Raw genomic sequence first — 136,610 nt, 5'->3', positions numbered from 1 at the left:
TTAGCTCAGGGCTGATCTTCCTCACACACACACACAACACAACAAACCCATGTCATATCGGTTGCAGATATTTTCCTGGTTTGTCATTTGCCTTTCCAACATATTTATGGTATTTTAAAAAAATAATAACTATAGACACATAGGAAGTTGCAAAAATAGTGCAGAGTCCCGTGTACCCTTCCCCCAGGTTACATCTTACCTAACAGAGTGCATTGTCCAAACCGGGAAACGGACATGAGGACAGTGCAATTAACTAGACTTGAGAGCTTTTTGGATTTAACAGCTTACACACGTGCTCATTTGCGTGTGCGTGGTTCTGTTCCACTCTCACCTGCATAGAGTCCTGTAACACCACCACAATCAAAATGCAGAACTGCTTATTCATCACAAAGGAGCTCCTCTATCCAATCCCTTTATATCCACACCCCCCGCCATTTGTGGTGTCCTGATGGTAGAGAGAGAAGTCGTGATACTTGTGTTATCAAATCTTTGTTTCCTTTAGGGCTGCTAAATTTCATGTCAAGATTAGAAAACAGGATCTTTGGAATGATGGTTTTTTTCTTTTAATCACTTTAGTGTGGGTTTTTGTTTCGTTTTGTTTTTTCAAGAAGCTTGGGGCTCAATCTTTCTAAAAAGAAAACACACACAAACACACACAAACCTACTGAAACAGCTCACAGTTGAAATATCTTGTTAGCAACAGCGCTCGGCCACTAATCGAATCCTTCATAGTGAGAGGCTGAAGGTCAAATACCGTGGTGGGATGTGGGAAAGACATCAACGGAGCCATCTGTGCAAAATGTTGAAGGAATAGGACGGCGGTCGTCCAGTTTATGCGGCTAGGTTCTAATGGATCCAGAGCAGGCAGTTGCAAAGAGGAAGATTTTTCTTTCTTTCTTTCTTTCTTTCTTTCTTTTTTTTTTTGGTGAGGAAGATTGGCCCTGAGCTAACATCTGTTGCCAAGCTTCCTCTTTTTTGCTTGAGGAAGACTGTCCCTGAGCTAACATCTGTGCCAATCTTCCTCTACCTTGTATATGGGACGCCGCCACAGCATGGCTTGATGAGAGGTATGTAGGTCTGAGCCCAGGATCTGAACCCACAAACCCGGGGCCGCTGAAGCGGAGCACAGAAATTTAACCACTATGCCACCGGGCAGCCTCGGAAGAAATTTCTTAACACAAGCAGGTGTCCCAGTGTAGGAGAGGCTGCCGCAGCAGGAAAGCATGAATCCCGTGGGTGGAGTTATCTGCAGGATAGCCAGTCCACCGCATGACCCTCCTGATCCCCCTGAAATTGCCCCTCCTCTGTGTTGGGGGTAATTAGATTCCTCACAGGGTGCGATGGAGTCCCGCTCAGTCACCTGTGACATTGTCTCTCTGCATTCTGTTCTTTCTAGCCAGGAAGGACTAGGAAAACCAGCCTAATTCTAATTCTGGACACTCCAGATCTGGCCACCAGTGTTTTCTTGAAATTTTCAGCAATACGTGACCAAAAAAAAGATTTCCTACTGTAGGTGAGAACTTGGGATTTCTTCGTCGGCATCTAATGCTAGTAACAGCCAGTATTTAGAGTTCTTACTTGTAGGAGCTTTATCTACAGTCCCTCAGTTAATCCTCCTGACAACTCCCTGAGGTAGGAATTATTTTCTTTTTAATTTTTTATTTTGAAGTAATTTCAGTCTCACAGAAAAGCTGAAGAAATGGTTGAGTTCTCAAATACCCTTCACCCAGCTTCCCCTAATGTTAACATCTTATGTAACCGTGGCACAAGCCAGGTTATTGAAGTCAGGAAATTAACATCAATACATCCTATTATCTAATCTATAATTAAATTACATGATTAATATAATTAATTGATATATTTAATTATATCAAATAATTGCTAATTTAAATTATATTGATTTAAGTTAATATATTAATATATTAATACATAATTATATTAATTATATTCATACATGTTTAAATTATATCTATTTTGATATAATACATATTTATATTTATATATATAAATATATAATTGTGTCAACTATATATTAATTATATTAACATGTAATATATTAATTATGCACTATATATTCTATTAATATACTAATAAATTAATATATTAATTTAAATTAAAATTTTTAATTAATATATTTCATATATAGACTTCATTTGGATTTCACCATTTCTCCCTCTAGGTCATTTTTCTGGTCCAGGATTGTTATGGACTGAATGTTTGTGTCCCCTCAAAATTCATATGTTGAATCCTAACCCCCAAGGGGATGATATCAGGAGGTGGGGCCTTTGGGAGGTGATTAGGTCATGAGGGTGGGGCCCTGGTGAATGAGATTAGAGTCCTTATAACAGAGACCCCAGAGAGCTCCCTGCCCCTGCCACCAGGTGAGGACACAGTGAGAAGGGCCATCTATGGCCGGAAGGCAGACCCTCCCCAAACAAGGGATCTGCCTGCACCTTGATCTGGGACTTCCAGCCTCCAGAGCCGTGAGAAACAAACGTCTGTTGTTTAAGTCCTTCCGTTTCTGGCATTTTTGTTACAGCAGCCGGAACCAAGAGAAGGATCCAGTCGAGGGCCCCACGTTGCCTCTCGTGGTCTTGGTCCCTTCATTCTGAGATAGATCCTCAGCCCTTGTCTTTCATGACGGTTTTGAGGGGTACTGCCCAGTTATCTTGTAGAGCACCCCTCATCTCGGGATTGTCTGATGTTTGCTTAGATTAATAAATTTTTTTTAATTTTATTTATTTTTCCCCCAAAGCCCCAGTAGACAGTTGTATGTCATAGCTGCACTTCCTTCTAGTTGCTGTATGTGGGACGTGGCCTCAGCACGGCTGGAGAAGCGGTGCGTTAGTGCCCGCCCGGGATCCGAACCCAGGACGCCAGCAGCAGAGCATGCGCACTTAACCGCTAAGCCACGGGGGGGGGGGGGGGGGGGGGGGGGGGGGGGGAAAGCTGATGTTTGCTTAGATTAGATTGAGGTCCTGCATTAGGGGCAGCAGTTCCAGAGGCACCGCTGGGAAGGTGTGTCCCCCTCAGTGCTTCCTGTCTGCGGCTCCGTGATGTCGCCATCTCATTTCTGGTGACGTTAACTTTGATCATTGGGCTAAAGATGGTGTCTCCGTTGTACATGACTATTTTTCTCTTTGTAACTCATAAGTGTCTTGGGGGGAAATACTTGGAGACTGTGCAAATAGCCTGTTTCACATCATCCTTTCCCGCACCAATCTTGAGCATCCATCCACGGATCTTGGCTGCAACGTTTTTGAGGCGTTAGTCTAATGGTGATCCTCCATTTCCCTCATTCCGTCTACATTTACTACTTGGAAGAGAAGCAGGGTCAGTCCACGGCTAGTAAGTGAGGGACGACTGGACCCTGAGCCCAGGACACGGGCTCCAAGGCCACCCACCCCAGGGATTCTCCCAGGACTCCCAAGGCCCCCAAGATGGCGGCGCCGGCGGCAGGGGGCGGGGCGCGCCGGGTCACGTGGCCGCGCCGACGAGGACGTGGCCTCCCGCGGACGCCCCACGTGTCCCTCGCCGCGCCCCGTCGCCGCCCCTGCCGTGCGGACCCAGTCCAAAATGGCGGCCCCCAGCGGCGGGAGGAGCGGCGGCGGCGCGAGCATGTGGGCCGCGCTGCTCCTGGCGGCCGTGGCGCTGGGGCCGGCTGAGGCGGCGTCCGAGCCCACGACGGTGGCCTTTGACGTGCAGCCCGGCGGCGTAGTGCACTCCTTCTCCCAGGACGTGGGCCCGGGGGTACGTGCCTCAGCCGCCGCCGCGGGGTCTCGCGCTAGGGCGGGGCCCGAGGAGGGGGCGCAGACCCACCAGGGGGCGTGGCTTGAGGAGGGGGCGCAGACCCACCCGGGGTCGGGGCTGCAGGCGGGGGCGCGGACCCCGGGGGCGGGGCTGGAGGAGGGGACGCAGACCTACCCGGGGTCGGGGCTGCAGGAGGGGGCGCGGACCCCTGGGGGCGGGGCTAGAGGAGGGGACGCGGAGCACCAGGGGCGGGGCTTGAGGAGGGGGCGCAGACCCACCCGGGGTCGGGGCTGCAGGAGGGGACGCGGACCCCTGGGGGCGGGGCTGGAGGAGGGGGCGCGGACCCCTGGGGGCGGGGCTGGGGGAGGGGGCGCGGACCAACGGGGGCGGGGCTGGAGGAGGGGGCGCGGACCCCTGGGGGCGGGGCTGGGGGAGGGGGCGCGGACCTTTGGGGGCGGGGCTGGAGGAGGGGGCGCGGACCTCCGGGGGCGGGGCTGGAGGAGGGGGCGCGGACCCCTGGGGGCGGGGCTAGAGGAGGGGGCGCAGACTCTCGGGGGCGGCGCTGGAGGAAGGGGCGCAGACTCCCGGGGGCGGGGCTGGAGGAGGAGGCACGGCCCACCAGGGGTCGCGGGGCTCCAGTGCAGGGTCATCACCGAGTCTGAATTTCTAGGGGCCCCCTGGGGGCTGGCGACTCTGAGCGGTCTGGGTCACGAGCCTCAGTCACTTGCCCAGAGCACCCAAGCAGCCCTGTCCCCCAGCCCCAGGCGAGTGGCCGGCCATCGGAGAGCAGGGAGGACCCAGAGGTGGGGAGAGGGAAGCTGGAGGCTGAGGGGTATATGCCCCGGGCCCTGCAGAAGGTCGCTGCTGCAGCTCTAACCAGGGAGGAAGTGGACAGACTGCTCTTTCCTTCCGCTGCACAAGGTGCCACATCCTTTACGTTGAGATGTGAGGCCAGGCCTCTACGTGGAGGCAGCAGGCCTGGGTCTAGCCCAGCGCTGTCCCCAGCTTGTTGGAGAAGTTGCTTCCTCCCCCCTCCTCCTTTTCCCTGTCTGTAACAACCATATCAACAGTCACTGTCTGTTGAGTGCTTCCTTAGAGCTGGGTCTTGTGCCGAATGCATCATGTGTTAACCCCATCTTACAGATGAGGAAACGGAGGCCCAGAAAAGTTTGCACTTATCCAAGGCTCACAGCAGAGCAAAGACGGGGCCCCCAGGTGTCCCTGCTTCCACAGCCCGTGTTCCTAGATGACTGGGTGCTGGAGGGGGGTGACCTCCCCCTTCCTGTTCCTCATCCCCACATCTCCTGACCCAGGAGGTCTGCAGACCTGGGAGGCCTGGCAGAGTTGGCCTCCAGGGACATGGGCCAAAGCGATCTGGCTCTGCCTCCTGTGCGCTGAGTACAAATGCCCAAAAGAGGGCTGAGGTTGATTCTGCGTCTCGGAAGGATGGCCTGAGGCTCCTGAGGCCCTGCACGTAAGCACTAAAGGTTACCTCCTACCAAGCCGTTTTTCCCCTTCCATTCTTAGGGCAAGTACACTTGTGTGTTCACCTACGCTTCTCAAGGAGGGACCAATGAGGTGAGTGGTTCAAAATTCCTCGTAGTTTAGTATGACGATGTCCATTGTCATCCAGAGATGCTCCCAGGGGACAGCAGGGCTGGGTCGTGTGTGTGTGTGTTAACTTCCACTCATTAAACTATTCTTGCTTTACCAATAAAAGCGAGAGTGCTCCCGTTAACTGGTGGTGGCAGAGTCCACTCATAATTCCACAAAGTGAGCTGATGTCTGGACAGAAAGAGGGAGGTGAGATGTGAATCTGCCATTCCCTTGAGCCTCTCTCAGGAGCGTTGCATTCGTTTTCTGTGCTCTTTATCAAGTATCACAGGCTCAGCAGCTGAAAACAACACCCGTTTACTACCTCACGGTTCTGGAGGTCAGAGGTCCCAGTGGCTGTGCTGGGTGCTTCATAAAACCGAAATCAGGGTGTCAGCCAGGGCACACAAGGGAGATTTGACAGAAGAGGAGAGGACACAGGAGAGGCCACGTGATGACGGAGGCAGAGACGAGTGATGCGGCCACGAGCCAAGGAACACGTGGAGCCACTGGGAACTGGGCGAGGCAGGAAGGACCCTCCCCTGGAGCCTCCGGAGGGACGGCCCTGCCACACCGTGACTTTGGACTTCTGGCCTCCAGGACTGTGAGGGAGTAAATTTCAGTTGCTGTAAGCCACGAGATTTGTGGTAGTTTGTTACAGCAGCCCCAGAAACTGATACATAAGCAACAGACGACTGGTACAGCCAGGAATGCACCGTGACACATAAAACCTCCGAGAAGAAAAGACTGTTTTCAGTTCTGGCTGGGTGCCGCTGCTTGGTTCTGTCTGGAGGGGGAGCAGCATGTGTTCGAGAAGAGGCGCAGAGCAGACTTTCTCCTGGCGACTGTTAGAAAGAGTGGAACAAAACTGAGAAGGAAGACTTAACCTTCCTGCTGCGAAAATCAGTTAAAAACATTTTTTGTATCCCTTATTGCGCTTTCCTCCCCAACACGCAGACTTCAGGAAACACTGCTCTCATTCTAGAACATTCTGTGGCCCCGCATCCCATAACAGTGTAGAGTCTGAGAGACGGCGGCCACCCGGGAACCCCTACAGCCTGTGCCTGGCCCTCCCAGCAGGCTGGTTCTGCGTCCATCTCCTGGTCTTGCCCTCAGGACAGTGAAATGGGCCAGAGGGGTCTCCCCCCTCGGCACTGCTGACATGGGGCCCGGTCATTCTCTGTGGGGGGCTGTCCTGGGTGCTGTGGAGGGTTGAGCAGCATCCCTGGCCTCCACCCACTCGATATCAGGAGTACCCCCAGTGTGACAACCGCAGACGTCCCCAGATGTCACCCAGTGTCCCCCGGGGGACAGAATTATCCCCAGTTGAAAACCACTGGGCAAAAGTGACATGAAATCCACTTTTATTATCTTAGATATATCCAGTTTGTAAATAAAAGTCAATGACTCCCAGCGGCAGTGTTTTAACAACGTGTAGCAAGCGACTGGTGACACCCCTCCTAGCGGTGCCAGCGGTGGCCACTCTCCCGCGGAGCATCGCCGCCGTCGTCCGCCCTTCTCTCTGCCACTCGGACAGTGGGCGTCCTGCCATTATCCGCCCGTTCCTCCCACACCTCCAGGCCTCGCTGCTTCTCCAGACCGTCCACTCTGCTGTGGGAGGGCGCCAAGTGGTGGAACATTCTTCCTAATAGCGAGCCAAGGCCTGCAGTCCAGCCCTGGCCCCCAGGAGCTCCGGAATGAGTCCCAGAGCGCCCTCTTCCACGTGTCAGTCCTGCCGATGCCTCTTTCGTCGTGTAGACAGTCAACTTACCGGACAATAAAATGGCCACAGCCCCGCTAGCGTGGCGTTTATCAGGCGCCCGCCCGGTGCTAAGCCACATCGCATCGCATTTCATCCTCGCCACGGCCCCAGGACGCGATACTGTTCTGGCATCATCCCCTTTTCACACTTGAGGACACGGAGGCCCAGAGGTGGAGGAATCTCCAGGCTCCCGCAGCTGGGAGGTGACCGCGGTCCCCAGACGCAGGCCCCTCCCCACTGCTCCGTGCCAGGACGTGCCCAGTGTCACCAGCAACTTGGAAAACAGCACATGTGCCTCCCTGATTGAACCTGGAGGTAGACAGTGCACTGCAGCACAGAGGGAGAGCCACGGTCACTCCCTCCGGGCGGTGTGACCACGGCTGAGGCCTTCTCTTGGAATAGCAGTTGAGTCACAAACTCTGAAACCAGCAGTAGGCGTGATTCTTCTGTCTTGGACGAGGGGATTCGTCCTGAAGGAAATCACCTCAGAGGGAAGCAAACGGATTTGGCACAGTTGGAGATGTTCCGCAGGATCTGCTAGGCAGCACCCAGGCAGGCCCCTCCAAGATGCTCCTTGGAGCAGCTGAAATGGAAGGTGCGAGAGGCCCAGGGGCGCTTCTCCAGACAGCCAGGCCTGTGTCCAAGGCTTCCTCATCAGAGAGAAGAAAGAGCGGTTTCCAGTCTGGGCGCCCAGGAGGCCTCAGGGCAGCAGCTCACAGGGGGCTGCTCACACCAGGCTCGGGGGCCAGGGCCTCTGAGGGAGGGCGGCAGATCTTGCTTCTTTGATGGTGGTTCGTTTCTCCGGGATCACCTGAGAGGCCAGTGGTGTCAGGTGACAGTGGGCACAGGGTTATTCGTGATCTCTCAGTGCCGGCACGCTTGGCAGGAACGCAAAGAGGTGTGGCCACTTGGGAAACCTGGCCATTTCTCGTAAACACACTTAACAGACAACCCGATCCACCCAACAGAAATGAAAACTTAGGGCCACACAAAAACTTGTACGTGACTGTTCGTAGCGGCGTGATTGCTAACAGCCAATGAGCAGAAACAACCCAGATGTCCGTCAGCAGATGAGTGGATAAATAAGATGCGGTCCATCCACACACTGGAATATGACGCAGCCGTGAAAAGGAGTGAGGCCCTGACACAGCCACACCGTGGATGGACCTTGAACACACGATGCTCAGTGAGAGAACCAGACACGGAAGGAAATCTGTTTATAGGAAATGTCCAGAACAGGCAGATCTCTAGAGACAAAATGGATGAGTTTGTTGTCAGGGGCTGGGGGAGGGGGATGGGGAGTGACCACTCATTGGGGTGGCGTTTCTTTTTGTGGTGATGGAATATTCTGGAATTAGAGGTGATGGTTGCATAATTCTGAATATATGAGAAACCACTGAATTGTGCACCTTAAAAGGGTGAATTGTAGGGGCCGGCCTGGTGGTGTAGTAGTTAAGCTTGCACGCTTCGCTTCAGCGGCCCCGGGTTCGCAGGTTCAAATCCTGGGTGCAGACCGATGCACCCGCTCATCAAGCCATGCTGTGGTGGCGTCTCACATACAGAATGGAGGAAAATGAGCACGGATGTTAGCTCAGGGCCAATCTTCCTCACCAAAAAAAAAAAAAAAAAACTGAGTTGTACAGTATGTAACAGGACAACTGTACAGTGTAACCGTATTGTAAACTGTTTCTCACTGTTAAAAGTGAATGAACTGTGGGTGCCTACAGCAACCTGGATGGACCTTGAATTTGTCACGTGAAGTGAAAACAGATACAAAAGACCACACACTGATGATTCCACTCAGGTGACATTTTGCAGAGCCACAGCAGTGGGGACCGAGATCAGATCCGTGGTCACCAGGAGTTTGCAGGAAGGGGTTGACCCGGGGGAACCAGGGGCCTATTTCGGGAGATAGAACGGATCTGTATCCTGATAGAGTGGTGGATACAACCATATGCATTTGTCAAACTCATAGAACTGGGCGCTAAAATGGGTGCATTTCACCATCTGTTATTTATATCCTAATAAAAAACAGTAGCGGCTATCATTTACATGTCATCTATTATACCCAGCCACTTATAACCCTAATCCCCCTGGCCTTACAGAGAAGGTCACAGAAGCCCAGGCTGAAGGGGGCACCTCGCTGCTCCCCGTCCTGCAGCCACGAGCCGTGGTCAAGTTCATGTATCACAGGACCACTCAGACGGATGTTGACCGTAGTGCTAAGAAACTCTTGGTTTTAAATTTGTTTGCATTCAATTTTTTTTTTTTTTTTTCCTGAGGAAGATTCACCCTGAGCTAACATCCATTGCCAGTTTTCCTCTATTTTGTATGTGGGTCGCCACCACAGCATGGCCGCTGACGAGTGGTGTGGGTCTGCGCCCGGGAACTGAACCCGGGCCGCCAAAGCCGAGCGCGCCGAACGTAACCACCAGGCCACAGTGCCAGCCCCCATAGTTTTCTTTTAATGTTTAAATATTTGCCTCATTTTCATGAATGAGCTTTTAAGAGCTATGGAAAACCTTCCCAGATATATTTCACAGCAGAAAACCATTTCCAGTTCTCGGAGGCCTTGACACCCAACAGGTGTTTATTTTTAAATAGAAAAAAATTACGCCAGGTCGCAGGTGTGGCCTGGAGGCGACCCTGTCCTGCCGGTGTAATTGGTTCCCACATTCTGCCACAGGCAAAAAGCTTCCAGGTGACCATTTACTCCCATTATAATAAACGTGAAAATGGCCTGGTTTCTCTTCAGCAAAAGGCTCTGACATTAAACCCGGAACACTGGTAATCTGAGTCCATTATTGCTCTGGGAGAGGGCTGTAAACTCATTTTCCTAGCAAAACGCAAAAACGCCTTAGGCCACCCAGAAGTAACGTAGGTTTTCTGTTCCCATTTGGCCGGGTTTTCAGAGGCCGTGAAAATCAAAATAAACTGGTAGCGATGTGTTTTGGAACCTTGAAATTTTTTAATTTAGTGTTTTTGAAAAGCTAACACATTCACATCGCTCAAAAAGAAAAACATGAAAAGCTTCCCAGCACCTTCCATGTGCCCAGTTCTCGCCCACATCCTACGTGTAACCACGGTTATTAAAATCCCATGTCTTTTCCGAGGACCTTTTATCCTTCTCCAAGCAAGCAAGAATATGCTGTCTTCCTTTCTTTTATTCTCGTGTCTGTTTTTCTTAACAGACTTTATCTTTTAGAGCGGTTTGAGGTTCACAGCAAAATTGAGCGGAAGGCACAGCGATTCTGGTATATTTCTGCACCCCAGGCCCCCGTTATCGACATCGCCACCAGAGGGCGCACCTGGTACAGTCGAGGAGCCTACAGGGACGGGTCACAGTCACCCCAAGCCCGTGGTTGACGTTAGGGTCACTCTCGGTGGTGTGCCCTCTGTGGGTTTGGATGAATGTACAGTGACACGTGTCCCCCATTATGGGTCCCACAGCAGTGTCACCGCCCCCGGGCAGAGCGTGGGGACCTGCGGGCCGGGCTCCGGCCGGGAGGCCCAGGGAAGGTTCGCTCGCTTTGCAGAACTGGACGTGAACTGGAAGCCCTCGGGGCGAGCCGCGCGCAGCCAAGCTGTGTGTGCGGACTGACCCGTGTCTGTCTTTGTCCCCAGAGGTGGCAGATGAGTCTGGGGACCAGCGAAGACAACCAGCACTTCACCTGCACCATCTGGAGGTGAGGGCGGGTCCCGGCCGTGGTCGGCATCCTGGCTCGGGGCTGCTCCGGGCAGCAGGGGAAGGGGGCGGACACACGACGGGGTCCTGCACCCCCGGAGGTGCGCAGGCCGGCGGGAGGGGGTGCCCGACCGTGCTGGGAGCTGGCGGGGGCCGGGGGGCCCCCAGGGAAGCACGTGGACCCGGAGGCCTAGAGCGGTTGGGGGGCTGGGAGTGCGGTCCAGGCGGTGGGGGCTGCACCGGGGGGGGGGGCTCCCCAGACGCTGCCACCATGTCACCGCAGTCACGGTCACAGTTCAGTGCCTTGTCCATGCTCCTCGTCCCCCTGCTGGGAGCCAGCTGGTGAGCCCGAGACGGGTGACGGACAGGGCGTGCTCAGCCCTCTGGCGGGGACGAGGGTGACAGAGCTGCCTCGGGTCCTGTCCCTGCTCCCCGGGCTCCGTGGCCTGGGGCCCATCACCCAAGAGGACGTTTCTCCTGCATTTATTGTGAGCCTGGAACAGCGCAGGCACTGTGGGGGTGCGCAGAAGAAGCCCACGCCAAGGTCCCACCCTCAGGGCACCGGGGTCAACACGGGGACAGATCACAAATGGGACACAATTACAGAGCAGTGACGGCGACATTTAACTAAAGGACACGGCGCGTGTTAATCATACTCGTGGGCGTCATCCCAGTCTCCTGCTTGACGCTGTACAAACAGCAGGCGTCTACTAGATAGTGGGGGGTCTCACGCACTCTGCGGGACTGGCCCCTGTTGGCACAGGCGGAGGCCCCGGGGCCAGGAGCCCAGTGTCCTCACCAGGCCGGAGCCCGTCTGCGCCGCCCCAGCGGTGGGCGCGCCCCTGTCACAGGGAAGGCCCCCGCCTGCGCCCATCCTCTGCAGATCGCTGCCTCGCTCTGCCACGTGACCCCCGCCCTCTCGGTGCCCAGGGACACACAGCCACGGGGCGGAGAGAATCGGGGGGCTCCCTGATCGCCCCCCACCCACCTGCACACGCCCCTGGCCGGGCTCTCCTGGCTGCCGCCCCCCACCCCCATCAGCGTGTGCCCTCCACACGCGCCCCATGGAGCCCTCACACGGCAGACACCATCGTCCCCTGGTGTCACCGGCACTCCCCTCAGCTCCTCGCTGCTCTGGCCACACTTACCTTGTGGGTCCTGAAATGCCCCCGTTTGCACCCTCCCTGGGACCTTTCAGATGCTCCCCCGCCCCTTCCTAGTTAACTCCTGTACCTCTCGCCCTCCGGGGTTGTCGCTGGCCCGGCCCTCACTGCCACACCTGGAATGTCGTGGACACTCAGTTACAAACCATTCAGTGAACGAACAGGAGGGAGGGTCCCGTCCCAGAACAGCTCGAACCCAGAAGGGGAAAGAGCCAGAAGAACGTTCTGGCAAAGAGGAAAGGGGGGTGATGTTGAGGGGACCCCATCCTCCCCAGAGCCAGCAGCGCCGTGAAACGGTTCCCGTCTTGAGGAGGGGGGCGCGCGCGGCCCCTGACCGCGCCCGGCTCTCTCTGCAGGCCCCAGGGCAAGTCCTACCTCTACTTCACACAGTTCCGGGCAGAGGTGCGGGGCGCCGAGGTCGAGTATGGCATGGCCTACGTGAGTACCGGCGGGCGTGGGGGCTGCGCGGGCCGCCCCGCCGTGGACGCGCCTTTCAGGGCACTGGGGGGGGGGGCAGGCCCACCCACGCCCCCGAGGATAATCCCCTTGACTTCAGGTCAGCTCAGGAGGGCCTTGAGAGCATCTCTGGATTACCATCACACTAGCGAGAGTTTGCGTCACTGGGGACCGTGGCCTTTCCAAGTCCACACATCAGGCGGCCCACCACGCCCTTGAGCCAGCTGCTCTCCGAGGTCCCCTCTTACCTTAAAACTCTGTTATTGTAGCTGATTTGAAAGAGACACCATTCCGATCTTTAAAAATTACACTCAAGAGACTGCCGTGCTTGTATCATTTCCATAAATTAACTCAAGAAAATACTTGAACTAAATACTGCCCCCCCCACCCCAGGATTTGCAGTGAAGGCGTGAAGTTTTCAGCCAGTTGACGGTCTCTTAAGTGGATTAACCAAACTCTTCTATGGGATTCTCCCTTCCGTGCTAAGAAAAGCATCGCGCGGCTTTAGTCTGCGCTTCTCTGGAAGCGATTCGAACCACGTTCTCCCCCGATTAGCAAAGTTTCCCGTTTCCTTGCAGTCGCAAGCCGCGTTTGAAAGGGAGAGCGATGTTCCCCTGAAAAGTGAGGAATTCGAAGTGACCAAAACGGCAGGTGCGTAAAGAGGGGTTGTGGGGCGGAACCCGGGTACCAGCTGTGGGACCGCGTGTGTGACGGGGGAGGCGGGTCACGCCCCGTGTCCTCTGAGCCTCGTGGGGCAGATGCTGAGCAGAAAGATGGGCGGGAAGCTCCAGAGTTGGGGCTCGATGTGCGAGCAGTGGGGGGCGAGCGAGTGTGATGATGGACATGGGGGTTTGCCGAGTCGGGGGGCCCTGAGGGTCCTGAGGGGCAGGGAAAGACGAGGTGAAGGACCCCACGTGGTTGTGGGTGTCACTAGGCGTGAAAGTGGAGGGGAGGGGACGGCAGGGGCAGGGGGCTTTTAGGGCAGGGGCTGGGTCCGGAAGGAGCCCCACCCAGCCCACAGGTCCTCGAGGGCCTGGGGAGCATTCAGGGTGGAGGTCGAGGATGGGAGATGGGGTTGCTGGCAGACCCTGAGCCCCAGGGCGCGCAGTGGGAGGAGAGGAGGGGCAGGGAGTCAGGGTCCGGCTCGGGGGGGGGGGACGGCAGGTGGAGGCCGGATTCCCTGGTCCTGCTGGAAAAGCGTCACATGGGCCTCTGACAAATCTGTCAGTGTGAGCAGAAGGTGACACAGTCCCACCCCTAACCCCCGTCCATTCTCCATGTGGCCAAAATGACCACAGCTCTGCCCACCTTGAACTCTCCTGTGGCCCCCACTGCCCTCAGGACAGGCCCACCAACCTCTCCACCTTTCTTCTTCCCTCACCTGTAAGACTCTCGGGGCTGGGAGCCTTTCCTGGGTGGAGTCCACTCGGGGGACCGCTCCCCTGCCCGGCCCCCGGCCCAGGACCCCGAGAACCCACAGGGTGGCGAGGGCCCAACCGACGTTTCTTGTTTTGCAGTGTCCCACAGGCCCGGGGCCTTCAAGGCCGAGCTGTCCAAGCTGGTGATTGTGGCCAGGGCGTCCCGCAGCGAGCTGTGACCAGCGGCCCCGGCGAGGGCGACGGTTCCTAGTCTCTGCTGACAGAGCCGGGCCGCGGGGGCTGGCGCCTCACTGGTTTTCTAGGGGGACTGTTGGTTTTCTGCCCGGGCCGATGCGGCCCTGTTCCGAGGGGCTCTCAGGGGTGGCCAAGGCCCCAGGACAGAGTCCGCCCACCCAGCACCCCCGCGCTGCTCCTCTGGACGCGGGGTGTGGGTCTGAGACCCGCTGCTCGTCTTTCCTGCCTGGGAGGCCTCGCGGCACCAGCTGGGGCTCCCGGGGGACGCCGGCTTTTCTGCAGCCAGCGTGCGTCCCCGTGGGATCAGGCGGGGCTCCGCAATGCTCAGGCATTTTCCCCCGGGGACCTCCCTCCAGACTAACTGGGAAGAAATGAAACGTTCTTTTGTATTTAAATAAAAAAGACCACTGAAAAGCAACCACACGGAGGGACGCGGCATCTGGCGCTGGTGCCCGCCTGGCCAGGGTCCCCACCCCGGGACAGCAGTGGGGGGCTCGCACCCCCACTTCCCTTCCCCGTTGGAAGCGGGTAAGCCGCGTCACCCCGGGGCACGGGGAACCTCCGGGCACGGCTTTTCGGGAGCTCCTAGGCCAGGGGCTGGCGGGGGGGGGGCCGCTCCAGGCAGACCTCCTCTGCACCCGGTGACTGGCTTTGCTACTTGTTCGAAGCTGGATTGTGGCACGGTGACTTGAAAAACAAACACCCACAGGCAAAGAAAAATAAATAAATGGAACCCCAAATCCCCCAGCCACTCAGAGGGGCCCTGAGAGTCTGACCCCCAGCCCGACCTCTGAGCATGTCTCCTCGCCAGCAAATGAAGGGGAAGAGAGCCGGTGGCTGTGTCGGCTGAGCCCCGGGACTGTGGGGCGGGGTCCTCAACAGGGGAGCGTGTTGGAGGGATGGAGGCCTCTCCGTCGTTTCCGCTCACTCGGCCCTCCCTCCAGCCGGCCGAGGAGCTGGGCGCTGCCGGGACTCCACCGCCAGAGGAGAAGCGGCCGAGGGCGCCTGGGTCCCCGCCCAGGGTCGCACCCCGTCCGCACCCGCAGTGGACACAGGTGTAAGAGCGACTTCAGGGTTAGGTGCCTGAGCAGGCAGAAGAGGGGGACCTCGGCCCGGGGATGCTCGTGGTAAATAGGCCGCCTGCACTGTCATGCGCATGAGTCCTGTGCCACCTCGTGGGGGAGGTTCTGAAGGGCGCCCACGTCCACGGGGAGGGTCACTCGACCAAGAACACCCGGGCTTCAAGGTCTGCGAGCCCGGGGACCTACGGGGGTCAGGGAGATGCCTCCAGGGGCCAAGAGCCTCTCCCGTTCCCGACTTTGAGGTTCAATGGACCAGGAGAGTCTCAACAGGACAGGAGATGATTATGGTCGCCCAGGGCCTCCTGCAAACCAGGCCGTTGGACACTGGCGAGGGTGACATGCACCCCAGGCCCCGAGGAAGGTCCACGGTCAGCCTGGAATCACCACTTCCCAACCCCGGGCGTCGTCGGGGTGCAGAGCTGGTGGGTGCAATGTGCTGGGATGGGAGGTATCTGTGGACACAGGAAGCTGCCCCCTGAGCCCCACGTGCCGTGTGCGTGTGTCTTTATTAGCTTTCAGATCCACACTGTGGCCCCAGGATCTTTGCTCATGACGAGGAGCTGAATGGAACCCTTGCTGGGGCACACAGAAGTAGGCACCGCCACTCCGCTCGCCTGTCATCCTGGCGGAGTGGAAACCGAGCCCGTCAATCTGTCACCGAGGCCACGGGCCTGTGACATTTACATGCAACCTCGATTTAAAAGGCAAAAACCCCCGGAGGGCACGAGAAAGACACGCCAAGCAGTTGAACCGCCACTTCCACATAAGGCAAATGGGAGATGTGCGCTTTTATTTAAAGAGTTCTGTAGTGTTCTTTGGTTTTTTAAAATGAAATCTCAAATTTATGAAGAGTCAAGATGGGCTGCACAGCCCAGCAGGGGACAGTACAAAGCGTCATGCACCTTGACAATACTCGGTCAGCAGGGCTGAGGGCAAAGGGTTTCGTCTGGGCTTCTGGGGTCCGTTCTTGACGCACGTCCGTTCTTGAGTTTGCAGAGCCGTCTCTTGACCGGAGATAAGAGGAGAAGTTTGCCTTAGAGGGTGAGGCCGAGGTGGGAACAGCTGGCTCTCACGCCAAAGCCTCTGGCTTTTTCAGAGAAACAGAAACCAGAGCACAGCAAGGCCGCCCTGGATCCGGGCTCATCGTCTCCCAGCAGCCAGCACAGCAGGCTGGGGAGAGGCAAAAGGGAGTGGTGGGGACTGTGGCAAAGCAGAGACGGGGCAGCCTCTGTGCAGCTTCACCTGCGGGCAGCACAGAAACTCCAGATCTAGATTGGGACCCGCGATTTCCTCGGTTTTAAATGTTGGCAGCTAACCCCAAATGTCTCACGCCAGGTGGGGCCAAGCAAAGCTATCTTCTCGCCTAATGCCTGAAGGCCTCCTGTCTGCAACCTTTGCCCTCAACAGACCCGGTTCTGCCAAACAGTCACGGGACACGGTTCCTCCCCATCCCCCTCCACGGAGGGCGCCCAGGAACACCCTCCCGACGCCGACATGGCCAGACCTGCAGCCGTGTTGTGCAACCTTTTATACCCATGCCCCCTTCTGACAACAAAAATCGCGAATCCACACGCTCTGTCCCCTCCCACGTGGGAGCCAGGGCTGCGGTCCCAACCAGATGGGGGCGTCCTCGCGACGGCCCCACCGCAGCCCTCAGCCAGCTCCCCATGATCGGTCCTGGGGCTGCGGGCAGGGTACCCCGGACAGGCGGCCGGAACAACAGACACTCGTGCGCTCCCAGTTCTGGAGCCGGAGTCTGAGATCGGGGTCAGCGGGGTGGCTCCCTCTGAGGGCCGATCTGCCCTCTCCCCAGGCTGCCGGGGGTCGCCGGCCATCCTTGGGGTCCCCTGGCTGGTAGACACCCCCCTCCTGTTTCTGCTTGTACCTCCATACGCCCTTCTCTGCGTCTGGGCACAAACATCCCCTTTATCTAAGGACAGCGGTCACACGGGATCAGGGCCACCCTGTGGTCTGACCCGACTTAACTAATGACATGCGTAACGACCCTATTTCCAAATGAGGTCATACTCGGAGGCGCTGGGGGTTAGGACTTCAGCAGAGGAATTTGGGGGACACAGCTCCCCCGTCCCACTCCCTCCCGGTTCACCGTGACCCCGTGTGAAGGACGAAAAGCCCAGACACAGGGAGTGGGGAGCCCGGCTTTCGGACACGTCAAGGGATTTGAGGGTGCGGGCGGGTCACCCACCGGCTACCGCGGCCACGACAGGTGGCCCCGGGCGGACGGCGCTCTGGGGGCGCGTGGTGGGGGTCCCCACGCTGAATCCCGCTCCCCGCGGAGGTCGGGCGGGAAGAGAGGCGACGTGGTCGTTAAATCTGCTGTTTCAGACGGGTCAGCGTCCCCCGAAGGGGACGGCCAGCTGTCCGGGGAGCGCGGCCACGGTGGGGGGGTGAGGAGGGTGAAGCGACCCCGGGGGCGCGGGGCTCAGATGCTGCCGTCGTCCAGCATCCTGGAGAGGCCGTCGCAGAGGCGGCCCAGGTGCGAGCGGTAGGGCTCGGCGGGCCCGTAGAGCGCGGCCAGGAAGTCGCCGTCGGCCAGGCGGCCGAAGACGTGGCCGATGCGGCCGCGGGACTTGGCGGTGAGGTGCGGCCCGGCGGCCTGGAGCAGCAGGTCGCGGCACTCGAGCAGGCCGGCGGCCAGCACGCGCCGGTCGAAGGAGAAGGCCACCTGCTGGAAGGTCAGGGCCGTCAGGGCCAGGCGGCGCGCGCGCTGGCGGAGGCGCCCCAGCGCGGCCAGCCCGTCGGCGCCCAGGACGCCGCCGCGGAGCAGCAGGGCCACCTTCAGCGCCACCTTCACCAGGCCGCGCGCCAGCCTCCGCGCCTCCGCGCGGCTGCGCGTGAACTCCTTGGTGGCCCGGTACAGCTCGTCCAGCACCGCGCTGCTCGCCTCGTCCAGGAAGGCGGCCGCCGCGGCCCTCGAGGCCACCTTGCCCAGGAGCTGCTTCTGCGCCTGCAGGGCCAGGCTCTTGCTGCTGAAGGCGTCCATCGGCCCTGCCGGGGACAGACAGACAGACAGACAGACAGACCCCCCGTCGGGTCAGGGCGCCGGGAAGGACACAGCGCGCCCGGGACACCAGCTAGGGAGCACCCACTGCGTGCCAGGGCTGGGCAGAGTGGACCCGCGAGCGGGGCAGGAACGCGTGGCAAGTGACCCGATCGGGGAAGTCACAAGCCCGTGGCGCGGGCGCCCCAGCCGGTCAAGAGAGCCCCGCAGGCCTCCTGGAGGAAGGGGCAGAGGAGAAGGTGGGGGAACACAGAGCGCAAAAACCTGCATAGGAAAAGCTTGTGGAAAAGCAGCATTCACACTGAAGAGATGATGCCCCAAGGGACCCTAAGGGACCTAAGGGGATTGGTTTCTTAAAAAAAAAGAGAGTGCTAAGTCAAAGGAATGAATGCCTAATGGTGAAATCTGGGTAGGCCTTCTGAGGCCCACTACTTGTGGGCCCTGACACCAGCCCCCCAAACCCCCTATACGCTTGCTGTGAGTTGAGAAGGGGCTCAAGGTGAGTTATCACAGGGGGCCCAGCTCATCATTCCCCACCCCCATCCCACGCTTTGGTGAGAGAGGGTCCACCTCCTTCCCACAGCACCAGAGTTCTTCCTAAACTGCACATCTGGGCATAGCCCTTCCCTTCTGAGAACCATCTGGCAGCTCCCAGGACCAAGCCCCATACCTCATTCAAGCCCCTCCCTCTTCCTTGGTGAACTCCTATACATCCCCCAAAGCCCTGGCCCCCAAGCCCCTGCCTCTTCCCCTCACAGATTCATCCCTCAGCTCAGCCTGGACACCACCTCCTCTAGGAAGCCACCCCAGAACAGCCAAACTGACAGCGAGGCCCCTCCTCTGGGCCGCACAGCGCCCCAGGCGTCCCCCATCACTGCTCTGCCCGGTCTCCCCCCCGCAGGCTTTGCTTCCTCAATGGTCTGCCTGACCCCAGGCCACGGGGGAGGTAATGGGTCTCATTCCTTATCCGCTGTCTCCTTGGAGACTCTGCCGAATGAACGCGGGGAGCCTGAGACCCACCCCCACCCCCACCCCGGCCCCAGGCCAGCCGGCCGGGAATGCCACGTGGGCACCCACTCACCCCGGGGCCCCACAAGGCCGTCTTTGTGCAAGCTCGGATCCCGGGAGGAGCCCAACCCTCGGCCGCCCTCTCCCCTGCCCTCAGGGGTCAGGGCGGGCGCGGGGATCACCAGACCAGCCTTCCTGCGCCCACCCGGTCACCGACCCCGGGGCTCCGCAGCGGGGCCAGCGCAGGGGTGCTGTTGACTCAGGCCCGCGTGGCCGGTCCCAGTGCGTCACTTCCCGCCAGTATTGGGCGGCTTGCCCGTTTTGCAGAAATTACACAGGCTCAGAGAGGCTGAGCCACTTCCCCACAGCCACACAGCAGCTCGGTGACTGCCCGCCCCTGCCGCCTCTGCCTGCCCGCCTCCCTCCGCCTTCCCTGCCTGACGCCTGCCAGTCACCCCGAGTCCTGGAGGGCCGAGAGCTGACCCCCGTGACACCCCAATATTCAGGGCCTGCTCCCAGCTCTGACCGCCTGGTGGAGGAACATAGCTGCCCCGTGCCTCAGTTTCCCCATCTGTCAAATGGGGAAAATCAGAACTAACTCGGTCCCAGGGCAGAAGCGTGTGGCCGACCCAGTGCCCCCCAGGCTGTGGGCTTCCCCTGGGCAAGAGGCTGGACCCCACGGCCTGGGGCCTGGCCATTCAGACTCCACCCACTCAGCACCCCCAGTGTGTCGACCTTCTCTGTGAAATTCTCTGGAAAAAAGAGCAGCAGCATCGGGCTGGCCGCTTGGCACTAAGAGTACCTATGCCTCCCAGATACCCTCCCACCAGTTTTTCTAGAACATTCTATTCTGTTCCCTCTACCTGGACCTTTTGGCCCCATTACTCATCCCGTAAACTCCTGCTCATCCTTCAAGTCGTCACCTCCTCCTGGAAGCCCTCCCAGATGCCCCAGGCTGGGCCAGGTGCCCCCCGGCCCCCACGGCGCCCTGGGCTTCCTCCATCGCAGCCCTGAGCACCCCAGTTTCCATGTCCACCTCCCTGGCCCCACGGCGCGGGCAGGGGCTGAGTCTCCTTTGTTCACACCACGTCTCCAGTGGCCAGCCCGGGCCTGGTACACAGCGGGCGCCCCATAAGTGTTTGTTGAATGCACCAGGCGAAGGATCTCTGCAAACCTCAGAATCGAGAGGGGGCTCCCGAGGCCCTGGGTCCGGTCTGCCCAGTTTACAGATGAACAAACTGAGGCTCAGAGAGAGAGAGAAAGGCGTTGCCCTGAGTCCAGGAGTGCGGCCCTGGTGTCTGGACCCTGAGGGCCTCTCGGTTGCTGTGTGACCCCGGGCAGGGCTCTGCCCCTCTCTGGGCCTTGACCTTCCCATCTGCAGGTCCTGAGGTTGGCGGGTGGTTCAGGAGGGGAGCTGGGCTTGCTGACAGGCTTCTGGAAGGGCCCGGGCCCCCGCAGCACCTCCCTCCCAAGCCCAGAAGGAAAAGGGGCTGGGGCAGGGGCAGCTGCGGCCTCCCTCTGACCTCCCCACTCCCAGTCCCTTGGGCCAGCCCCAGGCCTGCGACACCTGGGCCGGCCCAGCTGCGCGCCCCCCGTCCCCGTCCCCGTCCCATTGTTCCGCCAGCAACGCCCCATCCCAGTGGCCAGACGGGCAGATGACAGCTCTCCCAGGGGAGCAGGCCGGGGACCAAAATAACCAGCCTTCCTTCCTGCCGCCCAGCTCACCCGGGGCCAAGGGCAGCCGGCCAGGAGGGGCCACGTCAGCCCTGCCCGGGGACAGCCAGTGTCCCCGGTCCCTGCCACCGAATGCCAGAACAGCCCACTACGGTCACAAGCCACAAAAGCCCGCTAAGGCTTCAGGGGCTCCGTGGGAACGCTCATTCAGTCACTCAACAAGCATTTATGGAGCGCCAACTGTGTACCAGGCACTGGGGATCCAGCAACAACCGAAAGAGACCCCGTCCCTGCCTTCCCGGGGACCCCGGCCTTCGGGACCTCAGCTACCTTCTCATTAACGAGTTAACCTGGGTGTCCCCATATGTCCCTGACACGGAGTCCACACACACCATCATCTGCCTCTACCTGCCAGTTTAAAAATAAAATTCATAGACAGCGATACAGGTCCTCCTCGGAGGGAGACTGAGCGGGGAGGGTCTGGAATGTTCCATGTCTGTGTCCTGATCTGGGTCTACACGACTGTAAAAAGTCACAGAGCCAGATGATCGCACAACAACGTGAAAACACAAACACCCGCAAATTGTACGCTTTCGAAGGGTGAAATTGACGGTATGTGAATTACATGTCGCCAAGCTGGACGCTTACTGTCCACATATTAAGCGTTTATATTTTACGCCTCTGTGCCCCTTACTGGATATATTTTATGCCTCGTTTTTAAAACCTTAAATAAATTTAAATTTTTTTAAATCAGGATTTGGCCCAAACTGTGACACGAACAGAAAGAAAAGGGATTCACAGTTCAGACGTGTCAACCACGTCCACACAGCCAGGCACACGGTGGGCGCTCGACGCGTGTTCATGAAAAAGATTTTCCCTCCTTAAAAGCTCAGGGCCACTGCCCTTTGTCCCCCGGGAGCATCGCGAGAACACGGAGCTAGAAATTCTCGTCCACAAAGAGCCCCATCTTCCCTGGATTTACCCAGGAGGGACATTTCGGGAATGTTCACGGAATATTAAAACAGGGAAAAAAACCCCGCTGGTGGGTTTATTGTTCTGGCGGGACAGAGGAAGTCGTGGGGGCCGAGGGGCTGCCCCGAGCGTGGCTGGAGGGCTGGTGTCCCTGGTCCCTGCCCCCTCAGCTGCCAGAACATCCTGTTATTATCACAAGCGAAAGGAAAGCCCTCCAAAATTCCAGAACAAGCCCCTGAGAGGTGTTGTCACCCCACTGGAAGGAGGAGACGCCAGAAACCAGCGGACACAGAAATAAACAGGATAATTTCAGGGAGAGATAAGGGCCCGGGGGGCGGGGAGGGACAGCAGGTGACCTTGGCCAGATGGTCAGGAAGGCCTCTCTGAGGTGGAGCCCCCAGAGCTGGGACTGGAAGGCAAGGTCTGGGACAAAGGGGAGCCAGGCGTGGGGAACGGCTGGTGCAAAGGCCCTGGGGCAGGACTGTGCCTGGCGTGTTAGAGGAACAGCAAGGAGGCCTCTGTCCTCCCACAGCCCTGAGGCCTCCCTGCTGGGACCCCAGACAAGCCCCACGACCCAGGGGCAGCTTTCTCGTCTGTGAAATGGGCGTCCAGGCGCTGAGTCCCTGGCTCTGTCGACTCCTGCCCTGCCCCCCACCTTCTGCCCCCCGACCTCGAGCCTCAGGGTTGCTCTCGGCAGGACAGCATCCTTTACCTGCAGAGGCAGAGGCCGGGGGGCATTCCTGTCTCCCCCTCACTCACTTGTCTCCAGCCCACGATCTCCTCGTTGTCCCTGCAACATGGCAGCCTCAGGGCCTTTGCACGTGCTGTGCCCTCTGCCACGGGACTGGGGGACCTTCTCAGCATAAAGGTCCCCCTCATCTCAGAGGGGGCTTTCCCCGACATCGCCCCCGTCTTCTCAAGCTCACCCCGTTTATTTTCCACAATTCATTGGATCGGCCTGTTGATTTATGATTTATGCTTCCCGCACCCGACGTGGGGCCATGAAGGCAGGAAACGGGTCTGTCCTACTCCTGGTGGGGTCTGCAGCCCCCACTGGACGTGGGGGTGATGCGGGGACCCCACGGGGCAGGACATCCCACTTCCAGGGTCCTCGCTGCCCCTCGGGTATTCTGTGAAGGTGCGTCCCACTCGACACGTGCTGGAAAATTCTTAACCGCCACCTTGCCAGAAAAAACCGTCCCCATAGATGTACAGACACAGGTTTATCATCACTGTTCCTGGCGTAAAGGATGTGGACCACACACCTTACAGGCGTTATCAACGACACAGGCCTCTATTGTAAATTCCACGTCGCCAACTGATTCCCACGGAATGTTCTCGGCGAGTTGTGTCAAACTCGTGTCGGCAGCCTACTGTTTCGACTGACACGCGGGTGCGGTTGTGACATGGACGTCATTTAATGGCCTCCTTTGCATTAACAAGGAAGACTAACGTGGAACGAGGAGAATTAGAACTTCGCTCATTCCTTCATGAGTGACGGGAGCAATTTCTTTCCAGAATCAGCTAGCAGTTTTCAAATAGTGGGAGAATCTACTGCTTCTGCGCTCTTCACGAGGAAACAGCCACGGACATGCGGCACTTTTACGCGTAATTTTCATTACTGACATTTCCTTAAGTTACACCAGGGGTGGGCAGACGGTGGCCCGCTGCTTGCTTTTGTAAATAAAGTTTTATTGGCACATGGCCACGCCCACTCATTTACATACAGTCTATGGCAGCGAGGAAGGGATGCAACGGAGACTGTATGGCTTTGCCGAGCCCAAAAAATTTACTCTCTGGCCCTTCATGGAAAAAGTGCCAATGTCTGGTCTAGACAATCACCAGAACAACAAATCAAGCCCTGATTTGCGGTATTTGCCAATTTCCGTGATGTAAATTCTCCCCCCATGGTCAATTTCAAGCTTCCAGGTTGCCATCAGCCAATGGGGAGTTGGGAAGAGATGCTGATCATTTCCACCAAACAGCTACGCCAGGGGAAAATAACCTCAAGAGCAGAGGTGGTAGTAAAATGGAGTAAAATTATGAAAAAGTTAGGATTTTTGACTATTTTTTACCTTTGCTTTTTTTAGTTTTCTCAAAATATAATTCACCCTTTTAAAGTGGACAGTTCAGCGGTGTTTATATATTCACAGAACTGAATAACCGTCACCACTAATTCCAGAACATTCTATCACCCCAAAGGAAACCCCATCCCCTCCCCAGCCCCTGACAAGCACGAACCCACTTTCTGTGGATGCGCCTGTTCTGGACATTTTGCATCAATGGCATCACACACCGTGTGTCCTTCTGTGTCTGGTTCTCACTGAGCGTCGTGTGTTCAGGGTCCGTCCACGGTGTGGCTGTGTCAGGGCCTCACTCCTCTTCAGGGCCCAATAATCATCTATACCTTTCTCTTAAATATCATGTGTTAACTGTAAATTCATAGTGTGTCATTTTGAATAATGACAAAATTATTAAATGGTGAAATTCCGGAAAATACAGCAAGGGGCTCCCGTGAGCTGGGACGAGGCAGCCCGCCCCACATGAATTCTTCATGCCCCGCACAACGGGCGTCAATAATTGATGGACCCGCTCCGTCTCTCCTCTCTCAGCCCCGGCCGCAGTGGCCGGGGGTGGCCTCAGGGGCCCCAGGCCTCTGCCCGCCGTGACAAATGCCCTCCCCCGTCCTTGTTCCCACACAATGCCCCCCACCAACATCAGGGCACCCACTGCCTTGAGCCCACCTGGACCCAGCTGCCGCCCTGGACCACACAGTCCGTCCTCCCCGCAGCCCCCACCAGAGGGCGCCTGTGAGCCCTGAGTCAGGTCCCCCTCCTGTGCCCACAGCCCTCCAGGGCTCCCGCCTCCCTCAGGGGAGAAGCCCACATCCTCCCGGCCACCACCAGGCCCCGCACAACCTGCCCCATCCCCTCCTCGCCCTCCCTCCTCCCTCTCTCCCCCTCTCCCCCTCGCTCCCTCTGCTCCAGCCACACAGGCTCCTCGCTGTTCCTCCAACACGCCAGGCCCGGTCCTGCCCCAGGGCCTTTGCACGGGCTGTTCCCTCTGCCTGGAATGCTCTTCCCCTCAGGTCTCTGCATGGCTGTTTCTTTCTTGTCATTCAGCCCTCAGCTCAAATGTCACCTCCTCAGGAGGCCTGCCCAGACCCCCCAGCAGAACTAACTTCCCATCCATCTGTCCCTCCATCATCACCATGCAATTACAACTAAGCGTAATGATTTTTCTGGATGAACATCCATCTCCCCCAACCCCAGTCTGTGAGTCAAGGGAGGGAGGGCACTGGATTGCCTCACAGTAGGTGCTCAGAAACTGTTTGTTGAATGAATAACTGACCTACCAGCTCAAGTGGGTGGGACCCCAGGGGAGGCGCCCACACTGGGTCTCCAGGCCCCTGCTCTCCGCCTCACACCTGGGGCTGAACCGGGACCAGGGTGAGTCATTATCCAGCATCTGCCTCTGGGCGGGACGTTTCCATGACAACAGGTGGAGTTCTGTCCTCAGACACCCTCTGGTGACCCATTTGACAGATGAGGACACTGAGGTCTCCTGAACCCACTGCATGGAATCACCAAGCAACCAAAGGCCCCTCGCCCCCCGATGGACTGGCCCGTCACCTCCCCAGGCCTCAGATAAGGGGACACCTGAGTTACCCAAGGCCACTCAGCGGGAGGGGACACTGTGGGGCCTCGAATCCGCACCTGCCTGACTCGTCTCTTTGCTTAGGGACCCCCTGTGCCCCTTCAGAGCGGGGTTCCAGCCCCCCATCCACCCCCAGGGGTCCGGCACTCACCCACCACCGGTGTCCCAGGCTGCCTGGCCAGCCAGTGGAAGACGCACAGCCCAGGTGTTTGCGTGGCTGGGCGACAGCTCTTTGTTCCCGTTTCCATAGGTACAGCGTCCTGGGCTGGCCCCTCCTCCGCCTCTCCCAGCCGCCCAGCCCTAGCCTCGCACTCCTTGGCCCGGCCTATCTCGGCAATTTGTTATGTTTTAAAATTGGCGCCTGTGGACCTGGCCAGGCGTAGAGGGAACAGCCCGTGCAAAGGCCCTGAGGCAGGGCCAGGCGTGTTGGCAGAACGTGGAGGCCCGTGTGGCTGGAGCAGAGTGAGCGAGGGGGAGGGAGGGAGGAGGGGAGGGCCAGAAGGAGACAGGCAGGCCCACAAGCCTGCATTTAATCCTGGAAGCAGCCCTGACCCCCAAGGAGATATGTCACCCCCCCTGCCCCCCATTTTACAGACAGGAAGCTGGGGCTCGGAGAATCAAATCCCTTGTTCAAGGAACCACGGCAAACGGCAGAGCAGGAACCCGTGTTTGTCGGATTTCAAGGTCTGGACTCCCCAACCACTGGGCTAAACTGCCCTCACTCCGCTGCGGGGGGGGGCTCCCCCCAGGGCACTCACCTCCGCCATCTGGGCTCAGAAATGCCCAGACGTAACCTCGGAGGCCTGTTTACAGCGGGGGCTGCCCCTCCTCCAGGAGGGCCCCCCAGGATGGGAGGCGGTGAGGCCTGCAGATCTAGGTCAGACAACCCGCCAATTACCTGGGCGGCGGCGCGCCCAGTTCACAGCTGGCAAAACTGAGGCCAAGCCCTCAGGCCACCGCGGAGCGCCCAGGTGGCCAGTCCGGGTGGGCCTGGCCCTGGCTCCGCCGGCCGCTGGGCCCGGCCAGAAGCCACACTCACGCCCACCTCGGCGCCTGTGGCCGGGCCGCCCGCCGCCTGGAATGCCCTCCGAGTCTGGAATCCGGCCCTGGCACCCCGCGCTGGGAAAGGGGCAGAGTCCATCAGCGTCCCCATGGGCGGGGGGGTGGCCCCAGAGCACAGCCCCACGCCAGCGCGGGGCAGTTCTGACCCCCTCGGCCTCCCGCAAACCCGCACAGCAAGAGAGCGACAGGGTGACAGACAGGGAAACTGAGGCAGGAGCACAGACAGAGTGGGGGAGCAGGGCCTGGGGGGGCGGAGAGACAGAGGGCGGCCACGTGGCCCCGAGATGCGCCGAGCTGGGGGGCCGCTCGCTCACCTGCTCCCCGGGGCCCGTCCGTCGGTCCGATCGTCGGGGCTCTGTCCCGCCGCCTCCGAGGGGTCTTTGCGGCGGCCGGGGACTCGCGCCGGGGACTGGGCGGGCGGGGCGGGGCGGGAAGCGCGGCCCCGCCCACCCGTCGCCCCGCCCACCCGTCGGCCACGCCCCTCCGCCCCCGCCCGCGCGGAGAGAACCTGAGAGGGGCCGGACGCGGGGGGCGGACCGAGGGCGCGGCTCAGCCAATGGCAGCGCGAGCCACGTACAAACAGACCAATGGGAGCAGTCACCCCCGCAGGGGGCGGGGCCAAGAGGCTCGGGGGGTTCCTCCGGAATCGCCGCAGGGGCCGGAGGCGGGGGGTGCGGGGGGCTCAGCCGGAGGGGCCCCTGCCCGAGAAAGGACCGGAAGGAGACGCAGAGTTGAAAACAGGGAGAGACCCGGGGGGAAGAGAGAAGGAGACAGAGAGCCAGAAAGAAACCAACCGTGTGGCCCCGGGCAGGCCCCTCCCTCCCTGTGGGACTCAGTTTACCCATCTGGGTAACAGGAATGTGGGCAGAAGCGTGTTTCTTAAAGTACAGCCCCGGGGAACACGTTCCATCAGAATCACCCGGGAGCCCCTTGAAAAATGCAGATTCTTGTCCCCCCCCCCCCACAAGATGGGCTGAATCTGACCCAGGTTGGTAGGTAAAGGTTTCTGGGTCACAGGTAAATTCTTGGGGTGGGGTTTGAGGCAGTGGAGACCCCACCAGGGGGCTCCCAGATCCAGCCTGGGTTTCGTGGGAAGGAGCCCTCCGGGCACGCAGGGGCCTCCTGGCCGCCAGCGGGGGGTGCGGCGGGGCCAGCTGCGGCCCCCCGGGGAGGATGCAGCTGTGAGTCCTGGGAACCCGGCCCGGGAGAGGCTCCCAGCTCCCCGGCTGCTCGGTTTCCTCCCTGCGGCCCCAGCCCTGGGTCCCCGTTGCCGCCGAGGCCCGGAGCAGCCCAGACAGCAGATTTTGTCGAGTGCCTGTCTGGTATGCGGGGGACACACAACGCTGGCGTAGGCCTCATGAGGCAAAAATAATAAAATGTCTCTTTATGCCGTTTTGGAGGGAGAGACTGAGGCCCAGAGAGGGGAAGCGACTTGCCTGAGGACACACAGGCACAAGACACAGGGCCAGGTTTTCACACCCACTTCTTCCCACCCACAGCCGGGTCCTGCGCTCTCTCCAGGCCAGGGATGACCGTCCTCAGCACTGTTGATATTTGGGGCTGGTTGTGGAGGGCCTTCCCTGGGCAGTGTAGGGTGTCTAGCGACAGCCCTGGCCTCCACCCACTCAATGCCAGAGAACCCGTCCCCCCAGGCCGTGACAACCACACACGTCTGCAGCCATTGCCAAGTGTCCCCTGGGGCGCAGGATCGCCCTGGCTGAGATCCCCTGTTACAGATCCATCTCTTCACAGCCCCGGAGCCCCAAACTATGGAGACTCATTCTTTGGGATCAGGGTAGCTAATGGGGGCCATAAAGACAGAGGAAGTGTTTTTAGCACCCACCAAACCACAGCCGCTCGCTTCAGAGAGTCAAGGGTGGGCCTGGGCGGAGTGTGACCAAGGTGAGCTCAAACCCAGCTTTGTCACTGTCTGCCTGCCTGTGTTCCTCTCTCTGAGCATCAGTTTTCTGAATCTGTGACATGGGAATAATAAAGCCTAGAGGTCCACACAGAAGATAAAAAGTAAAAGTGCCCATGAGGATATGAAGAAATTAGAACCTTTGCACATAGCTGGTGGGAATGTAAAGGGGGGCAGCCGCTGTGGAAAAGGCTGGTGGTTCCCCGAAAAGCTAAACCCAGCATTACCAGAGGACCGGCCATTCCACTCCCAGGTATAGACCCAAAGGAGTTGAAAGCAGGGTCTCGAAGAGATATTTGCACACCCGTGTTCACAGCAGCGTGAGTCACAGTAGCCAAGTGGTGGAAACAGCCCAAGTGTCCATCGATGGAGGGTGGATAAACACAGTGTGGTCCATCCAGACAATGGGATGTTATTCCACAATAAAAGGAAGGAAATTCTGATTCATGTGACACCGTGGATGGACCTTGAGGACATGATGCTCAGCGACGTGAGCCAGACACAGAAGGACAAACACTGTGTGGTCCCCTCACAGGAGGCCCCTAGAGGAGTCACAGCCACAGAGACAGAAAGTGGATGGTGGGGCCAGGGGCTGGGGGAGGGGAGGGGAGTCAGTGTTTCATGGGGACAGAGTCTCAGTTTGGGGAGATGGAAAGTTCTGGAGACGGATGGTGGGGATGGTTGCACAACAACGTGAATGTAATTAATGCCACTGAGCTGTGCACTTAAAAATGGTTACAATGGTAAATTTTGTTATATATTTACCACAATTAAAAAAAATGAATAATGTCATATACGAAAGTGACTGAATGGTACACGTTAAATGGGTAAATTGTGCGGTGTGTGGACTAGATCTGAACAGCGCGGCTTTTTAAACAGCCCAGCAGCACGTCCGGTCAGAACAGCAACAGTGTCCTAGCGAATATTTCTGGGTCATCATTGCCTGCCAGTCACTGTGAGCCCTTGACCGTGATTCACTCACCAAAACCTCACAGCAGCCCCGCGATGGGGGACAGGCGTCCCATTTCACAGATGATGAGATTGAGGCTCAGAGGAAGCAAGTGAGCCGCCCCAGGCCACGCAGCCAGGTTGTGGCAGAGGTGGGATTAGAACCTGGGACACGTTGAGTCGGGCGTAAGGTGCACAGCTCCTCTGGGTGGCCCCGACATCCTTGGGGTCCCCCCAGCCGGGCAGGGGGCTGGGCCTTGTAAAGAAGGGGCCAGGGGCTCGATCCGGGGTCCGGAGCTCAGCGCAGAGTTGGGGCCCAGCCCAGAGTCGGGGGCTCTGTCCGGGATCAGCATCAGCCGGGGTGGGGGCTCAGCCCCGAGTGGGGGCTCGGGCCCGGGGCCCGGGGATGGTGGCCGCGCCGATTCCGGCCGTGTCCAGCAGGGGGCGCGCTCTGCCCACAGCCCGGCAGGCGGCGCCTCCGCGTCCCGGGACCGGGTCGCCAGGCCGGGCGGCATCTGCGTGCGGGGCAGGGTCCCCGGGTCCAAGTCACCGCAGACCCTAGACCCACCCAGCGTCAGGGGCACCCCGAGATCGGGCTATGTGACCCGGAGCGAGTGATCCCCTTCTCTGGGCCTCTGCCTCGTGCCTGCGCAATGGGACCCCCGGGATGAAGGATGGAGGGGGGGACCCCTGTTCTCCAGGGGCGCCCAGGAGCCCCTCCTCCCCCGCCTGGAGGCTTCCCCGCCGCCGGCGCGCTTTGGGGATCCGTGGCGGTGGCCAGACCACCCCCCTCCCGCGCCCCCACGCCCACGTGCCCAGATGCATCTGTCCCGGGGCCATCTGTCTATCCCCCCAAAGCCACTTGGGAAAGGGGGTGGGTGGCGGGCCCCGGTGGGGGGCAGAGGAGGGGAGAACCTCGCTGGAGCCCCCACCGCGGGCCAGACCAGGAGGTCTATGGAACTTTCCCGAGGGCCCTGAGCGTGGGGGGCTGTCTTCACCCCGGGCTCAGCGTGGGGTCAGGGTCACAGGGCCCGGGGCGACCCCCCCTCACTGACACGTGCGAATGTGGGTGTGTGTGGTTGGGGAGGGGGTGGCCTGACCTGCTGCTGCCTCTGAGGGTAGTAAGCCCCCCATTATTCCTGGCGGGAGGAAACGTTCCTTCTTGGAGCTTCAGTTGCTTCCTCTGGCAGATGGGTGCAGTCCACCTAGGGACCCAGGGGGGCTTTCATGGGGAGGTGACAGCTGAGCTGAGACCTTAAGAAAGAGCAGGAGTCAGCCACGGGAAGCAGCAGGAAGGAGGCCCCCTTTTATTCTTGGCTTGCTGACCTCGGGCAAATCACAGGTCCACTCTGAGCCTCTGTTTCCTCCTCTGTAAATCAGACCCATGGTACCCTCTTTGTGGGGCAGTTGCAAAGATTGGCTGAGAGGGTACAGAAAAGTGCTTAACCCAGCACGAGCACCCGCATGAGGACCGGTTATGATTATTTGGGGGGTTTTGTTCCCTACCCCCAGGAGCTCCCAGGCGACAGGAAGGAGGCATAAGGACATTGTGAAAGGCTGAAGTGTTGAGGAAGGAAAGACACTCCAGGCATGAGCGAGGGTGCGGAGGTTGGAAAGTTCTGGGGGCCGACAGGGGACAGTGTGTGTCCTGATCAGACCACAGGGACCCTCGGGACATCAAAGGCTGGATATAGAAATCCAGACTTCATCCCGAGGGTGATAGGGAGCCACGGAGGGTAACAGAGCCAGGAGGAGATTAGGGTATTGGAATATCTCTCTAGTGGCCAGTGTGGGGTGGACAGCAGTGGGCAGGACTGGAGCTGGGAGGCCAGGGAGGAGGGGTGTGAGGAAGGAGAGGGTACCCTGCCCAACGGCACCCCAAAAGAGTGGAGGGGAGTTGGGGGGGTTGGGGTTATCAGCGAGATGCAGAAACCAGCTGCTTGGGGACGTGGCCGGAGTTGAGGACAAGGGCAAAGAGAGGGTCAAGGTCGGGTTGGGGACACGGTTGGTGCTGAGCCCCTGTTTCAGCTGTGACTTCCCCACCCACCTCCTAGCCCCAGGCTCAGAGCAGCCTCGTCCTCCAGACCTGGGCCTCAAGGAGCCCCCAGTCTTGGGGGGAACAGAGCCCCAAAAGACCCTCCCAGCAAAAGGAGGTTTCAGAACTCAGGGAGCTGAAGGGAGAGAGTTTATCTGTGAGGGTTCTGGTGGGCTGCATGGAAGAGGGGGCATTGGAGTTGGGGTCTTGATGGTTGAATAGGAGTTTTCCAGGAGCCAACAGCATTTGGCAACGAGAAGGAGAGTGTTTCAAGAAGAGGCAAAGGCTTAGAGGTGTGAAAACAGCAAGTTGCTTATAGTGGCTGGGTGATGGGAGCCAGGTGCCGGGGGAGGAATGACGAATGAGGTCTGAGCTGGAGGATCCACCACGAAAATCAGGACCTGAGACTTAATCCCCACAGGAAAGGAAACCACAAGGAGTTCCAATGGAAGTAGAGCCCCACGATGAACCCACCATCATTTACTCATTCAACAAACCTTTCCTAGAAGGGCTCAAGTTCCTGCTCTGCTAGTTATCTACTGTGTGACTTCAGACTAGTCCGTGGCCCTCTCTGACCCTCAACTTTGTCATCTGTAAAATGAGCACTATCTGACTCTCCCTTCCAGCCTCTCTGGCCTCCCTCGCTAGCTCCCTGAGATGCTACCCCCAGCAGCTTCCTGCAAGGCCCCAGAGCGTCCAGGCACTCCGGGAGGGCTTCCTGCAGGAGGGGGCTCTGGGGCAGCGAGGCGTGCTGAGGACGGCGCCGAGAGCCCGCGATGTGTCACGTTCCCGCTGGTTCTCGAATCGTCACCTCTCCGGAGGGACGGGGGGCAGGTGGGAAATCTATTTCCGCCCCGTCCTCACACCCTCCCGGCTGTCCTGGTGACTTCATCCGGGGCCTGAGCTGCGGGCGCCGCTGACCTCATCCTCCCACCTCGGGAGGGGGTGACAGTGAAATAACGGGGCGGCCCCGCGCCCAGCCGGGATCTGGGGCAACAAGCACCTTCTCCCCGAAGCCGCCAGAGGGCGCCTGTGCGCCACTGAGTCAGGTCCCCTCCTCTGCCCACAGGGCACCCACTTCCCTCGGGGGAGAAGCCCACGTCCTCCCCACTGCCCACCAGGCCTGCACGACCTGCCCCATCCCCTCCCTGCCCTCCCTCCTCCCTCTCCCCCCTCGCTCCCTCTGCTCCAGCCACACGGGCTCCTCGCTGCTCCTCCAACACGCCAGGCCGGGTCCTGCCCCAGGGCCTTTGCACGGGTTGGGATGCTGTTTCCTGGAGATCGTCACAGAGCATCTCCTTCTCATCAACAGGGGGAGGGGGAGGAGACGATGGAGTGCCTTTTGCTCCCTTCACCCTCTTCTCCTGGAGAAAGACCTTCAGCCCCTCCCAGGGGTCATGATCATGAGAAGTCCTCCCCCTTCCTGGGCCTCAGTTTCCCCATCCGTAAAACGGACAGGTAACATTTTCCACATCTGTGCCAACGGTTTCTTACATTTTCCATTTTCTCCACATCCGTAATCGTTTAATTAATATTTTCCTTTACACCTGCTCACGTTTGGAACATCAGTAAATGTACCGCTTATTTTAGGGCGTTATTATTATTTTGTTTTCGTCATAAAGGTGCAAGAAAAATCAGCATCTCTCGCCGTGGGTAGAAGGTGACCGAAAATACAATTTAATCTGAATCTCGCCGGCTCCTGCCGCCTGTGGAAGCACAGATCCTGGGGCGTGTGGCAGGATTGGGGGGCGGGGAGGGATGTCACAGACCCCTAGGACCCAATGGGACTTGAGAAAGATGGAAAGAACATTTAAGAGGAGCCTCTGCCACTGGGGTTGGAGGTTATTTCATCCCATGCCGAGCACCCCTGAAGCCACGTTATCTGTGACCGAGAAGCACGTGGTACTTTGGGCAACGCTGGTCACAAGATTCTAGAACCATGTGCTGAGACATCACCCCCTCGGAGGGACACCCCCTGACAGCCAGCATCAGCTGTCCTGTCTGCTTCATCGTCGTGTTTCCTGTCCGTTCCTCTCCCTAGAATTTGTGCTCCACGAAGGTCAGAGTATCTAGCTAGTCCAGCCCCTAGGACAGCTTGGCATACAGTAGGCGCTCAATAAATGTCTATAGAATGAATTAACATATCCGCGTCTGCATCTCCTTGTGGGTGGCAGAATAGTGAGTCTCCCCCAAAGATGTTCCCATCCTAATCCTCAGAATCTGTGCATATGTCACCTTCCGTGGCAAAAGGGACTTTGCAGATGGGATTTAGGTAAGGATCTTGGGGTGGGGACATAATCCTGGATTACTCGAGTGGGCTCCATGTCATCACGAGGGTTGTTACGAGAGGGAGGTGGGAGACCAGAGCTAGAGAAGGGGATGAGACAACGGGGGCAAAGAACAGGAGCGATGCGGGTTGAGACTTGGCCCACCTTTGCCGGCTTTGAAGGTGCAGGAAGAGGGCACAGGCCGAGGAATGCAGGAAGCTTCTAGAAGCTGGGAAAGGCAAGGAAACAAGTTCTCCCCTAGAGCCCCCAGAAGGAAGGCAGTTCTGCTGACACCCTGATTTTGCTTCCGGGGATCTCAGGATGGAACCCGAGGGAGGGCGAGGGAATCAGGACCCCGGAGAGCTCCGTCCAGCCCCGACGCCCATTCAGCCAGCATTTATGGGACACCTACTGTGTACCAGGCATTGTTCTGGGCTCTGGGGATGCAGCAGTGGAGAAAACAGACAAAAATCCTGCCTCATAAAGCTGACGTTCCAGTGAGGAAAACACACAATAAACAATTGAATAAAATGCATGATATAATGGCAGGTGGTAAGTTCTCTCACCAAAAATGAAGCAGGTTCCTGGAGGCACCAGGTCATCGTAGAAGGCGTCTCTGAGGAGGTGACCTTTGAGCAGAGACCTGAAGGAGGTGACGAGGGATCGTGTGGCTATCTGCAGGAAGAGCGTTCAGGCAGAGGGAACAGCGTGTGCAAAGGCATTAACTCTGGTGAGCTGTTGTCCGGGTCACAGATGGAGAGAGAACGGAAGAGAATTGATGCTCACCAGGTTCGCATGCCCATTGTCCCAGGGATTCCATTTTTAGTTACAGTCCTTAGGGAAATATTTTGCCAAGGGCATAAAGAGATTTGTAAAGGCTGCTCACAGCGGTGGTGTTTGTCATATAAAAAAATGGGAATTAACCCAAAAATCCATCGAGAGGAGAACAGATAAATAAATGAAGGTGCATGTATGGAATAGCATAGAGCAGTCAAAAAGGAATTAATTCGATGTACACAAAAATAATTTCTATTATTTATAGAGTAACCACTAGGTCCAGGCAACCATGCTAAGCACTTTACGTGCGAGAACATAGCATCCTTTAGAAAACCAGCCCAAAAAGTAGGGAGTATTAATATCCGTATTTTCCAAATGTGGCAGCTTTGAACTATGTCCATGAATTCTTTGAGGATTTCTTCAAGAAGTGGACACTAATTCCCCACTCCTCGAGGGTGGGCTGGACTCAGTGGCCTGCTTTTAATGCATAGGACAAGGCAGGAGTGACAACGTGTGTCTTTTCAGACTAGATCATAAAAGGCACTTTGGCTTCCTTCTGGCTCTTTCTTTCTCAGAATCACCCAATCGAGGGGGGAGCCGGCTGCCATATTGTGAGGATGCTCAAGCCACGCTGTGGAGAAGCCCACATGGCCACAAACAACAGCCACGGGCGTGGACCACCTTGGAAACGGCCCCTCCAGCCCCAGTCAAGCCATCAGATGACGCAGCCCCAGCCAGTGTCTTGACTGCAACCTCACAAAGGACCCCCAGCCAGAACCACCCAGGTAAACCACTCTCGAATTTCTGGCCCTTAGAAATTTTACAAGATAATAAATGTTTGTTGTTTTAAACTGTTCCGTGTCAGAGTATTTTGTTATTCAGCAGTAGATGACTACTATACTAGAAGAGAGAAATGAGGCACAGAGAGGTTAAGTCACTTTCCCTAGGTCACAGAGCCTGCACGTGGCAGAGCTTACATTCGAACCCGGGCAGTCACAAATAAAACATTGAGTGAAAAATGCAAGGTGCAGAATTTTATATACCACGTGAGTACGTTAGTATGTATTTTTAATGCACAAAATAATCCTATTCACTGTTCATGGATGCATGTGTGTGAGAGTATGTACGTATATAAATATATAAAAATGTGTGGATGGAGGTGAGGATCAAATGAGACATCATCTCTCGTTCTAATATTTTGTTTGTTACGAAGTGAAAAAGACGTGAAGCAGATATGACAAGTGTTAACCCTTCGTTGTGAGTCCCAGGTGGAAGATCACAGGTGTGCGCCAAATTCGTCTTTGCACCTTTCTTTTTCACTGTTTTCAAAATTAAAAATAAATGATTATAATGAAGAGACAAAGTCGTGGGGGATTTAAATATGTGGGTCGAAACTGGGAGAGCGTTCCAGGCAGAGGCGCCAGCTTCAGCAAAGACCTGGAGGCTACGGTGAGCCCGGTCTTTCTGGGAAATGAAGAAAGCTAGAGCAGCCATTTGACACATCTAGGAGCACATTCGAATCATATACCCAGCCCCCAACTCCAGACCAAGTAATTCTGAGTCTCCCAGGGTCAGGGGAGCAGGTGGAAGGTGGTGGTAGGAGTTAAAAGGTCCCCAGGTGATTCTAATGTGCACACAGGGCTGGGAACCACTGGATACACAGTCCGGTGCAGTAGCCACTTAAAATATGTTTGCTGAGTGGTAAATGAATTATCCAGGAAGACTAATAGAGAAGGTGAGGGGGATGGGCAGGCCTCTACCAGCCTGTAGTTTGGACTTGAGAACGGTGGGGCAGCCAAGATCCAGTTCCCTTAATTGTACTTAATGAATTGCCATCATTAGCCTAAGAGAATTCCAGATGATGACAGGCGTCAGAAAGAAAAGGCACGAAGGTGATGGGATAGAAAGCGACCAGGTAGCTTTTTGAGCCAGTGTGGTCAGGGAGGGCTTCCCGGAGGAGGTGACATTTGAGCTGAGACCTGAAGGGTGAGCCGGCCCTAGATGTGTGGGAAAGGTGTGCCTGGGGGAGGGGACAGCAAGAGCGAGGGCTCCGAGGAGACGACAAACATGTAAACAGGCAGTTCCAACGCAGGGTGACCCGGGCCGTGGTGGGAAACCCCAGGGGCGGCCCCCGGCTCAGACGGTGGGTCAGGATCAGCTTTCAGGGAAGAGGCAACTGGGATCCGGGTATGAATTTTCCCAATTCAGCCCTGTCACTCCCCATTAAAAAGGCCCCCTTCCCCCCCCCCCCCCGCATCCCTGGGGGAAGCAGCACCTGAATCGACGCGTTTGTTTTTCTCCAGGGGAGCGAGAGTGAGCATCATCTCCTTCCATCCATCCGATTTTAAATTTAGCCCGGTGCACATGGAACTCGGTTCGGGAAAAACAAGAAGTTATAAAAATATAATTCCATTCTCCGTCACGGGCAGTGGAGAGAACAGGGAGGGAGAGATGGGGGGTTTAGAGGATGGAGAAGACGTAAAACTCACAGGGCAGTGACAGGAGATTTCTGGGGTCCCAGACCCGGCCCCCCCCCCAAGACTGCCCCCTGACAGCTCAATCCCCACACAGCCTTGACCAGAGTCTAAAACCAGATTCCTCCCGTCCCACGCTATTCCCTCGAGCGAAGCCCAAACTCTGCCCTCCCTGTCCCACTCTGCGCTCCCCCCGCCCAGAGAAAACTGCTTTTCAGGCTGTCTCACCTCTAAGCCGTCGCCCATGCTGTTCCCTCTGCCTCTGCCCCACCCTTTCCAGAAACAGACCCCAAAGAAGAAGTCATGCGTATTGTCTCAGTCATTGCCTGCTGTGTAAGAAGTGACCCCAAACTTAGAGGCATCAAGCAACACATATCACCACCCACGGTTTCTGTGGGTCGGGAACCCCGTGGCTTAGCCAGGTGCCCTGCTTCGGGGTCTCTCCAGACCACATTCAAGGAGACGGCCGGGGTCGTGGTGTCATCTGAAGGCTTGACTGGGGCAGCTTAGCTTCCAAGTCTGCTTGTGTGTGTGTTGGTGGCATTTGGTGTCTTGCTAGGTGGCCTCCTCCATCAGGGCAAGAATGTGAGAAGAGCCAGAGAGAGAAAGAGAGAGGGAACCAGTAAAACGGGAGTTACAATCTTACGTAACCTAATTAATCTCAGAAGTAACATTGTATCACTTTTGCTATATTGTATCAGTTAGAAATGAGTCATTGGTCCCACTCACCAACTGGAGGAGATTACACAAGGATGTGATAAAGCGGGAGGCGGCGATCCTTGGAGGGCTGTTCTAGAACTGGGGCTTCATTGAAGATATCATTTTATGCTCATGCCATGGAATACTATGCAGCTGTTAAAAGGGATAGGGGAGTTTTAATTTAGAATAGTACCCGGTTACGGTTGAAAAAATGCATGTCTATAAACATCCATCATAATCCAGTAATGGTCCTGCCTCAGGGCCTTTGTGTGTGCTGTGCCCTCTGCCTGGAATGCTCTTCCTTCCTCTCTCTGCATGGCTCCCTCTCTCATCTCCTTCTGGTCTGTGTTCAAATGTCACCTCCTCCAAGAGGCCCTCTGTGACCACTCTGTCTGAAGTAGCCCCATCCCCCTCCCTGATCCTCCCGTCCTACATTGTTTTATCCATGGCACGGCTCACCATTTGACCTTATATTTATCTTGCTAACCCTCCACCTCCCGCCCTGGAACGTCAGCTTCGTGAGGGCGAGGACTCCCGTCTGTTTTGTTCACTGCTGTGTTTCCATCACCTAGCACACAGTAGGTGCTCAATAAATACGGGTCGAACATGTGAATTTATACACACGCACACACACAAATTAATCTTTGATTAATATCTGCCTCCCCAGCAAAATCCTGAATGTCAGCTCCCCCATCCCAGACTCCAGGACATCTGTGGTCTTGACCCGTCTGTCGGCTTCATCCCTGTTGCTAGGCAACCCAATCCATGACTCCCCCAGGCCCCCAATCCGTGCTTCTTTCCTGGGTAGAACAAACCAGCTTTTCCAATCCACCCACCACCCCCGGTCCATGCACCCTCGGCCACCCATTCCGACCCAAACTGGCATCTGGGCGAGGGTCCCAAAGCAAGCGGGCCCCTCCCCACCTCCCCCTCCACCTCCTGGGAATAGTGGTGTCTAAGCGGTCCCCATGATTCCGTCATGTTCTAAGCACCTTCCTCGTGCTGGTTTGCTTAATCGTCACCCAATGAGGTGGCACTCTCATTGTCCCCATACAGATGAGGAAGCTGAACTTCCACAGGCTCCCACAGCAGGTGGGAGCTGCCGGGGGGTCCCAGGCCAGGCGCTGGGCGACCTTGGGGAGGCCCCTTTCCCTCTCTGGTCCCCCCACCACACTCCCAGCCAGGCGGGGAGAAGGTGAGACCACAGGATACATTTCAAGTCCGCCTCCCAGCTCTAAGTTGAGTAGCTGGAGAGGCGGGGAGCAGGTGGAGGGACCCGGAAATAGAGGGGGGCCCCAGCCCGGTAGAGAAGAGGAGCTCAGAGACGGGCAGTGCTGGGGGAGGGCGCCCAGCACATCTGAGATACCTGCTGACACAGACTGAAATAGAATGTCAGAGGGGAGAGGGGAGGCAAAGGGATGGGAGGGGGTTTGGGGGGGCCGAGGGAGGGAGGCAAGACCATTTCCCCACCCCGTGACCCGTGACCGAGGGGTATGTGTGTCCACAGTAGCTGGGGGAGGGGAGAAAAGAGAGGAGGGGGCTGAGGGAGGGGGAGAGGCTGTGCGTGAATCAGGTGCCCCGTGGGAGGGCTGGAGAGCAAAGGAGGCCCAGACAGAGATACAGACACAGAGAGACACATGAGGTCAGAGATATGCACGGATGAGGAGAGATGGAGAGATAATTACAGAGATCAGGGAGACAGACCTGGTCAGCCGTAGAGACTCAGAGTGACATTCGGGTCACAAACGTTGGAACTCCTGTTTTGTGTTATTCAAGGACTTAGCTTTAGGTACCCGGGCAGGTGCTGGAGGCCAGGAGTCCACCCCCAGCCCTCGTCGTCAGGCCGGGGTGGAAGGGAGCTGGCGCTGGTGGGGGGGGGGGGCTGTCCAGAGGGGAGCTGGGAGAGGAGGCTGTGGTTTGGGTAGGAGAATTCAGGCTGCACAGAAGAGGGGCTTGGAGCCGGAGTATTAAAGGATGAACAGGAGACCAATCGCTAGGAACAAAAGACTTTGGGAGAAAGCATTCCAGGCAGAGGGCACAGCCCGTGCAAAGGCCCTGGGGCAGGACTGTGCCTGGTGTGTGTGAGGAACAGTGAGGAACCGGTGTGGCTGGAGCAGAGAGAGTGAGGGGGAGAGAGGGAGGAGGGAGGGCAGGGAGGGGACAGGGCAGGTCGTGCAGGCCTGGTGGGCTTCCCCCACGAGGAAGGTGGGAGCCCTGGAGGGCTGTGGGCAGAGCAGGGAGGACCTACTTAGATTTTAAATTGATTGTTCTGAATTCGTTCACACAAGAAGGAAAACAAAAATCTCAGGCCAAAATGACAAAACATTAGTCGTGTTTATTAGCTGAGGTTGGTCCTTATGTGATACTATTCTCTGGACTTGAATTTGGCCCTTTCCAGGGGTCGGGGGCAGGGTTCCCATCGCTGTCCCCTCATCTTGAGGCCCTCTGGCAGGGAGACTGGCTTCTTCCCCGAACCAGTCGATGAATGCCTCACTCCGAAGGCCTAATTGTGCGTGAAATCCAATCGAATTATCAGGCCCTGATGAGCAATTCCCGAGATTATGTAGCTCAGTGAAGTAAATAATGACATTAGCGTTCTCCCTCGAGCTCCTGGAGTACCCCGCCCCCAACACTTCAGTCCTGCACTGTAATTGCCTGCATGGATTTGCCTGAGTGCTGGGAAGAAATGAGAGTGGGAGGCTCAAAATCCTCGATGTTTGCGCAAGAGGGGCTGGTAATGCTTTCCTACAGATGCGGAAACTGAGGCCCAAAGCAGGAGCTGCCTGAAGTCACATAGAGAGTTAAGGCCCCTAGTATCCATCTCTATCTCTTCTGCCAGTCCTGCAGGCAAATGATGAACTGCCTGGGTACCCCCCCATCTCCATCCTTGGGTGTGCCAAGGCGAGACTCTAATGCCAGACAAGAGTGACACACAGAGTGGAGGGTGGGGGGGGGGAGTGGGTCCAGTGTGCACAAACCCTAAAATCTTGTCCTGTTAGGAGATGCAAAGAGATGTTGATTAACACTCTGCCACGATAAGCTAAGCATGCATGTTAAAAAGTATAAGGGTGACTACTCAGAGGACAGAAATAGAACAGATAACTTCTGAATCACGAGAGGGAATAAAAAAGAAAGCAAAGAAAATCTGACAAATTCAGCAGAAGGTTGAAAAGGAGGGAAAAAGGAAGCAATGGGAAAAGAAATCACGTTGGACAGAAAAGACAATAAAAGAAGGTGATAGAAATATATCCAAATACGTCCATAGATGCAATAAATATAAATGGATTAAACCCGCCACTTGAAAGACATAGATTCTCAAATTGGATGCACAGAAACAACAAACAAACAAAATCCATTTCTGTGTTCTTTTGAGGTCACGCGTCTAAAACAGAACGCTGCATCTTCAACAAAGAAATTGCATGGAAAAAAGAAAAGAGAGAAAGAGCTGGATGGGAACCTATAGACTAAAAGAGATGTGAAGACATATCAACCAATTCTGTGTGTGGATCTCATTTGGATCCTGTTTCAAACTGTAGAAATGAATTTTTTTATATAATTGGAAATTTAAAACCCAATGGGATATGTGATGATATTATGGAAGTAGTGCTAAATTTTTAACTGTAAGTCCTTATCTTTTAGAGATACAAACTGATCTGTGTATGAATAAATTATATGATGTCTGGGATTTTCTTCAAAATAATATCAAAAGAGATGAAAAAAGATGAGTCATGGATTGATAAATGTTGACATGGATGGTGGGTACATGCATGTTCACTGTATTATTTTCTCTACTTTTATAGATGTTTGAAATTTGCCATAATAAAATGTTTAGGAAAAAAAAAAAGAATGATGCAGATGAGCTTAAACGTCAAAGAATAGAAAAAGATTTACCTGGCAAATATGAACCCCCAAAAGGGCCCTCAAAATAATAAACCATATCCACCCCTGCCTTGCCAACATCATCCACTTCTTATTTCCTTCTTTGGTTTTTAAAAAGAATCCTCTGCCTGGTTCTCACCCCAGGCCCTTTGCACACGCTGCATCCCTGCCTGGACCACATTCTCTCTTCTTATTTCTGTTACTCAGCTTTCAGGCCTCCACTTCAAGTGCTCCTGTGCCTGTGGCCACAGTCAGTCTTGGCCACCACAGTGAACCCAGGACCCCCAGCACAAGGCCTGGCACACAGTAGGTGCTCAGTCCGTGTGTTCCGAGTGGATGAACGTGTGCCCCGGGACAATCCTCCCCATCTTTAGGCCTCAGTTTCCTCCTTTGTAAAATGGGGCAAAACCCTCCCCTGCAGGCTTGGGATGAGGTGTGGGAGAGAAGGCAGGGACAATGCCGGGATGATCGCACACAGTAAGGGCATCATGAATGCAGCCTCCCCAAGTCAGTTCAGGCCTGAGTGGTGGACACATCCCCCATTTCAGGGGAAATGGTGCCCCTGTTTCTGGGATCTGGCTCTGGCTGGGTCGGGGGTCAGCACCCTAATCCCCAGAGGGTCTCATGGCTGAGTCCCCCTCTGTGGTGGGGAGACCCCATGCTGGGGACTGCGGCCCCTCAGGGAGGGGTCTCAAGTAGGGGAATGGGGAAGGGGGCCCAGAGCCATAGGGCCTGGGGGTACCCCAGAGAGGGCAAGTGGGGGATGGGCTGGGAGCCTCTGTCCCTCTGTCTCTCGGTCTCTCTGCGCCTCCCTTTATCTCTGACTGTCTCTGTCCTCTGTGTTTCTCTATCTCTGTCGCTGTAGAGAATACGCATCTCTCTGTGTCTCTCTCTGTCTGTCTCTCCTCACCTCCATCACGCCTCCTCCCAGGCTGTGCTTCTCTCTGTCCTCCTCCATCCTGGTCCACACGGGGAGCCCCCTCCCCGCCTCGCCCCGCCTCCCCCCGCAGCTTCAACCTGTCTCTCCAGAGCAGGGCCGGGCAGCACTAGACCCCTCTGGTCCCGTCTCCTGCGGGATTCTCCCACCAACCTCTTCTTTCCCCCTGTTCCCCCAGCCTGACCCCCAGAAGGTGCAGAAACACCGTCTCCATCACAGCGTCACCCCTCCCTCTGCCTCCAGGTCCCCTGTTATTGCTGCCAGTGGTGCCCAGGGCTGCACGGTGAAGAACCAGAAATCTCCATCCGGTCCCCTGGTCTCTCCCATTCTCATTCAGTTTGCCCCAGGTCCTCGGAACAACGGAGAATCAGATATTTTCTCTCTTTTCCAGAGAAGGCAAAAAACTCCCTCTCCGTGTGAAAAGATGGGCCTGGTACACAGCGGGTGCTTCATAATTGCTTGCGGAATGAATGGACATTTATTGAGCACCTACTGTGTGCCAGGCGGTATTCTAGGTGTGGGGGACACTGCGAGGTCCAAGATGGACAGAATTCCTGCCTTCCTGGAGCTGATATTCCAGAGGCAGAAATAGACCCAAACAAACACACATGTAGAGGTTGAATAGCACCCCCCGCCAACAAATTCATGCCCCCCTGGAGCCTCGGAATGGGACCCTATCAGGAATCGGGGTCTTTGCAGGTGTAATTAGTTAAGGGTTTAGGGTGGGCCTTAAACCCAATGACAGGTGTGTTTATGAGAGAGAAGAGGGAGACGCGGACACACCGAGAAGACAGCCATGGGACGACGGTGGCAGAGACCAGAGTGACGCGGCCACGCGCCAAGGAATGCCAAGGTTGGCCTCAAACTTACCAGCTTAACACAAATTTATTATTTTAAATTTCCGTAGCTTAGAAGTCCGACGCAGGTCTCATGGGGCTAAAGTCCAGGTGCGGACAGGGCTGGTCCTCCCGGAGGCTCCAGCAAGAATCATCTCCTGCCTTTTCCCGCTTCTAGAGGCCGCGTCCTGGGCTCGGGGCCCCTTCCTCCATCTGCACAGCCTGCGACGGCCAGGCCAGTCTTTCTCACATGCATCTCTCTGACGATTTTGCTTCCTTTTTATCAAGACCCCTGTGACTGCACTGGGGTCCCCAGGATAATCCAAAATGATCTCTTTATCTTCATGTCAACTGATTAGCAACTGTAATTCCGCTTCACATGGCGGGAAACATAGTCACAGACTCCCGGCATTCAGACGTGGACATCTCTGGGGGAGCATCGCTTTGCCTACCATGGTTGGTGACACAGCTTGCGACAACTGGAACACGTGGACTGCTTCCTAACCACACCACCATACTCCCCCACCTCCCTCCTTTGGGACTTGTTCCTCTTCATCCTTCAGATCGCAGCTTATACGTCACCTCCTCCAGGAAGCCCACTCTGATGCCCCCTTGGGTCTCCACTGCTGCCTGTGTGTCCCTGTTATAGCCCTCACCAGCCCGTGTGGGTTACCTGGTGACGTATCTGTCACGTGTCCCAGACTTTGAGACCTTGGGACGGGGCGGCCCGTGCGTTTTGCCCTGTGGTACCCTCGCACCCAGCACAATAAATGTTCGTGGCCTGCATGAGTTGAAGGCGGCTCCACTGGGGCCTGTGATGAGCTCTGGCCTCATGATGAGAGACACAACAAGGACACGCACGGGGACTTGCGGGATTGGCCGCCGGTGGGCACTGGTGGCCGAGGGACCCCGTGAGCCCCGGCCCGCCCGGCGCAGCCCGGCGCCTGCCGCCCGCCGCAGCGTCTCCGGCCTCCTCATTACAGCGGGGCTTTTACTTAGGCGGCGCTGCCTGCTCTAATTGATTGTCTGCGTCCCCGGGGGCACTCGAGTTCCCGAGGTCAGCGGCTGGGCCAGGCCCAGGCCGTCGCAGGCGGGAGGGGCCCGCTCTCGGAGAGCGGACGAGGCTCGGAGGCTGGACTCTCCGCCCTGAAGAGTGGGGGTCCCTGCTGCCCACTTGCCCTCCCCACTCCGGCCCTGGGACTGGCCTGCAGCTCAAGGCAGCCATCCCGGGCCCGTGCAAGCCTCTGGTGTGTTATCTTGACGCACTTGGTCAGACCAAGAACACACCAAGATGCGGACATGTGAACACACACAGGCAAACCCACAGCCCGCAGACCCAGACAGAGAGGCGCTCCATGCCCCCGTCTTCCCATCTGTGAAATGGGATTATAATAACATGGGGCCCGGCACACGCTCAGCGTTCCTTCACACTTCTGATTTATGCATGCAGCAAGTATTAATTGAGCACCTACTGCATGCCAGGCCTAGGAACCCAGGAAGGGAGGCAGGTGGGAGCAGGGAGGGGGATCACTGAGGGTCGGTGATTATTCCCATTTCACAGATGGGGTAAACAAGGCTCTGAGATGAGAAGAAAATGGGCTTGTTCAGGGTCACACTGTTTCTGCACCAGTCCGTGCTCCATGTGGCCCCAGGGCCTTTGCTCCTGCTGTTCCCTTGCCAGGCACCCTTCCTCTCTGATTCCTTGAAGCGCCTTTGGCTGCAGTTGTGTATGGATTTTGGAGCCTCTTTCATTAATATCTGGCGCAGACGCTGCTGAGTTCCCAGAGCCTGCCACACAGTGGGTGCTCATAAATGCACATTGGCTGACAGTACCAGCTTTCGGGCCCAGCTCTGGGACCCAGCGCCTCCCAGAGGTAACTTGAAAAGTGGCAGCTGGAGGAGGCCGGGCCGGGGGCCTCCCACCTCCCCGCCTTGATGCGGGGCTGTCCCCACCTCGGCCACCACACTTTCAGAAGCTGTTTCCAGCTTTTCATCCTCCCTGGAGAGGCCTCATTACCGCTCCCTGCCAGAGGCGGGAATCCGCAGCCCCCTGGGCTTTGAAACCAACACTTGAAAATAGAAATTGACCTTCCACGTGGACAGCCTGGGGCCTAGACCTCGGGCTGCGAGCTCCCAGCCGCCTGCTGTGGCTTTTAGCCCTTCCTTTGGGGGCTGGAGGGGATGACAGCCCTTGGACCCACAGCCTTTTGGGATTAGCTCAAAGCATCAGAACTGGTAACAACCGTCATTAGGATAATGATTTTAATTATTATCTAATAAAAGTATATTTAGCAGCATCCGTTTGGGGAGTGTTGACAACATTGTTCGAGGCACTTTTAAAAACCTTTTCGTTGATCCCACGTCCCTCTTGGGGGACTCCCACCCATTTTTCTGCTTCTCATTATAGCAAAATTCCCGGGGCGTCTGTCTACACTCACTGCCTGCCCCTCACTTCCCCTTCCCCCCTTCCCCCCGGGATCCGCTCCATGGGGCTCTCACGCCCCCCACACCAGGGAACCGCGCTCTGGGAGGGATGCTGCTGGCAGGAACACCCCCTTGGTGACCTCGGGGCAGGTGGAGGGGGCGGCAGGGCCCCTTCTCCCCCCGGGGAGGCTGCCACCACGTCTTCTCAGAGCTGGAAGCTGGGGGGCTGCCAGGCTGGCAGAACAATCCACCAGGTGGGTACCGCTGTCCGCCCATTGTACAGATGCGGAAACTGAGGCTTGGAGGACCTGTCGGGCCGTCCTGGGAGGAAAGGGCAGGGCTGGGGCTCCAACCCAAGGCCGTGCCCCCCAGAACCTGGTCTCTTAATGGTTCCAGTCACCAAATGCTCCCTGGGCCTCAGTTTCCTCATCTAGAAGGTGGGTTTGATTGCAGAATCCGGCAGTGAGGTTATGAGGACCCATCCCAGCATCCGAGCAGGCGTGTCATGCACCCCGGTGGGATCTGAAGAGGAAGGAGGGATGTGGAATGAGTTGGGGACAGCGCAGGGAAAGGATTCCCAAGGCTGCCGTCCCCTAGCCTCTCTCCAACCTGGGTCCTTAGATCTGCCCCCTGCCTGCGACCCCTCCCCGCGGTCACTTGGTGCCCCGAGCCCCTCCCAGGGTACAGCACCGCCTCTGTGCCCCGCCCGCAGGACCAGCATCGGCATGGCTCAGGGCTTGGCAGCGTTGCCCAGAGACGGGTGGGCAACAGGCTCTGGCCGGCACGCAGACCCCTGCCCGCCCAGCCCCGAGACCCCGGATCCAGAACAATCGGCAGGCCAGCGGGGGAGGGTAGCAGGCGGGGCTGGGGTCTTGGGGGGCCTGGGAACCTGGCAGCTCGGGGATGGTGTGCGGGGAGGGGGTCCTGAGATCAGAGGGGACGCCAAGAGGGGGTGGCACTGGGGGGGGCAGAGGGGCGCGGCTCGGAGGGGGTGGGAGGCGCACAAAGGGAGGAGGGGTCCCCACGGGGCTCCAGAAAGCGAGGCCGCCCCCTCCCCCAGATCACCACGGGCTCGTGCCTGGAACAGGTGTGGGGGCTTCTGAAGGCAGGAATAAGGGACAATCCCTTTCGGAAGTGAAGTGACACAGGCCGCACCGCTATAAATACGGACACAGCTGACTGGGGGCGGGGTGGGGGGAGAGCAGAGGGAACCTGGAGGACCCGAGAGGGGAGGGGTGGGGTGCGGGATGGGGGCGGCCCTGAGCCCCGGGGACGCGGTCGGGTTTCTGGATGGACGCGAACCCGGTGACACCACACACTCTCGACCCTGGCGTCCTGGGGCCTGGGGCGTGGACAGGACAGCGGGGCCTCCCGAGTGTCCTCAACCTTCTGAGTCCCACCTCTCCCTGAGCCCCTTTCCCTCCCTGAGCCCCCTCCCCTTCTAAGCCACGCCCCTTCTGAGTCCCTCCCCTATCTCAGCCCCACCCCTTCTGAGCCCCTCCTCATCTCAGCCCCGCCCCATCGGAGCCGCTCCTCTATCTCAGCCCCGCCGCATCTGAGCCGCTCCTCTATCTCAGCCCCACCCCTTCTGAGCCCCTCCCTCCCCATCTCAGCCCCACCCCATCGGAGCCCCTCCCCTATCTCAGCCCCGCCCCTTCTGAGCCCCTCCCCTATCTCAGCCCCACCCCTTCTGAGCCCCTCCCATACCTCAGCCCCGCCCCTTCTGAGTCCCTCCCCTATCTCAGCCCCACCCCTTCTGAGCCGCTCCTCTATCTCAGCCCCGCCGCATCTGAGCCGCTCCTCTATCTCAGCCCCACCCCTTCTGAGCCCCTCCTCATCTCAGCCCCACCCCATCGGAGCCCCTCCCCTATCTCAGCCCCGCCCCTTCTGAGCCCCTTCCCTATCTCAGCCCCACCCCCTTCTGAGCCCCTCCCATACCTCAGCCCCGCCCCTTCTGAGCCCCTCCTCTATCTCAGCCCCGCCCCATCTGAGCCCCTCCCCTATCTCAGTCCCACCCCTTCTGAGCCCCTCCCCTTCTCAGCCCCGCCCCTTCTTAGCCCCTCCCCTATCTCAGCCCCACCCCCTTCTGAGCCCCTCCCATACCTCAGCCCCGCCCCTTCTGAGCCCCTCCTCTATCTCAGCCCCGCCCCATCTGAGCCCCTCCCCTATCTCAGTCCCACCCCTTCTGAGCCCCTCCCCTATCTCAGCCCCGCCCCTTCTTAGCCCCTCCCCTATCTCAGCCCCACCCCCTTCTGAGCCCCTCCCATACCTCAGCCCCGCCCCTTCTGAGCCCCTCCCCTATCTCAGCCCCGCCCCTTCTGAGCCCCTCCTCTATCTCAGCCCCGCCCCATCTGAGCCCCTCCTCTATCTCAGCCCCACCCCTTCTGAGCCCCTCCCCTATCTCAGCCCCGCCCCTTCTGAGCCCCTCCCATACCTCAGCCCCACCCCCTTCTGAGCCCCTCCCATACCTCAGCCCCGCCCCTTCTGAGCCCCTCCCATATCTCAGCCCCGCCCCTTCTGAGCCCCTCCTCTATCTCAGCCCCGCCCCGTCTGAGTCCCTCCCCATCTCAGCCCCGCCCCTTCTGAGCCCCTCCCATACCTCAGCCCCGCCCCGTCTGAGTCCCTCCCCATCTCAGCCCCGCCCCTTCTGAGCCCCTCCCATACCTCAGCCCCGCCCCGTCTGAGTCCCTCCCCATCTCAGCCCCGCCCCTTCTGAGCCCCTCCCCATCTCAGCCTCACCCCGTTGGAGCCCGTCTCCCATCTCAACCCCGCCCTTTCTGAGCCCCCTCCCACCTTTAGCCCCTTCCCGGACAGTCCAGATAGAAACGTGACCCCTTCGCGGTGGGGGCCTCCCTGGCCCTTCCTCGTCCGCAGCGGCACCCTCCTATTTTGTGACACGAACAGCCAGAGCTTTTGAGGTTCTGCCCTCCCCGGGTGCCCCGCGGGCCCAAGCACCCAGCAAATCTCTGCAGAGACCCCTACCTGGAACACCCAGTCCCGGCCCAGGCTCCTCACCGGAAACTGGGTCAGACAGACCCTCACCCACCCACACCCCCCAGATCCAGCCTGGACCTCTGCGCTCGCTTCCCGTCGAGGAGCCAATGTGGCAATGGGGGATGGGCAGAACCCCCGACTTCATCCATTCATTCATATTATTCAACAAACACTTGGTGGGCACCTGTGTCTGCAAACCTGTGCTGGGGCCAGTGATACAGCCCCACTCCAGGGGGCTCACAGTCCAGGAGGGGAGACAGTCAGCAGGGGATGGGGGTCACGGGGCTGTGATGGGGCCACACAGGCAGCTCTGGGGGTCAGGGAGCTGGTGGGTCGGGGAAGGCTTCATCTAAACGGAAGGCTAAAAGCATTAGGGGCTAAGGCAGGGTGTTCCCGGCAGAGAGACAGCAAGTGCAAAGGCCCTGAGGCAGGAGCAAGAGTCCTCGTCTTGCCGTCCCAGCTTTGCTGTGAGCTGGACAAGTGACAGCCTCTTTCTGAGCCTTGGTTTCACAGTAACCAAGGAGAGGGCTCGGCTGGGCGCCTGGGACACAGCAGGCGCTCCATAAATATTGGCCAAATGTTGGTGCAGGAACTGAGGTCTGGAGGACAGTGATGAAAGAGAAGACGCGTGGCCGCGTCTGGGGGTGGGTGGTCGGGGCGGCTTGTGACCTCCTTTGCTGGCCAAGGTGCCCCCTTCCCCTGGGCCCCTCCTCCCCGGCCCACCCGTCCTCCGCCAGCTGTCCCGCCATGTGTGCGCCGGCTTGTCCAGAGCGGACGCCTGTTCCGGAACACCTGATGCTTCGCTTCCCAGGGATTTCAGAGGGGTGGATGCACGGACGTTCAGCTGCCACACAGGCTTAACCCTGGAGCCTGGGCGCCGGGTCTTCAGAGGCCCCACGCCGTCCCTCTTGACCCGGTAGAGAGTCCTGGCCCTGCTCCCAACCTTAGCCGGAAAGACCCCACTTCGACTCCTAGCTCTGGCACTGCTTGGCTGTGTGGCTTTGGGGAAATCACTCAACCTCTCTGGTCCCCACCTCCACCAAGGCTAATAACAGCTTACACATGCGCAGTGCGTGTGCTGTGCCTGGGGCTGTGTTTAGAGCCTTTCCACTCTGAGTTCACAAGTACTATTGAACCCATTTCCTGGATGAGAAAACTGAGGCCCAGAGAGGCTAAGCATTTGCCCAAAGTCACAAAGCTGTGTAACTAGGACCCCACCGGGGTCAACAATATCCTTCTTCTCTTGCGCCTGTGTGGTAACACGGTAGCACATCGGGAACGCCCCGTCTATAGGGCTGTTATTATTATTGCTGCGGCTGCCTCGTTATTGTTCTACCTCGTGAGAAAACAGAGAGAAAACTCGGAAATGCAGGGCAAAGGAGGGCCGCACGGGCTTTCCACGTGCCACTGGGGTGTGGGCTCAGCCCACAGGCTAGTTTCTTTTGATTTGCTGTCCCATATGGGACCACCAGCCGCCGGCGACTATGTAAATTTAAAGGCAAATCAATTAAAATGAAATAAAATTAAAAATCCAACTCCTCCCTCCCAGGAGCCCCGGGGAAACACAGGTTTCGACAGGTCCACGTCACGGAAAGTTCTACTGGGCCGCGTGGCTCTGCCGGAGACTTTCCTCTAACTGTCTGACCCGAGCCCAGGCCCTGGTAAGTTACAAGGGCTCTGTAAGGTGCTTGTAGCTTTCTGTCTGGCAGCAAAGAGACCCCCCATTCGGGCTTGGGGGACACCCGTCTAGTCTCGTCTTATTCTAACATTTTTTAAAAAAGCAAAATCCTGGTAAATACCCGGTGCGCGTAGACCCAGCTTGACCGCTGCGCTGGTTCCCTGCAAAACACGTGTGTCCTCTGCGCTGGGCCCAAGCACGTCTGCGACTTGCTGGGAGCTGTATGTTGACAGCCCCATTGTGCAAATGGGGAAACTGAGGCCGGCTCCCCGCCTCCCAAGCCCAGGCACGCCGGCTGAGCGCAGGGGGCCCCCCCGCTGCATGCAGCGCAGAGAAGCAGCTCTGAGAACCTTTCTCCTCCCGAGGCGGCCAGAACCAGGTCAGCCCACCGCTGGGACATCAAAGGGAATCTATAAATACAGCTGCGGCAGGGAAAATAGACACCTCCCCGCCCTCCCGGCCCTGCCGCTCTCCCTCCCGGGTCTGTGCCGGCGGGGCTCCCACCCCGGCCCCCGGCCCCGGGACCCCTCCTGGACAGCAGGGGAGGGAGGCCGCCCAGCCTCTGCTGCCCTCCCCTCCCGCGGCCCGGCGATTCTGGGGTGAGGATTACCGGGTTGTGGAAATCTTGGGATCCCAGAGCCTTGGCATCTTCCTTCCTCCTCTCAGGGAGGGCTTCTGCGCTGTGTGGGGCCCTGGGAAGCTGTCAGGAACGAGGCAGGCAGTTCAGACGTGGCTGGGGCAGCCAGGAGGGCTTCCTGGAGGAGGTGATGGGAGCTGAGCGCAAAGGAGGATGAGAGAGACGGGAGGTGAAGAGCCAGGTTGGGGAGGAGGCTGCAGGGGAAGCGGTTGCGGTCCTCCTGGATTCTTCTCTCCTCAAGTCTACCGTCTCTGCATCCAAAGTGCCTCTCAAGTACACCTATTCCTCTCCCGCTCCGTGGCCCCTGTCCTGGTCCACACCCCGATGTGGCTCCCATAGTGCAGTCGCCTCCTCCCTGGTGCCCCAGGGCCACTGCTGTGCTGGGTGCATCATTCTCTGCAAGACAGCCAGAGGGACCTTTTCAAAAGTTAAATCAGATCATCTCACTTGCTCACTATAAACTCTCCCGTGGCTCCCTAGCGCCCTTGAAATAAAATCCAAACTTTTCCCCATGCCCCTGTCCCCGCCCTGCCCTCCCTCCTCCCTCTCTCCCCTTCGCTCCCTCAGCTCCAGCCACACGGGCCTCCTCGCTGTTCCTCCAACACGCCAGGCCCGGTCCTGCCCCAGGGCCTTTGCACGTGCTGGTCCCTCTGCCCTTCCCTATTTCTTCTCCAAACTGTCTCCTACTCCTCCTTCAGGTCTCAGCTCAAATGTCACCTCCTCTGAGAGGCCCTCCCTGATGCCCCCAGACAGCGGTGCTCCTCATTCTCCTTTCTTCCTGGCCCTTCTGATGATCTGAAATTATTTTAGCCATTCGCTCATTTCTGTGGATGCCGGGAGAGGGCAGAGACCCCCGCCCAGACCTCACCTCCGTGGGCCTCAGTTTCCCCATTTGTAAAATGGGGCCCTTGGGGAGGCTGCCTGCCTCATTTGTCATTGAAGTTACTATTTCCCTGGCGCACCGCTTGCCCGGTTCTGTTGACTCGTAATCATATGGTAATTAATGCAGATTTTATGCAAACGACAGGAGTATTGATTTATTTCTCCCCCTCCCCAGAAATTCTCCCCTGGCCCAGGGGACCCGGAAGCTGGGGAGGGGGTGGCTGTCTGAGCCCACGTCCCTGGGGGATCCACACTCAAGGGGGTGAGGCTGGGGACAGGGGACGGAACAAGAAACTGAGAGGGAGGCAATGAGAGAGCAAGACGGAGAGACGAGGCAGGGGCGGGGAGGTGGAGAGAGAAACACAGAGAGACGGGGGCGGGGGGGCGAGGAGGCAGGGAAAAGCTTGGAGTTTTTGAGGAGCCAAATGAATTCCAAACTCCTCGGCTTGCACAACCTGCCCCTGTCCCCTCCTGCCCTCCCCTTCTCCCTCTTTCCCTTGGCTCCAACCACAGGGGCCTCCTCGCTGTCCCTCCAACACGCCAGGCCCAGTCCTGCCCCAGGGCCTTTGCACAGGCTGTTCCCTCCACCTGGAGCTCTCTTCCCCCACACACCTGCATGATTTTCTCCCTCACCTCCTTCAGGTCTCTGCTCAGACGTCACCTCCTCCGTGAGGCCTCCCCTGACCACCTGTTTAAAATCTCCCCACCCAGGCACTTTCCGTCTTCCTTCCTTGCTTAATTTTTATCCTTAGCATCATCTGGCCCGGGAATAGATTTCATTCATTTCCGTTGCTTCCTGTCCGTCTCCCCTATTGGAACATCAGCTCACGGGGCCGGAGACTTCTCTATCCTGTCCACTGCTGTCCCCGGCGACTAGAACAAGAGGGGCATCCAGTCGGTGCTCAATAAATACTTATGTAAGTCAATCGCCTGCCCTGAGCTCTGAGCTCTGCCAGGACAGGGCCCGGCTCTGTCTTGGTCACCGCTGTGTCCCCAGCGCGGCCCAGCAGAGTCCAGTCCACACTAGGTGCTCGATAAAGTCAGCTGGATAAACAGGTCAGTGAGGCCCCGCTCCCTGAAGCTGAGCCTGTCCCCGCGGGGCGTGGAGAGCGAGCTCCGGGCCGCCAGCCGCACCTCCGCACGCTGACGCCACCGTCACCTGGGTCGCGAGCCTGGTGGCAATGACGGAACCGCCAGCAGCTGAGGTCATTCACACTCACCCTCCACCGTCGCCGTCTGTTTTTATCTCCACAACAGTTTTGATTCTCCTTTTTTTAAAATTGTGGTAAAATATACATAACGTAATATTTATTGTTTTAATCAGTTTTAAGTGCACAGCTCAGCGGCATGAAGCACATTCACACTGTCGTGCAGCCATCTCCCCCATCCGTCTCCAGAACTTTCCATCTCCCCAAGCTGAGACTCTGTCCCCAGGAAACACTGACTCCCCCTCCCCTCCCCCAGCCCCTGGCCCCACCATCCACTTTCTGTCTCTGTGGCTGTGACTCCTCTAGGGGCCTCCTGTGAGGGGACCACACAGTGTCTGTCCTTCTGTGTCTGGGTCATGTCACTGAGCGTCATGTCCTCAAGGTCCATCCACGTTGGAGCAGGTGTCAGAATCTCCTTCCTTTTCACGGCTGCGTAATATTCCAGTGTGTGGATGGACCGCGTTGTGTGTATCCATCATCCATCCGTGGACACTTTGGGAGTTTCTACATTTTGACTGTTGTGAACGATGCTGCTGTGAACACAGGTGTGCGGAGATCTGTTCTCAGTGCACAAGCATCTGTTCCAGCCGCCCGTTTTTATTTCTCTGTTGCCAACGCTCTGAACAATGTTAGGACCGTCAAGGCCCCTTCTCACAACTTCCAAGGGAGAATGAAGTTGGGGGAAAAACATCAGGAAGAAACATGGAATTTCATAATCTCACAGGAAGGGAGAAAGAAGCCCGCCTTTACAAAGTACCTACTACGTGCCAGGCCCTGGCATCTTTAGAAACATCCCCATGTTAAACAACTTGAACGCAGCTGGGAGGTGGCAAGCCTGGTCTGTGAGCCTGCAGAGAGCACACCCATCCCGCCTCGGGCTTGCTTGCCTCTGATGACGGGCAGCTCACCACTCCATCATTGATTCAAAAATGAATTAGCAAGATGATTTTAGAGGAAAGACATCGTGGGGTGGTAAAGAGGTGCTCTCCTCTCCACTTGGGATGGTCAAGGAAGGTCTCTCGGAGAAAAGGACATTGGCCAAACACATGAGGATCTTTCCAAACAGAGGCAGCAGCCAGTGCAAAGGCCCTGAGGCAGGACTGAGCTCCGTGTGTTCACTAGGCCAGGACGGGAGCCCAAGGGAGGACAAATTTTGAGCAGAGAGAATGTGACACTTTCCACATCTCCTCAGGGACGCTGGTCTCCTGCCCTCTGTGTGCCTCAGTTTCCTATCCCTACCCAAGGACAGACCCCAGGGAGCTCGAAGGTCCCTGGATCCCTCCCACCTCCCCCTTCTGGGGACCAGAGTGCCCCGTGCCTCATTTGCATATGCAGATGAGGCTTTGGGTGGGGAGGATTCTGGGACAACCCAGGACACACCCCGGGCATTTCTGGGGGATTTCGCTGGTTCTGAGCCGGAGGAAACGCTGGAAGCTGTAATTGTTTAATTTCCACTCGCAAATCAGGCAGAGCAGGCGGTGAATCCTGCCGCTTCCCTCTCTCGTGCTCCCCGGGGACCTGCGCGGCACTCAGCTCCAGCCGGACGCACCGTCGGCTGAGCCACGGCCCTGGGTCCGAGGAGCTGGAGAAGGCGGGTGTCAGGCTGGGCGGGCTCCAGCCGCTCCCCACCGGCCGCCTCGCTGAAGGCCCACTGTGCGCCCCGGCTTCACATGCGTCCTCTGTCTCCACCACGATGGAAGGGCACTCGGATGCACTCTGGGGCCAGGCGTCCTGGGTTCAAATCCCAGCCCCGGCTCAAAATGTGCAAAGTGCCCAGAGTTGGGCAGTGCACACACTAGGTGCTTCCTAAGTGCTCCTGAGGTTATTCTGTCACTCGATACCCCTCCCCCAGCCAGGAGAGGTGGCCTCGTGTTGCCCCATTTTGCCAATGAGGGAACTAAGTGACCCTGGGCTCACTCCTTGCCCCACCGGGCCTCAGTTTCCCCATCCATACGATGAGGCCAGGTGCCAGAAAGCTCTCAGGCCCCCATTCATTCATTCGTTCATTCATTTGTTCAACACATGTGTGACTGCCAGCCCCTGTTCTCGACCCCGGGACACAGCGGAGACCAAGGACGACCCCGGCCCTGCCCCGGCAGAGCTGACTGTGGGGGGGAAAATCGGCAGAGAAACAAGTAAATGGATAAAAGAAATACTGTTGGTGAAAAGTACAGCCAAGCAATCCACGCGGAGAAAAGGGGGTGATTATTCAGAGTGGGGATGTCGGGGGAACGTTTGGCTAAGACCCGGCGTAGGTGAGGGAGGCAGCCATTCAGAGATCTGGGGGAAGACAGCACAGCCGTGCAAAGGCCCTGGGGCTGGGCTGTGTTTGACATGTACGAGGAACAGTGAGGAGGCCGGTGTGGCTGAAGCAGAGTGATGGGGGGAGGGCGGGAGCATATGGGGCCTGGGGGGACTTCTGCATGAAGGGGACACAGGGCAGGGCCACGGACGAGGCTCCCAGACACACACCAAGACAGAACTACCATATGGGCCTTCCCCAGGGCTGCCTGCTGCCCTCCAGCCCCCATTCGTGCCCGTGTGCCTGAGATTTCTGGATAACAAGCAATTATTGAGTACCTACCGTGTGCGGCGCTGTTCTAGGCAATGGGGATTCAGCAGGGAAGGAAACGGTGCCATGGGGGAGACAATGTACAATGTTTGGTTGTGAAAATTAAAATGAAGAAAATTAAGCAGAGTGAGAGGACAGAAAGGGACAGCGTGTGGCTGTGGCTGCGGATGTCAGGGTGGGCCTCCCTGTGGAGGTGACATTTGAGCTGAGACTTGGAGGAGGGGACCGGCCATATGGAGATCTGTGGGGAGAGCATTCCAGGGGAACAGAGAGAGAACAGCAAGTGCAAAGGCCCTGGGGTACAAAACTACACATTCGGAGACACTGCCAAGTCCTTAACAGCTGCACCCACAACATTTCAGAATTGAGCCCTCCCCTCCTCCTCCTCCAGGAAGCCCCCCCTGGATCCTCATGCTTCCAGATGGGAGTGTCACTCATGAGGGGGTGAAGAAGCAATGCAGGGAGGGTGGGTGCCAGGCTCTGAGGTGCCCAGGCAGAGGGCAAGGAGAGGCTATCGAGACCCCCACTCACTCGGCCCAGGTCCCCAGTCACTTGCCTTAAGAGCCTTCCAAGCTGGGGGGGTCCTGAGCCCCTGGAAATGATGAAAAAGCCTGGGGTTCAAATTCCAGCTCCATTTCCTGGCTATGGGAGCGCCCATGTCTCTCCGGGCCTCAGTCTCCACGCCTGAAAATGGGATATAACGGTAGCTGTGTTCTAGAACCGTGGGGCTGCATACAGCAGGTGCTCAATAGATGTTAGCTCATCATTAGACTTATTAATATATGCACGATACGGGGCATGTCGCGGGCAGCAGGCCCAGGGATGCTGGGCAGGCCTGGACAGGGCCGCACCCTCTCTGGGCACCAGTTCCCCCAAATCCTTCAGGGGGGTATGAACTTGGGGATGGGTCCAGGAGAGGAGGCAGGGGTCAAAGGGCAGGGGGCGGGAAGGGTCAGGGCCCGGCCGCGCGCGCGCTCCGGGCGGTTAGCTCCGCGGAGGGACCAGCTGGGCGGCTCTGGCGGCGCATCTGCCGCGCGAGCAGCTGCCGCTCTGGGGGGGCCGGGGGGGGGGGACTCGGCCGGGGGGAAATCTGCGAGGAGGAGCGCGCCTGCGCGGCCCAGCTGCCGGCTCCGGGGGGGGGGGGGCGCCCCGCAGCCGCCCGGACCCCGGCCCGCCCCCACGTGCCTCCGCGGGAGGGGAGCCCTGACGTCACAGCCCGCCTCGGCCAATCAGAGCTGCCCTCTCCGAGCCCCCGGGGGATTCCCAGGCCAGAGCCGGGACCCCAACCCTGGGCTCCGGAGGGGGCCCGTCCCTGGCGGGGGAGACCGAGGCCCCGGCGGCGCCCCCCAAGCCGCTGCCCCCGGCCGGGCTCCTGCGCGGCCCAGAGAGGGTGAGGGCCCGGCGGGGGTCACACAGCGCGGCGGCGGGGGCAGCGCAGCTCGGGGCGCAGGCCGCGGGCTCTCCCTCCCCGCGGGCCCCCTCGGGGTCTCCCCGGCCCCCTCGGACCCGGGGCCGCAGCCCCGCCGCGCTGGGAGGAAGGTGTCGGTGGCCGCGGGCGCCCGCAAAACCCGCACCGGAGCGCGCCCGGGCCGGAGCGGGACGCGAGCGCGGCGCTGCCCAGCCCGGCCTGGGCGCATGGGGAAACTGAGGCCCAGGGGGCGGGCTTGGCTCACAGTCACACTACAGGAGGGTGCTGCTGGCGCTGGTGACCTCGGGCGAGGCCTGGCCCTCCCCGGGCCTCTCTGGCTCCTGCGGACTTCCTGCCACCCTCCTGCAGGTCAGGGCTCAGACAGCCAGGAGCCCGGGGCAGGGGGCGGGAGCGGCCCGGCCTGACCTCGCCCTGGTCCTGGGCATGAAAGACCCATTCATGGCCGCTGAGGCCTGGTGGCAGCTGAGCCGCCCGCGGAGGTGGCGCCTTTGTGCAGGCAGGTTCCTCTGCCTGTGTGCCCTTCCCACCGCCCCACCCCGCATCCCGCGTGCTTTGCCAAATCTGTGGTCTTCCTGCGGCCCCCGAATCACCTCCTCGTGGTCCTCCTGGACCCCCCGCCCAGTCTCAGCGCCTCCTCCAGCTCAGCCTCTATCTGTCCCCTGGGGTCTGCAGCCATTGGTTCTTCTGTCCCTGCTGCTAGACAGAAGGCACGAGCTGGTTCCTCTTGGTGACTGCTCAGCCCAGATCTGGCACACAGTAGGTGCTCAATAAATGTTTGTGGAAGAAATAGGTTGCAGAGGAGCCCACTTGGGCTGAGGGCACGCCCAGGGATGGGCACGGCCTGGGCGATGGCATGGAGGTGGGAGGAAGGGGCAGAGCCCGGATGCCAAGCTGGGGCCTCAGTCTCCCCAGGCGGGCAGGACACCGGGTGGGGGCTGGTCACCGGCAGGTGGCCGCTCATTTGCCTGGGGCTCGGGCTCGGCCGGAACGCTGGGCAGAGCCAAACCGCTGGCAGGAAGGCCCGGCTGCTGGCGGAGGTTTGTGGTCGCCCGGGCGGCCCCCGGGCAGATTCTGGAAGAACTGGGCTGTCTCCACGGACGCCAGGGAGGCTGCCGGTCGCCCAGGACCCGGTGTGTCCCGAGGCTCAGGGCGCAAGTTCTCTGACCCCCACGTCCCTGCTGCCTGCGTGGCGCTGGGAAGCCACACAGCCTGTCTGAGCCCCCGGGGCTGCTGGGAGCCGTGGCTGGGACCAAGTGGGTAAGGCACACTTAGGAGGTGACCAATATCCCACAGCAAGAGGACCAAGGCTCCCTTCCCATCCGTCCATCCATGACCTCGGGCAACCTCCTTCACTGCTCTGTGCCTCAGTTTACCATCTCTGGGAGCCTCGTGGGGCTGCCCTGAGCATTAATGAGCTGACATGCATCAAATGCTCAGAAGTGGTCCCAGCACACAGTAGGTGTGCAGGAAATGTCGCTAGATAAATACATAATACTAAAATATTTATGGAGCGCCTGCTGTATACTGGAGATGCCAGAGGGACCAGGATGGCACGAAGCCCAGTGGTGGAGACATACACAGTCACGTGAAGAGGTATTTGGACACAGGGGGGACACTGAGGCCCTGAGAGGGGCTCGATCTCTGTTCTAAGGTGGCAGAGGGCCCGAGAGGTCACAGGGAGGTGTCTGAAACCGGGAGAGAAGAGGGTTTGTCTTGGAGCCCCAAAGGCAGGGGACACGGAGAGCTGCAGCCCCCTAGGAGCCCCCTCCCGACCAGGCCCCACTGGGTGCTGGGACAGAGGACAGCCTCCAGGGGCTGTGGACCACGCTCATCTCCAGCCACTCTGCCCAGGTGCAAGTCCCAGGTCTGCCACTTTCTAACTGGGTGACCTTGGACAAGACGCCTCCCCGTGCCTCAGTTTCCTCGCTGGTCCACTGAGCGCTGTTAAATGCAATGCTTATGAACTGAACAAATGACCTCACACAGGAAGGGGGCCATGTGGACCGCCGGGGTCATGACGCCGCAGCATCCCCATCATCCCCGTGGATGCGATTAGGGATGCGTCCTGGGGATGCGGGTCTGGCCAGAGTGCACCGGGACAGGAAGCCAGGGGCGCCAATTAGGCCTCCCCCCTGGACAAAAGCAGGGTGCCTCTTCCTGGGTCGCGTCCCCACCCCCTCCATCCCGCCGCCGCCCCCAGCGCCTCCAGCCGCCCACCCGGCTCCGCCCTCCGTTCCGCGCCGGGTTTTGCGCGGCTCCGGCCCGGGTTTGGGGGGGTGGCGAAGAGGGGGGCGGAGGTGGCGGAGCCGCGAGTCGCAGCGGCGGCCGCGGCGGGCGGAGGAGATGCGGCCGCGGCGCGCCCCCGGCCCGGCCGCCGCGCAGCGCCCCCCCCGGAGCCGAGGCCGGCGCGCCGGGGACCGGGGCTGAGCCCCCCCCACCCAGCGCAGCGCCGCGGGCCAGGGGCGGGGAGAGCGCCCCCAGCCCCTCCGCCCCGGGATGCCGGGCTGAGCCGGCCGGGCGGGACAGGTGCGCGCACGGCCCCCCCGCCGCGCCCTCCCGCCCTCGCGCTCCCTCCCGCGCACTCGCGGCGCCCGCGGCTCCGAGGTAAGCGCCCCGGGGCGTCCGCGAGGGGGCTGGGGCGGCGCTCTCCGGGGGGCGTCTGTCGGCGCGCAGCTGGGGGGCCCAATTGTTGGCCGGGGTGGCCGGCTCGGGCGCTCTGAGGGGGGGCCCGAGGGCCCCGCCGCCGGGAGGGGGATGGATTTGGGGCCGGGGTGGGGGGGTTCGTGGAGCCCTACAACGCGAGGATCCGTCGGCAGCGCATCTGGGGAGGGGGCTGGATTTGGGGGGGGGTCGCTGTCTGGAGCGGTGTAATGGGGCTCCAGGAGCAGCGCTTCTCAGGGGCTGGATTTGGGCCCTGGGCGCCGGATGAGGCTCCATCCTGGGGTGTCTCCTGGCACCGCAGCTGGGGGGGCCCGGATTGTTGCCTGGGCGCCTGGATGTGGAGCTGTGATGGGGGTTCTTGTCGGCACCGCAGCGGGTGGAGATTTTGTGCCGGGGGCGGGGGGGGGGGGTGGCCGTAGGAGGCACAATAATGGGGGCTCGCGGCTGCGCCGCTGGGGAGCTGGATTTGGGCCCAGGTGGGGGGTTCGGGGCAGGCAGGGGGCCTGCTGGGGGGGGTGTTGGGGGGCGGGGCCCGCATAGCTAAGACTGGGGCGACCCGGGGCTGGCGAGGTGGTCCCGGCGCGTTGAGGCCCCTCCGCCCCGCACCGCGCTCCGGCCGCCGCGCCTGGGGCGCCCCGAGCCCTCTCCAGCCCCGCGCCCGGCCCAGGACGAGTCCAGGGCCCGAGCGGCTGGGGAGGGGCCGCAGGGGGAGGGAGACAGCCGGCCGGGCCGGATCCCCCCGCTGCAGTGGGGGCCCGGGGGTTCGGGGCCCCCCAAGAGCTGACAAAGGGACAAAGAAAGCGGCTCTCTCCGTGCGCGCCGGGCGGGGTGGGGGGCGCAGAGTGTGGCCCCCCTCCTGCGGGCGCTGATTGGTCCCCGGGGCGGGGGTCACGTGCCCCCCTGTCCTGCTCTCCGCCTCCGGGCGCCCTCCGAGTTTGGGGCACCTCCCAGAGGGGGCGCTGCTGTCGGGGACCCCCGCCCCCGCCCGGGACGTGGAGACGCTGGAGCTGGGAGTATTTGCAAGAGTCCTGGGGCTGGGGGTGGTTGGCAGACCCTCAGCCCCTGTTTGGCCCTCTCTGGCCGAGGTCTTGGCATCGTCGCCCTGAGGTTGTCACCCTCCACCCCCAGACTGGAGGGGCCCTGGGGCTTGGGTTAGAAGAGGGGGCCCTCAGGCTTTGGGGGTCTAGGGTTAGATTTCAAGAGGAAGAGGGGCCTAACACTGGTGCTCCGGACGGGACCCCCGCCCCATTTGCAAAATTGCTTCACTTCATATTTTTCTGGATTCCTTCAGCTTCTCAAGGGGGTCCAAATTCCCTCTCCAAAATGAAAGTTCAGTACCCTTGGGACACCCCCCCTTGGACCCACCGCCCCCAGCCCCTTTCCCACGCCCTAGTAGACACCGTTTCTTTCAGGGATGAATTTGGGGGCAATTGCTGTCAACAGGATGTGGGGGATGGCTGGGGGTCGTGAGTGGGGTCGGGCTCCCCCCCCCCACTGCCCGATGGGGAAGGTGGCAGCTGGGGGTCGCCGTGGCCCATAGGAGACCCCCTTGGGTATTGGCTGGGTGCCAGCCTGGCAGAAGCCGCGTTAAACTGTAGGGTGTCCACCCTGAACCGCCCCATTCCCGGAGCAGATGGGGAAACTGAGGCCCGAGGAGGCGGCAGAGGGAAGCCAGGCCTCCCCGCTCCTGGGGCTGCTTGGCAGAGTCAGGGGGAAAGGAGCCCCCACATCAGCTGAAACCCAGGTGTCTCCCCAAAGGTTGCCCTGGACCCCACCCCCCTGTCGAGCTGGGCTGGGCAGAAATTAGACCTGGAGCTTTCAGCGCCCCGCCCCTCTCCCCAAAAAATTCGGCAAAGAGGAAATGGATGGGGGCCCAGAGGAGTGCAGCTGTATGGCCTCAGGCAGGTCGCTAGCCCTCTCTGGGCTGCCATCGCCCCAGGAGAGGTCTTGGTTTTAGGAGCTGAGTGGAGGCAGAGAGAATATTCTGGATTTGTGACCTCTGCCCCCGGTTCCCGCCTGCCTTCTACCTGGGCTGCGCTCCCACGGGTCCTCTGATCCTGTCGCCTCCTCTGCTTGGAGGTGAGAAGGTGTCTTAGTCCTGGGAGGGGCCGTTCCTCCTCTAGGCTTGGGTCTTCGCGCCTGTCCCCTGGGCAGAGAAGGTGCTGGAGGTTTGTGCCGAGCAGGGTGCCATCTGCAGCGGCCGCCCGGGGCTGGAGATGGGAGTCGCCGGGTTCCCGGGGGCCGGACCTGGGAGATAGAAACCCAGCTGTCCTTGCAAAGGTGACCCTGACGTCAGCCGCGGGCCAGGTGAGCTGGGTCCCCGGGGCCTGCAGGACAACGGCTGACCGCTGCCTGTCTCCTGGGAAGGAGGCGTCCCTAGCCGACCCTGGGGCGTGGCCCTGTCCTGTGTGCCTGCCCCTTTGTGGGCGATGCTGGGGCCCCAGAGAGGCCTCGGCCGGGTCGGGAGAGGTGGAAGAAGGGAAGGCTTCCTGGAGGAGGGGATGCTGGCGCTGGGCTTGCAGGATGAGAAGCATGTTACCAGGAGGAGAGGGAGACAGAGATTTCAGGCGGAGGAGCGGCAAGGATAGGCACAGTGGGGTGTATTGGGGGCCCCCTGCGTGGCTGCACTATTTAAAGGGTGGCGGACGACGAGCAGTTAGCCCTGAGAGTTGGGTAGGGGCCGAGAACGCCAACCTGAAGAGGGGCTTTATCCCAAGGGCCGTAGGGAGCCACGGAAGGTTTTAGAGCAGAGGAGGGAATGAGCAACATTTCAGACCTTGAGCAGCCGCGGGGAAGGGTCTCTCCCAGGAGACAGGCTCCTGGAAACCAAGCGAGCTGCTCAGAGCAGGTGGTGAGCTGCCCGTCCTGGGAGGCAAGCAAGTGAGGCTGGACCAGCCACCTTCCAGAATCCTGGAACAATAATTCTGATCTCGGTCAGGCCCAGGCGAGCCTCCAGATTTCTTTGGAGTTTCCAGGTACTGCGGGTTCTCTGTTGTCTTTATGATCCCGGCTGTTCGTCACCATCCTTCGGGGCTGTCCAGATAAAGTGGTGGCCTTAGAATGTGCCAAGGGGGTGACTCGGGAGGCCGAGGACCCCTTTTCCGTCCCTTCGGGCGGGAATACGGGGTCTCCCACTGGCTGCCCTCGATGACCCTTCACTGTCTGGCCCCGGTGGCCAGAGGAGGCCGCCCCAGGGCCTGCTGGGAGGAAGGCCCAGTCTAGCGAGGACTACATTTCCCAGGATACACCTGGGCCCGGGCAGATCTAGGAGAGAACTGCCTGATTGCAGGAGCCCCGGGGAGAATTGTGTGTTCTCAGGGAGGCCCCGGGGGGGGGACCTGGCCCAGGGCTGTTGGGGAGATCAGTCACTCAACAAACACTCCCAGTGGCCCCCGTGTGCCATGTCCTGTGCTGGGTGACACTGGGCTCGCAGAGAGGGAGGATTTAGCTGTGGTGCCTAGATGGCCCTCAAGGGGCTTCCAGGCTGGATGCGAGGAAACAGAGGCAGACACTGGCCTTCTCTGCTACATGGGGTCAGGGCTGGGGCAAAGGGAGAAAATGGGGCTGGGAAAAGTTGGGCTCTGCCAGTTGATCAGGGAAGATGCACCAAGGAGGGGCGTTGCAGCTAGGGCCATGACGGATGTGTAGGAGTTCACCAGAGGCTGCTACGTGTTTTCTGATAGGTTCAGAACCGTCTCCTTTCCCCAGAGCCCCAGGAGTCAGAGCCCCCCAGAGACCTGAGACAGCCCCTCTCAATTACTGCCCTTAGAGATGGCCCAGTGGGATCAGACTTATCTGGGTTTGAATCTCTCTTTTCACTCACTCACGCCTCCTCTCTGAGACTCAGTTTCCCTATCTGTAAAACATAGATGCTATTTTCTCTCTCCATTAGGATTAAACATTAAAACAAGAGGAGGCAAGCGAAATGCCGGGCATCGTCCTGTTGTGTTTTTTTTTACTCCAGAAAAAGGAATAACTTTGGAAAGCAGAGACTTGTGGCCCCCGGCCCTGGTCTCATTGGGAGCTGGGGGTCTTTGCTCTCATGTGAGGAGTTGGCAGATATTCTGTGAGCCCCTCCTATGCGCCAGGGGCAGGCGACCAGCAGTGACCGAGGCAGAGGGGGCCCTGCCTTTGTTGAGCCCCCAGCCAGTGGGACGTGGACACCAACTCGGGAAATAAAATACATTCATATGATGAGGGCTCTGAAGACAGTAATCAGCATGATGTAGCTGAGAAGGCGGGGCTGTCTTAGCGGATGGTGTCAGAGGGGGTGGCTCTGAGGAGGTGTCATTTGAGCCTAGACCTGGAAAATGAGAAGGAGCCGGTCATGCAGAAATCTGGGGGAATTGCATTCCAGGCAGTGGGCACAGCACGTGCAAAGGCCCTGGGGCAGGACCGGGCCTTGCGTGTGGCTGGAGCAGAGGGAGCGAGGGGGAGAGAGGGAGGAGGGAGGGCAGGGAGGGGACGGGGCAGGTTGTGCAGGGCCTGGTGGGCCGCGGGGAGGAGGTGGGCTCTCCCCTGAGGGAGAGGGAGCCCTGGAGGGCTGCAGGCAGAGGGGGGCCTGACTCAGGGGCTCACAGGCGCCCTCTGGTGGGGGCTGTGAGGAGGACAGACTGTGGGGGCGAGGGTGGGAGCCCGGGACCAGAACAGAGGGGACTGTGCTGTTCCAGGGGGGTGACGATGGGGGCGGCCAGGCTGAGAGGGTAGAGGGAGAAGGCGGTGGGTGGATGGGGAAGATTCTGGACTTGCTGATGGAAGGCGGTGGGGAGTGCCCGGGAGCCCCTTTCTCAGGGGGCAGGTAGCGCGATGGTTAAGAGTGCAGCGTCTGGACTTTACGGCCTGGGTTCAAATCCCAGTATGGTCGCTGTGCACCCTTGGGTGTATCACTTGCCCACTCTAGGCCTCAGTTTCCTCACCTGTAAAATGGCGAGAAAAACCCCTCTCACCAATACTTTAGTTGCACAGGCTTGGAACACAGTAGGCGCTGTATAAATGTTTGCTGTTGTTCCCCTTTGACTGTCTGAGCCCCAGGCTCTGCGGAGAAACAAGGCACAGATCGGGGTGGCACGTTCCCCAAGGTCACCCCGCAAACCGGGGCCCCCTGCCCCTCGCCATTTTTCTCCACGGATGCACGCTTCTCACGCCCCAGCCCCAGAGCCCGTGTCGCTCTGCCCGCATCCCCGCCATTCCTGAGCCCTGACTCACCAGGACTTGTGGCCTACTCCGACCCCGGGGCCGTCCCCCGGGCCCTATTTCCCGCCTTTGTCTTCTTCAAGTTCATTTGCCGGGTCTTCCGTTCCCAGCAGTGCTTGGCGGGGCCGCCTGCCTCCTGCCCGACCTCTGTCGGGGGTGTCCCCCCAAGACTCGCCTTTCTGCTCCCGTCGCGCTTGGGGATCCCCGCGGCCTCCCAGACGGGGCCTCTGGGCGGGGCAGTGACTGGAGGGATTCTGGGTGGGGGGTCAGCCTGGGGGAGAGGAGGGCCCCAGAACGCCCCATCTTCTGCTCTCAGATCCGGGGCCCCGCGGGCTGGGACCACATCTCTTTGTCCCCCCTAAAGTGGACCCCCCTAAAGCCAAGCCTAGAAATCTTCTCGATTTCCCCCAAATTAAGGCTGAGGACAGGTGCCCACCCCCCCAGCCCCAGCTCCATCGCAGATTCCCCAGGAGTCCCCTCAGGACCCCCTCCCCGGTCCCCTCATTACCTCGGGGCACAGGTGACACTTGAATTTCCTCGGGAAAGCGCCCCCCCTTCCTAATTACAAGTTGCAGCTTCCGATTGGCCTCCGCCGGCCCAGTTTCCAAACAGTGATTAAAATTAATGACTCGGGAGCCCCCCTCCCTCCCAGTCTGGGCCGGGAGCCCCCGGGGACTTGTCCGTGTCCCCCTTCCAGGTCCTGCCTCTGCCACCTGGTCTTCCCCCCACCCCCGGCTCCCTGAGTGGCCTGGGGACGGGGCAGCCTCTCTGGGTCTCTGCTCGCTTTTCTGCAAAATGTGCATTTAGGCGGCGTGGCGACAGATGGCGCGTCGTGGGCGCTCAGCAGATGTCAGCAGGAGGCAGGAGAGCCACGTGGCCTGGGTTCAAATCTCACCCGCACCCTTTCGTGCTGTGTGACCTTGGCCAAGTGGCTTAACCTCTCTGAGCCGCAGTTGTTCCCTCTGCGAAGGGGGGTTGAGGGTGCTGGTCCCTGCCTCATAGGGTTGGTGTGGGCAAGAAACGAGTTCCTACACGCAAAGGGCTCGGCCCGGCGCCTGGCGCACAGTAGGGGCTTTATCAAGCTTTTGCTTGAGTCCCTGTGAGTGGTACTCTGAGCAGCATCCTCTTCTGAAGAGATGCGCAGCATTAATTGGGTGCTTACTGCATGCCCGGCTCTGTGCCAAGCCGTTAACACACATGATCCCGGGCACGGCCGCGTTGGCACGCAGTAGGTCCTCAGGAGATCTGGAATAAACACATCTTTGTGGCTCTTTTATGAGCAGGGACTGTTTGTGGGACGTTCATTTAGCCGGTGTCTGTGATCGCCAGACCCCTGCCCCCTGGAGCCCACAGTCTCGTCCCCATTTGCAGAGGAGGAAGCCAGCCCAGAGAGGGGAAGGCTGTAACCCAGGGCTGCACAGCGCTCAATACCGGTTATTAAGCACCTACTACGCGCAGCTCATTTACCCCTCCTGATTACCCGATGGGGATGCTCTGATGGGGAAACTGAGGCTCCAGGGACCAGGACCACAGGGAGGAGGGTTGAGGACGGAGGGGGACGCACTGGCCGCCTCCAAGGCCGGGGAGGGATGAGTTAACGGGCGCGGAGCGAGCGTGGGGGCGAGAGGGCCTCTCCCGGCCCCCCAGGGCCCCCGGGACTCCCCCGGCTGCGCGGCCCAGTTCCTAGACAGCCCCGGGCCCTGCCGGCCGCGGCAGCTGCAGGGGCAGCTGGAAGTACAGCCGGTAACCGGACCTGGCCGCGCGGGCCGGCTGCCGCCGTCACCCGATCCCCGGGGACCCGGGCGGCCGGCCGGGACCTTGTCCTGCGGAACTGGAGACGGCCTCCCGGCCCCGCCCGCCCCGGCAGATGCAGACCCGGGGCCTGCGTCACCCGGGCCCTGCCGTGGGGCAGAGAGGCCCAGAGAGGGCGAGCTGCTGGCCTGAGGTCACCCAGCACGGTCGTGTCACCGCAAGTGAGCGCGTGGACCGGGCCGGGTTCCAGTGCCCTGTTCTATAGACGAGAGGAGAGTCCCGGGGTCCCCTCTGATAGGGCAGCCCCCCACCCACTGGGAGGTTTTGCTGTTCCTTTAACGGTTGCAGCCTCCAGGCCTCAGCGCCAGTGTCCCCTCCTCCGGGAGGTCCCCTGACCACCGGCTAAAGCAGCCGGTCACGCTTCTGCCATCCTGTGTGTCCTGCTTCCTCGTCAGTACCAGAAGCTTCCGAGTTCTGGTGACGTGTGTACCCTCGTCTCCCCACGGGACTGCGAGCCCCCCCATTGCAGGACTCTGCAGCTGCATTGCTCACCGCAGTGTCCCCGTGCCTGGAACAGTGTTTGGCGCACACAGCTGGCGCTCAATAATTGCTCAACTGATGAGCAGATGAAGAGCTTCCAATCTGGGGTACGGGGAGCCAGAGCGGGACCCGGGTGTTCCCAGGTCGCTCAGATTGGGTGGAGCTGGGGGAGCCTGGGGAAACTGAGGCTCGGCCAGGGCAGTCAGGGAAGGCTCCCTGGAGGAGGAGACATCTGCATATGGCCCTGACTGGTGGGCAGGAGTTGGCTGTGGGGCTTTAAGGAGGGAGAATGAGGTTTCTACGTCTGGGTGATTGGAAGGGGGTCCTGGGGGCAGCTGGGCCTTGAGAAGGCTGAAAAGGTCCCCCTGGCAGCGGAGACAGTCTGAACAAAGGCCCAGAGGTGGGGCTGGTGACTTCTGGGCGTGCCTGGCAGGAGGCGAGGGCAAGAGGAAGGTTCCCAGGGTGGGAGGGCACCTTAACTGTCAAGGCAGAGAAATCGGCTCGTCCTTCTGTGGGTACTAGGGAGCCACGGTAGGTCTTTGAGCAGGAGAGTGGCAGGGTCTGGGCTGAGCTGGTGATGCCCAGGAAAGGAAGAGTCAGAACTCCAGCCCCCGGCCTTCAGCTGCCGGCAGCCTCACTGCAGTGTCTAGGGCTGGACTCAGAACCAGCCGCAGTTCATAGCTGGGGAAACTGAGGCCCAAACAGAGGAAGCGACCATCCAAGGGCTCGCGGCTGCTGAGAGGCAGAGCCGGGATTTGAACCCCGGGCTGTGGGATCCAGGGACCAAGCCACTCACCCGCGCTCTTCAGCTGGCGGAGTTGTCCGCCCAGCCTTCATACTGGGCCTCAGTTTCCCCAGCCGGGCAGCGAGCTCGGGCGGGGCGGGGTAGGAGGGTGGGTGGACACCGGCCTGGTGCCCCCGGTTGATTGAGGTCCTCGGAAACGCGGCCAGAAAGCCATCATGGGGGGACAGGCAGCGGCTTCCTGGGCGGATGTACACGCTCGGACACACGGGCGCGGGCACACGCGTGCGGACGGCCCGCCACCACTGGGGACACGTGTGTGCCGTGGTTGCATCTATGGACACGTGCAAACACACAGCCCCCGTGGTGTGCCGTGGACGTGGAGCCCGGGGACATGCGTGGGGGACCACACGTCCGTGGACACCCGAGCACGGGGCGAGGTCTGGCTAAAATGTCGGCTCTGGGCGGGCAGGTCTGGGGTGCGGTGGGGGCTCTGCGTTTCTCCTGGCTCCCAAGTGAGGCTGAGGCTGCTGGTGCGAGGACCACTCTCGGGGTATCAGAGGGTCTAAAGGGCGAGTGTGACACCGGCTGGAGGGGAGGTGCATGGGGAGGCTGCCGGAGGCCGGGGTGGTGGCCAGGGGTCTCTCCGACGAAGTGGCATTGCAGCAGAGACCTGAAATCAGGAGGGAGCCCTGAGAGTATCTGAGAGAAGAGGCTTTCAGGTGTGGGGCACAGCCCGTGCAAAGGCCCTGGGGCAGGACCGGGCCTGGCATGTGGGAGGAACAGCAAGGAGCCCGTGTGGCGGGAGCGAGGGAGGAGGGAGGGTGGGGAGGGGTCGAGGCAGGTTGTGCAGGGCCTGGGGGGGCGCAGGGAGGACGTGGGCTCTCCCCCGAGGGAGGGGGAGCCCTGGAGGGCTGTGGGCAGAGGAGGGAGGACCTGACTCTGGGGCCCACAGGTGCCCTCTGGTGGGGGCTGCGGGGAGGACAGACTGTGGGGACCAGGGCGGAGGGGACTGCGCTGGTCCAGGTGGGAGATGCTGGGGGCCGACCAGGGAATGGACAGGAAGCGATGGGAATTCTGGTAAATTTGCAGGCAGAGCCCCCAGGACTCGCTGGCCTTGACCTCGAGAGTGAGGGAACGAGGCTGGGGACGGGGTGTCGCAGGGCGTTGGAGGAGGAGGAGGGGGCACCGCTGGGGGGGACATCGGCTGTCACTCAGTAGGTCAGTTTGCTCTGTGCACCCGGCCCCATTCCAGTGACAATCTTGACAGTTTTTTGTTTTATTGTTGTTTTGGAACTTTCCGGCGGACCCTAAAATTTATACTGAAGGCTCAGGGGTCAGGAGTAGCCGAGACACCCCCGCCGAAGAAGTGCCAGGTGGGGGAAATGTTCCAGAAGGAAATTGGAACCTATGACGATGTTATAGTAACTAGGCAGCGTGGTCGCCAGGAAGATGGTCCAGGGATGCAGGAGGATGGGAGCAGATGAGGTAGGGTGGCCTTGTGGCAATCTCCGGCTCTGCCTCAGTTTCCCCGTCTGTGCGATGGGAGTGTGTGCCCAGAGTTGAGCGAGTTGGGGGTCAGGCAGAGGCTGTGCCCCAGCATGAGGCGCCCTGGGTAGGGGCTGGGCTTCATCGCGTTATAACTGCCCCCACTCCCAGACACGCAGGCGCACGGGGGCCCTGCTCGCCGTGGGGTGCACGCGCCGGCCCCGGGTGGCGCCTCCCGGTGACCAGGTGCCAGGGCAGGTGGTGGGGCCGCTTCCGGGGCGGGCGGGCGCCGGGCGGCTGCTGGCAGAGGCGCCTCGGGTTTCACGGAGAGCAGCAGATGGTCCGGGAGGGGGTGGGGGAGGGGCTGAGGTCTGTGGTAACCCCGGGTCAGGGGGGTAAACTGAGGCCAGGGGCAGTGGGTCAGCCCCCAAGCAGCCCACACTCCTCCAAAAAAAGAGCACGTGGGGTTCAGTTCTGCATTATCGTCACAATAACTAATAACTAATGCCTCAGTTTCCTCATCTGTATAAGGGGCCTATTAACAGCCCCCACCTCTCGGGTGTGTTTCTGCGGATTAAATGAGTTAAGTTCTTACAACAATGCCAGGCACATAGCAAGTGCCTGGTGTTTGCTGTTTTTATTATTCATTGAGCGCCTGCTGTATGCTGGGTGATGGGGACACAGTGGTGCCCGGGACAGACCCAGTCCTGCCCTCTCAGGGGCTCACAGTCCAGTGGGGAAGACAGACAGTTAACCAGGCAGTTAGAAGATAGGGTGATCAGGGCGCCGGGGGGGGGGACGCACGGGCAGAGGGGAGCCCCAAGGAAGCTGATCTGGGAAGGCTTCCTGGAGGAGGTGTCTGAGACCTCAGAGTTGACCAGGTTACTGGGAGCAGGAGGAAGGTGTTCCAGCCAGAGGGAACAGCATGTGCAGATGCCCAGAGGCAGAGAAGGAAGTGGAGGAGGAGCTGGGGCTTCATTTCGAGGGCACTGGGGAGCCATAGAAGGGTTTAGAGCACAGGTTCTCAGCTGGGGGTGGTTTTGCCCGGTGGACACAGGGCGATGTCTGGGGACATCTGTGGTGGTCATGATTTGGGGGTGCTCCTTGCATCAAGTGGCGTGCTGCTCAGCCCCCCACAGCACCCAGGATGGCCCCCCACAGAGAGTGACCCGGCCGCGATGTCTGCAGTGCCGAGGGGAGGACACTGGTTTAGAGCAGAGGAGAAGCAGAGAAGATCTGAGTTCTAGAAAGATTCCTTCGCCATGAGGAGAATATGGAAGGGGGAGGCCTGAGGCCTGGGGACCAGGTGGCAGGTGGGAGCCGGGCAATGGGGCGCTCAGAGCAGAGGTGACAGAAGGGCCACAGAGGGGACTGGGGGGGGGACACTCGGGTCTCCGGCTCAGGGACGATGGGGCCGTCGCTAAGTCGAGGATCTGGTAGGAGAAGGGGGTTTGGGGCAAGAAAAGGCCAGTTGGGGTCCAGGGGTCCTCGGGCGGATGTGTGGGGCTGGAGGCAGCTGTGGTCCGAGGGAGGACATGAACCCTGCTCCGAACCCCAAGTGGCTGCCTTGCAAAGTTAAGAAAACCAGGAGAAAAGCTTCGCCGTGGGGTCCCATCGCGTCCTTGGCCTCAGTCTGCCCGTCTGTGAACTGGGTGTCAAATGGCTGCGGGCCTCACTGGGCTGAGAGCCGGGCGAACGGGCTGGGTGCTTGTTAATCTTGTTACGACCATCAGTACCTAGCACCTAGCAACAAGATCCTGGAGCCGGGGAGCCCTGGGGTCGGTCCTCTCTGGTAGGGCCACGGCCCCCGAATCGGCCTCTCCGTTTCCCCATCTGCGGAATGGGCTCAGTGTTGCACCCCGCATTGGTGGGTTTTGTGAGCTAATTCCTGGAAGCCAGGTGGCCCAGCTTCCGGTGCTTAACACGACACCAACACCAACAGCAATAATAATAATAAGCATTTATTGAGCACCTACTGTGTGCCAGGAACCATGCCGATACCCCACCACGGGCCTCTGAGGCCAGTAGGTTACCATGCCCGTTTTACAGATGAGGAAACTGAGGCCCAGAGAAGGGGGTGAACTGTCCGGGGTCACGTGGCGTGTAAATGGCAGAGGTGGGATTTGAACCCTCGCTGCCCGGCTCTGGAGCCCCGCCCCCGATGCTGGAGGGCCGGTAAACGGAAGCTGTTGTTTCGAAGTTTCTTAAGTTAAATGTGATTCTGATAAAATGTGGGGAAAGGCACAGCGCACCAGCTCTCAGCCATCAGGATGGCCGCTAGCAAACAGAAAATAACAAGTGCGGCGAGGATGTGGAGAAGTGGGACCCTTGAGCACGGCTGGTGGGGATGGACAATGGAGCAGCCACTGTGGAAAATGGCATGGCGGTTCCTCAAGAGTTAAACAGAATTACCATGTGACCCAGCCATCCCACCTCTGGGTATAGACCCCAACGAACTGAAAGCCGGGTCCCGAAGGGATGTTTGCACACCCGTGTTCACAGCAGCGTGAGTCACAGCAGCCAGAAGGTGGAAGCAATGCAGTGTCCGTGCACAGATGAGGGATACACACGATGTGCTCCATCCACACGCTGGAATATTACGCAGCCTTGAAAAGGAAGGAGGTTCTGACACCTGCTCCAACGTGGATGGACCTTGAGGACATGACACTCAGTGACATGAGGCAGACACAGAAGGACAGACACTGTGTGACCCCCTCACAGGAGGCCCCTAGAGGAGTCACAGCCACAGAGACAGAAAGTGGATGGTGGGGCCAGGGGCTGGGGGAGGGGAGGGGAGTCAGTGCTTCATGGGGACAGAGTCTCAGGTTGGGAAGATGGAAAGTTCTGGAGACGGATGGTGGGGATGGTTGCACGACAGTGTGAATGTGCTTCATGCCTCTGAGCTGTGCCCTTAAAATGGTTAAGATGGCAAATTTTATGTTATATGTATTTTACCACGATGTAAAAAAATTATAAAAAGGAGCAGACAGAGCCCCCGAGAGGCCCGGATGCCCGGGCAGGTGTTGTGCGAGAGGCTGAAGGGTGGGGTGGGCAGCCGCGGGGCCGGTGGTCAGGCTGGGGGCCTTGCAGCCGGGCAGTGGCCGGCCTGGCTCAGGGGTGCTGGGGAGCCACGGGAGGCTGCGGAGCGGGGGAGGAGCCAGGGCAGGAAACTCGAGGAGGCGGAGCCGTGGCCGCGCACACGTGGGATCCGGGCGGCCGCTGAGTCACAAATCCTGGAAGTTCAGGGTCACGGAGAGGAAGTTCGGCAGGTCCACGCAAGGCCTTCCTGTTTTCAGTCCTGGATCCTCGGAGGCAGGCGCTCCGGGGCCAAAGTTCCCTCACCGTCGTCTCCACGGGTCGGCATCCCCGAGCCCCAGGCCAGGGCAGCCTCGGAGATGTCCCTGCTGCTCAGATGGGGAAACTGAGGCATGGGGCTCACCCAAGACTTCCCAGAAGGACGAGGCTGACGGGTTCTTATTCAGGACCTCCGGACTGCACCCCTTCTGGAAGGGGCGTGGAGGACGGGGGTCCCAGCGGGTGAGTTCTGCTCACACTTCACTGACCCGAGCCACACACCTGGAAGGTTCTTGAGATTCCTTGAAGAATGGGAACGGGAAGCAGGCGCCCTCGGCAGGTAGTGAGACTCCCGTCACAGCGGTATTCTAGCAGATGCCCGAAAGTCTGGACTCCGGAAGGCCGTCGGACTTCCCGGGGGCCTCCGAGGCCCCTGGCCAGCTGGAATATTCTGCCATTCTTAGGTCTTGCACTTCCCAGATTGTGGTTTAGAAAATTCCAAGAGCCTTTGAATTTTTTTTTTCCCGAGCCTTTCATTTTAAGATTTTCGTGTTTTAATTGTAAGGCCTCTTAATGCACGTTTTAAGATTGAATTTTTAAATATATTTTTGAAATGCTGTCTCTCTTATCCTGATTACATTTTAATGATTTAAAACCAAGTTTCAAGTTATTTAAATACTCTCGTTATTATTGACTTTTTGTTAGAAACCGTTTCCTGAGCTGTCACTAAAAGGCGATCAGAAAGTGTTTCTGACAATAAAATAAGTGCTGGTATTATTATTGTTCTTGCCGTGATGGTTGTTGTTTTTTAAATTATGGTCTCAATGGGGAGTTTTTTGGGAAGTGAAAGGCCAGGCGGCCGCGGCTCGCGAGCGCCACCTGCCGCACGCAGGTGTCACCGCCCCGCCCTCGCCCGCAGGTGCCACCTCCGGTCGCCCCGCCCTCGCCATGCGGAGCCCCCGAGCGCCCCCTCCCCGCCCGGCCCTGCTGCTGCTGCTGCTGCTGCTGGGGGGCGCCCACGGCCTCTTCCCCGAGGAGCCGCCGCCGCTGAGCGTGGCCCCCAGGGACTGTGAGTGGGGGTCCCCGGGGAGGGGGCGTCCCTAGGGAGGGTCCTGCTCCCCAGCTATGCCTCCCCCGGGGCTCGCCCACCCCGGCCCTGGGTCACACCCGTCCCCACCTCTCCCCAGACCTGAACCACTACCCCGTGTTCGTGGGCAGCGGGCCAGGCCGCCTGACCGCCGGCGAGGGCCCTGAGGACCTCAACATCCAGCGCGTCCTGCGGGTCAACAGGACGCTGTTCATCGGGGACAGGTATGGGGGACCGTCGGGCGGGGTGCGGGGAGCAGGCGGGAGCCTTTTTGGGGGGTTTGCATGGTGGGTCTGTTGTTTGACTGGAGTGTGACTGTGTGTCCCTGGGGGGGTACTTTTAAGGGTACTTGACGCTGGGTGGGGTGGAGCCCGGAGCCTGTGAGGGAGTGTTAGCAGGTGGGCACGGCTGTTTAGTCAGAACTCACTGGGTGCCTACAGAGGGCGCTGAAGTGGCACCCCAGGGCGTCTCTGAGGAGGGGACATTTGAGTCGAGAACTGAATGATGAGGAGCCAGCCATGGGGAAATCTGAGGGAGGGCACAGCCCATGCAAAGGCCCTGGGGCAGGACTGGACCTGGCGTGTTGGAGGAACAGGGAGGAGGCCTGTGTGGCTGGAGCAGAGGGAGTGAGGGGCAGAGAGGGAGGAGGGAGAGCAGGGAGGGGACGGGGCAGGTCGTGCGGGGCCTGGGGGCCCTCGGGGAGGACGTGTGCTTATCCCCTGAGGGAGGTGGGAGCCCTGGAGGGCTGTGGGCAGAGGAGGGGGGACTTGACTCAGGTGCTCATGGGTGCCCTCTGGTGGCTGCTTTGGGGAGAACAGACTATGGGGGCGAGGGTGGGAGCCGGGCATCAGGGCGGAGGGGACTGCGCTGGTCCAGGTGGGCAGTAATGGGGGCTGGACCAGGGTGGTGGCCGTGGAGGGCACAGATGGGGTTCGAGCCCTGAGAGGGGACAAGGCCACCCGGGAGGGATGCCGGTGGGGGAGGGAAGAGGCCCGAGGACCCAGCGCTGGGCCCAGGAGGGAGAGAGGGGGAGACGGAGCCAGAGAGGTGGGAGGGAAGCCCGGCAAGTGCTGGGCCCGGGAGCCGCGTGCGGACGGAGTTCCCAGCAGGATGGCGGACTGGCCAGGTCAGACACCGCGGAGGGGGGAGGACAGAGAAGTGACCGCTGGACTTAACAACACGAGGTGGCCAGTGACCTTGAGCAGGGCAGTTTCTGCGGCCTGCGGGGACTGAGAGGTGCTGAGAGGGCACGTGATGTAAAGGCACTGGTAGTTCATCGTGCTGGGTGTAGACCCGAGGCCGCAGTGTGAGCCCGAGGTGGCGCGTTAAGCTTAGCCCATGGGGTGTGCTAGAACCTGTGGGTCATTTAGGGCCCATTAGAGGAGGCGTGTTAGGGCGTGCACGAGCATGTGCGGTGTGGGACACCACGGCTGCCACCAGGAGCATGGAACGTGGGGGGGTAGGCCCCCCAATCTCACTAGCTACACCCCTCCCCCAGGGACAACCTGTACCGGGTGGAGCTGGAGCCCCCCACGTCCTCGGAGCTGCGGTACCAGCGGGTGAGGACGGGGTGCAGGGGGGGCAAGGGGCAGCGCTTGGGGCTCCCACCAGGGGGACATGACACTGTGCTGGGGAGCAAGGTGGCTTCTGGCCTGCCCGGCGGGGCTTCCCAGGGCTGTCGGGGACCCCGCTCCCCTCACCAGCTCCCTATGCCCCCAGAAGCTGACCTGGCGCTCCAACCCCAGCGACATCAACGTGTGTCGGATGAAGGGCAAGCAGGAGGTGAGTGGGTCCTGGCCACGCCCCAAACCGCACTGGCCACGCCTCCAGCCACGCCCAATCCGCCCTGGCCACGCCCAGCGCAAATTCTCGGTTATGCTCAGAGCCTGGCCACGCCCCCCAAGTGGTCCTTAGTTATGGCCACGCCCATAGTGCTGGTCTTCCCATAGCTCCACCCCTTCAACGGCTGCTGATACACAGTATTTCCCTGTCTTGGCCCCTCCCTGAGTCGTGGCCACGCCCCTAGCCCAGTTTTATTTGAGCTCCCGCTGTGGCCACGCCCCTGATGTGGTTCCCAGTCATGGCCACGCCCACATTCCTGGCCCCTCCCGTCAAGGCCTCGTGTCTGCCCTGGCTCCGCCCCCTCCCTCGCCACAGCCTATCACGGCGACAGCATTGGCCACGCCCACGCGGTGACCACGCCCACCGTGGCTTCCCTCTCTCCGCCCCACTCCAGGGCGAGTGTCGGAACTTCGTGAAGGTGCTGCTACTCCGGGACGAATCCACGCTCTTCGTGTGCGGATCCAACGCTTTCAACCCCGTGTGTGCCAACTACAGCGTGAGTCTCCGCCCCGCGGCGCCCTGCCCGCCCCAGGTCCCACCCCCCACCTTTGCTCACCTGCCGAGACTGGCCACCCTTTCCTCAGGCCTCATCACCTCCTACAGGAAGCCTCCCCGGATATGCCCTCCCTGCCCCCTCACCCGGAGCTCACGAGGAGGCTCCCACAGGAGGCCTGTTCGGGAGTCCGGGAAACCATAGCTACTTAACTAGGATTGACTCGCAGACCCATTTCCAGATCAACAAACTGAGCCCAGAGAGGTTGAGTGACTGAGCAAGTCACACGGCACCCAGGGTGGAGCCAGGATTCCCCTTGGAGTGGGGGTTGGGGGAGCGGGGGGCTGCCAGGCGCGGCCAGGAGCTCTGTCACTCAGACCCTGTTCCTCTGCAGATGGACACGCTGCAGCCTCTCGGGGACAACATCAGTGGCATGGCCCGCTGCCCCTACGACCCCAAACACGCCAATGTCGCCCTCTTCTCTGGTGAGTGTCCCCCAGCTGTGACCATCTGGTGGGGCCCTAGCCCCAAGCAAGGCGTGGTGGCGTTTTCCACTCTTGGAGTTGGGGTTGTTTAGAAGGCTGTGGGGAGACCACCTGTCGACTGTGACCATGGTCGGGGTCAGCCAGGGTCGGGGCTCCGCAGGGTCGGGGCTCAGCCTGGGGTCACTCTGGGGTCAGAGCTTAGACACGCTTCCCTTGGGCTTAGAAGATTGAGTTTTGAGCCCCCCAGCCCCTGCCATTTATGATCTCATCTCTCACCTGTCTCCCCCTGACTCACCCCCATCCAGAAGGGATGCTCTTCACGGCCACCGTCACCGACTTCCTAGCCATCGACGCTGTCATCTACCGCAGCCTCGGGGACCGGCCCACTCTGCGCACCGTGAAACACGACTCCAAGTGGTTCAAAGGTGGGCTGGGCATTCATCAAATCCCCCCACCAGAATAACAGTCTCCAAGGAGTCAGGGAGGGGACTCCCATCTCATCTTTGGAACCTACTGGCCTCTTTGAAGATAAAGCTAGAGGAAAGATTTAAGTCGGATCTAAAGTAGAACTTACTGGAAATGGGTGGCTTAGAAGCCCAAAATGAAACTACAAGAGGGGTACAGCAGGAGCTCAGCTCTTCAGCACATAAGGGAAGAGGTGACAAAAATAGTAGATGGCGCGCTTTGTGAAGGGTAGACATGGTGATTTTAGGCCTCTGACATGCCCCCGCCCCCGGCAAAAAAAAAAACTTTGAGTCTATTTTGTTTTGCCTGGGTAATCAGCTGATGTCCCCCCTTCAAAATAAAAGCAGCCACCCAGGCTGATGTGTTCCCTGCCCCAGTAACTCCCTTTCTCATGTCAGGGGCTGGGTTCTGACCTCCTCTCCCGTCTCCTACAGAGCCCTACTTTGTTCACGCGGTGGAGTGGGGCAGCCACATCTACTTTTTCTTCCGGGAGATCGCGATGGAGTTTAACTACCTGGAGAAGGTAAGGCCGCACTCCGCCCCCCGACCTCTGAGAGAGGCTGGTGTAGTGGGGCACGGAGCTGAGAGGCTCTAGCATGGGAAGTGGCGAGCAGAGGTGGATCCATGAGTCTCCAGCTGGGTGTCAGGGTCCTGCCCTCCACCCTGGTCCTCGAGGCTCTCCGCTCCGGCCAGGCCCAGGCCCCCGGGGCTGGAGGCATTTGTGGAGCAACCTGGGTGCACAGCCCTGGGTGAGGCTCGTGGGTCTGACGTCAGATTCACCCCTGGATCCAGTCCTGGCGCTGTGTACCCGCCCACCACCATGCATTTCTCCATCCCTCATCCAGTGTCCATCCGTCTATCCACTCGCCCTGCTACTCGGCCACCCTCTCACTTACCCATCTCTCTGTTCCTCAGCTCACCGACACTCCCACGGACTCATTTATCCATCTGCCCATCTGCCCACCCACCAACTCAGCCAGCCTACATCCACCCATCCATCCGCTCATCCACCGTTCCACGCACCTCTGTATCTCTCCACCCACCTCCCGCTCATTCCCTCCTTCATCCATCTCCCCGTCCACCTGTCCATTCATTCACTCACCTGACCATCCACCGATCTGCCCTCCTGGTCTCAACTCATCCCTCCGCCATCCATCTCCCCATCCCCCTGACCCCCTTCTGTGTATCCACTTATCCAGCCTCCCATCTCCTCCTCATAACCTGCTCATCCATTCTGTCCAAGCTTCTGTCCACCCACGTGTCCGCTCATCCAGCCACCCATGGATCCGCCCATCCACTGCTCTGTCATCATCTCCTTCGTCATCTGCCCGCCCATCCACTCATCCTCCCTGTAACCACCCACTCGTCTATCTCTCTGTTCTTTCATCCATCATCCACCCACCCATCCATCCACCCCTCTATCCATTCATCCACACACACACCATCTACCCATCCATCCATCCATCCACACACACACACACCCACACCCACCCATCATCCATCCACTCACCATCCACCCACCATCCACCCAATATCCACCCACCATCCACCCACCCATCTATCCATTCATCCACACACACACCATCTACCCATCCATCCATCCATCCACACACACACACACCCACACCCACCCATCATCCATCCACTCACCATCCACCCACCATCCACCCAATATCCACCCACCATCCACCCACCCATCTATCCATTCATCCACACACACACCATCTACCCATCCATCCATCCATCCACACACACACACACCCACACCCACCCATCATCCATCCACTCACCATCCACCCACCATCCACCCAATATCCACCCACCATCCACCCACCCATCTATCCATTCATCCACACACACACCATCTACCCATCCATCCATCCATCCACACACACACACACCCACACCCACCCATCATCCATCCACTCACCATCCACCCACCATCCACCCAATATCCACCCACCATCCACCCACCCATCTATCCATTCATCCACACACACACCATCTACCCATCCATCCATCCATCCACACACACACACACCCACACCCACCCATCATCCATCCACTCACCATCCACCCACCATCCACCCAATATCCACCCACCATCCACCCACCCATCTATCCATTCATCCACACACACACCATCTACCCATCCATCCATCCATCATCCATCCATCTATCCACACACACACACACCCACACCCACCCATCATCCATCCACTCACCATCCACCCACCATCCACCCAATATCCACCCACCATCCACCCACCCATCTATCCATTCATCCACACACACACCATCTACCCATCCATCCATCCATCATCCATCCATCCATCCACACACACACACACCCACACCCACCCATCATCCATCCACTCACCATCCACCCACCATCCACCCACCCATCTATCCATTCATCCACACACAATCTACCCATCCATCCATCATCCATCCATCCACATATCCATCCATCCATCCATTATCTCTTTCTTCATTATCTCCTTCATTATCCATCATTATTTCCTTCAAATTCATCCATCCACCCACCCATCCCCTAATCCATCTGTCCATTCATCCCTCCATCCCTCCACCTACCCATCCATCCCACCCCTCAAGCCATCCAGGCAGCCAGAGTGTTAAGTGCACAGACTGCCATTCACCACCAGTGTGACCTTGGGCCCGTTGCTCCCCTTTCTCCGTGCCTCAGTTTCCCCATCTCTATGGTGGGGATATCAGTGGGCCCTCCTTCGGAGAGCTTCGGGAGGAGAGTAAGAGTAGATGGGAACAGAGCGCCTGATACATAGTGAGCCATCTGTACGTGGAAGTGACCGGGACTGTGACTGTCACGGTTGCTCTGACCGTCACTGTCACCCTGCATTTCCACGGGGGGATCTGGCGCCCCGAGGGGTCCGGTGCCCGGCCGGGTCCACAGTGAGCCGGGGCCGGCCTCCTCCCTCCGGGCCCGGGTGGTGGGTGGCGCGGCCTGGTGCTCAGGCCCCGATGTCGGCTGTCGCGCCAGGTGGCGGTGTCGCGCGTGGCGCGGGTGTGCAAGAATGACGTGGGCGGCTCGCCCCGCGTGCTGGAGAAGCAGTGGACGTCCTTCCTGAAGGCGCGGCTCAACTGCTCCGTGCCCGGGGACTCGCACTTCTACTTCAACGTGCTGCAGGCCGTCACGGGCGTCGTCAGCCTGGGCGGCCGGCCCGTGGTCCTCGCTGTGTTTTCCACCCCCAGCAACAGGTCAGCGGGCGCAGACGGGAGCGGATGGGGGACCCTGGGTGGATGTGAGCGGAGAGGCCCCGCGTTCACTCAGCACACCTTCCCTGGGCCCTGGGCTGGGCAAGATGGGGCCCCCGAGCAGCCTCGGCCCCAGGCCAGGGTGGGACAAAGCCCGACGCTGAGCCTCCAAGGCCCTTTGGTCAGCATGGGGCAGACGGGGGGCATCCTCATCCCTTGCCTTTGGAGGAGCTCAGGGAGGGCTCCCTGGAGGAGGGGACGTTGAAACTAGGCTTCAGTGAGTGTAAGATGGAGGAAGAGGGAAGAGTGTTCTAAGGTGGAGGAACAGCATGTGCAAAGGCCCTGAGGCTGCAGTGAGCTTGGTTTGTTTAACCAACGGGGAGGAGGCCTGGGTGGCTGGAGAGAAGGGAGCGAGGGGGAGAGCAGAGGATATGAGGGCAGGGAGGTGACGGGCTGTGAGGAGGAGCCTGGACTTCATCCTGAGAGCACTAGGGAGCCATGGGAGAGAGAGGGGCAGAAGACGGACAAGGCAGATTGGCGTTTTGGGAACGCTCCCTGGGGAGTGGGTTAAAAGTCGCCAAGAGTGACATCTGGGAGACTGGACGTCCAGGCGGGGACAGTGGGAGCCTGGACACAGGGTGGCCGTGGAGGAGCTGAGCCGTGGTCCAGGCTGAGGACTGCACAGGAGGCAGAGTGACTGCGTTGGGTGGGTGGGCGGCATCTCTGGCCCAGGGGACTGACCGTCCGGCAGCTCGGAGGACGAGGCCTCCCCCACACACCTGCCCGAGGTGGTGCCCCCCCCCGCCCCAGGCTCACTTCCCTTTCATCTGCGCCCCCAGCATCCCCGGCTCGGCCGTCTGTGCCTTTGACATGACGCAGGTGGCTGCCGTGTTCGAGGGCCGCTTCCGCGAGCAGAAGTCCCCCGAGTCCATCTGGACGCCTGTGCCGGAGGATCAGGTGCCGCGGCCCCGGTGAGAGCCCCCTCCATCCTAGGCCAGGCGCCCGAGTGAGTCCTGTGCCCACGACCGGGGCTTCCAGACGCTGTTTGAGCTGTGGCTGAGTCCAGCTGTACCCATTACACATACGGGGAAACTGAGGCCCTTTGAGCAGGGCAGTGGGTCTCCCGTGCGGGGCCCCCAGGGCCGCCCTGACCGTCGCCCGCCCCCCAGGCCCGGCTGCTGTGCGGTTCCCGGCATGCAGTACAACGCCTCCAGCGCCTTCCCCGACGAGATCCTCCACTTCGTCAAGACCCACCCCCTGATGGACGAGGCGGTGCCCTCGCTGGGCCACGGGCCCTGGGTCGTGCGGACCCTGATGCGGTCCGTCCCCACGCGCGGCCGGGGGCCCGGTGGGGCGGGGGTGGGCGCGAGGGGCCAGGCCAGAGTGGCGGGCGGGAGGGAGGACGGGCCCACTGCAGGCGAGGGGGCGTGGAGAGCCGTCCTGCTGGGGCCAGGCGCTCCGGAGAGCGGAGGGTGCAGCTCTGGGGCTGCCCGGAGAGATGGAGACGGAGGGAGACACAGAGACAGGGGCAGAGATGGAGAGAGACACAGAGACAGAGAGAGACACGGAGACGGAGAGACAGAGAGAGACACGGACACGGAGATGGAGAGAGACAGAGAGACAGTCAGAGACAGAGACACCCAGAGAGACAGACAGATGGAGACACTCAGGGAGAGACAGGCCCAGGTGGCAGCCCGGTCTGGGGGGACCGCAGGGGCAGTGGGGCCAGCCTGACCCCCCCCCGGCCCGGCTGCAGGCACCAGCTGACGCGTGTGGCCGTGGACGTGGGCGCCGGCCCCTGGGGCAACCAGACCGTCGTCTTCCTGGGCTCCGAGGCGGGCACCGTCCTCAAGTTCCTCGTCTGGCCCAACACCAGCGCCTCGGGCTCTGCCGGGCCCAGCGTCTTCCTGGAGGAGTTCGAGACCTACCGGCCCGACAGGTGGGACCAGACAGAGGCCGGGAGGGGGGCCGGCAGGCAGGGAGACGGGGCGCCCCCTGAGGCTTACCCATCTGCTCACCCCCAGGTGTGGACGGTCCGGCGGCAGCGAGACGGGGCAGCGGCTGCTGAGCCTGGAGCTAGACGCGGCCTCGGGCGGCCTGCTGGCGGCCTTCCCCCGCTGTGTGGTCCGAGTGCCCGTGGCCCGCTGCCAGCAGTACTCGGGGTGCATGAAGTGAGTGCCCCCGGGCAGGCTGTGAGGGGAGGTGAGGGGAGATGAGCGTGGCAGCCAGATTAGAATCAAGGGCCCAGCAGCATTCTGACTCATTGAAAGATGAGGTGGACAGAGGGAACAGCCAGTGCAAAGGTCCTGGGGCAGGACCGGGCGTGTTGGAGGAACAGCGAGGAGGCCCATGTGGCTGCAGCAGAGGCAGCGAGGGAGAGAGGGAGGGCAGGGAGGGGACAGGGCAGGTTGTGCAGGGCCTGGTGGGCTGCGGGCTGGACGTGGGCTTGTCCCCCGAGGGAGGGGGCCACCCTGGAGGGCTGTGGGCAGAGGAGGGGGGACCTGACTGATATTTTAAGAGCAGGAGGATCTGGGGGCCAGGGAGGCGGCTGTTTCCCTGCCTCTAAAATTGGTGGAAAGATCAAATGCAGATAAAGTACGGGCCCATCCTGGGCTCAGTGTGAGCCCCCACACGAGGACCCCCACTCGACACCCACCATTGTGGCAATGATGTCACCACAGGCCGGAGCCAAAGCACAGACCCCGGGCCGGCCTGCTGGGGCTGCAGTCCCGGCTCTGCTCCTGGGCAGCAGTGAACTTCCTGAGCCTCAGTTTTCTCGTCTCTGAAATGGGGACGGGGCGGCCCCGCTGCAGAGATTGTCGCGAGGACCCCCCGGAGTGGATAGTAAGACACAGCGGAAGGGAGTGAGGTTGACGGCCCCCGGGGCCCTTGTCTGCTCTAGGAACTGTATCGGCAGCCAGGACCCCTACTGCGGGTGGGCCCCCGACGGCTCCTGCATCTTCCTCAGCCCCGGCACCAGGTACTGGGGGGAGGGGGGGGCGAGGGTCTGACCCTCCTGAAGGTCGGGGCTCCCCCCACTCCCCACTCCGGCTCTGCTGACTGTGCCTCTCGTCCCCCCTCAGAGCCACCTTCGAGCAGGACGTGTCCGGGGCCAGCACCTCAGGCTTAGGGGACTGCACGGGTAAGTGGGACGCGGGGAGGAGGCCTGGGGACCTCGAATCCTGGCCCTGGTCCTCACGCCCTTCGCCGCTGTGCCCCGATGGGTGGGGGGACTGGCTTCTCTCAGGGCTTGGAAGGGCAGGGGGTCCCGGTTCCCCTTAGGGAGGCAGGAAAAGGACAGACCCCAGAGGACAGACAGAGGCTACGGGACTGATGGAGAGACTTGGAGAATTCGGACAGACCCCAGGGGGACGCAGAGGGGCTGCGAAAGGGACAAAGAGACACCCCAGGGCAGACAGACAAACGTGGAGAAGACGGACGGACGGACGGAGGGACAAGCGCGGGGCGGCGGGAGGCGGGAGGCGTGGGCGCCCCTCTCACGCGGCTCTCCCGGCCAGGCCTCCTGCGGGCCAGCCTGGCGGAGGAGCGCGCGGGGCTGGTGTCGGTGAACCTGCTGGTGACCTCGTCGGTGGCGGCCTTCGTGGTGGGCGCCGTGGTGTCGGGCTTCAGCGTGGGCTGGTACGTGGGCCTCCGCGAGCGGCGCGAGCTGGCGCGCCGCAGGGACAAGGAGGCCATCCTGGCGCACGCGGGCGCCGAGGCCGTGCTGAGCGTCAGCCGGCTGGGCGAGCGGCGCGCGGGCGGCCCCGGGGGCCGGGGCGCCGGGGGGCTGGCCGGGGGGCCCCCCGAGGCCCTGCTGGCCCCCCTCATGCAGAACGGCTGGGCCAAGGCCACGCTGCTGCAGGGCGGCCCCCACGACCTGGACTCGGGGCTGCTGCCCACGCCCGAGCAGACGCCGCTGCCGCAGAAGCGCCTGCCCGCCCCGGGCCCGCGCGCCTGGGAGCACGGCCACCCCCTGCTGCCGGCCTCCGCCTCGTCCTCGCTGCTGCTGCTGGCCCCCGCCCGGGCCCCCGAGCAGCCCCCCGCGCCCGGAGACCCCGTCCCCGAGCCCCGCCTCTACGGCGCCCGGCCCGGCCGCGCCTCCCACGGCGACTTCCCGCCCACCCCGCGCGCCAGCCCGGCCCGCCGGCGGGTGGTGTCCGCGCCCACGGGCCCCGCGGACCCCGCCGACGGCCCCCCGCGGCCCTGGAGCCCGCCGCCCACCGGCAGCCTCCGCAGGCCCGGGCCCCGCGCCCCGCCGGCCGCCGCCCTGCGCCGCACGCACACGTTCAACAGCGGCGAGGGCCGCCCCGGGGACCGCCACCGCGGCCGCCACGCCCGGCCCGGCACGGACTTGGCCCACCTGCTCTCCTACGGGGGCACGGACAGGACTGCGCCCCCCGTGCCCTAGGCCGCGGCGCCCACGCCTCGGCGGTGCCAGCCGCGGGACGCAGGAGGGAGCCGCCCGGCTCCAGTGGGTGCTCGGGCCCCGGCGCAGCGCGGGGGCCCCTCGGCCGCACGGAAGCACAAGGAGCTCGGCCCCCAGCCCGACCGGGGCCGTGGGGGGCGGAGGGCGGGAGGAGCGTGCTCCGGATTCGAGGGTCACCCTCTGCGCGTGGGTTTTCGTTTGTTTTGCGATTTGCGTTTCTTTTGCTGTTTTCTAGTCAATTGCACAACTCCGTTCTCGGGGCGGCGGCGGGCTGGGGAGGGGGCCGCGGCTGCAGAGGCGAGCCCCCCGCCCTCGCCCCGAAAGTCCCTCCTCGACCCGGGCTCCTGGCGTGTGTGGGTGTGTGTGTGTGTGCATGCTGTGCTCGTGTGCAAGGGGCCGGGAAGGGGAGGGCGGCGTGCGTGCGTGTGCCCGCGAGGGCTGCTGCCGGGGTGTGCGTGTCTGCGTGCGATTGTGGGGCCCCAGCGGCCTGGGCGTCGGCTGAGCTGATGCTGGGGCTTCCAGAAGGCCGGGGGCCCCGAGCTGCCGGTTATAGGAGTTGGAAGGGGACACGGGGAGGGGGTCTCGGGCAGGGGGGCCGGGAGGGCCTGCCCAGAAGTCACTTTGGCAGCAGCTGTCTAAAGGGCTCGGGGCCCTGGGGGGCGGCGGAGGCGGGCGGGCCCCCCTGTAAATACGGCCCCAGGGTGGTCAGAGGGTCCCTCGCCACCTGTCCCCTTGTGACCTCCCCCTTTGACCTCCAGCTGACTATGCATGCCAGCTGAGTGGCCGGCTGAGCCCCGGACCCTCTTGGAGTCTGCCTCCCTCACCCCCTCCCCATCAATAAAACTGTTTACAACCACCGGCCCCCAAGGCTCCGGGTCTGCTCTGTCCCCTGGGGTGGGACCTGGACGGTGGCGTGGCCCAGGGCAATTGGGACCACCCGAGAGACTCACCGCTGGGTCACAGCAGTGAACAGAATTCTGGGGAGCTGGTATGGAAGTATGGAAAGAAAGCTGGGAGTAGGTCCCTGTCTTCATCTGGATGGGGCCAGGCCACCCGATTGGCCCTTCAGCCAATATTCATTGTGCATCTACTGTGCGCCGCGCACTGTATGGGCCCTCGTCCTCGTGTTGTTCAGAGCCTGGTGGGGGAGACCGAGCACACACAAGCACATTAGGACTTGATTTGAGGCAGCGATGTATAATGAAGAAAAAGCCAGATAATGTGCTAGGTAGGGGTGACTGTGTGGTGTGTGTGGGGGCGACTGGTGAAGGAGGGCCTGCTGGAAGAGGTGGACATTTGAGCTGAGACGGGATGAGTGAGAAGGAGCAGCCGTGGGGAGATGTGCAGAGAGAGCGGTCCAGGCAGAGGGAACGGCCAGTGCTAAGGCCCTGAGGTGGGCGCAAGCTGGGAGGAGGGGTGAGGTGGCCGGTGTGGCTGGAGCAGCGTGAGTGAGCGGGGAGGCGGTGGAGGTGAGGAGAGAGAGGAGGACAGGGCCTCAGGCAGGCAGAGCCTGGAAGGTAAGGAGTATGAATCTTTTTATTGTAAAATACTTAAATACACATAAATTCAAATGTACCATTTGAACCATTTTTCAGTGCACAGCTCAGTGGCAAGAAGTCCATTCACATGGTCGTAAAACCGTCCCCACCATCCATCTCCAGAACTTTTCCATCTTCCTAAACTGACACTCTGTCCCCATGAAATACCAACTCCCCATTCCTTCCTACCCTCAGCCTCATGAATTTTAAGTGGGACAGGGAGCCAGCAGAGGGTTTTAAGCAGGGGACGTGATCTGATTTCCTTTCAAGCAATGGCTATAATTGTGTCATTACAATTCACATCCCTTCTTCCAGCCTACGTCCATTATGCTCCTACTGTGTGCTGGGCTCTGGGGACAGGGCAGTGAACAAGACAGAGCCGGTGCCCCCCTTGTTACGGGGACACTGATTTAAAAAACAAAAATACACAAAACACTACGATGGCATCTACCAGCTCCTCCCACCCCCGGGTCTGTTTTTTCAACCTGATTGAAATAGATTTGACATGTAACATTGTGTAAGTTTCAGGGGTACAATGTGATGACTTGATAGATGTATGTATTGCAAAAACCATTACCACAATAAGGTTAGTTAACACATGCATCACTCACATAGTTACCTCTGTGTGTGTGTGTGGGTGGTGAGAACTTTTAAGATTTACTCTCTTAGCGACTTTCAAGTATACAATACAGTATTATTAATTCAAGTCACCATGTTGTATATTACATCCCCAGAACTTATTGATTTTATAACTGCAAGTTTGTATCCTTCAACCACCATCTCCCCATTTCCCCCACCCCCAGCCCCTGGCAACCACCACTCTACTCTCGGTGTCTATGAGTTTGTGTTTTTTAATTTTTTTTTTAATTAATTAATTTATTTATTTTTAAGATTTTATTTATTTATTTTTTTCCCCCCAAAGCCCCAGTAGATAGTTGTATGTCATAGCTGCACAGCCTTCTAGTTGCTGCATGTGGGACGCGGCCTCAGCATGGCAGGAGAAGCGGTGCGTCGGTGCGCACCCGGGATCCGAACCCGGGCCGCCAGCAGCGGAGCGCGCGCACTTAACCACTAAGCCACGGGGCCGGCCCAGTTCGTGTTTTTTAAATTGCACATAGAAGTGAGATCATACAGTATCTGTCTTTCTCTGCCTGACTTATTTCACTTAGCATAATATCCTCCAGGTTCAATCACATCGTTGTCTTGGCTATTGTGAATAATACTGCAATGAACATGGGGTGCGGATATCTTTTCAAGATAGATACCCAGCCGTGGGATTGCTAGATCATGTGATAATTCTACTTTTAATTTTTTGAGGAGCCTCCGTACTGTTCTCTGTAGTGGCTGCACCAATGTACATTCCCACCAACAGTGCACAAGGGTTCCCTTTTCTCCACGTCCTCACCAACACTTATCTCTTGCTTTTTTTTTTTTTTTTTTTTGGTGAGGAAGATCAGCCCTGAGCTAACATCTATTGCCAATCCTCCTCCTTTTTTTTCTGCAAAGCCCCAGTAGATAGTTGTATGTCATAGTTGCACATCCTTCTAGTTGCTGCATGTGGGACGCGGCCTCAGCATGGCCGGAGAAGCGGTGTGTCAGTGCACGCCCGGGATCCAAACCCGGGCCGCCAGTAGCGGAGCGCGCGCACTTAACCGCTAAGCCACGGGGCCGGCCCCATCTCTTGCCTTTTGGATGAGAGCCATTCTAACAGGTGTGAGGGGATATCTCATGTTTTGATTTGCATTTCCCCGATGAGTAGTGATGTTGAGCATCTTTTCATGTGCCTGTTGGCCACCTGTATGTCTTCTTTGGAAAAATGTCTATTCAGGTCCTCCGCCCGTTTTTGTGTGTCTGTCTCTGCAGGTCTGTCATTCTCTCCTGCTCTGTCTATGTCTCTGGTTCTGTCTACGTATTTCCGCCTGTCTCTGTGTCAGTATCTATATCTGTGGATCCATGTGAGTGTCTGTCTGTCTGTCTTTATCTGTGCCTGTCTAGGGCAGCCTGTGCGTTGTCTCTGAAGCTGTGTGTCCCCTAAGACAGAATAGAGACAAATTCCTTCAGAGATTGGGCTGAGGAGAAGAGGCCATGGCCAGGCCTGAAAAAAGTCCTGGGTGCATGTCAAGATACACATCACACCGGCATGTTTAGAACTCAACAAGAATGAAAGTACTGAATAGCCAACCCGTGAGATGCAGCCAAAGCAGTTCTCAGAGGGAAATTTATAGCCTCCAGATGCATTTATTAGGAAGTGAGAAAGATCCCAAACAAATAGCACCTCAGCTTCAGAGGAAAAAAGAGCAGAAGGGGCCCTCGGACACTGAGCTCAACTTCACAGATGGGGAAACTGAGGCCAAGGAAAGTTAAGCCACCCGCCCAAGGTCACAAAGCAAGGCAGTTCCGGGCAGAGCTGGGATTCAGAGCCAGATCTAGCCCTTCCCAAGCCATTGTTCAAAGACCGTGGAGACTTCTGACATCACCCACTTTTGAATTCTATTTGTTAAAAAATTATTTAATTAAAAAAAATAAACCAACAATAATATGTCACGAATTCAAGACAAGTGTTTTTTTGTTCTTTTTACCGAGCTTCCTTGTTGCTCAGATTTATTGTAAATAGTATCTCTTTCTCAAAGAGCTGTCCCGTCCCCCAAGACTGGCTCCCTGCAAACTTGACCCTTGACTTCTGGGTTGGGGGAAGTGGGGACTCAGCCCCAGAGACTCCTGGGTGCCCGTTCCTCAAAAGCAGGAATTAGGGGAAGGAAAAACTGGGCAGAAGCTGGGCCAAGAAAGGGGTGGACCCTTCGTCCCCGCTGCTGCCCTTCTCCTGCCAGGAAGCAATTTTGCAATCCTGCCCCTCCTTTCCCTTGCCTGGCTCAGGTCCAGCCCCTAACGGGAACAGGATGTGGGTGGGGACTTCCCTAGGGTTGGTGCGGCTGCCCCCAGCCCAGGCAGGTATAAGGCCACCTCACCAAGCCAAGGGAACCTGGATGGGACAGAAAGAGGCCACCATGTCCTCTTGGAGCCAAGAGCAAAACCAGAGGTAGGTCCCCACCCCACCCATTCTAGGCAGGCCTGGACACCAGGCAGCACAGGAATACGCATTCTGTCTGACGCACTGAGTTCACATGGCCAGATGTAGGTCTGCAGGCTGGAACAGACCCACCTTCAGGCTTTAACTATGACAGACCCGCTGCCACACGCAAGTGGGCCACAGGCCAGGCGGGGAGTGGGAACCCATCCCCCCATCACAGGCCTCCTAAAGGGACCCAGAGGAGGCCTCCAAGGGTTACTGTGCCACTGTCAACTACCCCAGCCCAAGGCCAAACGCCCGCCCCCAGACCTGCGCAAAGCAGGATGCACTACAAGAATCCCGGTTGCACCTGGAGCCCTGGGTTGCACCCGAGTGCTTTGGAGCAAGATGGAGCTGGACACAGGTTACCTAACCTGGTTTGTTCAGGGCTGGACGGAAAGAGGAGGAGCCCAGAGGGGGAAACTGAGAGCTCTGCTTGGGAAGGTCAGAGAAAGCTTCATAGAAAAGGGAGCATTGCCAATAGGGCTTTGCAGGATGAGTAGGAGTTCACTGCCTCTGCCTTCAAAACATGGAGCCAGGGAGATAAGAAATGACCCAGAAAACAAGCTAGAAGTTAGCAAATTGGACTGCGAATAAGTAACAGCCCATTAGGGCTGGGCTGGCAATGCGGAAGAGTAGCATTTAGGGGTCAGACTAAGAAACTCGAGTTTCAGAGAAATAGAATTCTCCCTGGAGGGGTGAGGGTGCAAACCAGGAGAAGAGGAGGAGGTGACTGCGAGCAACAAGGTGGCATGGTCCAGGGTGGGGGAAGTAAACACGGGAAAAAGTAGGCAGATTCCGGGGATAATTTCACCTAGCTGAGTATGTCTCCATTTTGGCTTATTAAGCACTTTTGTCATTACCTGCAGCCCAGGGGGCCTGAACCCCCATCTTTCTAGAACTCTGTTACTGCTGCTGTTATCTGTGGCCTCGGCCCAGGGGGACCCCCCAAACCCCAATGCCTGCCTGGTGTTCCAGTCGGTCAAGGGCACCACCGTTAACTGCCACCCACCTGCCGAGATTCCCCGCCGCCTCCCGGCCGACACCGTCCACCTGGCCGTGGAGTTCTTCAACCTCACCCAGCTTCCAGCCGACATCCTCCGGGGCACCCCCAAACTCCAGGAGCTGCATCTTTCCAGCAACCGGCTGGAGAACCTCTCGGCTGAGTTCCTGCTGCCAGTGCCTCAGCTGAAGGTGCTGGATCTGACCAGAAACGCGCTGAGCCGGCTGCCGCGCGGGCTCTTCCGGGGCTCGGCCGCCCTCCGCACCCTGGTGCTGAAGGAAAACCGGCTCCACATCCTGGAGGCCTCGTGTCTGCACGGCCTACAAGCCCTGGAGCATCTGGACCTGTCCGAGAACCGCCTGCGGACGCTGCCCGCTGGGCTGCTGGCTAACCTCACCGACCTGCGCGTCCTCGACCTTAGCAATAACCGGCTGGAGACTTTGCCCCCTGACCTTCTGCGGGGACCCCAGCGGCTGGAACGGCTGCACCTGGAGGGGAACAGACTGCGGGCACTGGAGGACGACCTCCTGGCGCCCCAAAAGGACCTGCGCCACCTCTTCCTGAGTGACAACCAGCTAGCCAAGGTGGCAGCCAACGCCTTCCGGGGGCTGCGGCGGCTGGACTTCCTGGACCTCTCCAACAACTCGCTGAGCAGCGTGCCCAAGGGGCTCTGGGCGGGCCTGGGGCGGCCCACCCGGGACCTACAGGACGGCTTCGACCTCTCCCAGAACCCCTGGATCTGTGACGGAAACCTGCGCGACCTCTTTCGGTGGCTTGTGGACAATAAAGATAAGATGTTCTTCCGGAATGACACGCGCTGTGCTGCACCTGCTGCCTTGAAGGGCTGGACGCTCCTGGCGGTGGCCGAGTCCCATTGAGGCCTGGGCGGGAGGTGAGGGGACAGGGCCTGGCAGAACGCTGCACCCCACTTAGCAAATTACTCCAGCTTCTAGGGGTCGGGCTTTTCCATAATGGCTGGGACCTGTTTCGCCCAGGCTTCCCAAAACACACCGTGGGCTCTCATTTTCCTCGTCTTTGCTGGAGCTGTACCCTCTTCCAGGAATATCTTTCCCCCGTCTCCCAGATCTCTTGGTCTTGGGGCTCCCTCGGCCCGCTCGGCCTCCCTCTGACCCAGCCTTGGCCGCCCCGGGTTGTCTCTCTCTGGCTCTGCCTCCCCCAGTTTGCAGGGCTCTCTGAGTCCGGGGCCTGGGGCTGAGTGTCCTGTTACCCAGCATCGCTCAGTCTGGGGTCAGACGGGAGGGGCTTAATAAAACGGCTGCTGAGTGGAACGGGATGACTTGGCATTCCTGTGTCTTTGCATCTCCCAACTCACCGTCCCAGGTCTCCAGGACGAAGGAGGAGGAAAGAAGAGGGGTGACCCAGGGGACCTGATGGCCCATCGCTTCTACTCCCCCTCCCCCATCTCGGGACTTAACTGGAAATAAAACCCTGACCGTTGCCCTGGTGTCATTTTACAAGTGGATTCCCGCCAGAGCTTGTCCTGGGGAAGGTTTACATTAAACCGGATTGCTTCAGGTCCCCAAACAATTTGTCAGGCTGGCCGGTGATAACGCAGGGGACGGCCACCCAGGGCAGGCGTGGGCAGGCTGGATGGGGCTGGACAGACGGGCAGAGGCCCAGGGGGCTGAGTTCTCGCCACTCAGAACCTGGGGCCACCTGCCGACACACTGTAGGGCGTGCTGGGGGCCGAGGTCAGATTTGGGGGGCCCCGGGGTGTCTGTGGCATGGTCGGTTTTTTCAGCTCCCCAGAAGGAGGCTCATGCCGAAGGTGGTGGTCATTCCAGGCATGGTGATCAAAGCCAGGGATCTGCAGCCCGGCAGAGCTGGGTTTGAATCGGATCTGGTTTAAGCATTCTGAGCCTCAATTTGCTCATCTGTGAAATGGGGATCCGAGGAATGGGGCCAGCCCAGCTCCTGGCTTAGTTAAATGGCAGACGGAAAAAAATAAAAAGAAAGACCTTGAGGACTTGCCCAAGGTCACTCGGCGAGGCGGTGGGGGCTGTGATGGCCCTCCACTGTCTCTGCGGCGACAGCACTGAGGGTGACAGGTGGCCAAACCCGGCCAGCGAAAGGAGCGCAATCCTGGAGCATCCAGCGTCCCCAGGTTGCTGTGGCGACCGCAGCGCGCTCCGGGAGCCCCAGGGAAGGGCGAGGGGCCCTGGACCCACGCCCCGGGCCCCGCCCCGCAGGCCTCTCCCCATTGGTCGGTCCCTGGAGGCCCCGCCTCCCGACCCTCTATAAGGCGGGTGAGCACGCGGGGGGCGGAGACTCGAGCCGGAGTCTGGGGTCCGCGGTGGCGCGCAGGGGCCGAGGCTGCGCGCGCGCAGGTGAGTGAGCGCCCCGCAGGCCCGGGGGCCCCCGATCGGGTTGGCGGACAGGGTCCAGCGGCGTGGGGAGGGGAGGGGCTGTCGGGCCAGAGCAGGTGGCCGAGACCCTTGGCCCAGTTGGCCGAAGCTCAGGACCCAGCTGGGCGGGGATCAGGGCTCTGAGGGTGAGGAGTGGGGACAAGGGAAGAACTGCAGGCGAGGCGTCTGAGGTCCAGCTCCCCGATCTGATCCTGCTTAGCTGAGTGACCTTGGGCCCAGCCTGGACCCGCTGCGTGCCTCAGTTTCCCTGTCTGTTAAACGGACTATGGGTGTATGGGGATTCCGCAGCTACGACCTGCACCCCCGCAGGGGGCTGCTTGTGCGGTTCTGTCTGGGGCAGGGGCGGCTGGGATCTCCTGCATTTGCAGAAGAGGAAACAGCCCAGAGAGGTAAAGGCACTTGCCCAAAGTCACACAGCAGGATTCGAACCCAGGTCTTTCTCTCCCCAGAGCCCAGGCTTTGAATCACGACAGTGCCCCCACCTTGCTAGACGCTCTCTAGTGTGCACCTGCTGTGTGCCGAGCCCTGTGCATGCATATCCGTGCCCCTCACGACGCTCCGAGGTAGGTATTATCGTTGCCCCATTTTGCGGATGAGGAAACTGAGGCCCCAAGAGGGAAAGAGGCTTGCCCAAGTCACAGAGCCCAGACAGACAGAACCCGGGAGCCGCGAGGGGCGGCGTGCAGGGGCCCCCCTCACTCTGTCCTGCCCCCCAGGGTGACCCCGTTGGCAGCAGGCATGTCAGAAGATGAGGCGGCTGAGGCCCCCAGCCCCAGCCCGTGGGAGCAGGACCAGCAGGTGAGGGGCACGGGGAAGGGTGGGCCCCCTCTCGCCTCCATCCTTGCTTCCAGCGCCTCCCTCGGGGGGCATTCTGGACCCCTCTCCCCCCTCGTCCTGGGCTAACATGTGGCCGAGCCCCCCCCCCGGGCCCCTCTGACGTCGCCCCTTCCCGCAGAGTGTGGTGCGGCGGGTGGTGGCCCTGCCGCTGCTCAGCCGCCTGCAGCCCCAGCGTGAGTGGCCGCCGCGCCCCGGCCTCCCCTGCTCCACGCGCGCCACGTGCCCCGCGGGACCCCCGCGCTGGGCGTCTTCCCAGTCTGCGCGCCTTCGGTCTGCCTGTCCCCCACGCGCCCGTGCCATCCTCCCCTCTCTCTCATTATGTCCCTCTGGAGTTTGATGGCTGGCCTGACACGCCTTGGGCTCTTTGCCGGTCCAGCCTCCCTCCCCCGTCTGCCCTTCTGTCCCTGAGCTCGAATCTCCCTGGACCCTTTGGCCAGCTCAGGGGTCCCAGGCCAGGGCCCCCCCAGCCTCTCGGCCAGCTTGCATGACCTTGAGCCTGCTCGCTGGGCCATCTGAGCCAGGCACGGGTGAGGAGACACCTTGGTGCTGGCAGCAGCCGGGTGGCAGGGCAGAGGCGGGGAGGGCACAGGAGGCGGGGCCCTGCCTGGTGGCCCCCCCTCACCCTCAGGGTCCCCAGCCCCTCCCAGGGGGCCAGCAGGGCCCCCGCTGTGGTCTGGGCCTCCTTCTCTCTCTGTCTCCCTCTCTTTTTCCTCTGCCTCTCTCTCCAGCACCCCCTCCCTCTATAACCCTCTCTGTGTCCCTACTTCTCTCGACGTCTTGCCGAGTCTCATCCCTGCCTCTCTTTCTCCAGTGGCCACCGTGAATGACCTCGCCTGCAGGGGCCTGGACACACTGGAGGAGAAGCTGCCTTTTCTCCAGCAGCCTTCGGAGACGGTAGCGGCAGGACCTGACTGTGGGGACCTGCGGGAGGCAGCGGGAGGGAAGAGGCCGCCTCGTCCCCGACCCGGCCTGGGCGTCTGGGCCAGCTTTTGTCAACTCAACAGCCACCAGCCAGATTAAAATAGTCGGCACCCACATTTATTGAGCACTTAATATGTGCCAGGAGGTGAGGGCGAGGAGAAACTGAGGCGCAGACCCAGGAAGGGGCCCGGGATCCAGCCCCGGGGAGCTGGGGGACCTGGGGAAGGGAGCCAGAGACCAACGGCCCTCCTGCCAGGTGGTGACCTCGGCCAAGGACACGGTGGCCAGCGGCGTGACGGGCGCGGTGGGCCTGGCCCGGCAGGGCGGCCGCTGGAGCGTGGAGCTGACGCGCTCCGTGAGCCACGCCGTGGACGTCGTGCTGGGCAAGTCGGAGGAGCTGGTGGACCACTTCCTGCCCATGACCGAGGAGGAGCTGGGTGAGGCCGGCGCCCTCGCCTCCCCGCCCCTGCGTCCGCCTGCCCGGTCCTCGTCCCCGGAGGGTACAGATCAGAGAGGTCCGGGACTCGCCCAAGGCCACACAGCAGATCAGCAGGAGGGCTGTGGGGCATTTATGGAGCACCTACTGTGTGCCGGGCACTTTTGATACATTCTCTAAGAGGTGGTTTGTAGAGTGGCTAAGAATAGTCCAGAGACAGGGCGCCTGGGTTCGAATCCAGGTCTGCCTCTTGCTTGCTGTGGGTCTTTGCCGCTCTTTGCCTCAGTTTACCCCATCTGTAAAATGGGCTGATAACAGTGCCCACATTGTAGGGTTTGTGGAAGGTTAGCTGAGCCGATGTTTCTAAAGGGAAACTAAATTTGGGAGCCCGCAGGCTGGTCGACTGGAAGGAGGGGGAGCCGACGAGGAGGGGGTGGCCGTACCGACACCCCCATCCCCGTCCTGTTGTCCAGCGGCGCTGGCAGCCAAGGCCGAGGGCCCGGATGTGGGCTCGGTGGAAAAGCAGAGGGAACACCAGGGCTACTTCGTGCGCCTGGGCTCGCTGTCGGCCCGGCTCCGCCACGTGGCCTACGATCACTCTCTGGGGAAACTGAGGCAGCGGAAGCACGATGCCCAGGACACGCTGGCTCAGCTGCAGGAGACCCTGGAGCCGGTGAGAGCCCCCTGCCCGCCCGCATGCAGGCCTGTGAGCATGCATGGTCTGAAGGGGAAGGCAGAGCCGGGTGTGCTCCACTCCCCTCCTCTCGTCCCGCCCACATCTCCTCCACACACAGTCCGTCCTCCCCGCAGCCCCCGCCAGAGGGCGCCCGTGAGCCCTGAGTCAGGTCCCCCTCCTCTGCCCACAGCCCTCCAGGGCTCCCCCTCCCTCGGGGGAGAAGCCCACGTCCTCCCTGCCGCCCCCCAGGCCCCGCACGACCTGCCCCGTCCCCTCCCCGCCCTCCCTCCTCCCTCTCTCCCCCTCGCTCCCTCTGCTCCAGCCACACGGGCTCCTCGCTGTTCCTCCAACACCCCAGGCCCATCCTGCCCCAGAACCTTTGCACGGGCTGTGCCCTCTGCCTGGCACACTTTACTTCCCTTCTTAGGGCATCTTGCTCCTAGAACTCATGTGATCTGCTTCTTCACTTACTTGTTTGTTGCATCCCCCAGACTGATAGCTCCGTGAGGGCAGGGACCCGCCCTGCTCCATCATTTAACAAACATTTATTGAGTGCCTACTGCATGCCAAGGTCTGTTCCAGGCACTGGCTGGCCCATTCACCGCTCTACTCCCAGCACCCAGCAGAGCTCCCATCACGCAAGAAGAGCTCAATAAATGCTCGTTCAGTGGATCAACTGAGCGCCTGGCACTAGGTTGCATGCTTCGCACACAATGGTGCAATAGGATCTTGCACCAACGCTGTGTTGTCTAATATCCGCTTTTTGTGTGTGGTGAAATATACATAACACAAACCATTTTAAGTGCACAGCTCAGCAGCATGAAGCACATTCACATGGTTGTGCAACAATCCGCACCATCCGTCTCCAGAACCTTCCATCTTCCCAAACTGAAACTCTGTCCCCATGAAACACTGACTCCCATCCTCTCCCCCAGCCCCTGGCCCCACCATCCACTTTCTGTCTCTGTGGATGTGACTCCTCTAGGGGCCTCCTGTGAGGGGACCACACAGTGTCTGTCCTTCTGTGTCTGGCTCACGTCACTGAGTGTCATGTCCCCAAGTCCATCCACGTTGGAGCAGGTGTCAGAACCTCCTTCCTTTTCATGACTGTGTAATATTCCAGCGTGTGGATGGATCATAACTTATTTCTGTTCATCTTCTAATGCCTGCCCTGTCCTGGGCTCTGAAGGCACAGAGGCCCCCTCGGGACACTCACAGTCCAGTAGGGTGATCAGAGTCATGACAGGGACACGCTGGGTGGTGTGGGACCCAGAGGAGGGATCTGCCCAGCCAGGAAGGGAGGAGGGAGGGCTTCCTGGAGGAGGCGATGTCTACACTGAGACTGGCACTGGAGTGAACCAGGCTGGAGGATGGGTGGAGGGAACAGTGTAGCTGGCAGAGGCACCAGCATGGGCGAAGACCTGGCCGTGGGTTTGAGCGTCAGGGGACCTTAATGTCTGGCCAAGGATGGGAGACAATGGGCAGGCGACCAGGCTGGGTGAGCAGGTACGATGCTTGCACACAGGCGGTGCTCCCTAAATGCTTACCGAGGCCCGATCCAGGCCAGGGTGGGTCCTGGCTCCGTGACCCCCAGATCCTCCAGCTCTGACGCCCACCGCCCCATCCCCACAGATCAACCTCACACAGTGTGGGGCGACCCCCACGGCCCCCGCCCGCCCCGGGAAGGTGCACGAGCTGTGGGAGGACTGGAGCCAGCGCCCCCTGGAGAACGGCCGCCTGTGCCGCCGCAGCCAGGTGGGACGGCCGGGAGGGGGCGGCGGGGGTGGGGAAGGTTCCGGATCCCCCCGGGGTTGCCAGGGCCTGGCTCCAGCTGTCGCGAGCCAACTGCTGAGGTCAGCTGGTTGGGGCGTCCATGGGGAAACTGAGGCAGGGAGACAGTCCTATTGGGTGTCCATGGGGAAACCAAGGCAAGTCGATACTGTTGGGTGTCCACAGGGGAAACTGAAGCAGGTTCATGGCTCTGTCCTGTGTCCATGATGGAAACTGAGGCAGGGCAGTGGTCCCTCTGGGTGTCCATGGGGAAACTGAGGCAGGGCAGTGGTCCCTCTGGGCGTCCATGGGGAAACTGAGGCAGAGCAGTGGTCCCTCTGGGTGTCCATGGGTAAACTGAGGTAGGGTTTGGTCTGTGTGTCCACAGGGAAACTGAGGCAGAGCCACAGTCCCGTTGTGTGCCCTGGGGAAACTGAGGCAGGGCAGTGGTGCCATTGAGTGCCCTGGGGAAACTGAGGCAGGGCGAGGGTTTCGGTGCCTCCTCGGGGACACTGAGCCCCCGGCCCCAGGCGGAGCTGGAGACGCTGGCGCTGCCCCGCAGGCTGCTGCGCGAGCCGCAGGGCACGGCGGACGCCCTGGCGAGCAGCGTGCGGGGCCTGTCCGGGGGGCCGCGTGGCCCGGGCGCGCGCCTGCGTGGACGAGCTGCTGGAGCCGGTGCTGCGCGCCGCGCCGCTGCCCTGGCTGGTCGGGCCCTTCGCGCCCGTCCTCGGGGAGCGGCCCGCGCCGCCGCCCGACCTCGAGGCCCTGGTGGACGAGGTCGTGGGGGGCCCCGACCCCCGCTGGGCGCGCCTGGACCGGCCGGCGCAGCGCGGCGACGCGCTGGGCCTCCCGGGGGGCGTTCCCGAGGAGGAGCCCGAGGGCCCCAGCCGCCCCCGGCACGCGCTGATGCCCCAGCTGGACTTCTGAGCCGGCGGGGCCGCGGGGGCCGCCCTGCACCCCGAGATCCCTGCTGCCCCCTGGTGGCCACGCATGAGCACTACCACCGACGCCGCGACTGGCCTCGGCCCGGGCCGAGCTTCATGATGTCACGCCCTCCCCCATCCTTCCCTTGGACTGCGGGGACTTGAACCCCAACTCACGTCCGACCGGCCCCAAGCTGGGTTCATCTGTCCGTGGCCCCGATCCCCCACCGCAAGGAGCGGGTCGACACCCCCCAGAGAAGCACACGTTTTGTGCACCTTTGAAAAGTGAGCGCCCCCCTCCCCCAGCTCGTACATCCCGGACTGAGGGGCCCCCCCAGGTGCCCGGCCGCACCCGCTGGGCCTGCCACGCCCACTGGCTTGGCCGTTTGGGGTTGTTCTCCAGAATAAAGGCGCTTCATGTCATCTAAGGGCCTGTGGCCTCTGTTCCGGCTGGGGGGGGGGGCCTCAGGGGTGCGTGTCTGCATGGCACGAGCCCGGGTTCCAGATTTGAAAGGAGCCAGGCCTCCCTGGCCAGCTTGGTCATCCGTCCGGAGTGCCGCCGTGAGCACCCAGCTCGGCTGGGCTAAGCATTCAGACGGAATGGAAGCCCTTCACACTTTAGTATAAATGAACTGAGACACAGGAGCAGGAGCAGGAGGAAGTCGGACCGGGTGGCCCCCCTTGTGCCCACCTCCCTGGCCCCGCTGTGGTCCTCCAGCCGCACCCGTCAGGATGGGGGAGACAGAAGGAGGCCAAGCGCCACGGGCCAGTCTCGTGGGGGCTCTCCCGTCCTCTGACCTCGTTCTCGGCTGCCCGCAGCTCCCGTGTGGCCGGGCGGGGTGTTGGGAAACCACAATCTGCTGTGGTGAGGTCAGGATGGCCCCTGGCTTCCCTGGGACCCGGCCCAGGGGCGGCTGGGGGAGCCCCGACTGCTTCCAACCCACCAATTCACTTCCCTGCCCCTGCTCAGGAACCTCCGTGGCTCCCTGTCGCCCTCGGACCAAACGTCCAAGTCCTCACCCCAGGACTGTGGTTTCATCCGTGGGCCCTACACAGACACTGCTGCATTTCCACTGAACCGGGCACGTTCCTCCACCCCAGGGCCTTTGCTCAGGCTGTGCCTGCAGTGCCCTTCCCACCCATCTCTCAAACACATCTCATCCATCCTCAAGTCCCAGCCCCAACACCGCCTCCTCCAGGAAGCCTTCCCTGACTGCACCCCAGCGGGATGGCTCCTGCCCTCCACGGCCACCTTCTTGGGGCGCCAAGCCCTTTCTACCTGGACTTACAGCCACGGGAGCCTGGCCTTCTTCCCCCCACAAGCTGGGGCTCCCGGAGGGTCGGGCTTGGGAAGGCCAGGCAGGACGGCACATGGAAGGGCATGTTGGCAGAGGGACCAGCTCAGGCTAAGGCATTGATCACAATGGGGGAGTCAGGTTGACGGGACAGAGGCGACGGGCGGAGAACGGCTGAGGTCAGTCCTGGAATTTGGGGGGCAGGCGATAGTTCAGGCCGTGGGGCTGAGCCCCAGCCTTGCCTACAACCAGGTGGGCAAGCCGCTCCCCCTCTCTGAACCTCAGTTTCCTCCTCTGTGAAATGGGTATGAAAGTAGTAAGGCAGGTGTGCCCAATCCTGTAAACGCTCCCCCCACGGAAGCTATCATTCACTCGTTCCTTTGTTCATTCAATGTTTATTGAGCGCCTCTGTGTGCCAGGCAGTTCTCCGCCTTGGGGACACGGCAGTGAGCAGGCCGGATAGAAATCGCGCCCCCTAGGGCCTCACAACACAGTAGCAGAGACAGACCGTGAACAAGAAAAATAAGTAAATTGTTTGTCTTAGTGTTAGCAGATGATGAGAAACAGAGATGCGGAGTGTGCAGGGTACAAGGAGGGGTGTATATTTTTAAATAAGAGAAGGGGATCCAGGAAGAATTCTCTGAGGAGGTGACATACGAGCAAAGACTGAAAAGCATTCCAGGCTGCGGGCACAGCCCGTGCAAAGGCCCTGGGGCAGGACGGCACCTGGCGTGTTGGAGGAGCAGCGAGGAGCCCCTGTGGCTGGAGCAGAGGGAGTGAGGGGGAGAGAGGGAGGAGGGAGGGCGGGGAGGGGATAGGGCAGGTTGTGCGGGTCCTGGGGGGCCGCGGGGAGGACGTGGGCTTCTCCCCCTCCCTCCCCCGAGGATGGGGGGCGCCCTGGAGGGCTGTGGGCAGAGGAGGGCGGGCCTGACTCAGTGTTTACGAGGATTTTTCTTCTCTTGGCTGCGTTCCCCCCTTCGCTGTGCTGTGGCAGCGCTCGGGGGGGGGGGGCACACCCAGGGAGCCCCCCTCCCGCCACCTTTGGGAAGCCTTGGCTGGGAGCAGAGAGGCTGGGGGACACCCCCGCTTCTGTTCCCCGACTGTTTGGCAAACACAGCCATGGCTCCAAGGAGACGGCCTGGGGGTCATCAGGCCCAGAGGCTGGACCCTCCCTCCTCCCAGCTCGGTGCCCAGAGCCACCCACTGGGTGTGTCCCCCACCCCCCCCAGCAAGTGGCTGGGCTCCCTGTCCCGGGGGCTGGCGGGGCAGAAACTGAGCCCAGGGAGGGCACGGCGGCCATTCCTCTGCCTGTCTGCGCACCCACCCGCACACAGGTTCCGGGTCTGAGTTTGAATCCTGTCTCTGCCGCTTCCCGGGCTCAGGCCCGGATGCCTCCTCCGGGAAGCTGCCCTGGGTTGGCCTGCGCCCACCAGGCCTGCCTCTCCCTGCCAGGGCGCCCCCAGCTCTGTTGGTGCCCCGTCTTGGGCTGCATTCCGGCTCCTTCTCAAGGGAAGTCCCTTCTGGAGGGTGATGCATCCTTTCCCTGCTCTGCACAGCCCCTGCTCGTCTGAGACCCCATTTTGGCCTGGACCGTGCTGAGCTCGTGTTGGTGGAGCACCTGCTGGGTCCTGGGCACTGGGATAAACAGGTCAATGCGTGATGTCACTTCACCTTGCAATCTCCATAAGGGTTGGCCCAGTTAGCTAAACATTTATTAAGCGCCAACTGTATGCCAGGTATTGCTACTGCGGGGGCCACAACAGAGAACAAAACAGGCCTGATGGAGGTGAGGAAGGGAGCCGTGTGGGTGTCTGGGGAACAGAGCTCCAGGCAGTGGACACGGCAGGTGCAAAGGCCCTGGGGCAGGACGGTGCCTGGTGATTTGGAGGGACAGTGAGGAGGCCCGTGTGTCTGGAGCAGAGGGAGCTGGGGGAGAGAGGGAGGAGGGGAGGGCAGGGAGGGAGCAGGACCTTACAGGCCCCGGGGAGGTGTCTGGAAGGGAAACTGAGGCACAAGGATGGTGACCTGGCCAAGGCGTCAGGGCAGAGCAGGGATCTGAACTGTGCCCAACTCATGGATGGGAAGCAGAGGCTCAGAGGGTGTGCCTGGGGGCACAGGAGGGCCCGAGAGTCACTCGGCCTGGTGGGGGTGGGCGCCGCGGGCAGAGGCCGCCTGGCGCTGAAAGCAGGGCAAAGGCGCTGGGCCCGGGCCCAGGCTGGGCTGGCCGGCGGGGCGGGAGGGCACATGACCGCCCAGGGCCCGCCCCTCCCGCTGGCCGCCTGCCCCTGCCGGCCGGCCCGCGCCCGCCCCGGACCCTATAAGGCCTGGGAGCTGAGAGCAGAGCCAGCCGCCAGCCGCCAGCTGCGCGGCCCGTTGCCCCGAGGGCCCCGCGCAGTCCAGGTGAGCAACGCCGGGGGAGGCCGGGCCTCCAGGTGGGTGTCGGGGCCGCTCGGGCTGCGAGGGGGTCCGGGTGTGGGGCGGGGGCCCGGAGCCCCCGTTCACGCAGCCTCTCTGCCCCTTCCAGCTGCTTCGAGGATTACCATGTCCGCTCAAGCAGGAGGAGGCCGGGATCCCCCCAAACCCAAGGGCAAGGTGAGCGAGGGGCGGGAGGGGAGATCCCCCCCCGGGCCTGGGGACCCCCAGGACCCGGGGAAGGGGACCTCCACAGTCCTGGGGTCCAGGGGGCTTCCCGGGGGACGGGAGGGAAGAGTCTCCCTGCTGTCCCAAGCTGGAGGGTGGGGGGGGATGGGGGACTCGCGCAGACCTCAGCTCCTTCCTCGCGGAGTGACCTTGGGCCAGCAGCCCCTCTCTGAGCCTCAGTTTCCCCATCTGTGAAATGGAGGCTGTGGAAGGAAGGAGGACCCTTTCCCCCGTCGGTGGGAGGCAGGCTGAACCTGCCCGCTGCCTAGGCGAGGAAACTGAGGCTCAGCGTGGCTGAGACACTTGCCCGAGGTCACCCAGGAGCAAGGGCCCGAGGCGCCGCCCGACGCTGTCCCCCAGCGTGGCCCGGCCCTGCTCACGCTGCCCCTGCCCCACGCAGACCCTGGGCAGCTTCCTGGGGGCCCTGCCTGGCTTCAGCTCTGCCCGGAACCTGGTGGCCAGTGCTCACGGCTCAGCGAGAGAGGCCCGGCCAGTCGCCGACCCCGCAGGCGCTCCGGCCCCCGCGGCCGCCCAGCCCCAGGCTCAGGGTGAGTGGACAGCTCCATGGGGCGGGGGGGGCTCCGGAGGTGGACCCCAGGAGCAGGAATCCTCCAGCAGGGGCTTCTGGGCATTTAGGGGGCGCTTCATATGTGCCTGTCTCGTCTCATAGACGCTGCAAGGCTGGCACGCTCATTTAGGGAAACTGAGGCAGAAATATGGCAGGTGGGTGGCCCAGGCGGCATAACCAGCAAGAGCGGGGGTGTGAACAACGCCCCCCACGCTCTCAACCCCTCTCCCCTGCTTCCGAAGCCCGGGCACCAGGGGCTGGGCGTTCTGCGTGTGGGAGCTCAAAGAGGAGGCCCGGAGAGGGCAGCGCTTCCCTGGGGTCACACAGCCTGGGGCTCCCGCCCTGCAGTGGCTGAGCCGGGGCGCTCGGGGCGGCCCCGGGGCACGCAGAGGGGCCGGCGCGGGGAAGCCCGGGGGAGGGGGGGCGGGGGCGGCTGCCCGGCTGGGCCCGGAGCCGCAGGCAGCTGACTCCTCCCTGCATACCCGAGCCCGGCGGGCAGCTGCCAGCGGCGGGGGGGGTGGAGCGGGGTGGCCCAACTCCTCTCCCCGCGGCCCCCCTGCCTGGGCATGCAGCACCCGGAAAACTCCGGGGAGCCCCTGCTCCAGGGGATGAAGCCCTGGGGCTTGGGGAGCCCTGGCGGGGCCGGCGACTGAGCCAGGTCCCCGGCCGGGGATGTCACCTCTCGCTGTCCCCGGCGGGGGGGCTGGGACATTCCTGACCTTTCAGGCGATGCCCGTAGATTGTGCAATGGACACCAGGGCGGCCGATGCCAGCCCGCGTCCCTCGCCCTCCCTGGGGTGCCTGACGGGTCCCTGTCCCCACAGCGGCCACCGACGCGGAGCAGACGGCCAGGGGCGCGGAGAAGCTGCCGCCGCCTTCCGACACGGTGAGAGGGGCTGCCGGAGCCCGGGGTTAAGGCCTCCGCCGCCCTCAGGGGGCCCTCCCGGGATGCTTCAGGTCCCGCCCAAGGAGGGGCGACACCCCCGTGTGTCCTGCTGTGGGTGTCTGAGCCCTCTGAGCCGTCGTGTCCGCGTCTGTGAAATGAGTGCGGTGCTGCCTTACAACAGAGCCCCCAGTCTGAGTGTAGCCCGAGGCCACCGAACCACCAGCCACCCATGGTCACCTGTCAGGCTCCGGGCTAAGGCTTTATAATCCTCCAGCCGCCCCGTGGGGAAGGGAGCAATAGGACCCCACTCGACAGCCGAACAGAGAAGCCAAGCCACCTGCAGGAGGTCACACAGCAGGACGCAGGAGCATGGGATTTGAACCTTGGGCAGTCAGAGCGTGACCCACCACCGACGCTCGGTCCTGGATAAACAGGGACCCCCCCGAATTATCGCGTCCCCAAGTGGAGGGGCTGATGTAAGACGGCCGAGGGCCACGGCAGGGTGGCAGAGACCCGACACGACTCTTCCGCCCAGCACGAGCCCCGACTCCGGACTCTCCCTCGACTCCCCCTGCCCTCAGCTCAGCCAGCTCTGAGCGTCTCGGAGGGCGGAGAACCGCCAGGCACCCCTCAGCAGGAATTTCTGGCCCAAAGTCAGACAGACCCCGGCAGCCGAGGCCACACTATGCACCCCTCCTTCTCGGCTCCTCTGCGCTCACATTAATTGAGCACCTACTAATTGCCAAGTGCATCAGGCACGTGGACTCTTTCCTCCACGGTCCTTGAAGGAGGTGTTGTTTCCATTACCTCCTTCAGGCTCAGAGAGGGGATGTGGCTTGTCTGAGGTCACACAGCGAGCGTGGGAAAGCCAGGGATTCGAACCCGGGTCTGGAGGCCACTTGATTCAACACTGGGGAGCGGGGCTGGTGGGGAGAACTCTAGTGGGTCAAAAATGATGACCCTTGTGGACAGCCTCCCGTGGCTCACACGGCATACTGGGCCCTGCGCCGTTCCCGTTGTCAATTTCTCAACGCCAACTCCCTTCTCTCCCATGAATATGTTCATTTTAATAAGCGATTTGGTCTTCCCGCTGTAATGGGGAAACCAGCCTCAAAATCTGCCAGGAACAGAGATTAGGCAAAATGAGCAAAAATGTGTAATTCGGTGGCTTGCTGAGCCCACGGCCAAGGGACCTTGGCAAGGGTTCCAGAGGTGTTAGGAACCAGTGGGGAGCGATGGGGGATCTATTGAATCGGGGGATCGTTGGCCTGTGACAGAGCGTGTGGAGGCCATGTCCCGGAAGGCCGAGGGTCCCAATCCATTGGGGGGATAAAGCTTGGGAGGGACGGATGTCGGGTGGGGAGGAGGCGGGGCCTCTAGTGACAGGTTCCTCTCCCCAAATGGGGTCGGGGGCCAGGCTGGCGGAAGTCTCGGGTACGGGGCGCCTCCCAGCTCTGCTCGTGACCAGAGGTGTCCTTCTTCACAGACGATGTCCGAGGCGAAGGACCTGGTGTGCTCCACGATGACCAAGACCAAGGATGCCATCTGCTCTGGGGCGGCCAGCGTGGTGGACTCAGCTAAAGGCATGGTGCAGGGCGGGCTGGGCGTGACCCGATCCGCACTCACGGGCACCAAGGAGGCTGTGGCCAGCGGGCTCACTGGGGCAGTGGGCATGGCCAAGGGGGCCGTCCAGACGGGTGTCGACACCACCAAGACCGTCCTCACAGGCACCAAGGACACAGTGTCCACTGGGCTCACTGGAGCCATGGGTGTCGCCAAGGGGGCCGTCCAGACGGGCGTCGACACCACCAAGACGGTCCTCACAGGCACCAAGGACACAGTGTCCACTGGGCTCACTGGGGCCGTGGGCATGGCCAAGGGGGCCGTCCAGACAGGCGTGGACACCACCAAGACCGTCCTCACAGGCACCAAGGACACAGTGTCCACTGGGCTCACAGGGTCAGTGGGCATGGCCAAGGGGGCCGTCCAGATGGGTGTCGACACCACCAAGACTGTCCTCACAGGCACCAAAGACACAGTGTCCACTGGGCTCACTGGAGCCATGGGTGTGGCCAAGGGGGCCGTCCAGACGGGTGTCGACACCACCAAGACCGTCCTCACAGGCACCAAAGACACAGTGTCCACTGGGCTCACTGGAGCCATAGGTGTCGCCAAGGGGGTTGTCCAGACCGGTGTGGACACCACCAAGACTGTCCTCACAGGCACCAAGGACACAGTGTCCACTGGCCTCACTGGAGCCATGGGTGTTGCCAAGGGGGCCGTCCAGACGGGCGTGGACACCACGAAGACGGTCCTCACAGGCACCAAGGACACAGTGTCCGCAGGGCTCACAGGGGCATTGGGTGTGGCCAAAGGGGCCGTCCAGACTGGCATGGACACCACCAAGACCGTCCTCACAGGCACCAAAGACACAGTGTCCACTGGGCTCACTGGAGCCATGGGTGTCGCCAAGGGGGTTGTCCAGACCGGCGTGGACACCACCAAGACGGTCCTCACAGGCACCAAGGACACACTGTCCACTGGGCTCACAGGGGCACTGGGTGTCGCCAAGGGGGCCGTCCAGACTGGCGTGGACACCACCAAGACCGTCCTCACAGGCACCAAGGACACAGTGTCCACTGGACTCACTGGGGCAGTGGGTGTCGCCAAGGGGGCCGTCCAGACGGGCATGGACACCACCAAGACCGTCCTCACAGGCACCAAGGACACAGTGTCCACTGGGCTCACTGGGGCAGTGGGCATGGCCAAGGGGGCCGTCCAGACGGGCATGGACACCACCAAGACCGTCCTCACAGGCACCAAGGACACAGTGTCCACTGGGCTCACTGGGGCAGTGGGCATGGCCAAGGGGGCCGTCCAGACGGGCATGGACACCACCAAGACCGTCCTCAAGGGCACCAAGGACACAGTGTCCACTGGGCTCACTGGAGCCATGGGTGTGGCCAAGGGGGCCGTCCAGACTGGCGTGGACACCACCAAGACCGTCCTCACAGGCACCAAAGACACAGTGTCCACTGGGCTCACTGGGGCAGTGGGCATGGCCAAGGGGGCCGTCCAGACGGGCATGGACACCACCAAGACCGTCCTCACAGGCACCAAAGACACAGTGTCCACTGGGCTCAGTGGAGCCATGGGTGTGGCCAAGGGGGCCGTCCAGACGGGCATGGACACCACCAAGACTGTCCTCACAGGCACCAAGGACACAGTGTCCACTGGGCTCACTGGGGCCGTGGGCATGGCCAAGGGGGCCGTCCAGATGGGCATGGACACCACCAAGACCGTCCTCACAGGCACCAAGGACACAGTGTCCACTGGGCTCACTGGGGCCGTGGGCATGGCCAAGGGGGCCGTCCAGACGGGCATGGACACCACCAAGACTGTCCTCACAGGCACCAAGGACACAGTGTCCACTGGGCTCACTGGGGCCGTGGGCATGGCCAAGGGGGCCGTCCAGATGGGCATGGACACCACCAAGACCGTCCTCACAGGCACCAAAGACACAGTGTCCACTGGGCTCACTGGAGCCATAGGTGTCGCCAAGGGGGTTGTCCAGACCGGTGTGGACACCACCAAGACTGTCCTGACAGGCACCAAGGACACAGTGTCCACTGGGCTCACAGGGGCAGTGGGCGTGGCCAAGGGGGTTGTCCAGACGGGCATGGACACCACCAAGACCATCCTCACAGGCACCAAAGACACAGTGTCCACTGGGCTCAGTGGAGCCATGGGTGTGGCCAAGGGGGCCGTCCAGACTGGTGTGGACACCACCAAGACCATCCTCACAGGCACCAAAGACACAGTGTCCACTGGGCTCACTGGAGCCATGGGTGTCGCCAAGGGGGTTGTCCAGACCAGCGTGGACACCACCAAGACGGTCCTGATAGGCACCAAGGACACAGTGTCCACTGGGCTCACAGGGGCAGTGGGCATGGCCAAGGGGGCCGTCCAGACGGGTGTCGACACCACCAAGACCGTCCTCACAGGCACCAAGGACACAGTGTCCACTGGACTCACTGGTGCATTGGGTGTCTCCAAGGGGGCCGTCCAGACGGGCATGGACACCACCAAGACCGTCCTCACAGGCACCAAGGACACAGTGTCCACTGGACTCACTGGTGCATTGGGTGTCGCCAAGGGGGCCGTCCAGACGGGCATGGACACCACCAAGACCGTCCTCACAGGCACCAAGGACACAGTGTCCACTGGGCTCACAGGGGCACTGGGTGTCGCCAAGGGGGCCGTCCAGACGGGTGTCGACACCACCAAGACCGTCCTCACAGGCACCAAGGACACAGTGTCCACTGGACTCACTGGTGCATTGGGTGTCGCCAAGGGGGCCGTCCAGACGGGCATGGACACCACCAAGACCGTCCTCACAGGCACCAAGGACACAGTGTCCACTGGACTCACTGGTGCATTGGGTGTCACCAAGGGGGCCGTCCAGATGGGCATGGACACCACCAAGACTGTCCTCACAGGCACCCAGGACGCCATCTGCAGTGGGGTGACTGGTGCCATGAATGTGGCCAGAGGGGCCATCGAGGGGGGCCTGGACACTTCAAGGGCTGTCCTGACCGGCACCAAAGATGCTGTGTCCACCGGACTGACCGGTGCCGGCAACGTGGCCCAAGAGGCCGTGGAGACCGGTCTTGGCACTATCCAGAATTGGTTACCTGGTTCCCAGGACACCACCCGGCGTGGACTCACCAGTCCCAGGGTCCCGGACAAACGAGGGGAACCCACTACCCCGAGCCCCCAGAAGACTCCATCCTGCGGGGTCTCCAGCCCCCTGGACACTGTCTGCACAGGCCTGGACCTTGCCGGGGAAGCCACCACCGGCACCAAAGGCCTTGTGTCCACTGTGGCGACATTCACCGAAGGGGCCACCCTGGGTAGGGAGGCTGCTGGGCATGTGGCCACCCCAGCCGGTCACGAAGGAGCCACAGGCTTTGCGATGCTCCGGGACGAGCTGGAGGGCCTGGGGGAGATCTTCTACCCCATGGATGTCGAGGAGCAAGGTGAGAACGGGGCAGGCCGGGTCCCAGCTCCTAGCGGGGACTTGTCGTCTGTACTCCAAGCCCCTGATGCCCAGGGCCCTCTCACACTGAGTACGCCCGTCTTCCCTTCCAGCTCAGCTGGCTGCCTCCCAGCCCGGGCCGAGGGTGCCCGCGGCCGACCCGGCCAGCTACTTCGTGCGTCTGGGTGACCTGGCCCCCGGCTTCCGCCAGCGGGCTTTCGAGCACGCGCTGAGCCACCTGCAGGACGGCCAGTTCCAGGCCAGGGCGGCGCTGGCCCAGCTCGAGGACTCCCTCAGGCTGGTAAGAGCCTTCCCCGCCCCCGGCGCCTGCCTCGGAGCATCTCGGGACTTCCCATCCCACCCCGGGGCGGGGGGCTCCAGACTGAGCACTGACAGACCACGCCCGGCGGCCACCAAGACCGCCAAACAGGGGACGCAAACGGACCAGACGATCGCTCAGGGACAGGGCGTCCCTTGAGCCACATCGTGAATGCCAGGGGGCCGCGAGGACAGAGAGGGCCCCGAGAACAATCTGGGTGTGTCCACAGAGCAGAGGGGCAGCCAGGTTGACGGGGCAAAGTGGGGACGGGGGAGGGGAGCCCGTGGGGTCTGAGGCTCAGTTATGCAAGTAACGACCCAATCGAAGGCGACCTGGATGCCACTCGGGGACAGACGCCTGGCAGAGCGGGGCTGCTGTCTCCCTGTCCCCGCTCACGTCCTCCGGCCCAGGCTCTCCGCTGCAGCTCCCTGACGCGAGTCCCCTCATTCCCGGTGGCGGGGCTGAGCTGCGCACGGCGGGAAGGTTAGCAGCACCCCGTCCGTGGCTGATGCAGTGATGGACCCCCAGCTCTGAGGACCCCCGAGTTCTCAAGCTCCTGGGTCTTAAATGCACAACAGCCCCTACCTTGGCAGTGAAGAGCCCAGAGACGCTCCCTGAGTCAGGGTTCCCGGGCTGCGCCCCCGGGGTCTGTGATGAACCGTCGTTTGAGGACCACTGTTCCAATCCAGAGGGTCTCAGCGGCGACAATTCTGCCCCCAGGGGACACTGGGCCATGTCTGGGGACACCCGTGGCTGTCACACTGGGGGCGCTCCTGGCATCGAGTGGGTGGGGGCCAGGGGTGCTGCTCCACCCCCCACAGTGCCCAGGACTGTGAGCTGAGGAGCGGCCTGATCCAACGTGGGTTTTATTCAAGGGGATTCTTCTGACTACTGTGGGGAGGCCAGGCCACAGGGGGGTCAAGGGCCAGAGCCAGATGGGCGAGGAGGATTTTGCAAAACTCCCAGCGAGGGATGATGGGGCCTCGGGAGTAGCGTGGGTGGTGCCAAGGGGCAGGTAGGTTCTGGATGTTTCCACAGCAGAGCCGCCAGAGTCTGCAGACGGCTCAGATGCGGACGTGAGAGAGGGAAAACCCTAGGCGGTCTCGGAGATTTTTAGCAGGACACTTAGGAGGGACTGGGGGCCACCGCCCTGGGTGGACAGGGAAGGCCTCGCCCAGCAGGCAACCTGAAGCTGAGGCTGAAGGGGGCACAGGAAGGGCCAGAGGAAGTGCGCTCCGGGCTGAGTGGGCAGCAGAGTGCCACAGGCGGTCAGGGGACAAAACGGAGTCAGCATGGCCAGAGCAGAGAGCACGACGGGGGTACCAGTGGGAGAGGAGGTCTGCGACGTCCCGGGGGCCAGACTCGTGGGCCACAGTGAGGAGTTGGGTTTTATGCAAAGGGCACTGGGGAGCCACGGGAGGGTTTTGAGCTGGGCAGTGACATGACCCCATCCAACCGACCGTCTGTTATTTGATCTCCCTGACGACCTGGTGGGAATTTGGATTATTGCTTCTTCACGTGACACAAGAAGCATATCCTCTGCGGCTGGCTGTAAACTCGTGGCCTTCCACCACACCACGGGAAAGGCCTAGACACGAGGCTTCGGGGCAGCCCGGGATGCCCGCCCCGCGGGACAGTGTGTGACAGGGCCCTGCTAAGAAGCTCTCATTTCTCTGCTGGGCTCTCTCTTTCCAGATTGAAAAGGCCAAGCAGGTTCCGGAAGGGCAGCCGGGGCTGGAGCCGGGGCCGAGCAGCAGCGCGGCGGACGCCGGGACCCGAGAGGTGCGTACCGGAGGGCCGAGGCCCCGCTCTCCTCCGTCGGACCGCTGCTCACCTGGCCCCTTCCTCCCGCAGGTGCCGGGCGCCGGGACGCTGTCCAGGGCCCGCGGCCTCGTCCAGCAGCTCCACGTGGCCTGCAGCACGCTGGCCTCCGGCCTCCAGGGCCTGCCGGCCGAGCTCCAGCGACGGGTCGGGCAGGCGCGGCGCAGCCTCTGCGAGCTCTATGGCGTCCTCTCCTCGGCCGGCTCCGCGGCGGAGCTGCCGGCAGAGCGCCTGGCGCAGAGCCGCGAGGGCGTGCGGCGGGCGTGGCAGGGGCTGGAGCAGCTGCTGGAGAGCGTGCAGCACAGCCCCCCGCTCGGCTGGCTGGTGGGGCCCTTCGCCCTGCAGCCCGGCGGGCAGCCGCTGTAGGCCTCCCCGCCCCTGGAGCCCTCCTGGAGCTCTTCCCGGCTCCAAGCAGCTCCACTCCCCGACGCTCCACCCGCAGGAGGGCGCCGGCGGGGTCCCAAGGCCCTTCTGAGTGACGCCACACCACGCGCCGGCCCCGGGCCCGCCTGCACCGGCCGCCCTTTCTCCCCGAGCACGGCTGGCCCTCCTGCCAGCCCAGCGGCCCAGGGCTGCTGAGACGGTGGACAGAGCGCCTTCCCCTGAACATCTCAAATGAGCACTCCAATTAGGACAGAGGCGGAACCGTGCCCAATCTAGAAGGTTCTCGTTCAGCACCCCACTAGGAGCCCCTTTACCTTTGGGGGGTCACCATGGTCTGGCTCCTCTAGCTACTGGCTAAGCAGGCGGTGCCACTCCTCCACGCTGGGCTCCGGGCAGCGCGGCCCCCGCTCTGAAAGCCCACACTGCAGCCCTCACCACACCACGTTCCCCTGGACCAGAAGAGACCCGCGCGCAGCCGCGGTCCTGACGCAGGCCCACCGCCTCCACTGTGCCCCGCGGTGGCCCAGGGGCTGGCGAGGACAAAGCCACAGCAGCCGCCTCCTGGCCTCGCACCGCCCCGGCTTGAGGACTGGGCTACTGGGAGCAGAGGGTTACCAAACACGGCCCCCCGCCTCAGCCCACCAGTCCGCCCGGCCCGGCCCCGGCATGCCCATCAGAGACGCCCCAAGAGCCGACGATCGGTGTCCCCGAGGCGCCTGGGCCAGAGGCTGCCGAGGAAGGAACAAAAGGGCGTCCACAGGGGCCGGGGCCCTAGACGGCATGTGACAAATGTCCTCATCACAGGTCGGGTCTCATCACGTGCCTGACTGGAGACCGGGGCTGGGCTGGCAGCCAGCGGGCCGCACCCCCCCTAGGTCCTCAGGGCGGCCCTGCAAGGTGGGCTGCACGTGGAGAAGCAGGGCCCACAGAGGCCCAGCCCCCACGCCCGCTTCCTGGGCCCCCGGACAAGCGAAAACCCAGGATGCTCGACCGCGAGATGGTCCCCACTGCTGCATCGGAGCGCCAGCAGCCCAAGTCTGGGCAGCACCCCCTTCCCAGAACCCGTATCGCCGACAGCCCCCCGTCTGGCTACCTCCCAGGCTCGAGCGCCCCCACGCCGCCCCCTCTTCTCAGAAACGGTCAGGTACTCAGCTCTGGGGCGGACGGGCCTGCTCTCCCCCAAGGCTCGCCTCGGCCACCAGGAGCCATGAGGGGCTCTGCACCGGGGAGCTGGCCGCGCGAGACACGGGGCCGAGTCAGGGAACCTCCCAAGCCTTTCCTTCCCCAGTCTCCATCACGGACGGCCATCGGAGGCGGTGACACCAGAAACACAGCCACTCACGGAAGTCGAGCACAGAGACTTAACCTCAGGTGCAGCCAAACCAAACGGGGCGCCAGGCTCAGGAAGTCCCACAGCACAGCGCAGCACGGGCTCTCTCTCAGCTGGGACCGAGGGCCTCGGCCACGGGCAGGGCCGGGCACACGCAGCAGAGGCCACTGTTTACCCAGCAACTGCTGCGTGAGGCGCCCTGTCTCAGTCGGCCCTGTGAGGATGGGGTCACCCCTACCCAGGTGAGGAAAGAGAAGCCCAGAGTGGGAGTGCCAGTGGCCCAAGGTCACACAGCAAGGCCTGCCAACGCTCAAGCCCCCTGAACGCCAAGGACAACGGACAGCCCACAGCCCCCTGCCAGCCTGAATGGCTTGAGTGCCCCGAGCTGGTGCTGCTGGGGATTCGGGGTCTTTCCTCAGGGGTCCCGAGAGCCACCTGCAGCCCGGGCGGGCAGAGTAAATGGTGGAGTCAGTGCAGCGAGGCCACGGCTTCCGGGGAATGCAAGGTCTCCACCGCCCGGCCCCGCCCTCGGCCTTCACTCCTGCCTGGGCACTGGGCTGCCACGCAGGCAGATCCCACCACAGCCTCTGTTTGAGCCCCGGAGTTGAGAGGGTTTGATTTCTCCTTTGTTCCGGAAAGGCCTTGCTCGCACCCACTCTCCTTCACCGTCGGCACCGCGGGGCCAGGCCGGGCCGGGCGCACCGTCAGAACCCAGCTCACGGCCGCTGTTACTGCTGACCCTACAGCTTAACCAAGCTCACGGCCGCTGTTAATGGCGACCCTACAGCTTAAAACCCTTTGTCCCCAAAGGGGCCCCGATAGAGGCAAAGTGCTCCCTAGCTCCAGCCCAGCTGCACCAGTAACGCTAGAACACCAAGCCAATAAAAATGATCTTTTTTCATTAAAAAAACCCTTTATAGTCATTTCATGTTGGTTGGAAATCACAGAAATTAGGCAGAAAAAAAACCCAGGGGGACAAATACAAACGAACAGCACGGCGTCTCCCCAACAGTTCTCCGCTCTCTGGGCGGCCGGGCGGGCGGGAGCGGGGCAGGCCTCGGGCATCGGCGGGGCGGGCGGGGCCGGGCCACCGGGGCTCGGGGCTCAGCTCTCCTCGTCGTCCAGGGACTCCGAGTCCACGCGCACCCTCTCTCGCTCCTTCCCCGGCACGTCCAGGTCGGGGCCCTCCCGAGCGCTGCTGCTGGACCACGGCAGGGCGAGTGACCAGGCTGCCTCTGCCGTCCCCTCCCCGACAGACCCGACGCCCCTGCACTCCCCCTGCTGTGCCCACTGCACTAAGAGGGTGCCACAGGCAGACCAGGGTCCTCCACACGGCAGGGTGGACGGGTGCTGGTGGGAGAGCCTGCCTGCGCCCACTCCCGGAGCAGCCGGAGGAAGCCCCCCTCCCAGGGGCCGGACCCATGGCAGCTTGGAGCACTGGAGCTACCTTGATGGGGCCCCTGGGGGTCAGCTGCAAAGGCTGCAGGGGGTGGGGGTGGGGGGCCAGGATGGGGGGGACACAGTGTCTGCGACTCTTACCAGACGAGCAGCCCACTGGGAGCCGCTGGGACACAGGTGCCCTTCACGCTGCCCCCTCTCTCGGGAAGTCGCCCCCACGGCCGTGGCCCCTGCGACACTTACTCGTTGTGTAACAGGTCTTCAGAGGAGCCCCCGCCCGGCCCCTCCTCCGAGTTCTGTTCCTCCTCCTGCTCCTTGTCCTCTGTGCTCTCACTCTTCTGGGACGTGGCCTCACCGTTCACCGGGGCTGAGAGGTCTGGGTGGGAGAGAGGGCTCGTGGGACACTGCTCGGCTATCATCCAGGACCCCTTAACCCTTCCTGCTGAAAGCGAGCGAGCTGGCCTTGGGACAGGGGTCCTAAAGGACCCCGGACCCTTCTCGAGGGCCCTGGCCCCATGCGCCCACATTAACTTCCACCTCAGTGCCTCACCAGCCATGTGGGGACTGTCAGCTCCCACCAGACCGGGGCCTGGCTGCGTCTGGGTCCTTCCTGCAGCCGGGCTGGGCCCCTGAGCACACGCACCTGAAGAAGCGAGGAGCAGGAAATGAGTAGCCGTGGGCAACACGGGTGAAAGCACGCCTGAGCCTGGGACGGAAATGTGGAGAGAGGAGCCCCCTCCACTCTCCCTCGGCTGCTCAGCCTCCGGCCGAGCTAAAGGACTGCTCCGACCATCTGTCCTGGGGACCGTGTGACCCCAGAAGGAAGGAACGCTCTCCCGTCCCTCACAGCCACCATCCCTGCCAGAGACACCCCTCCTCCTCCCGTGGCCCTCCAGGCCCAGCCCGAGGCCTGCGCCTCCCAGACACCCCCACTGCCCGTGCAGTAATGCCTGCACCTCGGCCTGCACGCACGCGTGGGGGACAGAGCCCGGCCCGCGCAGAGCACCAGCAGGAACGCACCACTCCAGCCGTCTGGGGAAGAGCACGGGCTGTGCCCAGGGCTCAGATGGCCCGCCCAGCGCCCCGTGTGCCTCCTCACCAGCGCTCGCCTCGTCCTCCGCTCTCTCCGTGGGGGCCTCCTCTCCGGCCAGCACCTCCTCGGCCTTTTCCGCCTCGGCTCTCTCCTTCTCCGGCCCGGTTCTGGTCGCCTTCTGGATGGCCTCGATCTTTGGTCCCAGGACCCGCGACTTGAGACGGGTGTAGACCTCCGCGGCCTTCTCCATCACCTCCTTGTTGGCCTTGTAACGGCGAATCTGGCCCGCCAGGAGGCCTGGCTCAGGAAGGGCAGCCGGCCTCCCCCACCCCGAGGCCCTGCCCCGTCATGCCGCCCCTGGCGGGGGCGCCACCCCTGGAAACTGGCATCCCCCCGCCAGCCGTGGCCGGGAACCCGGGGTCCCTGAGCAGACTGTGCCCCACCTGCCACCAGCCCCTCTCACCCCCGGACTCCCACCGTACCTTCTTCAATGTGGCCACCACATCTGTGTTCTTCTGGAGAATCTGCGAGGTCACCTGCAGGGTCCCCAGCTCTGCGAGGGCGTTCAGACACCTCTTCACGTCCTGCAGGGTGGGAGGGGAGTCAGGGGGTGCAGCACCAGGCTGACGGGTGCCAGGGGGCCCGACGGCGCAGAGAAGGACCCCTCGGGCTCTCCCTGCAGGGGAGGGCTGAGGGCTGAGCGACGGGAGCCCCTGGGACAAGCAGAGGGACTCAGAACTCGGAGGCTCTTGGAGCCTGCCTGTGGCGCCACCTGGTGGGGACGCCAGCCGGGCCCTCAGCTGGGGGACGCAGGATGGGAACAAGGACCCCACCCCTGCCACCCCGAGGGACCCTGGATTTTCAGAGGGGGGCTGCTTGGCTCCGGGGAAGTGGCTGCGAGGTGCCCCTGCGGCCCCGAGAAGGGCCTCACCGGGTTGTCGACCTTCAGGGCGAACTTGATCTCGCTGTGAAGCTTCTGGAGCTTCTCCTCCACGGAAGGTTCTGTGCCCAGGAGAGAACACAGCGCCCGGGCCTGAGCACGGCCACGGAGGCCCAGGCTGCAGGGGGCTGGCCGGCCTGGCCCCCACACCTGGCTGCTCTCTCGCGGCCCCTTCTGGGGACCGGCCCGAGCACCGCTCCAGTGACAAGAGCCAGCTACTCCACGGCCTTCCCTCCTCCCGCCCTCAGACAGCGACCGGGGCAGCCAGGCCTCACCTTTCTTCTTCTCGACCTTCCGATCCGGGGCGAACCCTTCCGATCGCTTCCGAGTTCGTTCCTTGACAGGCCTGTGGAGAGTCGCGTCTCAGACGGGCCCCTGACCAACGTCCCTGAGGCCACCCTGCCCCGGCCGCCACCACCCTCCCCAGCAGGGCCGGGGCCTGCGGGGGGGACCCACACCCGCTGCGGAAGGAAACCTCTAGGAGGCCCTGGAGGCTGGAGGAGGAGGGTCAAGCCCGTCGTGACCTGGTCAAGGGCAGGCACCCGAGGTGACCAAAGATGTCAGCCCTGCCCCTGGTTCTTGCGAGCGAGCAACGGGAAATCCCGGAATTCTTTTCTTTCAAATGTGCAGCTGACTTCTTTTTGCTGAGGAAGACTGGCCCTGGGCTAACACCCGTGCTGATCTTCCTCTACTTTATATGGGACGCCGCCACAGCACGGCCTGACAAGCGGTGCGTTGGTGTGCACCCGGGATCCGAACCTGCGAACCCCAGGCCACCGCAGCAGAGCGCGCGCACTTAACCGCTGCGCCACCGGGCCGGCCCCGCAGCTGAGGGTTAATAGCTAGTTACCTAAATCTTAGCGAATGAGTTATTAAAAGGTTCTCTGGAGCCAGTCCAGAAAGTTTAGCACGTCCAAAGCCAGTCCAAAGTTTAGCACGCTCTGCTTCGGTGGCCTGGGTTCAGCTCCCGGGTACAGACCTACACCACCTGTCTATCAGTAGCCATGCTGTGGTGGCGGCTCACAGAGAAGAATTAGAAGGACTTACAACCAGAATATACAACTATGCACTGGGGCTTTGGAGGGGGGGTGGTGAGAGAAGATTCACAACAGATGTTAGCTCGGGGCAAATCTTTCCCAGCTAAAAGATAGATAAATACAAGATGCTCTGATTTGACATTCCTAAATACAGAATTCAACATTCTGTCTGGCAGTCTGGCTGCCAAGTGTCCGTGGGCAGGTCTGTCCACTGATGGCTGAAGTTCCACTTAGAAAGTGGGGAGGGAGACAGGCTGCCCCCCGACCTCGGTGGGCCTCGGACTTAAGAAGTCTGGTCTGGGGGACAGTCTGTCCCCCTCGGCACTGCTGACGGGGGCCGAGTCATTCTCTGGGGGGCCGTCCTGGGCACTGTGGGGTGTGGAGCAGCACCCCTGGCCCCACCCACTCAGTGCCAGGAGCTCCCCCAGTGTGACAACCACAGATGTCCCCAGACATCGCGTGGAGTCCCCCGGGGGCAGCATGGCCTGGACGAAAGCCCTGGTCTGAGGAAGGACGACGGTCCTAGATCTGTGGCTCCTATACAACCTGACGGGACCAAGACAGGCACGCCTCAGCTGGATCCGTCTCTAAGACTGAACGTGGACGCCGGGTCCCTCCCCGGGGGCCCCCAGGAGGCTGAAAACCGCGGGGGCCAGGATGGGGCAGACGGCCCCAGGAGCCGTGGGAGGGGAAAAGTGGGTGTCACCTGGCGCGGGGCTTCTCCTCGGAGCGCCCTCTCTTCTCCTTCTGGCTGGGTCTCCTCACGGGCTCCGCGCTTTGCAACTTCTTAGCTGATTTCTTCGCCTGCGGCAGCCAGAGAAACAGAGGAGCTGGAGCGGCAGGCAGCCCCGAACTGTCCCCCTGAGAGACACAGCTCGACACTTCCGGCCACCACCCTCGCACTGCTGGGAGCTGGTGGAACGGGTGGGACTGGACAGGACAAAGGACGCCTGTGTCCAGCCTGTCGCCGGGCCCTGAGAGGACCCTGGGGTCCTGGAGTCCAAGCCCCCACCCAGTGGAGGGACAGCCCCACTGCACCCTCCTGCCAAGGAGCTCAAGGCTGTGGCCGGAACACTTCCTGTGGCAGGGAACTCGGTCCCCACTTTGTGACCAAAGGGAGAGCGATGGGGAGAAAGTGGGGGGTCGTCCTGCTTCCCCATTCCCCCGGCCCCCTCGTGTGGGACCCTGGGCTTGGTCCAGAAGGTGATGGGCCTGGGAGGTCAGACTCTCCGATTCAGGCTGGACTGAGAGTGCCAAAAGACGGGGGAGCTGATCGGCCCACCGCCCCTCACCAGCCTCCTAACTGTTCCCATGCTCACCCCACAAGCTGTTCCCCACAGTGGCCAGAGGACACCTGTGGACACCTGAGTCGGGTCCCGCCCTCCTCTACCCACAGCCCTCCAGGGCTCCTTCCTCCCTTGGGGGAAAAGCCCAAGTGCTCCCTGCAGCCCACCAGGCCCTGCACGACCTGCCCCGTGCCCTCCCTGCCCTCCTCTCCTCGCTCTTGCCCTCTAGCCACATGAGCCTCCTCTCTGCTCCTCCAACACACCAGGCCAAGTGCTGCCCCAGAGCCTTTGCACGGGCTATTCTCTTGGCCTAAGATGCTTTTCCTTCAGATATCTTCCCAGATCACCTCTCACTTCATTCACACCCCTACTTAAACGGCATCTTCTCATCTGACGCCTTTAGGGCCCACCCTATTTAATACGGAAGCCCTCCCCCTAAAGCTTCACGTCTCTCCAGTGGCTTCACTCTCCTCCTGAGCACCGAACGCCCTGGAATGCCCACGTATCACCCTCCTGTCGCCCACTGTCTCCCTCCCTCGGGTGTCAGCTCTCCAGTGGCAGGGGTTCTGTGCCCCGCAGGCTCTCCGCTCTCTCCCGGCACCCAGCAGGGGTTCCACGCGTGGCTAGACGCAGGAGTGGGCATGTGGGAGGCAGCGGGCCTTAGGGAGGAGCCTCCTCTCCCCGCTCGCCGCCCTCCCGGTCCCGGACCCCTGGGCCGGGCTGCACCTCTCTCTCCAGCTCGGCCTCGGGCTCTGAGTCGGAGGAGGACTGGGGCCCCCGGCCCCGGCCCTTGCGGCCGCGCTTCCTGACGGGCTCGTCCTCGTCCCGGAGCTCGTCCCCACTGCTGCCCCCGCTGCCCGCGGGCGGGGCGTCCCCGCGATCGGCTCGCTCGCGCCGCCGCTCCTTCTCCTCCTTCTCCTGCTCGCGCAGCCGCCGCAGCTCCTCCTCCTGCTCGCGCCGCCGCCGCGCCTCCAGCTCGCGCCGCCGCTCCTCGTCCCGGCGCTTCCACTCGCTGATGCGGTCCACCTCGTCACTGTCGCTGCGGGAGGGCCCGGTCAGAGCAGCCGAGGGGGCCAGGCCGCCTGCCGTCAGCGGCCCCACAGCCACCCCAGGCCCTGTCACCCACCTGTCACTGCTCGAGCTGCTCGGGGGCCGTTCAGGCTTCGGTTTCCGCCCGCGGGGTTTCGGGGGAGGCTTCTCGGCTACGGAAAAGGGAGGGTGGCCTTCTCCAACACCGTGTCTCTCCGGGCAGGGCGAGGAGCCCACCCCGGCCGGGCAGGGGGGCCCTCATGGGGAAGCCTCTGGGCACTGACGTCAGGTCCTTACCTGGCTTCCTGCCCCGCGGTGGTTTCTTTACGGACACCTCCGAGTCGGAAGAAGACGAGGAGGAGGAGGAGGAAGAGGACGCCGACCTGGCCACGGCCACTGGCTCTCCCTTGGCACCGTCGGATTCTGCTTTGGAGTCTGAGTCGGAGGCCGACGGAGCCTTCTGGGAGAGGCCGGGGCGTGGAGGTGAGAGAACGCAGGGCGATGGCAGCCCCGAGCACCCCCCACCCCACCAACCCCCAAAATCCACCTCCCCCCAAACTGGAAACCCTTCATTTTGGCCCCAAATCACAGGCAGCCCGGGATGTGCTGCAGCGGCCTGCATGTTCGCCTCGGTCACAGGGCGGAATCTCCCGGGGCCTCACCTCCTCCTGGGGAGGTGCAGGCGCAGGCGAGGGCCGCAGGTTCCCAGCGGCGAGGACTTGTAATACCGAATCTCACCTGGAGGCCCAGCTGGGGGAGCTGCCCTCCTGTCTCTGCCCCCCAGCTCTCCTGCACCCATGGCACACACACCCCACATGCACACCCACACACAAACACACATGTGTACATGCACAGACCACACATGCACATACACGAGTACATGCACACACAATATGCACACTTGTACATACAAGACGCACGTACACATGCACACGTGCCCACACTCGTATACACACAACACACATGTACACATGCACACACTACCCAAGCACACACATGCATGGACACACCACACACATGCACAGACCACACTCATGCATACACATACACGCACAGTTGTGCATATACGTGTACGTGCACACAACACACGTGCACACTCATACACACACTTGCACACTCTTGTACGAGACAACACACTCCTACACATGCACACTCGTGTGTATGCACATATACACTCATACATGCAAACACATATCACACACGTTCATACAATCACACAACACGATCACACCCATGCGTGCCACACACAACACAGTTGTACATGAACACACATGCACACAACATCCACGTGCACAAACAACACACACACACACTCTCTCTCTCCACGGGCCCTCAGAGGGCTTCACTCCCCTCTGATGCCCGCATTCCAGCAGCCCATCTTCCGGACTGGCCTCCCAGTTCCCCTCAGGAGCAGCGGCGGCCCAGGGAGGTGCTCTGCACACACAGCACTCAGGGACCACGGGCTGAAGCCGTTAGTGAATGCAGAGGTGGAAGTCGGCGGTGCCCTGGGGTTGCCCTATAGCCCCTGCCCGACCTTCCTCCAAAAACGGCCTGACTCCAATCATGCACAGTGCCTGGTGACCATGCAGAGAAGCTCTAGGAGTTCCCCACAGGTGGGCCCGGGGGGAACAGAAAAAACGCAGAATCCCTCTACCTTTTTCTTCCGTCCTGCAAGGGGGCCCCGGCGTGGCGCCCGGACCACGGCTTTCTTCTCAGGGGTGAAGTCCTGGGCGGAGGGAAGGGAGCTGAGCGTGGGAGCCACTGGCTGCCCACTGCGTGGCTCCCACCTGTGCATCCCCCCTGGCCTGCCCACCGAGGAGCCGCCCACCTGCTCACCTGGTCACTGGTCTTCTCTGACTCGGAGGAGCTTTCCGAGTTCTCCTCCTCGGATGGGGACATGCTGCCTTGATCCAGGTCGCTGGAGGCCTTTCGCGCTCGTTTTGAGACTGACATCTGGAAGGGGAGCAGCCCGAAGGGATCAGTGACCAGGAAAGCCCATGTGCTCGGCAGAGCTGTCCCCCGCTGACCGCTGGCAGCCCAGGGAAGAGCCAAGGTTTGGCAACCTTTGTTGGGGGGACGCGGCAGGGACCCCTTAGAGAATCTGATAAAACCTTGGGATCTTAAACCTTGAGGACATGACACTCAGTGACATGAGGCAGACACAGAAGGACAGACACTGTGTGATCCCCTCACAGGAGGCCCCTAGAGGAGTCACAGACACAGAGACAGACAGTGGATGGTGGGGCCAGGGGCTGGGGGAGGGGAGGGGAGTCAGTGTTTCATGGGGACGGAGTCTCAGTTTGGGAAGATGGAAAGTTCTGGAGACGGATGGTGGGGATGGCTGCAAAACAACGTGAATGTGCTTAATGCCAACGAGCTGTGCATTTCAAAATTGTTAAAATGGAAAATTTTATGTTATGTATATTTTACCACAATAAAAAAAAACAAAAAAGGAGAAAAACCTAATCCGGGATCCTTTCCCCAGAAAAACGCACGTGCACCCGTTTTGGAAGTAGATAGAGGGGGTGGCTGCACACCCTTGAGTGGACTAATTAACGCCACTGAGTTTCACATTTTAGAATGGTTCGTTTTATGTGAATTTCACCTCAGTACAAAATTTAAAACCATATATACATACACATGCACACAATTCTGAATTCACTTTCAGGGCATCATGGACTGACTCCCTGACGCCCACCCAAAGAAGCCAACTTGGGAATTTTTATGAAGGAAGAAAGGAGAAAGCATGGAGAACTGAGCTCTAGAAACAGATCCCTGCCCGGAGACCACCAATGTCCAAGGCCAGGGCGTGATGGGCTGAACTGTGTCCCCTAGAATTCATGTGGAAGCCTAACCCCAGGACCTCAGAACGTGACTGTATTTGGAGAAGGGTCTTTACAGAGGTGATTAGGGTAACATGAGGTCACTAGGGTGGGCCCTGATCCAATACGACTGGTATCTTTACAAGAAGAGGAGAGGACACAGACATGCACGGAGGGAAGACCATGTGAGGACACAGGGAGATGGGCACCTACACGAGGAGAGAGGCCTCACAAGGAACCACCTTGGGGCCGGCCCGGTGGCGCAGCAGTTAAGTGCACGCGCTCCGCTTCAGTGGCCCGGGGTTCGCAGGTTCGGCTCCCAGGCGCGCTCCAACGCACAACTTATCAAGCCATGCTGTGGCGGCGTCCCATATAAAGTGGAGGAAGATGGGCACGGATGTTAGCCCAGGGCCAGTCTTCCTCAGCAAAAAGAGGAGGATTGGCATCGATGTTAGCTCAGGGCTGATCTTCCTCACAAAAAAAAAAACAGAAGAAGGAACCACCTTGGTCTCAGACTCCCAGCCCCCAGCCCCAGGAGGAACTACATGTCTGCTGTTAAGCCCCAGCCTGTGGTACTCCGTTATGGCCGCCGGAGTGCACAGATACGCTCAGGGATACACCAACAAGAGAAGGCCCCTACTCTCCTGCAACTTACGTTCTAGTCAGGAGAGACCAACAGAAGCGTTAAGGAAGAATCCGAGAGCAAAGTAAGTCCTGTGACAGTAAGAGGGCACTGTGGGAAGTGACGGGGACGCCTCAGGGGTGGTCAGAGAAGGCCGCGGGGAGGCCTGCAGGACGAGGGGACGCCTCAGGGGTGGTCAGAGAAGGCCGCGGGGAGGCCTGCAGGACAAGGACGGGGAAACGGACGGAGGAGCTTTCCAGGCCGAGGAGACAGCAAGCACAAAGCCCCTCGGGTGGAAGGCACCTTGGCATTTTCAAAGATGTGAAAGGTGGCCAGAGTGGCTGGTCAGTGGTCAGGGAGGGGACTGGGAGCGGCTGGGACCAGACCCACGGGGCTGTGCGGGCCGCGTTTGGAGCCTGGCCCCATTTCACAGACGGCCACACTGAGACGCTCTTCACGGCTCACCACACTCAGCACACGGGACGGGGGGACCCTGGCCCGGCTCAGGGGGTAGGCGGTATGTGAGTTAGGGGCACTGTGTGTTTCCCTCTCCCAACCCGGTGAGCACGAGGACTCCTAACCCAGGCGCTTGGGGAAGCCACCGCAATTACAGGACATTTCTGTCCCCCGCGCACACTTGTGTTCCGTCAGCCATCAGATTCTCTAGCTCCAGGTTAAGCGTTTCAAGCTGGGATGTGGCCTGGAACCCAGACGAAAGGGCAGGAATCTGAGGACTAAGATGACCCGAGGCAGGGCCCTCCCTCCTGACGTCCACGCACCGGGGTCGAAAGAAAGGCTGTCAGGAGGCACCCTGAGCAGCGAGACCCGGTAACCCCAGAACCAAGAGACCTCAGCGGGCGGGTTGGGGGCAGTGCCTGGGCTGGACCCCGCTCCACACGAGCTGGTGGCGGGTCTGCCATAAAACCTGACAAGAGGAGGTCTTCTGTGGAGCCATTAAGAAGAATAAACAAGACCAGATCCGCGGATACAGAGAAAAACACCAACAAAATAATGTTAACTGGAGAGAGAACGTAAAGCTGACCCCACGGGAAAACCACAGCACCCCCCCAGACTGGGGAAAGGAACAACAAGGACGTGCTAGTCGGGGGGTGTTACGAGTGAAAAGATCTTTTACATTTTTCCCTAGAGTGGGTGAAAGGTGTTGTAATAACAACTCATATCTGTTTAACACAAAGTTGGCCAAAATTACTGAAGATGTTGACCTATAAATAGTGGTTTATCTGTAAGGGGTCGGATGGAGGTGGTTGTGTTTTCTACATATTTCTATTCAACTTCTCCAAAAACTGTACACAGAAAAACGTTGACTTGTAAAAAGCAATACCGGGCGGGCCCCGTGGCTTAGCGGTTAAGTGCGCGCGCTCCGCTGCTGGCGGCCCGGGTTCGGATCCCGGGCGCGCGCCGACGCACCGCTTCTCCGGCCATGCTGAGGCCGCGTCCCACATACAGCAACTAGAAGGATGTGCAGCTGTGACATACAACTATCTACCGGGGCTTTGGGGGAAAAAATAAATCAATAAAATTATTAAAAAAAAAAAAGCAATACCAACGACGTCATAAAAAGTTGGGGGAAAACCTAAACGCTCAACGATCTTAATATATTAGTTAGAATTCACCCACATCATAAACTACTTCTCAACCACTGAAAACTACATTTTAAAATAACATTTAACGACAAGGAATACTCATAATATTAGGCAGAAAAACATCAAGATACAAACATACATACAAACATATTGTACGTATGATGGCCAATTCTGTACTTTACACACACACCCCCTTGTGCAAGGCACGTACGAGATCACAGAGAAATACATCAGGACGTTTCTAGTCCTTGGCACAGAAACCCCCTCAGAAAATACGGGCATGTTTTAACAGCTTCTTTATGCTTTTTGCATTTTCTAACTTACCTACAATGAGCATGGCTTACCATTATAACTGGAACCCAAAACAAACGTTTCTTTTTAAAGTAATAAGACGAATGCCTTACTCTATCAGAGAATTTGCTGCTAGAACCTGGTCCTTCAATTCTGCACCCAAATATGTAGAAGCAAAGGGCAGAGGATGAAAAAAGGCAGGAAAGAGAATATATGCATGAGAACTGAAAATGTACGTCCACATGAAAACTTGTGGCACACGAATGTCCACAGCAGCATTATTTACAATGGCCCAAAAGTGGAAGTTACCCAAATGGCCGTCAACAAATGGATAAGCACCATGTGTCCCTCCACACACTGGAACATGACGCAGCCATGAAGAGGAGTGAGGCCCTGACACAGCCACACCATGGATGGACCTTGAACACACGATGCTCAGTGAGAACCAGACACAGAAGGACACACGGTGTGTGATCCCATTGATGCAAAATGTCCAGAACAGGCACATCCAGAGACAGAAAGTGGATCCGTGGTTGCCAGGAGCTGGGGAGGAGGATGGGGGGGTAACTGCTAATGGGAGCAGTTCCCTAATGGGAAGGGAGTTTCTTTTGGGGTGAAAGAATGTTCTGGAATTATGGTGATGATTGCACAACTCTGTGAATGTACTAAAAACCACTGAATTATATACTTTCAAAGGGTGAATTTCATGATATGTGAATGGTATCTCAATTTTTTAAAGAAAGCATATTAAAGAAAGGCAGAGAAGGGCAAGTAGGCTGCCGGATGTGACTTCAGGGTGGCAGGAGGAAGTGCCAGGGTGCTGCTGGCCCCCCCCACCCCCATACCAGGTGGGCCCCCCACAGGCCAGGTGCACCTGCCCCCGCCCTACCTTCAAGGCCGACGCCTTCCGCTTGAGGGCGCTGTTGTCGCTGCTCTTGTCTGAGTCTGAGTCGCTCTCCATCCTGTCGCTGGCAGCTGTGGTCACGGCTGTGACGGCCATGACTCCCCGGTCCTCGTCGTCCTCACTCCCGCCTGCCGGGTCAGCTTCGGGGGCCTCACTTTCAGAGGAACTCACGGGCTAGGGGTGGGGGGGGCCAAGACAGCGGGTCACCACCAGGCTCGGGTGAGCTTCCCAACCAGGGCGGCCACCCAGAGGACAGCACCCACCGGCGGGGTCTCAAATGTCAGGGTCCAGCCTCCTCGCTTTCCAAATGGGGGAACTGAGGCCCAGGAAGCCCCGAGAGCTGAGGTGGGAGGGTGAGACAGACACGTGTGCCAGGCGCTAGGATTCAAGCGCAGCCAGATTCAAGGTCAAACCTTGGGCGAGCGACTTAAGCCTCTCTGTGCCTCAGTTTCCACATCTGAGCTGGGGGGGTGGCACCATTTTGGCTTCGTAGGGCCAAGGCGAAGATCAGACAGAAGTGGATCGTGACAAACTCAGGACAGGGCCCAGACTACGGCAAGAGGTCCATCAGCGTTTACTTTTTAAAATTGTTCTTCTCGTTATCATGAGGAGGCAGCTGACACAGGACAGGAGCTCGGGGCTTGAGCGTCCCGGCACTGCTGTTTGTTTCACCCAAAATGCCTCCTCCAGCGGAACGGCCACAAGAGTAGCCCACACTTCTACGGAGCGTCCTCCGTGCTAGCCGTGTGCTGGCTCACTGACACACGTGGGCGCCGTCTCTGAGCAGCTGCTGGCTGCCAGGTGCTGTGCTAGGCAGGCGGTGAGCACAGACGTGAAGGCAGCACAGTCCCTGGCCCTGCAGAGCTCCCAGTCCAGTGGGACAGACCGACCACAGCCATTCACACAGATCAGTGTCACAGCGTGGTGACGGCAGAAAGGAAAACACTGGCATGTGGGTGCAAAGTGTGGGAGTACTTTGCAGTGGGTGGTCAGCGGGGGGACCCTGGGAGGGCGTGACATCTTAGCTGAGGAGTCGTGCCAAGCACGCAAAGGGGGAGGAGCTACACGCGTTCCAGAAAGCAGGAAGGGCACGAGTGAAGGTCCCTGTACACAGCCTCGCAGGAGTTATTGAGGACCTGGGGTATCAGGCAGACGGCACGATGACAGTCAGATCACAAGGCTTTCTGGGTCCCTTTGTGAATTTGTTCTGGATGCTGTGTGTTTGTGGGAGGAAAATGGATGTGCCCCAGTCATATTCAGCCATGACTCACTCATCCAATGAACATCACGGGATACCTACTACGTGCTCGGCCCCGTGCTGGGGACTAGAGACGAGCAAGAGAGGGTCCCTGCCCTCAGGGGGCTCACAGTCTAATGGGGAGACAGACAAGCAAACACACAGTTGTAAGCCAGCATTAGGGGGGTTACCACTACAGCTCCTGAGATACCTGGCCCAGCTGAGTCCAGGTATAAACCTGACCACGTTATTTCACAGAATTTTTCTCTAAATAACTGACTTAAAAAAAAAAAAGAAAGGTTGAGATTTTTAAAAGCCACATTCTCTGGAGACAACACAAATATCCATCTACTGATGGATAAACAAAATGTGGGTTAGCTCTAGAATGGAATACTATTCGGCCATGAAAAGGAGTGAAGCCCTGACACACGCTACACCACGGATGAACCTCGAAAACACACTCAGTGAGAGATGCCAGACACAAGACGCCACATGGAGTGTAATTCCACCGATGTGAAGTGTCCAGAACAGGCACATCCACAGAGACAGAAAGTGGATTCGTGGTTGTCAGGGGCTGGGGGAGGAGGGTGGAGAGTGACTGCTAATGGGGACGGGGTTTCTGTGGGGGGTGATGGGATGTTCTGGAATTAGAGTGGTGATGGTCGCACAATATTGTGAATGTACTAAAAGCCACTGTAGTGTATGCTTTAAAATGGTTAATTTTACGTTATGTGAATTTTACCCCAATTCTTTTAAAAAAAGGAACACTACCAAAAAAAAAAAGCCACATTCTCTTGGTGCAATTATAGTCGGGGTCAATGGATTGGAGCGGGACATGCCCCCCAGCCAAAAAAAAAGCGAGGAGGACCCAAAGGATACGCAAGTCCACGAGAGGAGTCTCCTGGGCACCCCGAAGGGATGCACGGAGTGAGACCGGGAAAGAAAAGCAACCAGAGGCAGAAGTTGGTGCAGCTGGGTGACCAGAGGAGGAAGAGGGGCCGTGAGGGGCTGCACGGAGGCTGAGGCGAGGTCCCGGCAGCACATCAACGTGGAAAGGTGCAGAAGAGACTGGAAGCGAGGGAGGAGAATGCGGGTGCCAGAGCCGGGCCGGGCCAGCGATGCAGGAGCGGGGAGCTGGGCGGAGGGGCGGACGGGAGACCCCCTCGCTCCATGCCCACTCTGTGCTTCCCCCACCAAGAGGGTGGAGCCCACCCCAGCCTTCTCGAACAAGCCCTATTTCACAGGCGAGAAGAGTGAGGAGGTGTTGACAGGACCTCCCGCTCAGCACTGATCACCTTCATCTCCCTTGAGTCACTGCGACGCGGGGCCTCTGGGCCCGGTGACAGGGCCCTGTCTGTATAACGTGTGACAAGATTAAAAAGTACAAGACTAGGGAGGTCGAGCCCTGAACCTCAGCTGGCGGAGAATAATCAGGCTGTCTCTGTGGGTTCTAGCCACCTCCCCTGCAGGGCGCTGTTTCTCTTTGGAGGGTCTCTGGTGAGGAGAGAGGGAGATGTCACCTCCTCCCCGCCCCGTGTTTCACGGGGAGAAACAGCAGCTCGGAGGGTGAGCGACTGGATGGCTGGTGGGAGGATCCACTGCAGGAGGAAAGGGTCAACACCGCGGCAGTAAGAGCTGGCGCAGGTTAAGCGCGAACCACCAGACACCAGACACCAGAGAGCTTATCGTCTCTCTCTGGCATGGGTGGGAGCTGTCGTCCACACACTGCAGATAAGAAAAAAGGCGTGACAGCTCAAGACCACAGAGGACTAAGTGACAGAGCAGGATGCAAACCGGGTCGGCCTTGCGCTCTGAGCCTGAGCCACTGGACACAGCTACTGCTTACTAAAACCCCGCCCTGCTCCTGCCAAGCTCCTGACCAGCTGTGTCCCATCTGGGCCTCGACAGCCCCGTCAGGCGCCCAGGATGAATGGGAATGTTCCACAACTGGGGAAACTGAGTCTTGGGGAAGGTCAGTGACTTGCCCTACACTCTGCCTGTGGATAAAGCGGGAACTCTGCATCTCCTGGGGCCGGCCCAGGGATCTGCCTGCCAGCAAAGGTCTTGGGAAATCCGATGCACATGGCGAAGGCTGGGGGACGGGAATGCTGGGGCGCGGAGAGGAGGTGGGAAATAAAGGCCGAGAGCTGGCACCCTCCAACCGTCCCGAGACCCTGGCTGAGTGAGCGAGATGTGTGCTCGTTTCTCTCGCTGTGGGAGCGGATCAGGAGGGTGACTGAGGTGGGAAGGGAAGGGCAAACCCGGCCTGGCCCCTCATTCCCAACCGCCCCCTCATCTCCTACCGAGCACTGACTGCATGCCACTGTGCTAGATGCCGGATGCCCGTCTGCTTCCGCATTCTCCCAAGACCCCTGTGAGGGGCTGGGACTGCCACCGTCCTGTTTCAGATGAGGAAACCGAGGCTCAGAGAGGTGACGTCGATTCCCGAGGTAGAAGGTGATCAGGTGATAGAGCCAGGACTTGAACCCAGGGCTACGCGTCCACACAGCAGGACTCTTATGCCCAGACCCACCGTGCAGAGGTTACTCCCCAGGCTCCCCCTCCCCCAGACCCCCTCCCCTGCTGGTACCAGCCAGAAGGAGAAGAATCTCGGCCTTCAACAGGCACATGAAAAGATGCTCAACATCACTAATCATCAGGGAAACGCAAATCAAAACTACACTAAACTATCACCTTACACCTGTTCGAATGGCTTTAATCACCAAGATAAAAAACAACAAATGCTGGAGAGGATGTGGAAAACCGGGAACCCTAATCCACAGCTGGTGGGAATGCAAACTGGTGCAGCCTCTATGGAAAACAGTATGGAGATTCCTCAAAAAACTAAAAATAGAGATGCCCTATGATCCAGCTATCCCACTACTGGGAATCTATCCAACGAACCCGAAATCAACAATCCAAAGAGGCTTATGCACCCCTATGTTCACTGCAGCATTATTCACTATAGCCAAGACGTGGAAGCCACCCAAGTGTCCCTCGACTGATGATTGGATAATGAAAATGTGGTATATATATGTATACAGTGGAATACTACTCAGCCATAAAAATAAGACAAAATCGTCCCATTGGCAACAACATGGATGGACCTGGAGGGTATTATGTTAAGCGAAATAAGCCAGAAAAAGAAAGACAAACACCGCGTGATTTCACTCAAATGTGGAAGATAAGCTAACACACAGACAGAGAGAACTGCTTGGTGGTTACCAGGGGCTGGGGGCTGGGGGGTGGGGGGTGGGCACAGGAGTGAAGGGAGGCATTTATACAGTGACTGACAAACAATAACGTATGACTAAAATCTCACAATGTTAAAAACTATTGTAACATCAATAAAAAAACAATTAAAAAGAAAAGAAAAGAATGTTGTCCTGGGAGACGGGGGGCCTGGGGTTCCGTCCCGGCTCAGCTCTAACCAGTGTGAGGACCTTGCACGGGTCCCTCTCCTCTCTCAGGTCATGAGGACATTAGGTGGGTCCTTCCAGGTCTAAGGTTCTCAACCACGGGTGACTTGTCCCTCAGTGGGCATTTGGCAATGTCTAGAGACATTCTGGCTATCAAGATGGGGGCGATGCTCCTGGCACGGTGGGGTGGGGACCAAGGATGGTGCTTAACGCCCCACAGGACAGCCGCCCACAGAGAAGGATCCAGCCCCGAATGTTGAAACACCCTGGTCTGGGTCTAAGAGGGCTCAGGTTCCAGCTGGGGCCCTCTAGGCAATCGAGCAAACTTGCTGGGCCTCTTATGCTCATCTGTAAAATGGAAAGACACCACCCAGCCCCCTCTCAGGCAGTGTGTGCAGCCAGAACCACACCGAGAACCGTTTCCCACCTCCCAGGGTGGCAAGCGGGTGCAGGAAGAGGCCTGGTACACGCTTGGTGGCAGCACCCGCTGAGTTAAGGCTATCGCAAAGAATGAGGCTGTTCTCGGCGTGCTGACATGGACCAACCGTCCAGGTGTATTGTCGGAGGAATAAAGCAAAGAAGAGACTCACCTGCTTTAAAAAACAAAGCTGTACTGTACAGGGTTTCACAGGAATAAGGAATTCTGGGAGGACATGTAAGGAGATGGTAGTGGTGGCTGTCTTGAGAGGAAATCGAAACAGAGCAAGCGGGAAGCAGGACCGACTTGCCACTGTGCGCGCTTTTACACCTTTTCAAGTTTGGACCATGACTCTATTCCCACTCGAAAGGTGAAAATAAACGGCAAACTTCAAGGATGGAAAGAGACTCAGGTACCCCTAAGGCGGTACCTGCCCGTGGACGGGCTCCCTCAGAAGCATCTAGGACAACGTGTGGGAACACACACCTCAAGGTTCCCAGGCCTCAGCCCTCAACTAGGAAACCTCCACTCTAGAGGTGGGGCCCAGGGATCCGCATTTTAAACCGACTCGCCATTTGGAGGTGCAGACGGGTTAGAGAATGGGACAGCAGCAAGAAGCCCTAACACTGACAGCTCCTTCTCAACCTGGGGGGCTGTCCGGGGCTGGTTTAATGTCAAGGTTGCACCATCTCTGAGTTTCAATTCCTCAAGAGCAGGCGTCTACGCAGTACTTAGCAGGCTGGAGATGTGCGATAAATATTAAATAGCGCCATGATTCACCGGGAGGTAACATGCTTAGGACATAACCAAACAGAACCCGAGCTGGGGCCAGAAAAGGATCTCATGAAACTCAGCGACCTTAGAGACCTTCGGATCTGATGACCCAAGTTGGGGACAGGCCAGCCCGTGGAGAGACGGCGGGTATCAAACCAGGGGAACCTCTGTCTCCCCTAGCATCACGGGAGCTAATCCACCACTGCCGTGCACTAAACGTGGGCCCGGCCCCTTCAGCAGGGGCTGTCAAACCCTCGGCACTCGAGAGACATCTGTTGAGTGAACCCCAAATTCTGGACCGCGAGCTCCCGGGACGGAAGAACTGTGTCTGAGTCATTTTGGATTCCTGGTCCCTAGTACAGCACGTGGCCCGTGGCAGGCAGCCGCACAGAGGTGTCTGCCAGGTCGAGGGGTGGACTGAGCCACAGCAGAGGCACACCCAGACCATCTGCAGACCCCGAGTTCTCAAGCAGGACCAGGCACCACAGAACTGCTCAGTCCTTTGCTCACACAGACCAGACCCTCTCCGACTCCTGCTTCCTTGCCCACAGACCTGCGGGGATCTTTTCTTTCCCTAGCTGCCGAGCTCTGCCCCCCAGTCAGTTCACTTGGCCTCCCAGCTGACCTTGAGCCCACCCCACCTGCCCTCAGGCCAGACAACTCCGCATCCCACAGAAACCCCCAAAGCGGAGGTTAAAAGCAGACTGGAGAACCCCACCCCGCCTCACCCCAAAATACCCAGACTGAGGCACCCCTCTGCAATCCTTCAGCCGCCTTCCACAGCTCTTCATGAATTTAACTTTCACTTTTCTAAATTCCTTCCTCTCCCCGAAGGTTTCCAGACACTGATTCGCCACCGCGGTGTCATCTCTGTGACCCCTGCATTTTTTCCCCACCTAAGCAAGAACTCTCACGTCTACTAACTCCGGCTTTTTTTCGAGTCTAAAATCTGGGGGAAGGCAGAGGGTGTTAACGAAAGAAAAACTTTTTTTTCTGTAAAAAAACGAAAGGTTTTGTAAGAGCTATAACCACACTGTTATAAATTCCAGCTAATCCTAGAGCGGTGGGTCTCACCGGGGGTGATCCTGCACCCCCCCACCCCACCCAGGGTGATGTGTGGGGACACGTTTGGTTGTCACACTGGAGGTATTCCTGGCATCGAGTGGGTGGGGGCCAGGGATGCTGCTTGACACCACACAGTGCCCAGGACAGCCCCCCACAGAGAATGACGCAGCCCCCACGTCAGCATGCGGGGGGGGGGGGCAGCCCTGTCCCAGAGACAAGCTAAAGGCCACCTCTGGGGCCCAATGTGCCATGTGCCAGCCCTTACGTGGGCTCTGCAGACACAGCGCCAGCCCTTCTCCTCCTGCAGGTACTCACCAGAGGGGCGCTGTAGCTCGCGTGGGGATTGTTCTGGATCTCCCACAGTCCCTCATTGAAGCCTTTCCTCTTGTTGGGCTTCCCGTACTTGTCTTTACATTTGTCGTAGGGAAACAAGTCCTTAGGTCCCAGGAAGGCTCTGGAGAAAGGAACCACAGGGCCGGTCCCAGGTGAGCTGGGCCAGCCCGGGAGGCACCAGGTGGGAAAACCGCGCCCCCGCTGGGGACACTTACGTTTCGTGTGTACCAAAGAAGAAGATGGGGTACTTGTTGGGGGGCGGCTTCACAGCACCGTCGGCGATGTCATCAATCTGCAGTGGGGGGCGGGTCAGAGGGTGGGGGGGCAGGGGGCAGCTTCACCCACTGACCCAGGAGTCAGCCAAGTTACTTGGGGGGAAGCATGCCGGGAGAAGGGGAGCCTTCAACCTAGGAAGACACGTCACTTCCCAGTTGGGCATCTGCATTCTTCTGTGCACCCCGCCCCCATGCACACCTGTCCCCTCCCCCCAGGCTGCTCTCTCTGCCCCCAAAGGAGGTGCCTCACCTAAGCAAAGCCAAATATGGTCCTCTGAGCAGCCAGGGGGTGGGGCCAAGCTTAGCTTCTAGGAACTCCCAGGACCCTCCCACGGACCCCCTCCCGCAAAGAGGTAATCAGTGGCCCGTCTCCCAGAGGCTACAGCTGGCAGCTCCAAGGATGCAGAGGGTGGGGGGTGGGCTGCAGGAGACAGGCCCCGAGCATCCAGGAAGTCCCACCCTCTCCCTACAGGCCCATGGGCTCCGGCAGCTGTCAGTCACCTCCCCACAGGAGGCTAGCAGCCCCTCCACTTCCAATCAGGTGCCTGGAAATGTTCCGGGCTCAGAGCTGGCTGGAGGGGAGCGCAGAAGAGGGAGAAGCTGGTACTCTGGGAAGAAGGGAAGTGCCCAGAAAGTTTCATCGCTCTTGTCTCCCCCCAGAAAATAAGCATGAACAAATCAGGTTAGAGTGGGTTTTCTGGTCCCCATTAATGCCTTGCCACCCTCTTCAACGCCTGGGGGGCTGCTGGGATCCCCCTTGCCGCCCTCTCCCAGCTTCCTTCCTCAGTTCTCCTCTGGGCTAATTTTCAGAGTCCTTAGCCCTGGGCTGGGAACCTCAGGCATCCACCCCCAGCATCCCACTCCCGCCAGAAGCATTCTCGAACTCCATCACTCTGTGGACCAGCCCAGCAAGCCTTCCAGGCTCGGCTTCTGCTCTGGCGCCACCCAGGACCCGCCTCCGAGCCTGAGATCTCAGACATCGAGCTCTCAGGGCTGCCCAGTGGGTGGTCCCCGAGCCCCCTCCTGGCATCTGGTGGCAGCCTCTCCGCACCAAACCCACAGCTCTGTGATGCCCTTCTGCTCACTTCCACCCAGAGAGAGAGAGGAAGGGTCCGACAGGCAGGGAGCGAGGTGAACTCTCCATCCACCTCACAGGAGCGCCCAGGCAACTCCCTCGCTCCTTCTATAGCAGCCCAACTTTCAGTATCATCTTTCCACTGTCCCCTGCTGCTGCCTGGGCCTCCCACCCCTACCCCCACCCCCCTAAATTCCTTCAGTCCTACCATGCATATTCCACCAACCCCAGCCCTGAGGTGACTTTAGCCCTAAGACCTGGGGTGACAAAAACCCCCAGGTCCCTCCTCCACACTGGCCTGCCCTAGACAGTACCTGGAACTGCGCTCTCTGCAGACCTGGGACGCCCTGCCCTTCAGACCTGGACCCGGGGACCAGCTGGGTCCTCTGGATCCCAGCTCCTCCAAAGGGGAACCCCAGCTCCCCTTACCCCGCCCCCACCCCTTAGATACTCTCTCTCTGGGGCTTGAACCTCTATGCTGTGGGGCCGATCTCTGATTCAAGCATCACAGAGGACCACTCCACCCGAACCCCCCCACCCCGTGCTCCAATCAGCCTCCTCCACCAGCGGGGGGTTGCGGTGGGGGTCTTCACGGGGCACCAGTCCCCAGGGTCCTCCAAACAAGTTTTAGTCCCTGATGCCCTGCACGTTCAGATCCCGTCCGCTCAGCTCCAGTGACCTTGTGAGCAGAGCCCCCAGCCCCATTTCCAGCCCTGGCCCCCCTCAGCCTTGACCCTCAACCCTTCCCCCTTACTGCAGCCCTCATTCCTAGCCCCCCACACACACACACACACGGCCCAAGCCCCCCGGCCTCTCGGAACTTGGCTTCTTGTGGCCCCCCAATAAAGTCCTTCAGTCTGGGGCACCCCCTTCCCATCCATTTGACCCGGCTCCTCAAATCTCGTTCCTCAGCTCCCCTCACACCCTTCGATCTCCCTCAAACTTGAACCCTGCTCCCTCAGTCCCCAGGTTCCTCCAACTCCATCCCTCGACTCTCAGAACCCCGCGTGGGTACCCCTGGGCGGGGACCCTCAGACCTCCAGGCATACGGGTCTCCCAGGCCCGGGCCCACCCCCAGGCCCCCGGAGCGCGGGCCCCGCAGGCCCGGGTCCCCCCCAGGCCCCCAGAGCGCGGGTCCCCCAGGCCCGGGTCCCCCCAGACCCCGGGAGCGCGGACCCCCCAGGCCCGGGACCCCCAGACCCCCGGAGGGCGGGGCCCTCAGGCCCAGGTCCTCTCCAGACCCACGGAGCGCGGGTCCCTCAGGCCCGGAACCCCCCAGACCCCCGGAGCGCGGGCCCCTCAGGCCCGAGGCCCGCACTGCCCCACCCCCCCCACCGCCGGGCCCATCTCCCGCGCAGCCTCACCCGGGCCGGCCAGTGCGGATAGCCCTTCATCTTGGCGAACACCAAGTCCCCGGGTTTGAAGGCGTGCGGCATGCTGGCGGCGGGAGACCCAGGCCGCGGGAAGCGGCGGCGGCAGCGGCGGCGGCGGCGGCAGCGGCGGCGGCAGCGGGAGGCGAAGCCGGGGGCGGGAGCGGGGCGCCGAGGGGGCGGGGGCGGCGGCCTGGGTAGCGGGTCGGAGCGTGCTTATTGGGCTGGTCGCCGCCGGAAGTCCCGCCCTCCAGCCGTCACGGGCGAGCGGCGCCGTCGCTCAGGGCCACGTGCGGGGATAGAGGAGAGCGGGGACGAATGAGAAGAGGGGTTAGAGCAGAGCAAGTTAACGGGATTGGATAACGGATACAGCCAAGGGGCGTGACCCAGAGGCCTAATGGGAGGGGGCGGAGGTTATGGGAGGTGAAAGGGAAAGGTGGGAGGAGGGAACTTCGCTCTGGGAGTGAAGAAGCGGGTAGCCAGGCTCCTTGGGGGCGGGGCTTAGGTAGGGGGCGGGCCATGGAGCGCCACAGGAGGAGGGGCTTTAAGTAGGAGGCCGGCCATTGGATACCACGGGAAAGAAGACCCAATCAAAGTAAGGGGCGGTTATTGATAGCCTCCCGCTCCCCGGAGGAGGGTCTTATATAGAGCTGCAGGCCATTGGATACCACGAGAGAAGCGCCTCAAGATAGGGAGCGGGCATTGGCTACCACAGGAGGAGGGGCTTAAGCCGCTGTCCGCCATTGGCTATCGTAAGAGGAGAGGTTCAACTCAAAATAGGATGAGCCATTGCCTGCCCGAGGGGCGGGGCTTAGGGAAAGGGGCGGGCCAAGAGAGGTCATAGGGTAAACAGCCACGAAAAGCACAGAACACTTACTTCTTCACTCAGGGAAATTGTTTTGAGCATCATGTGCCAGAGCCACAAAATACCCGATATACATATTAATTCATTCAAGAAAAATCTATTGAGCAATGTGTGGCCAAATTACTTAATTTCTCTGTCCTCGGTCTCCCCACCTGGAAAATGGACCTCAAGATGGTACG

The 136,610-nt window shown here is 60.4% G+C and overlaps 8 protein-coding genes across 14 annotated transcripts; 5 read left to right on the top strand and 3 right to left on the bottom strand.

The window, feature by feature from the left end:
• Positions 1-3,556: 3,556 nt before the first annotated feature.
• Positions 3,557-14,440, top strand: MYDGF (myeloid derived growth factor). Of its 2 annotated transcripts, XM_058537553.1 has the most exons (6): positions 3,557-3,750; positions 5,278-5,328; positions 10,730-10,791; positions 12,310-12,391; positions 12,988-13,060; positions 13,927-14,440. In XM_058537553.1, the coding sequence occupies exons 1-6, from the start codon at positions 3,577-3,579 to the stop codon at positions 14,004-14,006; spliced, it is 522 nt and encodes a 173-aa protein (XP_058393536.1). In that variant the 5' UTR covers positions 3,557-3,576; the 3' UTR covers positions 14,007-14,440. The 2 variants fall into 2 exon arrangements, with proteins under 2 accessions (XP_058393536.1, XP_058393537.1); XM_058537554.1 differs by lacking the exons at positions 12,310-12,391; positions 12,988-13,060; positions 13,927-14,440 and adding an exon at positions 12,092-12,293.
• Positions 14,441-15,861: 1,421 nt separating this feature from the next.
• Positions 15,862-26,899, bottom strand: TNFAIP8L1 (TNF alpha induced protein 8 like 1). Its single transcript, XM_058537552.1, has 2 exons — positions 26,814-26,899; positions 15,862-18,113 (listed from the first exon to the last, which is right to left on the bottom strand). The coding sequence occupies exon 2, from the start codon at positions 18,106-18,108 to the stop codon at positions 17,548-17,550; it is 561 nt and encodes a 186-aa protein (XP_058393535.1). The 5' UTR covers positions 18,109-18,113; positions 26,814-26,899; the 3' UTR covers positions 15,862-17,547.
• A 32,206-nt stretch (positions 26,900-59,105) lies between these two features.
• Positions 59,106-72,899, bottom strand: LOC131403339 (basic proline-rich protein-like). Its single transcript, XM_058537598.1, has 7 exons — positions 72,812-72,899; positions 68,036-68,315; positions 66,701-66,845; positions 64,977-65,218; positions 59,889-60,788; positions 59,268-59,809; positions 59,106-59,158 (listed from the first exon to the last, which is right to left on the bottom strand). Exons 1-7 carry the CDS (start codon positions 72,897-72,899, stop codon positions 59,106-59,108), a joined length of 2,250 nt encoding a protein of 749 aa, XP_058393581.1.
• Positions 59,429-84,781, top strand: SEMA6B (semaphorin 6B). The gene is made up of 17 exons (XM_058537670.1): positions 59,429-59,697; positions 73,683-73,832; positions 73,951-74,074; positions 75,349-75,409; positions 75,570-75,632; positions 76,087-76,188; positions 76,580-76,670; positions 76,976-77,095; positions 77,570-77,658; positions 80,155-80,372; positions 81,209-81,340; positions 81,539-81,688; positions 82,126-82,308; positions 82,394-82,540; positions 83,272-83,349; positions 83,453-83,511; positions 83,888-84,781. Exons 2-17 carry the CDS (start codon positions 73,712-73,714, stop codon positions 84,775-84,777), a joined length of 2,628 nt encoding a protein of 875 aa, XP_058393653.1. The 5' UTR covers positions 59,429-59,697; positions 73,683-73,711; the 3' UTR covers positions 84,778-84,781.
• A 4,499-nt stretch (positions 84,782-89,280) lies between these two features.
• LRG1 (leucine rich alpha-2-glycoprotein 1) lies at positions 89,281-93,320 on the top strand. Its single transcript, XM_058537680.1, has 3 exons — positions 89,281-89,370; positions 90,270-91,295; positions 93,240-93,320. The coding sequence occupies exons 1-2, from the start codon at positions 89,318-89,320 to the stop codon at positions 91,279-91,281; spliced, it is 1,065 nt and encodes a 354-aa protein (XP_058393663.1). The 5' UTR covers positions 89,281-89,317; the 3' UTR covers positions 91,282-91,295; positions 93,240-93,320.
• On the top strand, positions 93,264-98,776 carry PLIN5 (perilipin 5). The gene is given in 9 exon segments (XM_058537597.1): positions 93,264-93,353; positions 93,507-93,588; positions 93,746-93,800; positions 94,439-94,521; positions 94,805-94,985; positions 95,458-95,657; positions 97,293-97,415; positions 97,961-98,055; positions 98,057-98,776. Coding segments are annotated over 9 exon segments (1,152 nt in total). The 5' UTR covers positions 93,264-93,321; the 3' UTR covers positions 98,358-98,776.
• A 3,406-nt stretch (positions 98,777-102,182) lies between these two features.
• On the top strand, positions 102,183-111,429 carry PLIN4 (perilipin 4). The gene is made up of 7 exons (XM_058537681.1): positions 102,183-102,240; positions 102,689-102,836; positions 103,681-103,742; positions 105,229-108,781; positions 108,894-109,081; positions 110,795-110,881; positions 110,954-111,429. The coding sequence occupies exons 1-7, from the start codon at positions 102,190-102,192 to the stop codon at positions 111,284-111,286; spliced, it is 4,422 nt and encodes a 1,473-aa protein (XP_058393664.1). The 5' UTR covers positions 102,183-102,189; the 3' UTR covers positions 111,287-111,429.
• A 2,096-nt stretch (positions 111,430-113,525) lies between these two features.
• On the bottom strand, positions 113,526-135,683 carry HDGFL2 (HDGF like 2). 6 transcript variants are annotated; one of them, XM_058537671.1, is made up of 17 exons: positions 135,561-135,683; positions 133,062-133,138; positions 132,829-132,967; positions 125,586-125,774; positions 121,194-121,310; positions 121,012-121,083; positions 119,655-119,817; positions 119,455-119,530; positions 119,055-119,367; positions 117,749-117,846; positions 116,281-116,351; positions 115,997-116,067; positions 115,548-115,649; positions 115,132-115,345; positions 114,583-114,675; positions 114,276-114,408; positions 113,526-113,835 (listed from the first exon to the last, which is right to left on the bottom strand). In XM_058537671.1, the coding sequence occupies exons 1-17, from the start codon at positions 135,630-135,632 to the stop codon at positions 113,739-113,741; spliced, it is 2,097 nt and encodes a 698-aa protein (XP_058393654.1). In that variant the 5' UTR covers positions 135,633-135,683; the 3' UTR covers positions 113,526-113,738. The 6 variants fall into 6 exon arrangements, with proteins under 6 accessions (XP_058393654.1, XP_058393655.1, XP_058393657.1 ...); XM_058537672.1 differs by having other exon boundaries at positions 113,526-113,832; XM_058537674.1 differs by having other exon boundaries at positions 119,055-119,361.
• Positions 135,684-136,610: the final 927 nt, after the last annotated feature.

The sequence above is a fragment of the Diceros bicornis genome, unplaced genomic scaffold (genome assembly GCF_020826845.1).
Source record: "Diceros bicornis minor isolate mBicDic1 unplaced genomic scaffold, mDicBic1.mat.cur scaffold_67_ctg1, whole genome shotgun sequence".
Lineage (NCBI taxonomy): Eukaryota > Metazoa > Chordata > Mammalia > Perissodactyla > Rhinocerotidae > Diceros > Diceros bicornis.
This window is presented reverse-complemented; position numbering and strand designations above follow the sequence as displayed.

Bases quoted from the DNA above. Each gene is read 5' to 3' on its own strand.
- MYDGF (XM_058537553.1), top strand. From the start codon at position 3,577: ATGGCGGCCCCCAGCGGCGGGAGGAGCGGCGGCGGCGCGAGCATGTGG. The intron at 3,751-5,277 runs GTACGTGCCTCA...TTCCATTCTTAG, and splicing joins CCCAGGACGTGGGCCCGGGG to GGCAAGTACACTTGTGTGTT. The intron at 10,792-12,309 runs GTGAGGGCGGGT...CTCTCTCTGCAG, and splicing joins TTCACCTGCACCATCTGGAG to GCCCCAGGGCAAGTCCTACC.
- TNFAIP8L1 (XM_058537552.1), bottom strand. From the start codon at position 18,108: ATGGACGCCTTCAGCAGCAAGAGCCTGGCCCTGCAGGCGCAGAAGCAG.
- LOC131403339 (XM_058537598.1), bottom strand. From the start codon at position 72,899: ATGCCTCAGTTTCCCCATCTGAGCAGCAGGGACATCTCCGAGGCTGCC. The intron at 68,316-72,811 runs GTGAGGGAACTT...ACGTGTCCATAG, and splicing joins GCCGACCCGTGGAGACGACG to ATGCAACCACGGCACACACG. The intron at 59,159-59,267 runs GTGGGGACGCGA...CCGCATCCCCAG, and splicing joins GCGGCGGCGGGATGGAGGGG to GACGCATCCCTAATCGCATC.
- SEMA6B (XM_058537670.1), top strand. From the start codon at position 73,712: ATGCGGAGCCCCCGAGCGCCCCCTCCCCGCCCGGCCCTGCTGCTGCTG. The intron at 75,410-75,569 runs GTGAGGACGGGG...CTATGCCCCCAG, and splicing joins CGGAGCTGCGGTACCAGCGG to AAGCTGACCTGGCGCTCCAA. The intron at 81,689-82,125 runs GTCCGTCCCCAC...GCCCGGCTGCAG, and splicing joins GTCGTGCGGACCCTGATGCG to GCACCAGCTGACGCGTGTGG.
- LRG1 (XM_058537680.1), top strand. From the start codon at position 89,318: ATGGGACAGAAAGAGGCCACCATGTCCTCTTGGAGCCAAGAGCAAAAC. The intron at 89,371-90,269 runs GTAGGTCCCCAC...CATTACCTGCAG, and splicing joins AGCCAAGAGCAAAACCAGAG to CCCAGGGGGCCTGAACCCCC.
- PLIN4 (XM_058537681.1), top strand. From the start codon at position 102,190: ATGTCCGCTCAAGCAGGAGGAGGCCGGGATCCCCCCAAACCCAAGGGC. The intron at 102,241-102,688 runs GTGAGCGAGGGG...TGCCCCACGCAG, and splicing joins CCCCCAAACCCAAGGGCAAG to ACCCTGGGCAGCTTCCTGGG. The intron at 102,837-103,680 runs GTGAGTGGACAG...CTGTCCCCACAG, and splicing joins CGCCCAGCCCCAGGCTCAGG to CGGCCACCGACGCGGAGCAG.
- HDGFL2 (XM_058537671.1), bottom strand. From the start codon at position 135,632: ATGCCGCACGCCTTCAAACCCGGGGACTTGGTGTTCGCCAAGATGAAG. The intron at 133,139-135,560 runs GTGAGGCTGCGC...CCCCCACTGCAG, and splicing joins ATCCGCACTGGCCGGCCCGG to ATTGATGACATCGCCGACGG. The intron at 115,650-115,996 runs GTGAGGCCCTTC...CCCACCCTGCAG, and splicing joins CCCTGAAGGTCGACAACCCG to GACGTGAAGAGGTGTCTGAA.